The sequence below is a fragment of the Scyliorhinus canicula genome, chromosome 17, assembly GCF_902713615.1.
Source record: "Scyliorhinus canicula chromosome 17, sScyCan1.1, whole genome shotgun sequence".
Classification (NCBI taxonomy): domain Eukaryota; kingdom Metazoa; phylum Chordata; class Chondrichthyes; order Carcharhiniformes; family Scyliorhinidae; genus Scyliorhinus; species Scyliorhinus canicula.
In genome coordinates this window covers 89,906,772-90,050,950 of record NC_052162.1, presented here as the reverse complement: position 1 = coordinate 90,050,950, position 144,179 = coordinate 89,906,772, and the positions used below count along the sequence as shown (strand labels likewise).

At 49.1% G+C, this 144,179-nt stretch overlaps 1 protein-coding gene and 1 pseudogene across 1 annotated transcript; both read left to right on the top strand.

Annotated features, from left to right (window-relative positions):
- The first annotated feature begins 25,037 nt into the window (after positions 1–25,037).
- On the top strand, positions 25,038–25,245 carry LOC119952504 (annotated as a pseudogene).
- Positions 25,246–34,638: 9,393 nt separating this feature from the next.
- On the top strand, positions 34,639–114,209 carry LOC119951992 (sodium- and chloride-dependent neutral and basic amino acid transporter B(0+)-like). The gene is made up of 14 exons (XM_038775442.1): positions 34,639–34,867; positions 35,094–35,247; positions 43,179–43,310; positions 52,472–52,639; positions 65,702–65,840; positions 73,433–73,565; positions 78,368–78,508; positions 80,667–80,895; positions 81,527–81,652; positions 96,266–96,384; positions 103,376–103,475; positions 107,707–107,816; positions 109,527–109,697; positions 113,709–114,209. The coding sequence occupies exons 1-14, from the start codon at positions 34,805–34,807 to the stop codon at positions 113,835–113,837; spliced, it is 1,914 nt and encodes a 637-aa protein (XP_038631370.1). The 5' UTR covers positions 34,639–34,804; the 3' UTR covers positions 113,838–114,209.
- The last annotated feature ends 29,970 nt before the right edge of the window (positions 114,210–144,179 follow it).

Genomic DNA, 144,179 nt, shown 5'->3' with positions numbered 1-144,179 from the left:
CCTGCCCTGGGAAAAACTTCTGACTAGCCACTCTGTACACGCCACTCAGAATTTTGTAAACTTCTCTCAAACCACCCCTCACACTCCATCATTTCAGTGAAAACAATCTGAGTCAATCCAACCTCTCCTCAAATGCTTCTCTCTCGACTGAGGAGTGTCGGAGTTCTGAAGCGGAGAGGGTACGGGAGAAAAATGTGACTGGTCTCCCTGCCTGATTTAAAGTGGCTGCTAGAGCTACCTCTGAGGCATCGCTCTATACCTGGAATGGAGTGGATTCATCCACCGCCCGCATGGCCGCTTTGGCGATGTCCTCCTTGATGTAGTTGAAGGCCTGGCGTGCCTCAGCTGACAGGGGAAATCGTGTGGCCTTAAAGCGTGGGCGGGCTTTGTCCGCATATTGAGGGACCCACTGGGCGTAGTAGGAGAAGAAGCCCAAGCACCGTTTGAGGGCCTTGAGGCAATGGGGGAGGGGGAGTTCTAACAGTCCGGGTCTGGGCCCAGGATTCCGTTTTCCACGACGTAACCGAGGATGGCTAGTCTGTTTGCGGAAAACAAATTTCTCTTTGTTGTAGGTGATGTTTAATTTCTGTGCCGTCTGAAAAAAACGGTGGAGGTTGGCGTTGTGGTCCTGCTGGTCATAGCCGCAGATGGTAACATTGTCCAGATACGGAAACATGGCCCGCAGCCCGTACTGGTCCACCATTCGGTCCATTGCTCGTTGGAACACCGAGACCCCGTTAGTGACGCCGAAGGGGACCCGGAGGAAATGGAAGAGGCGGCCATCGGTCTTGAATGCCGTGTGGTGGCGGTCCTCCGGGCGGATTGGGAGCTGGTGGTGTGCAGACTTCAGATCCACCGTGGAAAAGAGCCGATACTGGGCGATCTGATTTACCACGTCTGCAATCCTGGGGAGGGGATACGCGTCGAGGAGCGTAAATATATTTATGGTCTGACTATAGTCGACAACCATGCGGAATTTTCCCCCGGTCTTAATGACCACCACCTGAGCTCTCCAGGGACTATTGCTGGCCTCTATAATCCCCTCACTGAGAAGCCTTCGGACCTCTGATCTAATGAACACCCTATCCTGCAGGCTGTATCGCCTGCTGCGAGTGGCTACGGGTTTACAGTCCTTTGTGAGATTGGCGAAGAGAGGAGGGGGGGAGATTCGCAGCGTAGCGAGGCTGCAGATAGTGAGTGGGGGCAGGGGCCCTCCGAAGCTGAGGGTGAGACTCTTAAGATTACATTGAAAATCTAGGCCCAATAAGAGTGGCGCGCAGAGTTCGGGCAAGGCGTAGAGTTGGAATTTGGCATAGCTAGCGCCTCGGATTGTGAGTGTCGCGGCAGTGCGCCCCTGGATCTGGACAGAGTGGGAGCCTGAAGCGAGCGCGATAGTTTGCTGCACGGGGAAAACGGGGAGCGAACAGCGTCTTACCAGATCTGGGCGTATGAAGCTCTCAGTACTCCCGGAGTCGAAAAGGCATGGCGTGCTGTACCCGTTGATTTGGACCTCTGCCATCGAGTTTCGCAGATGCTTCGGGCGTGATTGGTCCAGGGTGACTGCGCTGAGTTGCGGGCAGTTGGCGGCTCGATCAGCTGTGTTAGAGTGGTCCCGTGATGACTGCCCTCTGAGTTCGTAGTCGTACTCTTCCGATGAGTTGTCCGAGCGTGGAGATGCAGGTCGGCCCCGTGGATCGCACGTAGCGGGCGGCGAGGAAGATGGCATCCAAGATGGCGGCCCCCATGAGTCGCACGTGGCCGGCCGCGTGGTGGAGGTTTTTCAAGATGGTGGCCCCCATGGATCGCACGTAGCGGAAGGGGGCAGGGTCGGGCATAGGCCGCAGCGTTTCGGGCCCCGCGGGCCTGCGGGTGTGGGGAGCGATTAATTCGTGCCGCTGAGGAGTTGGAAGCTGGGGCCCTTTTTGCGAGGCACACTCACGCGTAGTGGCCTTTCCGCCCGCAGCTGCTGCAGGTCGCGTTGCGGGCCGGGCAGTGCTGCCGCGGGTGCTGATTCTGGCCGCAGAAATGGCAGGCTGGAGCAGCATAGTGGCAGGCTGGAGCAGAATAGTGGCTGGCTGGGGCAGCATGGTGACTGGGCGGCCGCTTAGCACAGGCCTGGGGGAATCGTTGGTCGGGGGCCCATGATTGGGTCACGGGGTCCGCGGGGAACGAGTTGAGGCTGCGGATAGAGACCTCCATCGTGGTAGCAATTTCTGCAGTTGTTTCTAAGTCTTGGGCCCCCTTTTCCAGCAGTCTTTGGCGCACATAATTAGACCCAAGGCCCGCTACAAAAACATCGCGTACAGCAAGTTCTTTTGGTTCAGCCGCGGTAACCGCTTGATAGTTACAGTCATTCGATAGATTATTGAGCTCTCTTAGAAATTTGGCGAGTGATTCTGTAGGCCGCTGGCGGCGAGTCGTGAACACATGGCATGCGTAAACTTCGTTAATGGGCCTTACATATATCTTATCGAGTATCGCTAGCGCTGCAGTATATGAACCGGCCGAGTTTAGTTGCGTAGAAATTCTGTGGCTCACCCAGCATGGCGTGCACCTGCGCAAAGTGGTCCGTGATGTCAGCGCGCTTGCTGCGTCTTAGCGCGGGACTCCGCGAAAAGCGAGCAAAATGGCCGCCATGGTTCAGATCCGGAGCCTGAAAAGATTTTATCATCTGGACCTGTTCTGCCTCACAAGGGGCTTTTCAGCAGCCTGGATACAGGAGTAGCACATGGAGGCATGTTCATGAAGCACACAGGTCTCAATGGCCGTGGAGAGAGTGAGCTGCTTTACTTTTAGTAGCTGCTGGCGCAGGGGCTCAGATTGAACACCAAAAACAATCTGGTCACGGAGCATGGAATCAGCTGCGCAAGGACGCGGAGTGGGTAATAAAGGTCTGGAAAGGCTCATCCTTACCCTGAATTCGCTGCTGAAACATGTATCTCTCGAAGCTCTCGTTGACCTCGACCGCGCAGTGGCTGTCGAACTTTAGAATTACGTTCTTGAACTTCGATTTGTCCTCCCCCTCATCGAAGGTGAGCGAGTTGAAAATGTGCAGAGCATGGTTCCCGGCTGTGAAGATGAAGAGAGCAATCGTCCGTGCATCCGAGGCAGCTTCCAGGTCCCTGGCTTCGAGGTACAGCTGGAAGCACTGTTTGAAAAGTTTCCAGTTGGAGCCCAGATTCCCTGCAATGCGGAGAGGCGGCGGCGGGCGAACGGAGTCCATTCTGCAGGAAGGCTGGAGACTGGTGGAAGGCAGATCACTGAAGGGTAGGTCTCAGAAGTGCGAGCATCCCTCAACTCCTGGTACCATGATGCGTTGGCTTGTGTAGGCTTGAGAGATGAACAGACACTTCCAACGCTGATGAAGGTTCAACTCAATTTTATTAACTACTTCTAACTAACTAACTAACACATGATGACTGTGGGTCTAAATGATGCTAACTTAAACTAGAGACCTAAGCCTTGTCTGAACCAGTTGATTCTCTCAGTACGTGGTGTGAGTCTGTGCTGGGCTGGATGAGTTCTTGTTACACCCAGAGGCAGCACCCAGAATGAGCGGGAACCGTGGTGCCCTCTGCCTTTATAGTGTGTGTATTCTAACTGGTGATTGGCTGCGGTGTTTGTACATGTTTATTGGTCCCTGTGTGTGTCCATCATTGTGTGTCTGCACCATGATATACCGGTGTATATTATCATACTGGTGTATATTATGACACATAGTAGACACAAGAATAATCAACAGGGAACATTGACAAATGGTACATCAACAAAACAGTGATTGGTTACAGTGTGGAACAAGGGGCCAAACAAAGCAAATACATGAGCAAGAGCAGCATAGGGCGTCATGAATAGTGTTCTTCCAGGGAACAGATCAGTCTGAGGGGGAGTCGGGAAGAGTTGAGAAGTCTTGTTGCTGTGGGGCAGAAGCTGTTCCTATATCTGGATGTGCAAGTCTTCAGACTTCTGAACCTTCTGCCTGATGGAAGGGTCTGGAAGAAGGCAATGCCTGGGTGGGAGGGGTCTCTGATAATGCTGTCTGCCTTCCTGAGGCAGCGAGAGGTGTAGACAGAATTAATCTGGGGGTGGCAGGTTTGTCTGATGCGTTGGGCTGATTTCACCACAGTCTGCAGTTTCTTGCGATCTTGGACTGAGCAGATGTAGCCGAATAGGATGCTCTCTATCGCACATCTGTCGAAGTTTGTGAGAGTCGATGCAGATATGCCAAATTTCTTTAGCTTTTGCAGGCAGTAGAGATGTTGTTGGACTTTCTTGATTGTTGCATCACGTGACTGGACCAGGACAGACTGTTGGTGATGGTGACCCCCAGGAACGTAAAGCTATCAACCGTCTCCACTTCGGAGCCATTGATGCAGACGGGAGTATGGGTCGTGCTATGCTTCCTGACGTCGATGATCAGTTCCTTGGTCTTTCCAACATTTAGAGAGAGGTTGTTTTCGGTGCACCATTCAGCCAAGTGATTTATCTCCCTCCTGTAGTCTGATTCGCCATTGTTTGAGATGCGGCCCACCACAGTCGTATCATTCGCAAACTTATAGATTGAGTTGGAGTTAAACCTTGCCACACAGTCATATAGGGAGTACAGTAGAGGGCTGAGCACACATCCTTGTGGGGCCCTGGTGATGAGGATTATTGTGGAGGAGGTGTTGTTTCCAATCCTGACAGATTGCGGTCTGTTGGTGAGGAAGTCAAGGATCCAGCTGCACAGGGACGGGTCAAGTTCGAGGTTGCAGAGTTTGGTTATTAGTCTTGTTGGGATAATGGTGTTGAAGGCGGAGCTGTAGTCTATGAACAGCAGTCTGACATAGGTATCCTTGTTGTCGAGGTGTTTGAGTGTTAATTTCAGAGCCAGTGAGATAGTGTCTCCTGTGGACCGGTTGCGGTGATAGGCAAACTGCAATGGATCCAGACCGTCTGGGAGGCTGGCAGTGATCTGTCTCATGATGAGCCGCTTAAAGCATTTCATGATAACAGACGTTAGGGCCACAGGTCAGTAGTCGTTGAGACAGGCTACCTTGTTCTTCTTTGGTACTGATATTATGGTGGCCTTCTTGAAGGAGGGGGGACCTCAGAGCGGAGGAGTGAGGTGGTGAAGATATCTGCGAATGCACTGGCCAGCTGGTCAGCGCAGGCTCTGAATGCTCGCCCAGGAACTCCGTCGGGGCCTGTCGCTTTCCACAGATTCACTTTCAAACCATGGGCGGGATTCTCCAACCTCCCCCCCACCCCCGCCGGGTCGGAGAATCCCGGGAGGGGCGGCGTGAATCCCGCCCTGCCACTCTGATGCCAGCTGCCGTATTATCCAGGGCCGGTTTTGGGCGGGGGCGGGGATCACACCGCGCCGGTCGGGGGCCATTGGCAGCGGCCCCCGTCCAGCAATTCTCCTGGCCCCATCCTGGCCCCGATGGGCTGAGCGGCCGTCGGTTTCTGGCCAGTCCCACCGGCGTGAAATGGACATGGTCCCACATAGCGGGACCTGGCTGGTAGGCTGGCTGGTGTGGTCCTCGGTGGGACGCGGGGGGGATCCGGCCCCGGCGCCCCAATGGTGGCCTGGCCCGCGATCGGGGCCTACCGATCTGCAGGCAGGCCTGTGCCGTGGGGGCACCTCTTCCTTCCGTGCCGGCCTCTGTAGCACTCGGCCATGGTCGGCGCAGAGGTGAAACCCGCCTGCGTATGTGATACAATACAGCAGCCGGTCTGCACATGCACGGAACCACGCTGGCGGTTCTGCGCATGCGCTAACTCACGCCGGCCCTTCGGCGCTGGCCTAGCCCCCGGAAGTGCGGAGGATTCCGCAACTTCCGGTTGACCCAACGCCGGAGTGGTTCGCGCCGCTTTTTACGCTGGCGTCGGGCCAACGGGCTGGTGCGGGCTGAGGTCCACAGTCGCCAGCCGACGACCGATAGGTGGTTATAACCACGCCGTCGGGAACATGGCCGGTTTTGCGCGGAGAATTGCGGGGGGGGGAGGGGCCTCTGTCAATGGCCCCCGACACGTGCCGCCTAGTTCACGTGCAGGTGACCCCCGAGCGATTATCCAGGGACTGGAGAATCATGGGAGCAGCGCCGGTCAACATTTTGGGTTTGATACCCATTCTCCACCTCCGCACCGAACGCGATTTCGGCGTGGAGGCAAGGAGAATCCAGCCCTGGACAAATTCCGCGGGTCTGGCAGCATCTGTAGAGAGTGAAACAGAGTTAACGTTACAGAGCCTGAAAAAGTCTTGTGGATCACAAACAAGACCGCACCGAGTAGATTTAAGAAACAGTTTATTAACACACACTTGTATTTACAATATAGACCAGATCCCAACCAGGTCTGAACAGTTGGGTCTGGCCGACTTTATACAGAACTTAACTATGGTCGATTTAGAGTCCCCGCCCCTTTCGCAGGGGAACTCGTATTTGGCCAGGGGAGGTTGATCGCTACAACCCCGTAGATCTTGTCATATGGCCTCAAAACTCTATTCCTCTTTCCTCAGATGCAGACAGACCTGCTGAATTTATTCAGCATTTGCTGCTTTTGTTATTATGCACACTGATGTCTGGCTGTGTCAATGGAAAATGCTTTATATAAATGATAATATTTACGCGCAGTACCTTTCAATATTAAAACAAAACCTAGCAGCTAAATTAAATTAAGGGGCTAAAATATTCAATGAGGTCCGATAATGGGTGAGGGTTTGCAATGTGCGATTTGAAATGCAAGCAACGTTAAATTATGTGTTACCTGTTAATTCTAATGCTGAGTGGCTACACACTCAGCAGGGGGCCCAAATATAAGTTACACCCAGCCCACATCTGTCAAAGAGGAGGCGCATTCAGGTTACAACAGTTCGTTCAATTGGCTGGGAAACATGTTAGGAGCTGAAGAAAATCAGAGTAACAGTGCAGCAGAACCGAGAGACAGCTCCATGTCCTCTGATGCATTGCAGGATTCCTTCACAAGGTTGAAAGGAAGAGAGGTGCATTATCCACAAGGTGCCCAAAGGCCCTCCAACAGATATTGAGGGAGCAGATAGCCATAGGGACCAAAGGCAGAATTCCAGCTCTAAGAGCATGGATACAGAACTGGAAGAAGCTGAATAATCTCACATAAGTATTGAAGATCACTGGGTGCATCAACAAATGGATTATCCCAGTAACTGCTCCACCAACCCCACACAATTCTCCGTAAACTGCATCCCCATCACTTGCATAATCATATGTTCCCCCTTACACTCCACTCATTTACCATTACGCCGAACCTCCACATTTCAGCTGACATTCACTGGCCGCTATTCAAATGTCCAAAGATGTACAGGTCAGGAGGATTGACCATGATCATTCGCTCTAACATTCACAATGTCCAGCTCAGGTACTGGCACCATGTGTACTTACTAAAGTATTATAGAAGTGGAGACTACACATGGTGAGTTACTTGGCATGAACATGCTGAAATCAGCCAGGGGAGAAGTTTATGCAAAGGATAAGGTCCCCTGAGTGGTCAAATGTGAACTTTGCTGCAGAGGACTCAGATGAAGACTTCATTGGGGTGGCAAACGGAAAAATAGTGATGGGTGTCACACAGAAATACTTGCTACATTGCTAGAGCCTGCTGTCACTCCTGAGAGTCATAGAAGAGTTTGGGTCCTTGTGCAGAGGGCCTTTGCAGAGTTTTAAGCCTGTTCTTTCCAGCCTGGAAGTGATGGCCAGCTCAAGAGGAGTACTTGCAGAGCCAACAGTCTCATAGCTGCTGTCTCCGATGACTATTCCTGTTCTCCTCTTCTCCATCATTCCCTCCTCATGAGGTAGCCGTCAAAGACAAGGTGGTAAGGGTTGCCCGTTCATGATGGACAGGTTGTGCAAGGTGCTGAAGAACTGCACAAACTGGGGCACCTCCCTAGGTGTGGGAGTTGACCCGAGTAAATCTGGAATGAACAATGTTTCACATTTGCCACGGAAGGCATGCAGAGCTGGGACCCATAGGTTCTTTGGAGTTGGAAGAATGATTAGAGTCAAAGGGTAAGTTGTTCAATGCTGAACAAGTGCAGTCTGTGGTGATATGATCTGCAACTCATCTGCCATTGGGCCAGAACGTCGGCTTACCATTGGCCCTGGTCGGTCATGTGCCTCTCGGCCATGAGTTAACCACGCCTCTATTAACGAGGTATAAATGCACAGACGCCTGACAATCGTCCCTTTCCACTGTAGATGATCGCAGAGCTGTGTTCTAGTCAATTAAAGCCAGACTTTGGTAAATCACTCACCTCGCGTGCAATCGATGGTACATCACAGTCATACAAAGGTGTGGTGCTAGATGGAGTCGGGTGCCGCCTCTGTTCAAAAGAAGCAGTCCCATTTCAACTCTGACCTCTCAGTTGTCAACCCTCTACACTGTTCCAATGGAGCTCAACGTAAGCTCCAGGAATAGCACCTTATCTTTTAATTAAGCACTTTGCAACCTTCAGTGAATTAAACAATTTAATATCAAACAATTCTTCCATTGTTTCCAGACAGCGGCTGATTTGTAATTCTGCTATCCTCACTTCCCCTCCTCTGGGCCTATTTTTGTTTCTTTACTTATCCCATTGCCCCCTTATTTTGCCTTGCACCTTCACCCCTTTTGTCATTTAATCTCCGCCGCTTTCCACCCTATCGTGCACCTTCCCTTTAATTTTACCCAACCACTGCCCTTTCCCTGCCTCTGCACTTTATTACAACCTGTTACTACCCTAACTATTCACAGTTCTGATGATTTGTCATCTGAAATGTCAGGGGAAATTTCAACCTGCAAGGGGAGGAGGGGCTAGAGTGAGAGTGGGCGTTGGTGCGTGTGGGGCTTAAGTCATCAATGAATAATGGTGCTTTGAAAACCCAACATGATACTGCAGCATTCAAGATTTAACACTGAGTATTTCAAGATGAGACAGGTGGCTCCACGATGGTCGGACATAAACAGCTGATTCTTTGAAGATTTGCCTCGTATTCTGGCTTTAACTGCCGACACACAGCTTTTGGGGTTTACCTGGAACAACAAGACGAGAACACCTTGGGGAAAGGCAGGGCTGTGAAACTGACAGGTGGAAAAGCCTTGAAGTAATGACAGCTGCTTCCTTACCAGATTGACCAGTTTAGGCGTGGGTAACCTAAAGGCTTCTTTAAAGCTTTTAAGTCTTTTGTCATTTTTGTCATTTTTGATGCGAGGACTGATGCTGGAAGGCTGATACTCTTATTGGACACACACATCTCCCTCTCACAGCCACAAACACCTCACACACACACAACACCCCCCTCACATCCGCGCACCCATTCCCCCCCCCCACCTCTCTCGCATACTCGCGCCCACCCCCTCTCGCATATACACATTCACCCCATTCTGAGGCCCTCCCGCGCTCTCCGAGGCCACATCACACTGACACTCTTCCACGCGATCTTCGCTGTTGGCCCCGGGTTTTCTGCCGGGCAATAGCGAGATCAAAGAAATCAAACGGAGCAATCAGAGCAAGGAGCCCTGGATTTATCAATGGGGCCGAGGTGGTGAAGTTAACAGCTTCAAATTCCTAAGTGTGCACATCAGCAACAATCCGTCTTGGTCCACCCACGTCGACGCTATGACCAAGAAAGCACAACAGCGCCTGTACTTTCTCAGGAAACTAAGGAAATCAACAACTTTTACAGGTGCACCATAGAAAGTGTCTTAAATGGCTGCATCGCAGCCTGGTATGGCAACTACTCGGCCCAAGACCGTAAGAAACTACAGAGAGTCGTGAACACAGCCCAGTCCATCTCACGAACCTGCCTCCCATCCATTAACTCTGTCTATACACCTCCCGCTGCCTGGGGAATGCGGGTAGCGTAATCAAAGACCCCTCCCACCTGCCTTATTCACTCTTCTAACTTCTTCCATCGGGCAGGAGATACAAACGCCACGCACAATCAGATTCAAAAACAGCTTCTTCCCCGCTGTTACCAGACTCCTAAACAAACTTCTTATCGACTGATCTGATCTCGTCACACATCTTCTCTACTGAGTAGTGCTGCACTCCTGTATGCTTCACCGGATGCCTGTGTCTATGTATTTACATTGTGTATTTATGTTTGTCCTATGTTTTTTATTCATGCATCGGATGATCTGTCTGGACTGTATGCAGAACAATACTTTTCACTGTACACGTGACAATAAACAAATCCAATTTTACCTGGCTGATTAATTAGCCAATCAGCATCCAACACGCCAAGAGGCCTTGCTGTAATTCGCCTATTGGATTTCTCTAAATATTTTTTTAATGTGCGCGTTCGAAATGGTGATTACCAGGCACGTGACAACAGCTAGCTCTGTGGATCTCCTGGGGCACCTTTGCAGACTCCCCTGGGGTCAGGACCCCAGTTTGGGAGCCCCTGCTCGAAGCGCAATAGAAGCACAGTTTGAACTGACCAAAATCCTCACAGATGCAATCATGGGCAATTGAAGTGACAAAAAGAGGCAGGTGAGTGTCAATGGTGAAACTTTGATGACATTTTGTGGAGAGACCCGTATCGTCCAAAATGGTTTCACAGAAACTACTGGAAACAAGGTCTCCAAGATCGTCCAAACATTTATGAATTATGTGTAATTGTACAGGGATAAATAAGCACAAGGTTCCTTTCAGAGGTATATCTCTGAGTTCTAGAGACAAGTGGTCACTGATGATGTACATTAGCTATTAGCAGAATAGTTATTAACCCTCTAAACAAACGTTGAGAGGGGGAAATGATTGCATCTGAAGGATGTGTTGGTCTGAGAAGTGCTGTGCAGGAGAAGGTTGGGGAAGCCAGAGTGTGGGGGCTGGCACATGAATGCGGAATGCCTCTCACCTTTCCTGCCCTGATGAGCTTATGGAATCTCTTTTGGCATTGTATCCATGTGTGAGGTATCCACTTCTGCTGCTGGTCTGCTGAACCACTAACTGCTTGGTTTTAGAGGTTAGCCTCTCCATCCATTGGTTGGGAACCCACAGCATGGCATCTAGGAATTCCTTTGAGAACCAGATGGACAATCTTCACGCACAGCGACTCCAGCATTCCAGCTCACTGCTGGTCTTCCTTGCAGCGAGAGGGACTACATTTTACATTCAGTTTCTCTCATGTTAAGGACACGGCTGATGGTAAATGCTGAGCTATCCAAATCCCAGAATTCAAAACAACTGCCGTCACATTTAGGTTTGCAATTTGTGCAGTTTATGGAGACGTTTGGAAAGATGTCCCTGACTACTTGTGATGATTATATAGTCAAGTAAATGTTTATTAAGAAACATGAAAAACAATAAACACAAATAGAATAGGATTGCACTGAAATAAGCGAATGGTTTCACACAGTACAAATACGTTAAAACGGTTCCAAACAATTTTAATTTAACTACCTTTAGAGCTAACCTTCTCCACCTGTAAGATGTGATACAACATTGAAGCAAGGGATACATGCAATAATAAGGAGAAGCAAATGGTTCTAGAATATAGAGACTCGAATAAAAATGTACATAAATCCTGAGAGATACCAGGGCATACAGAAGGATGTTTGAAAAAAAAAAGCACATGGAACCTTGGCTTTAGAACATAGAACATAGAACAGTACAGCACAGAACAGGCCCTTCGGCCCTCGATGTTGTGCCGAGCCATGATCACCCTACTCAAACCCACGTATCCACCCTATACCCGTAACCCAACAACCCCCCCTTAACCTTACTTTTTAGGACACTACGGGCAATTTAGCATGGCCAATCCACCTAACCCGCACATCTTTGGACTGTGGGAGGAAACCGGAGCACCCGGAGGAAACCCACGCACACACGGGGAGGACGTGCAGACTCCGCACAGACAGTGACCCAGCCGGGAATCGAACCTGGGACCCTGGAGCTGTGAAGCATTTATGCTAACCACTATGCTACCATGCTGCCCCACCGTGCTTTGTCATTAGTGGAATAGGCCCGAATTCTACTCTTTCCCAATGGGCTTTGAGGCAGGAGGAACATGAAATTGCATGGCCACTTAAGGGTCTTTCCCCCGCCAGAGTCTTAGGCTGGGAGGCATTGGTTAACTAAGGATGAGAAATTATAAATTTTATTATCCTCAATCTCAGACGGGAAGGGGAGGGCACCTCTAGCAGAAGCCCTCATCTGGGTGGAGGTGCCCTTACTTCATGGACCTGACACCTCCTGACCTCCGCCCCCACCCTTTGACCTGTCACTCAATTACCCAACTGCACCCTGTTAGCCTCCTCCCTCCCCGCCTGGATATTCCCTTCCCTCCCCTGGACCCATGTTGTTTCCCTGCACTTTGTCTCAGGTACATCACTTCTGTGCCTATTTTGGCCACTGCAGTGCTGTGCCTGTATGCGTTGGATGTGATGTCGACCACTCTGATCAGCTGATTGATCTCCAAGGTGGCACTTTCTTCCAAGTGCAGATGGAAGTCCCACCTGCTGCGAATCAACACTCATTTCAGATCATTTTTCATCTGAAGAATTCGGGCCATAGAGTAGAACAGCAATACTGGACACCACACTTAAGGAAGACGTTAAGGCTTTGAAGGAGGTTTGGAAGAGAATTATAATGATATCAGGGTGAGAGATTTGAGTTTCGTGGAGGGGCTGGAGGAAGCTGGGCCGTTCTCCTTCGAACAGAGAAAATTTAGAGGAGATTTTATCACAATCTTAAAAATAATAAGGGTTTGATGGGGTAAATAAAAAGAAACAGTTCCCAATGGCAGAAGGGTCAGTAAACAGGAAAGATAAATTTAAAACAATTAAAACAAAGAAACAGACAATGTGAGGATTTATTTTACGCAGTGAGTTGTTGTGATCTGGAATGCAGTTTCTGAAAGGGTGATGGAAACATGTCCAGCAGTAACATTCAAGTCGATGACGAATAAATATTTGAAAGGAAAACATTCTCAGGGCTTGCAAATAGAGCAGGAAACTGGGATTATTTTCGAAGACCTGGAAAAGGCGCAATGGGCCAAATAGCCTATTTTAGTCATGCATCATTCTTTCATTCCATTACAAGACCATAAGACGGAGGAGCAACAAGTAGGCCACACAGCCCATCAGGTCTGCTCTGCCATTCAATAATCATGGCTGATCTGATATAATCCTCCACTTTCCCGCCTTTTCCCCATATCCCTTGATTCCCTTACTGATTAAAAATCTGTCTACCTCAGCCTTGAACATACTTAACAACCCACTTACAGTTCTCTGGTAAAGAATTTGACAGATTCACTACCCTGTGAGAGAAGTTTCTCCTCATCTTTATCTTAAATTGGCAAACCCTTACTCTGAGATTGTGCCCTGCGGTCCAAGACTCTTCCACAGAGGAAAAATCCTCTCAGCATCTCCCCTGTCAAACTCCAAAGGATCCTCCATGTTTCAATAAGGTCATCTGTCATTCTTCTAACCTCCAGTGAATAATAGGCTCAATCTACTCAACCTCTCCCTAGAAGAAAACCCCTCCATGCCTGGGATAAACCAGGTAAACTTTCTCTGGACTGTCTCCAATGCCAGTATTTATGTCCTTAGATAAATGGAACAAAACTGTTCAAGTATTCTAGGTGCGGTTTAATTAGTGCCATGTACAGCTATTTCAGGACTTCCCTATTTTTATATTCTATTCCCTTTGAAATAAAGGCTAACATTCCATTTGCCTTCCCAATTACATGCAAAACTTGCATGCTAGTTTTTTGTGACATCCAAATCCCTCTGTGCTGCAGTTTTCTGCAGTCTTTCTCCATTTAAATAATACTCAGTTCCTTTATTCCACCTGCCAAAGTTCATAAATTTACAATGACAGAAATTAAGCTAACTGACCTGTAGTTTACTTGTTTTTTTGTCCTTCCACCTCCCACCTATTTTGAGTAAACCATAGAATTTACAGTACAGAAGAGGCCATTCGGCCCATCGAGTCTGCACCAGCCCTTGGAAAGGGCACCCTACTTAAGCCCATGCCTCCACCCTATCCCCGTAACCCAGTAACTCCACCTAACCTTTGGAAACTAAGGGGCAATTTAGCATGGCCAATCCACCTAACCTGCACATCTTTGGACTGTGAGAGGAAACCGGAGCACCCGGAGGCAGACAGGGGGAGAACGTGCAAACTCCACACACACAGTCACCTGAAGCCGGAATTGAACCTGGGACCCTGGAGCTGTGAGGCAGCAGTACTTTTTTTTTTAAATAATTTTTATTGAAAAGATTTTTTACATGAAAATATTTACCCCACCTAACCCTAGACTATTACAAAATATTCCCTCTTAACAAATATCCCCCCCCCCGCCCGATCCCCCGCGCGCGCTGTCCCTCCCCCCTCCCCCCCCAAAAACAAACAAAGCAACAATTAACATCAAACAAGAACTGCGAACAAATTTGCCCGCATTACAGCCTTAAATAACCCACCACCCCCGTTGTTGCCACCCCCCTCCCCCCCCCCCCCCCCCCCCCCGGGTTGCTGCTGCTGCGACCTCTGCCCCCTATCTTTGAGCCACAAAGTCGAGGAAAGGCTGCCACCGCCTGAAGAACCCTTGTACCGACCCTCTCAGGGCGAATTTGACCCTTTCCAACTGGATAAAGCTTGCCATGTCATTAATCCAAGTTTCCACGCTTGGAGGCCTCGCGTCCTTCCACTGTATCAGTATCCTTCTTCGCGCCACTAGGGACGCAAAGGCCAGTACTCCGGCCTCTCTCGCCTCCTGTACCCCCGGCTCCACCCCAACCCCAAAGATCGCTAGTCCCCATCCTGGTTTGACCCTGGATCCCACCACCCTCGACACCGTCCTTGCCACCCCCTTCCAGAACTCCTCCAGTGCCGGACATGCCCAAAACATATGGACATGGTTCGCTGGACTTCCCGAACACCTGACACATCTGTCCTCACCCCCAAAGAACCGACTCATCCTTGTCCCCGTCATATGGGCTCTATGTAGCACCTTAAATTGAATGAGGCTAAGCCTCGCACACGAGGAGGAAGAATTAACCCTCTCCAGGGCATCAGCCCATGTCCCATCCTCTATCTGCTCTCCCAGCTCCCCCTCCCACTTGGCTTTCAGCTCCTCTACTGATGCCTCCTCAGCCTCCTGCATTACTTTGTATATGTCCGATATCCTCCCCCCTCCGACCCAGACCCCCGAGAGCACCCTATCGCTCGCCCCCCTGCTGGGGAGCAAGGGAAACCCTTCCACCTGGCGTCTAGCAAATGCCTTCACCTGCAAATGTCTAAACACGTTTCCCGGGGGAGCCCGAATTTCTCCTCCAGCTCTCTCAGGCTCGCAAACCTCCCATCTACAAACAGATCCTTCAGCTGCCTGATGCCCACCCTGTACCAGCTCTGAAATCCCCCGTCCATGTTCCCCGGGATGAATCTATGGTTCCCTCTTAACGGTGCCTCCATCAGACCTCCCACTTCCCCCCTGTGTCGCCTCCACTGCCCCCAGATCTTGAGGGTGGCCGCCACCACCGGGCTCGTGGTGTACCTCGTGGGAGGGAGCGGCCATGGCGCCGTTACTAGGGCCCCCAGGCTTATGTTGCCACAGGACGCCCTCTCCATTCGTTTCCAAGCTGCGCCCTCCCCTTCCATCATCCACTTGCGCACCATCGATACATTAGCCGCCCAGTAATACCCCGAAAGGTTGGGTAATGCCAGCCCTCCACTCTCCCTACTCCGCTCCAAGAAGACCCTCCTCACCCTTGGGGTGCCGTGCGCCCACACGTAGCTCATGATGCTGCTCGTCACCTTTTTGAAGAAGGCCCTAGGGGGGAAGATGGGCAAGCACTGAAATAAAAACAAAAACCTCGGGAGGACCGTCATTTTAACGGACTGCACTCTGCCCGCCAGCGACAGCGGCACCATGTCCCACCTTTTAAATTCCTCCTCCATCTGTTCCACCAGCCTGGAGAAGTTCAACTTGTGGAGAGTCCCCCAGTTCCTTGCCACCTGCACCCCTAAATATCTAAAACTCTTTCCTGCTCTCTTCAACGGGAGTCTCCCGATTCCCTCTTCCTGGTCCCCTGGGTGTATCACAAATACCTCACTCTTACCCAAGTTTAGCTTGTACCCCGAAAAGTCCCCGAATTCTGCTAGCAGTTCCATCACATCCGGCATTCCCCCTTCTGGGTCTGCCACGTATAGCAGCAGGTCGTCCGCGTATAGCGATACCCGGTGCTCCTCCCCGCCCCTTGTCAGCCCTCTCCACCCCCCTGAGCCCCTCAGTGCCATCGCCAACGGTTCAATTGCCAGTGCGAAGAGCAGGGGGGACAAGGGGCACCCCTGTCTGGTCCCCCGGTCGAGCCCAAAATACTCCGATCTCCTACCATTCATCACTACACTTGCCGTCGGGGCCGAATAGAGCAGCTTCACCCATTTAATAAACCCCTGCCCAAATCCAAACCGTTCCAGCGTCTCCCACAGGTACTTCCACTCCACCCTATCAAATGCTTTCTCCGCGTCCAATGCCACCACTATCTCCGCCTCCCCCTCCACTGCCGGCATCATGATGACGTTTAGCAGTCTCCGCACGTTCGTATTAAGCTGCCGCCCTTTCACAAAACCCGTCTGGTCCTCGTGTATCACCCCTGGCACACAATCCTCTATCCTGGTAGCCAGGATCTTTGCCAGCAGCTTGGCGTACACATTCAGGAGCGAGATAGGCCTATATGACCCACACTGCACGGGGTCCTTGTCCCGCTTCAAGATCAGAGAGATCAGTGCCTGCGACATTGTCGGGGGCAGAGCCCCCCCCTCCCATGCCTCGTTGAAGGCTCGCACCAGCACAGGGCCCACCAGATCCGCATATTTTTTGTAAAATTCCACCGGGAACCCGTCTGGCCCCGGCGCCTTCCCCAACTGCATATGCCCAATCCCCTTGACTAGCTCCTCTAACCCTATCTGCGCCCCCAGCCCCTCTACCAGCTCCTCTTGGACCTTGGGGAACCTCAGTTTGTTCAAGAAGCCCTCCATCCCCCCTCCCCTCGTCGGCGGCTCTGACCGATACAGCTCCTTATAGAAGTCTCTGAAAACCCCATTTACTTCTGGCCCCTTCTGCACTATGTTCCCACCCCTCTCCCTCACTCCCCCAATTTCTCTAGCCGCATCCCGCTTGCGGAGCTGATGCGCCAACATCCTACTCGCCTTCTCCCCATACTCATAAATCGCGCCCTGCGCCCTTCTCCACTGTGTCTCCGCCTTTCTGGTGGTCAACAGGTCAAACTTAGCCTGCAAACTACGCCGTTCCCCCAGCAGCCCCTCCTCTGGTGCCTCCGCATATTTCCTGTCCACGTCCAGAAGCTCCCCCACCAGCCTCTCCCTCTCCTGTCTCTCCCTCCTTTCCCTATGTGCCCGTATGGAGATCAACTCCCCCCGGATCACCGCCTTCAGGGCCTCCCATACCATCCCCACCCGCACCTCCCCCGTGTCATTAATGTCCAGATATCTTTCAATGCTCTTCCGGACCCTCTTATACACCTCCTCATCCGCCAGCAACCCCACATCCAGGCGCCACAGCGGACGCTGGTCTCGCACCTCCCCCATTTCCAAATCTACCCAGTGTGGCGCGTGGTCTGAGATCGCTATGGCCGAGTACTCCACTTCCCGTACTTTCGGGATCAGTCCCCTGCTCAATACAAAAAAGTCAATTCTAGAATAGACTCTGTGGACATGGGAGAAAAAGGAATACTCCCTCGCCCTCGGCCTCCCAAACCTCCAGGGGTCCACCCCTCCCATCTGCTCCATAAACCCCTTTAACACTTCTGCCGCTGCCGGCCTCCTACTCGTCCTTGAACTCGATCTGTCCAACACGGGGTCCAGCACTGTGTTGGAGTCCCCCCCCATGATCAGGCCCCCTGCCTCCAGGTCCGGAATGAGGCCCAGTAGGCGCCTCATGAAGCCAGCGTCGTCCCAGTTCGGGGCATACACGTTAACCATCACCACCTTCTCCCCCTGCAGCCTACCCTTCACCATGACATATCTACCCTCTTTATCCGCCACCACCTCCGCCGCCACGAACGACACCCTCTTCCCTACCAGGATCGCCACCCCCCGGTTCTTTACGTCCAGTCCTGAGTGGAACAGCTGTCCCACCCACCCCCTTCTCAGGCGGACCTGGTCCGCCACCTTCAAATGGGTCTCTTGTAGCATTGCTACATCCGCCTTCAGTCCCTTCAAATGCGAGATTACTCTCGTTCTCTTAACCGGCCCATTCAGCCACCTCACGTTCCAAGTGATCAGCCGGGTCGAAGGACAGCCCGCCCCTTTCCCCTGCCGACTAGCCATATCCTGTCACCTGCTCGCCCCGAGTCAGCCCTCCCTTTCTGACCCGCTCCCCATGGCGATGGCGCCCCCCCCCCCCCCCCCACCCCTCCAGTCCTCAACTCCTTCCTGGCCTTTTCAGCAGCAACCCGGTGCCCCCCCCCTTCCCCCTCTCCCCCCCCACCCCCCTCCCCCCCCAGGCTAGGACCCTTCCTAGCCGCGATGCACCCTCCATAGTACTTCCGTAAGTCAGCTGGTTTACGCTGACCCGGCTGCCCCTGCCACACTCCGGCTCCTCCCGGCATGGGGGACGTCCCCCCCCTTACCACCCCTCCTTGACCCCGCTCCAGCACGGGAAAGGGAGCCATTGTTGACCACGCCCCTTACTCCCACCCCCCTCCCTCCTCTGCCCCGTGCGCGGGAAACCAGAGGAAAGCCCGCGCTTTCGCCCTGCCCCTCCTCGCCCCTCCATCTTCAGTTCCACCCCCGTCCCCGATCCCACACCAATAAATACAACACAACCAAAAACCCCACAAGAAACACATACCCCCGGCACTCCCCCCCCACCCCGCCCTCCCAACATAACATTATAAATAACAGAAAAAAAGAGAGAAAAAACTGGTATAGAGAACAAAAAGGGTCCAAAAATACGGCCAAGTGAAAATCCAACCAAAAGAAAGCCACGTGTCCAGCTTAAAGTACCAGAGCGGCAACGACCGCCAAGTATCCCCTGGTTCTAGTTCGAGTCCAGCTTTTCTTCCTGGACAAAGGCCCACGCCTCCTCCGGGGACTCGAAATAGTGGTGCTGGTCCTTATAGGTCACCCACAAGCGCGCTGGCTGCAGCATCCCGAATCTGATTCTCTTGGCATGCAGCACCGCCTTCGTCCGGTTGAACCGGGCCCGCCGCTTTGCCACCTCCGCACTCCAGTCCTGAAAGATCCTCACCGTCGAGTTCTCCCATTTGCTGCTCCTCTCTCTCTTGGCCCACCTCAGCACCCTCTCCCGGTCACTGAATCGCTGGAACCGAACCAGCACCGCCCTCGGGGGTTCGTTTGCTCTTGGCTTCCTGGCCATTACTCTGTAGGCCTCCTCCAATTCCAGGGGCGAAGGGACGGCCCCTGCCCCCATCATTGAGCCCAGCATTTCTGCCACATACCCCTGGAGGTCCGACCCCTCCAGCCCTTCTGCCAGGCCCAGGATCCTCAGGTTTTTCCGCCTCATGCGGGTATCCATCTCCTCCAATCGGTTTTGCCATCTCAGGTGGAGTGCCTCGTGCACCTCCACCTTTCCCACGAGGACCGTGGCCTCCTCCTCCCTCACAGTCATCTCCTGCTGCAGCTCCCGAATTGACGCCTCTTGGGTCGCCTGTGCCCCCATCAGCCTGGTGGTCGTCGCGTTCATCGACTCCAGCAGCTCCACTTTCAGCTCCGTGAAGAAGCGCAGGAGAGCGGCCTGCTGCTCCGCCGCCCATTTCCTCCAGTCCTCGGGTGCGCCGCCGGCCGCCATTTTGGATTTCTTCCCCCGCTTTTTTCGGGGAGCTGCTGCCGCTTTTTTTCCTGCCCCACTTCGGGTGACGACCATAAACTTTTCGGGGTTCTCCTCTGGGAACCTTCCCCCACCGGGAATTGCCGTTCCAGCGCCGTTAGGGGCCCTCCAATCGGCCCGAAAACACCTTCCTAACAGGAGCAGCCAAACGTGCGACTTAGCTGGTCATAGCCGCAACCGGAAGTTCGTGAGGCAGCAGTACTAATCACTGTGCCACCGTGCCTTGTTACATTGGTGGCACGGTAGCACAGTGGTTAGCACTGTTGCTTCACAATTCCAGGGTCCCAGGTTCAATTCCCAGTTTGGGCCACTGTCTGTGTAGAGTCTGCACGTTCTCCCTGTGTCTGTGTGGTTTTCCTCCGGCTTCCTCCCACAAGTCCCGAAAGATGTGCTGTTAGGTGAATTGGACATTCTGAATTCTCCCTCCGTGTACCCGAACAGGTGCTGGTATGTGGCAACTAGGGGCTTTTCACAGTTACTTCATTGCAGTGCTAATGTAAGCCTACTTGGGACAATGAAGATTATTATTATTATTGGCAGCTTTCTAACCCTCTGTGATTTTTCCAGAATTTAAGGATTCTTGGAAGATTTCTAACAGTGCATCCACTATCTTTGTAGCTAATTCATTTAATATCCTGGGATGGGATGCAACCCATTCAGGTTCAAGGGATGCATCGGCTTTTAGACCCATTCATTTCCCTGGTACTTTTTCCTTGATGATTGTACTTATTTGATTCCTTCCTTACCCCCCCCCCCCCCCCCCCCCCCCCCACCCGACCCGCTCCTTGATTATTTATGTTTGGAATGTTGTTAGTGTGTTCCACCGGGAAGAATGATGCAAAGTATTTGTTGAACACCTGTGCCATTTCCTGGTTCCCCATTATTCTTTCCCCAGTCTCATTCGCTAAGGGGCCTATGTCCACTTGGGTCTCTCTTCCTTTTTACATATCTAAAGAAACTCTTGCAGTCCATTTTTTATATTACTTGCTAGTTTACCTTCTCGCTTATCTTCTCTGCATTGTATTTTTGGTAGTCTTTGGTCGGTTTTTAGAACTTTTCCAATCCTTTGGCTTATTACAACCATTGCCACATTTTATATTTTGTCTTTGTGTTTAATACTATTCTTCACTTTCTTGGTTAATCATGGTTTATGTATCCCCTTCATAAAATCCTTCTTCCTGACTGGGATATATTTTTGTCCTGAGTCATGAAATAGTTTCAGAAATGTCTGTCTTGCTGATTAACTGTCTTTCCTGCTAAACTGCTTTCCCAGTCCATTCCATCCAACTCTGCCCTCATTCCTTTATAATTACTCTTATTTAAGTACAGCAGAGTTGTTTCTAACCCAGGTTTCTCACTTTCAATTTGAATGCTAAATTCTACCATGTTATTGTTCAACGGCACGAAGAGTATGAAATGAAAATGAAATGAAAATCGCTTATTGTCACGAGTAGGCTTCAATGAAGTTACTGTGAAAAGCCCCTAGTCGCCACATTCCGGCGCCTGTCCGGGGAGGCTGGTACGGGAGTATAAAACCAGTCTGGGAGGAAGGTCAACAAACAGGTAACTACAGGCAGGAGAAGCATCAATGAACTTTGTCATTCTCGATTATAATGGACTCCAATACCAGTTGAAAGAGATAAGAATGGTTTTCCAATCTCACTTCCTTCTGTGCCCATCCCTGCTGTCACAACACCCAGGGCTTCAATTCCAGCCTTACTTGACCCAGAGTCACAACACAGGTGAAATAAGATTTTATTTAAAATTCCCGAGGTCCTTGGTTGAACTCGATAAACTACAGTCACCAGGTTTGTAACCCTAACACAAGTAACCGTAGTGATCTGTGTATCTGTATATACATAAAGGTTAATATATGGTCGTTACAGTTAAATGATCACTCGAGGGCAGCACTAACAAGGGGTATAAAAACAGACTCAATCTGTTTTCCCGCCTCTTTGTGTGTATTGTGACTAGAGACCAGAGGTGTAGTGAGTTAGCTCAGAGTGCAAGTATAGTTAATCACAGTTTATTCTTATTCTAGCTTGTTTATTTTAATAGCTAGTAAAAGTATCAAAGAATCGAACTGACAAGATAATTATTTAGTTACTCAATAAATTATTTGCTTTCATTGGACGACGACGAGTGTTTAACAACACCAAGTTTAAGAGCATCTTAGCATAAGCAAATGAGTAACATATATTACTCCAAGTAATATAACAGTAACCTTTTATATGTACAGTATTATAAGTAAACAGACAGAAAATGTAAGTAACTATCTAATGCCCCTTTCCCAACCCCCTTACTGACTACCCGCACTCCCTTTACGTACCACACATAGAGACAAACAACGCAGAGGGGAAAGGGTGATGGAAAGGGAAAGAAAATAGCAATAAAAAATAAAAGGATAAGGATCTTTTGATTCACTGGAATGATTTCCAGTTTGTGCTTTCCGAAGTTCAGGCTTTTGTTTTGATACTTATTCCTTCTAGGCTTGAGATGGTTTTCTCTGGCAAGGTTGCCTCCATTCTCTGCAGACTCAGCATCATTTCAGGTTCACAGCAAAGATTGTGCCAGGCACTCTCTGCTTTTGGAACAATACAGCAGTTCATTCACCAGCAAGAGTGGGGAGAGAGAGAGAGACAGGTAGACAGACACAGAGAGCATTCCTTTCACTTCCAAGGTCTATATGCTTCTGTCCAGAAACCAATCACTGACTTGTCAGGTACAGTAAGAAGTCTTACAACACCAGGTTAAAGTCCAGCAGGTTTATTTGGGAACACTAGCTTTCGGAGCACTGCTCCTTCATCAGATGAGTCGAGACACTCACCTGATGAAGGAGCTGTGCTCCGAAAGCTAGTGTTCCCAAATAAACCTGCTGGACTTTAACCTGGGACGGGATTCTCTACACCTTCAGGAGTTAGGCCGGCTCCGGCCAGGTTGGCGCATGCGCGGGAGAGCATGTACTGCCGTCATCCTAGCGCATGCGCAGGGAGGTTCTTCTCCGCCCCAGTCATGGTGGACCGTTACAGCGACTGGCGTGGAGGGAAAGAGTGCCCCCATGGCACAGACCCGTCCGCAGATCGGTGGGCCCCCATGGCGGGCTAGGCCACCGTGGGGGCCCCTCCCGGGGCCAGATCCCCTCCTCCCCCCGCCCCTCCAAGGACTCCGCAGGCCGCCCGCAGAGCCAGGTCCCGCCGGTACGGACCTGGTGTAATATACGCCGGCAGGACTGGCTGAAAACGGGTGGCCACTCGGCCCATCACGGGGCAGAGAATCGCTGGGGGGGGGGGGGGGGGCGGCCGCTGCCAATGGCCCGCGATCGGCGCGATGTGTTTCCTACCCCGGTCGAAAATCCGGCAGCCGGCATCGGGGCACGATTCACGCCACCACCCTCCCCCCCCCCCCCCCCCCCCCTGCGAATCCTGCCCCTGGCGTTGCAAGACTTCTTACTCTCCCCACCCCAGTCCAACGCCGGCATTTCCACATCATGTTGTCAGCCAGAACTCTGTCCCTGGCCAACCCAACAGTTTACAGCCAACTAATCAATCTGACTTCCGCCATATCTGGTTCCTAAGATCCACTTGAGGCCGAGGAGTCTGGCTTGTCCTCTCAAATAACAAAACCTAGGAACACAAGTCCTGACAAGCAGATTGCTTCAACCTTGAGTCCTCTGCTTCAAGGCACATTCCGAATATGGGTCCATGGACCAAAATAAGAAAATAACATAAATGAAATGGGAACAAAGGAAATAAATAGGAAGGACCTTTACGCTGGGGATAGAGAAGGCTTCCCCAATTTACTTACAATTGATCCTTCAAACTGCCAACTGACTTCCCCAATTCATTTCAAAATAGTGCTGTTGTTTATTTGCCAACCAGTCGTTCAACTCCATCTTTGATGTCTTTGTTTCTGGTAAAATTTTAACTCTTTGCCATCCTGATAATTCACCTGATACCGACCCTATCATTGCTCCCCAAGTCCAAGGGTAATAGTCTTGCCCATACCTCATGCATAATTTGTTTCCCCATCATCCACCAGGGGTTGAATTCTCCATTTGGCAGACATGGGGCTGGATTCTCCATTTCTGAGGCTAAGTGTTGATGCCAACAGAGGATGTGTGGAGTTTTATGACAAAGAAATCAGCCCAACACCTGAACCGATCCAGCAACATTTAATGGGCTAGCACCGGCGCCACATGGAACACAATGAATTCCACGAAAAACGTCGTCGGGTCCGTGATTGGCACTCATGAGGCTCCATCGCTGCAGCCGCACATAAACGGTCCTTCCCCCCACACGCACCGTCCCAGCCAACAAGATGGCTGGAAGGAGAGCAGCGTCACGGTTCAGGGACTGGCGACCCTCCTGGACGCAGCATAGGAGAGGAGGCTGGCCCGATACCCCGGCCCGGGAGGAAGGCCGCCATTCACCATGTCTGGGCGCAGGTGGCAGAGGTGGTCAGCTCCATGGGCAACTTAGCCTGGACTAGCATGCAGTGCCGAAGAATCTCCGCAACCTTCTCAGGGCAGCCAGTGTGAGCTGGCTGCTCCATACCCCTCGCACTACCCCGCCCCACACACACCCGTAACCCAGCCCCTCCACCCCGGGGGAACCGCCAAACCCCCATCCTGCCCCACATGCCAGCACTCATGCCAACCGCCATGGCCAGGTGCCCTGGCCACTAAGGCCACTATCTACCCAACCCCTGGGCTGCATGCATCGGACCATCTAAAAGTTTTGTTGTATGCCTTTCCACACACCACCGCGCACCCCCTCCATGAGAAGGCCGCGCACAACCACCGGGAGCGGGAGAAGACTGGAGGGGGACTATCAAACCTGTGGCCCCTCACCGTGGCCGAACAGAGGACTCTGAATGTGGCTGCTGGCCCAGAGGAAAGGGAGGTCGCTGGGGTGAACTACTGCCACGGGCGAGGCAGTGAGACTACGCTGAGTAGCGGTTCCCCCTGGCACGTGTGTTGAAATACCCCCCTTAGCTCCACCCCACCCTCACCCCACACCACCCTCAGCCCACCCTCCCACCCCCACACCACCTTCACTGCAAGACTTTCAGTTACATCAATGTGAAATTGGTTTTACTAGGCTCTGAATGACAACTTGCACAAAGCCAGCTGTCTGGATTGTTTAATTTAATTTCCCTTCACACTTGAATGGATCTCAAGTACCCAGCTGTGAAACTAACCACAATGTGTTTAAATATCTTGGCATGATCGCTTCTCGGCCCTTTGGCTAAGATCAAGTGTAGTATCTGCTTGGCCTTTTGGCTCAGATCTGGTATGTCTCTCTTGTGGGGACCATGAATTGGATTCAATTTGAATTGGTTTTTGGAACAGGCAAGGAGCTGGATTAGGGGTTCGCCCCTGTCCACATTCTGAGCTCTGGCTTTGTAACTCAGAAAAAGTATCAAAACAAATATCTCACCATGATTGACAGCTCTTGGACCACATCTTCTTCTCTGCAGAAAGGACTTAATGCTTTCAATATCGTCCCTGTCATCATCAAAACATTTCCAGTAGTTCAAGGTACGTCTCCAACTCTGCATTCATTGGGATATACATGCGATTTGATTTAAATACATTGTGTAAATTGTTAGGAAAACAAAGGTAGCTTCAAGGGATTTATATTTATTTTGGTAAATATTAGAAATAAGGAATAGTTTTAAGTGGGTGTAATTTCATGTTTCTGTGCGTGGAAGGGTAAAACTTTTAGTTAGACCCATGCTGGACAAAGGTGTTTGCATACATGGGGCTGGTTAAGTTCCAACTGTGTTTCTGTTATGCTTAGAGAGTACTAAAGTGTGAAAAATAAATAAAAGGCAAGCATGTGGGTGTTGCTTAGCAACTAGGGCCTTATAAAGTAGAGACTTTTTAAGTTTTGGTTTTGGCTGTCTTTGTGGGCAGTTGGAGACAGAACAATGAGGAATGAACCTCTCTCATCTCTGCCAGGAGAAGCAGGACACAACAAGAGAGTTGCAAAGATGCAAGCATCCTAAGCAACAGGATACAATCCAGATAACCTGGGGATTGGGGCAGAAAGAACGTTTAAGACATGTATAGTTAAGAGAACGGAGACCAAAGTATTGTTCAGAGGAATTTAAGGAAGAGTAAGCAAAGTGTTCTGAGTTAGACAGACAATTTCAGTACCTAGATTTAAAATGTGACATCAGACATCTGAGGTAGATGAAACATTTTGTCTTTCTAGTCTGGGAATTGTGAGTTAAAGTAATTTTGAGAAGTTTGCACAATAGTCAAGATAAATAAATCCTAAAGGAGTGGTAGGCCCTGGACTGGATTCACTGTTAAAGGTGGAGCGGAAGTTTTGTTTTAAGGTGTCATTCATAAAGCATGGACTGAATTTCGAATGCAAACCATTCTGGGATCTTCCTGTCCAGTTATAACATCAATTGGGATCACAACAAAATGAAATATGTAAATGCATTGCTAAGCAAGATAACTCTATGGTTCTTTGATTACATTGACTTTTTGTCATTTATTGCTCCTAGCTTCAAGACATGGGCAGCATGGTAACACAGTGGTTCGCACTGTTGCTTCACAGCTCCGGGGTCTCAGGTTCGATTCCCAGCTTGGGGTCACTGTCTGTGCAGAGTCTGCATGTTCTCCCCGTGTTGCGTGGGTTTCCTCCGTGTGGTCTGGTTTCCTCCCACAGTCCAAAGATGTGCAGGTTAGTTGGATTTGCCATGCTAAATTGCCCCTTAGTATCCAAAAACTTCAGGTGGGGTTACTGCATTATAGGGATGGGGTGGAGTTGTGGGGTGCTCTTTCCAAGGGCCGTTACAGATTTGATGGGCCGAATGGCCCCCTTCACTGTAAATTCTACGACTTCCACTGGGTGGAGATTCTAAAACTAGGGAGCATCGTCTAAAGATTTGGGCTAGACCATTCAGGAGAGGTGTTAGGAAGAATCTTTTTGGTCAAAAGGTAGTAGATGTTTTGAACTCTCTCCCCGAAACAGCAATTAAAGCCAAACCCGTTGATCATTTTAAATCTAAGGTAGATGGACTTTTGTGAAGCAAAGATACTGAAGGAGATGGGCCGAAGTCAGGTGACTGAGGGAGTTCGGTGAGGAGGGAGCGAGGTGCTCCTTTCATTTCCTCCATTTACTCAGTGTGGGGAGTGGGGCGTTTTCAAAGAGTGCAGCTGACTGGGAGCAGAGTCGGAGGGCGGAGTTCCAGCCGATGATAAACAAAGTGACTGACCTCAGGGGAAAAAAACTGAAAAAATAACATCACAGGAAAGCTATGATTTGTTTTAATTTGAAAAAAAAACATCGTTAAACTAATTAATGAATTAATAAATTACTTAATCATAATAGTAAGGCGGTATCTAAACCAAAGGCAAGCGTTTACTGTATTTAGCATTTTACATTTATAGTAGAAATCTAGCACTGGGAGCATGTAGTTCGCTAACTTATTTCAATTGAATAAGTATTTATTTTTAAATTAATTTATTAGTTAATTCTAGAAATGACAGTGAGAGGGGTAAAATGCTTCACTCGTCAGATGTGGGAAGTCCATGGAACTTCCAGCATTCCGGACAACTACATCTGTAGGAAGTTCACCCAATTGCAGCTCCTCACAGATCGCATGGATTGGTTAGAGCAGCAGTTGGATGCACTTAGGAGCATGCAGGAGGCGGAAATGTCATTGGCAGGAGTTTTAGAGATGTGGCTAAAGCCAAGGTTCAGGAGACTCGATGGGTGACCGCTAGAAGGGGCAGGCAGTCAGTCCAGGATCCCCCTGTGGCTGTCCCTCTCTCTAACAAGTATACCATTTTGGATACTGTTGGGGGGGAATGGCCTATCAGGGGAAAACAACAGCATCCAGAACAGTGGCACCACAACTGGCTCTGTAGTTCAACAACAAGGGACAAAGTGCAGAAGAGTTATAGTTAGAGGGGACTCAATGGTCAGGTGCACAGTTAGGCACTTATGTGGACCTGAAAGATACTCCAGGACAATACGTTGCCACTCTGATGCCAGAATCCAGGATGCTTCTGAATGTGGTATTCTGAAGGGGCATAGTGAACAGCCAGAGGTCCTGTTACATATTGGTACTCACGACATAAGCAGGAAGATTGATGAGGTCCTGCAGTGCGAGTCAGGTGCAAAGTTAAAAACAGGACCTAGGATTGTAATCTCAGGATTACTCCCTGTTCCACGTTCCAGTGAGGCTAGAAATATGAAAATAGTACAGCTAATCACGAGGCTAAACAGCTGGTGTAGAAAGGAGGGTTTCCGATATCTGGACCATTGGGGTCTCTTCTGGGGCAGGTAAAACCTGTATAAAAAGGACAGGTTGCATCTAAACTGGAGGGGCGTAAATATCCTGGCGACGAGGTTTGCTCGTGTCACACGCGAGGTTTAAACTAGTGTGGAAGGGGGGGGTGGGAACTGGAGTAATATGTCAAACTGAGGGAAACTAGAGAATAGGGCCAGTAAGACTTAGAGGAAGAGCAGGCAGGGAGATGTTACTGAACACAGCCGGTCAGCTTTATGTCAGTGGTAGGGAAATCATTGGAGAGAATTCTTCGAGACAGGGTTTACTCCCATTTGGATGCATTAGTGAGAGGCAGCATAGTTTTGTGAAGGGGAGGTCGGGTCCCACTAAGTTGATCCCAATCGGGTTCTGATGAGCTAGAAATCTCAGGGTGCACAGGCTGTAAGATTGACTGAAAGGAAGGCAAAAACGTGACAGTGAAAACAATTCAAACGGAGCCAATGTACTGAGGTCGATGCAGAACATTTACGAAAATTGCACCACATTCATAGAATTCATAGAATTTACATTGCAGAAGGAGGCCATTCGGCCCATCGAGTCTGCACCGGCTCTTGGAAAGAGCACCCTACCCAAGGTCAACACCTCCACCCTATCCCCATAACCCAGTAACCCCACCCAACACTAAGGGCAATTTTCTAAATGTGGTAGTGAGCGGGAAAACTCACAAGCTTCACGGCGCTCAGCCCAGTGAGGCCAGCAAAATAATTCAACGTTAATTGGTCCACTTAATGAGGCCTCACAAGCTTCTCGTCGCAAATTAAGGCTTGCCAGCTGATTCGCTGGGACCACGCTCGCCAGATCCCCGCTAACAAAGTGGAGCAGCACTTAAGCTGCACTTGTTCAGTCAACCCCAGCCAGCTCATAATAATGGTGCTCACAAGACTAGCCCCAAGATTTGGAGATGCTGACATGAGGAAGCCAGGAGGAGTGCCCTGTTCCCCAGAGGGGTCCCGGAGAGTCAGCCACAAGGCAGCCAGTTCTGCCTAGGTAGTGGCAGCTCTCAACTCAGGGAGTATCATAGCATTTACAGTGCAGAAGGAGGCCATTCAGCCCATCGAGTCTGCACTGGCTCTTGGAAAGAGCACCATACTCAAGGTCAACACCTCCACCCTATCCCCATACCCCAATAACCCCACCCAACACTAAGGGCAATTTTGGACACTGAGGCAATTTATCATGGCCAATGCACCTAACCTGCACATCTTTGGGCTGTGGGAGGAAACCAGAGCACCCGGAGGAAACCCACGCACACACGGGGAGGATGTTCAGACTCCGCACAGACAGTGACCCAAGCCGGAATCGAACCTGGGACCCTGGAGCTGTGAAGCAATTGTGCTATCCACAATGCTACCGTGCTGCCCTAATGACCAGTATGACCAGGAGGACTGACTTTCGGTGTCGAAAAAAAGGTCAACGGCCTGCAGCAGGCAGCACGAGTGAGTAGACACTAACACCCACCACCCTCCCATGGGAGTATCCACTCCCCAACTCCCCATGTGACCCCTCAGCACTCCCTTTGCCCCCACTCCCCAACCCCCTCCCCCCCACTACACCCCCCCCCCCCCCCCCCCCCCCCACCACCATGAAATTCACGTGTGGCTAACGATATCCTCTGTGTCACCTCAGGAAAGCTCTCCCATAATCAATCGGGAGGGGGCCTGACTGGCAGAGGGGTGCCAGACATACGTATCCTCACTTCCTTCGAGGAGCGGGCCCTGGATGTGACCAGTGTGGCTGAGGATAGATTGGTCAGCTACGCGGAAGCTGGCGGGTGCCGAGGAGCTGAGGAAATACCGGGTTTCACCCGGGGGGACCTGTCAAATGTGAGTAGTGATTGCCTTACTGACTGACCCACCCCTCCCATTAACCACATGTCCCTTTTCCCACAGGTCTTCCAGCCAACGGCGCCGGCCCATGGGCGGCCCCTCTCCTGACTCCGAGGTTGCAACCGTAGTCGGGGCACAGCTGTCATCCCCACCCTCCACCAGCACAGATGCACGCTTCCTCAGTGGGACATGTTAGTGGTCAGGCTTAGGGGGTACAATCTGGTGAGTATCACACCGCTGATGATGTACATCAGGTGGAGGCAGGAACCCCCAGGTGAGACAGCAGTCGGAGGCCTGCCGGATCCGAGGACCTAGCTGGGTCCCAGCCTGATGCGGAGCCTGTGGTTCAGAATTACCCGGAGCTAATGGAGACGATAGGGACCAACCTGGGCATCCAGAGGGAGATGTCAACATCACTCCAGCAGATACACAGCTGCTTGCAGGAGTCCCAGAGGCTAAGGGAGCAGACGATGGCGACGACAATGATTGGCACTGAGGCCAACTCTGCTAGGGTGGCGACCACAGTGGACAGCCTGGTGCACGACGTCGGCACCATGATGAAGGTGTCCAAGGCGTCACGCAGTCGGTGACGGCCAGGCTGAGGGTCTTGGCAGAATGTCCGACTTGCTGGGTGATGTCACCCAGTACCAGGCAGACCTTGGTGAAGTTCTGCAGGACATGTCCCACTCTCAGATGGGTATGGCCAAGGCATTGCGGGGCTTGTCTCAGCCGCAGGTGGGCATGGCTGAGGTGCTGCAGAGCATGTCCCAGTCACTGAGGAGCATCGCCGAGGGCGTCAAACCGATGGTGCAAACCGTAGGGAACAGCCAGGGCTGGCAGAGCCAGATGATACAGCGGCAGCCGGGGCATGAACCAGCTGCCCCTACGACCCAAGGTGAACCCCAGGGCCCTTTGGGCAAGATCGGGAGGAGGGATGTCGGGTGCCAAGCTGGACCTGCCTCATGGACTGGAGATGGTGGCCACCAGCTCCTGTGATGAGGGCGCGTCTCACAGTCAGCACAGGGGACTGGGCGGCACGGCTGTGCATGTGCCGCCAACAAGTGAGTCGGGGCCTTCCTGCCCCAGGGGACACCCGCCAGGGGCATCGAAGACCACAGGACGAGGTAAGCAGTTGGCTGCCTCCACCTCTGATGTGCATCCTAGGGAAGCACCAAGACGTAGTGGTAGAGCTAGGAGGGCCTAGCACATCAAGGATCACTGAGGGCACCGGGAGAGGGGGACAGGAATGGGGTGGGTAAGTAGGGGTTGGTAGGGGGGGTGAGAGGGTGCGGCACCATCGGAAGTGGAATTTGTGCAACACATTAAACACCTTTTTTGCAAACCCCATTATGATGCCTCTGTCGCTTCCTTCTGCAATGCTGGCTGACCCCCCGGACCCGTTGCCCAACATTCCATGCATCGCATCCCCGGACTCTTTGCCTGAGGGCAAAGATGGCTACTCACCTCCTCAGCTCCCCACAGAGGCCCATCTGCCAGGTTCACACTTTTCAAAAGGAGTACTAATCGGCACCCCCGTGATCACGTGCTGGGGAGGCCGCTGACTGACAGGAGGCCGTTGGTTATGGGGTCACTCTCACTAATTGTATGGAAATGGGGATTAAGTGGTGATAATTTCTGTTTTCCGTTTGCCGCTTGGCATAGATATCGTTTTTGACCTCTCCCACTATTCACCGGCCTTATTACGCTTGAGGGAGAGCGTAATGAGGCCAGAGAATCGCGCCCATAGTGTTCAATTCTGGTCGTCACATTACCAGAAGGAGGTTTTGGAGAGGGTCCCAAAGAGGTTTACGAGGATGTTGCCTGGTATGGAGGGAATTAGCTATGAGGAGAGGTTGGATAAACTCGGTTTGTTCTCACTGGAATGACGGCGGTTGAGTGGCATAGAAGTCTACAAAATTATGAGGGGCATGGACAGAGTGGATAGTGAGAATTTTTCCCTGGGTGGAAAGGTCAATTACTAGGGGGCATAGGCTCAAGGTGCGAGGGGCAAAGTTTAGAGGAGATGTGCGAGGGAAGTTTTTTACACAGAGGGTAGTGGGTGCCTGGAACTCACTGCTGGAGGAGGTGGTGGAAGCTGGTACGATAGTGATGTTTAAGGGGCATCTTGATAAATAGATGAATAGGATGGGAATAGAGGGATACAGATCTCAGAAGTGTAAAAAGTTTTAGGTTAGATGGGGAGCATGGTCGTTGTAGGCTTGGAGGGCCAAAAGGCCTGTTCCTGTGCTGTACTTTTCTTTGTTCTTTGTATATGGAGTTAGGTCACAGATCAGACTTGATCTCATTGAATGGTGGGACAGGCTCGAGGGGCTGAATGGCCTACTCCTGTTCCTATCAGACTCAAACAACTGGAGTGGATATAAGAATTCATTTGTTTTTAAATAAACTTAGAGTACCCGATTTCTAATTATGGGGCAATTTAGCGTGGCCAATTCACCTACCCTGCACATCTTTTTGGGTTGTGGGGATGAGACCCACACAGACACGGGGAGCATGTGCAAACTCCACACAGGCAGTGACTCGGGGCCGGGGTCGAACACAGGTCCTCGGAGCCATGAGGTGGATATAAGAATACAAATGTGAAAGTCTCTGATCTGTGACCCGCATGATCTTCAATTCAATAATTTTCAGAAACGGAATAGGATTTAGGTGCTGACCTCTGTATCTGAATGTTTTCCCGTCTCACTTTTCCCGTTCTGCCCTGGAATTCGTGAGTCATATAATTTAAGCAGTGGGTGAAACCAGACTGGAAGTGATCACTGGAGGGCAATTATACCTGAGTAAACCTGACAAATGACTCCAGGATCATTATAATGTACAGAAATTCTCTGGCAACAGACTGTACTGAAACCAGTCTGTTCACAAACTTGGTGCCAAATTTACCCCAAGATGAAAATCAAGCCTCAATCATGTCATCACTAAGATCAACTATTTCCACCTCCATAACATCACCCAACTTTGCTCCTGTCTCAGTTTATCTATTGCTGAAACCCTCATTCACTCCTCCGTTACCTTTAACCTTGATGATTCCAATATTGGCTAGTCTCCCACATTCTACTTTCTTTAACTTGAGGTAATTGAGCACTCTGCTGGCCCATCTTTAAACTTCTGTAAAGTCTCGTTCATCCCTGTGCTAATTTTTCTCCCAGTCAAGCACGTCTTGATTTTGAAATCCTCATTCGAGTTTTCAAATCATTCCATGGCCTTGTTGCTGTTCTTCCGTGAAAGCTCAGGCCAAATAGGAATGCTTATTTCCTTCCCCTTGAAATTGTGTTTTTTTTTAATTATTAGCATTTTAATCAGATTAAGGAATAATTCATGGACTTCGTACTGTGCTTCATACCACTCCAGATTATAATCATCTTCTTTTAATAAACACCACAAGCATACATAACAATTTCTGTCGCTTATTGAAGAGAGAAGCAGGATCCCATCTTTATCACCCATAAAATGCTGTCATATAATGAGAAAATATATTCTGGAAAAGATTGAGGGAAAATCCTGCTTCACTGGATATGCTGCTTTTGCAAGTTTCTGTTCAAACACTAATGTCGGACTGGTACATTATTGTATTGATGCATTTCCACAGACTTCATTGGGAATACAAAAGGTATTTCATAAAAAGAAGAATTGTACAGTAGGACAGCTTCCACACGGCTGGACCCAGTCCACTACATGCCTAAGAGAGGACACAACCGCCTGTGGTGATTACCCACTCTCCATCCGGATTGCTCCCTAAGCCAGGTCACCCTTACTCCGCTGTGTTGCCCTTAAAGGGACAAATCAGCACAAATCACCAGAATTATAAAACTACCAAAGACACAGAATTATCAAGCAATATGACACTAATCCAATATTATATAACATTCTTTGTTAATGATTAAAATGACACAGCTTGTTTCTTCAATCATTTCACTCATTATAAAGATTTTGGAGATGGGATTCACTTTGAAAATATAATTTGAGCAGTTAAAAAGCAACTCCAAAGGCCACTTTTCTGGACCTCTGGTAATCCCAATTAAATCTTTCCATTAAACACAAAATAAAATTCCATTAACAATTGCAGTGATATTTGCAATGAAACACCTGAAGCATTGGTGAACTGTTTTCTATTTTGTCTTGTCATAAATGAATTAATTTGATGTACCTCAAATTAATTGAAAAATCTTCTGTTCACTAATATGACTAACATAATTTTAAGGACAATTGGCTCCAAGCTCTTTGGAGTTAACAATACTCATCCTGTGACTCAACATAAATCCCACAAGTACAACTGAAATGGTAGATGTGAGGTCACTCGGGAGTGAAGTCAGGAGATTCAAAATAACTGGAGCACAACTGGGATTTAAAACTTTAAAGTGTACAAAGAACTCAGGCAGCAGTGGATTTCCTTTCAGTTTCTACTCTCCTTTTTTTTAAAGCAAATACAGTTCTGCTTTAGCTGCGCTGTGATTGCAGCAGGTACTTTCCCTTCAAAATGTTAGTTTTGCGAAACATGTAGATGCAGAATAACTACACTTGATTCTGTCTGTTCTGGAACTCATACATATACCCTACAATTAAAAATGTTGAGCTGGCAGATTAATCTATTAATAGTAGAAATACTCTGGCAACTTGGATGTCATCATGAGCTGAGTGAATAGAGATACTCCCCTTTTAAATTGCACATAAGGAACTGGGATTTGGCTGCAAGAGTCATTACCTTTCGTGAAGTTGATTCATTCATAACAATCTTGAGCAATATAAAGCTAGAAGATCGTCGGACACCAAAACTCCTGGGTTTTCCATCTTGACCCCCAATAAACAGAAGAATCATTCACCAATTGTCCAAAAATGGACAAGAAAGAGATCGAGCTACCTGGTTTCTCAAAGAATAATCACCTTCCAGGGGACACAGTGAGTAAATAGTAAACTTACATCAAATCCTGAGACGTTTTGACGATTTGCAGATTTTGGTTGTTATGAATCACAGAGTCTCTCTGTGCTGTTCAGGGTGGTTCAAACTGCAAACCAATTACTGCTGAATGGAGAATGTTTCTGTAGTGGGTAAACACGTTTATGTTTGAGTCCTAGTCTGAGAAAGTCTCATTTCTGAGTCAGTCATTTCCTCTCTCGCTCCCAGGTAGTCACAGATGAACAGGTGGATGGAAGTGACGAGAATGTGGAGCGGGGCAACTGGTCCTCGAAGGCTGACTATTTGCTGTCAATGATCGGTTATGCTGTGGGTCTGGGCAACGTCTGGAGATTCCCTTACCTGGCTTACAAAAATGGAGGAGGTACTTAGTAAATTCAAAGTGCAGGGGAGAAAAAGACAGAAATTATAGTGGAACAATTCACTGAATTGTGAAAGAGATTAAATTCAATGAACCCTTTATTGTACTAGATAAATAATGTATGTTTGAACCATGTTGGTATAAGGAACTAGCAACCTTGAATGCTAGGGAAGGTTTAAGAAGTGTCTTCATGAAGTAAAGAGAAAATGAATAAAGAAAGTAATCCATCGGCCCCTTCCTGTCTTATACCGACAAAGTCAGAGAATGTGAAGAGTGAGATTTAAATTTCCAAAAATGATTGATATGTCACAAACACTTCAAGAAATGTGTTTATAGTCAAAAGTGTGATATGTCAAATAGATGGTATTTAAACCACAGATCAATGAGCCCTGCTGGGTTTTAGAATTGATGATTACTTCGGAATAAGTTTTTAAAACCTGGCACCCTGAAAGTGACCCTGCCAGCTGACAGTGCCACCTAGACACCAAGGCACCAGCAGCGTCTCGGGCAAAAGTGATGGGCAGCACGGTAGCATAGATGGGCAGCACAGTAGCATAGTGGTTAGCATAAATGCTTCACAGCCCCAGGGTCCCAGCTTCGATTCCCGGCTGGGTCACTGTCTGTGCGGAGTCTGCATGTCCTCCCCGTGTGTGCGTGGGTTTCCTCCGGGTGCTCCGGTTTCCTCCCACATTCCAAAGACGTGCGGGTTAGGTGGATTGGCCATGCTAAATTGCCCGTAGTGTCCTAAAAAAAAAAGTTAGGTTAAGGGGGGGGGTTATTGGGTTACGGGTATAGGGTGGATGTGTAGGTTTGAGTAGGGTGATCATTGCTTGGCACAACATTGAGGGCCGAAGGGCCTGTTCTGTGCTGTACTGTTCTAAGTTCTAAGTGATCCCGGTCACAACGGGCAGGATTCATATCGCAATGTTTCGCGAGATCACATTAGCGCGTGGTCCGAAGGCCGCGTTGCACACTTCCTTGAGCGAGGTGGTTCCAGTGAATTCCGGGAGAGCCCTCTCACGTGCTTCCGGACAGTCTTTACACCTCGCAGCGTTTACTCAGATCTGGCGAGGCATCAGAGTCCGAATGGTGCGAGTCTAATCCGGTTATAAACGTGGACCAGGCGTAACGGCATCCTGGGGGGCCCCTGGGCAATCAGAGACCCCTAGGTGGTCAGGGTAGGTGAAGGGTGGCCCTCTGGCCCTCCCCCTGGAATGCGCGCACGTTGGCACTGACCAGCTGGTACCTTGGCACTGCCAAGCTAGCTGGTGCTTTTTCTGGGTGCCAGGGTGCCAGTGCAAGGTGCCCAGCTGCCAAGGTGCCACTGCTGAGGGTCAGGGGCCTTGAGAGGCCAACCCATGAAAGGACGGTGGAGGGTGGGGGTGTGAAAGTAGGGGTCTCCGGGAGTTTGGGGGGGATGACGGGTGGGGCGCCTGGAATGGAGGGGGTGCTGTAGGGGTGCTTGGGGAGGGCTGAAGAGGGGGGTGCCTCCAGGAACCCATAGCAGGATGTCCTCACTTGGGGGGGTGTGGGGTAGAGCGCACGTGTGTGGGCGGGGGGGGGGGGGAGGGGGGGGTGACATTTCCCATGGGTGGGGGCTGTGGGGGACACAAGCTCTGAGTTCAGCTCCCCAGTGCTAAAAATACTCCTAAAGGCCTGTTCTTCCCGCCACGCTGTGCCGGAAAAGTAGCTCGCCGTGGTGGCCGGTGAAAGCTGGGAGACACCATTCCTGGGATCTACCCAGCTCGCAACGCCTCGCAAGATTCAGCGCAAGAGACGTTGCAAGGGGAATCCCGCCCACAATGGGTGGGATCAGTTTTTGGCAAATCTGCATATTACTGCGAGGGAGTAACTCTCACTTTAATGTGCAGATTGCCGTGATACCTGGGGCTTTGGGATTCAATCTCTTCCCTTCAGGAACCGCGGGCGAGTGCTGTTTTGTGTTGGTGCCCACAAATGGGGAGCAGATAGAACGGCACTCATGGGGGTCTCCAAGGAGATCGGAGGTCCCAGCTGCATGCCCTTTGGGTAGGGTGGTGCCCTGACATTGCTGGTGCCCCCTGGGCAGTGCCACCCTGGTACCCTGGCACTGCCAGGCTTCCACCCTCACAGTGCCACTTGGGTGTCAGTCTAGCACTGCCCAGGTGGCAGTGACGGGGCACTGCCATGTTGGCATTTCTGCACGCATGAGATCAGCTGAGATTGTCTGACATGTGTGTGGGGGTGGGGGAGGGGGACCTTCCCTTGTTGCATTTGGGATGGGGGGAGGTCAGAGATTTTTTGTGGGCCTAGGAAATCAGGGTGCCATTTGTAAACAACAGGGATATGTGCGGCCTCGGCTGCATGTTCCTAGTTTAGGCCCCTATTCAAAACGAGTTGTGTTGAATAGCCATATTCAACACTGCGAGTGCCGGAAAATACATGGCTAAATTCGCTCGCTCGGGAATGTTTCCCTTTTGGGTAGATCGCATCTTTAGTGTGGGCTGAACAAGTGAGAAACTCCTCAGGGCCCCAAAAAATGACCAAGTGTCATTGAATAGCGGTGGGGAACTCGTCGACACCTCCCTGAAAACCTGCCACAAACGAACTAAGAAATGTTTCCGGAGAATCGAGCCCTAGATTTTGTGAGGCATTGCAAGGCAGGTAGGTGCCAGGAGCGGGGTCTCCCGGCTTCTCTCAGCCACACTGCGATCCGGGTGCCCATTAACTAGATTCAGTTAGCTAGTGAAGTGTACAAGGTGGCCAATTCCCTGACTAACTTCATTCATGAACTAAATTTTCTTGGAAATTAGAGGAGGTATCAACTTCTGCCGGCTTTGCAGAGGTTGGTGAGTCCATGCACTTTCTCAAGGACAACTTAATCCTTCGGAGATGGCGCACAGAACTTTCTACCATTTGTTTTATTCACCAGATCGTTCTAATTGGCTTTAGTTCATGTCTCCATATTATGTGTAACAAGAAATAGGGCGCAAACCTCCCAAAACGGAACAAATTTTGAAATGGCGTCCCGATTTCCGAATTCTAAATTTATATTTAAAAAAAGATGTGCAAACAACGGGATGGTTCTTTTCAATTATTTTCGGAACTTTTCCCATAACCATCCCTTCCCACACAATACTTTAGGTTACAGAAACTTCCTAGCAATATAGATCAGTGTATTTATTGGCTGCGATTTAGCTGCCATGTTCGGCCCAAATCCTGTAATGGCTGCTAAAATTCGCAAGAGGCCAAATCGGGATTTGTGCCGGCAAGATTTTGGTTTGGGATCTAACCTGTCCCCCCACTGACCCCCCTCCGATGACAAGATGTGGTTCAGGTGGGTAGCACGATAGTACAGTGGTTAGCACAGTTGCTTCAGAGCTCCAGGGTCCTAGGTTCGATTCCCAGCTTGGGTCACTGTCAGTGCGGAGTCTGCACGTTCTCCCCGTGTTTGTGTGGGTTTCCTCCGGATGCTCCGGTTTCCTCCCACAGTCCAAAGGTGTGCAGGTTAGGTGGATTGGCCATTCTAAATTGCCCTTCGTGTCCAAAAAAGGTTAGATGGGGTTACTGGGTTGCTGGGATAGGGTGGAGGCATGGGCTTAAGTGAGGTGCTCTTTCTAAGGGCCGGTGCAGACCCGTTTGGCCGAACGGCCTCCTTCTGCACTGTAAATTCTATGATAAACAAGCTATGATAAACGCCCAGGAAGCGTGTGACCCTGATTTGCATGCATCATAATATAATTCGGGGGCATGACGCCACTACTTCCTCAATGTATTTTCCCACACAGCCGACATGATATTAAGGCCATGTGGATCATGACTGGTTTTCAAAAATGACCACACCAGGGGCGCACATCTAATTAGAGCCTCCTTGGATGTTGAGGGCATGGCGGATACAGTGCCCTGGTACTCTCCCCTGGCGCTGCCGACTTGGAGTGCCATCCTGGTGATGCCAGGTTAGCAGTGCCAGAAACGGCCCTCTAGGGAGCCATATTTGTTTCCCCCCCCCCCTTACGTGTGGTGGGGGCACACCCCAATGCTTGTGGGGTAGGGTGATGCTGCAATGCCTAAGGGGGTGGAGGGGGGAAACCCTGATGCTTGTGGGGAGGTCCACCGTGTCTGTGGTGGGGGATCGATTATTTTTTGCATGGAGTGTGGTGCACTTTCCAGATGGTGCCAGATCTCTGAGGAGCTGGCCTTGGTGGCTCTATCAGCCATCTGCCCTATCAAAGTGACAGCAAAAACCATGCCCCCAGATTCTCTGCGTACTGAGTGCCCGAAAATCTGGGGAGAAAACTCGGCTGTGCAGCTGGAGATACATGTCAGTTTTCAGTCTGAAACTGATTCGACCCAAGGTCTGTCTAATGTTTAACTTCTTATTGGATTGTGCTACGTGAAAGCACATAGGGGTATAAATTCTTCTGTTTACTGGTTATAGTGGGAGAACTGAGAAGTGTACAATTCACATAATGCTCACATCTATTTTCCACTGAAAGTAACAGAGTAAAAAAGACATATTCCCACTTTACAAATCTGGAATTTCACTTGCAAAGTTTAAATGGTAGTTCCTTAAAAGCTTTAGAGGAATAACAAAATCAACAAGGCTTTTCATAAGAAGTTTGCACTTGGAAAGAATGTGAAAGTTTATTTCCTGTAGTCAGTGGCAGACAGACGGACTTAAATGCATCTCATAATAATATTATGATGCTCCTGTCAAGGTGAATGTGTCTTAAAGGACATTTACAAATCCAGGCAGGTTAGTGTCGGCAGCATTTCAGTCTTTCTTTATCACATCCAAAGGGTAAAAAGTATCTCATGCATTAAATTTTCCATTGTCAAATTGTAAGAATATTTTGGGCAGGTTCTCCGTTGGGTAGACTGTTCTCTCTCTGAAGGTGAATTGTAACCAGTTTACGATCCCCCGGGAGTGCGAACCAGCACGAAATTCAGTATTCCTTGCCATGCAAATTATGCTCAAATTATGCATGGCATGGAATAAGACGGAATCCCGCTAGCGAGCTGTCATTTTGAGCGGATGGCTCAATAGCAAGGTACCATGGACAGATCCAACAGGCAGCACAAACAGCCCCCATCCCCAAATTACCTGGGTGCCCCCCCTACCCCCTACCCCCAGATATGGGGGTGACCCGGCCTGCTCCACCCCACGCCCCCCCCCCCCCCCGGACCCCTGTAATTAGGAAGCATTCCCCCACCCCACCAGGAACCCCTGTAGTAGGGAGACACCCCTCCGGACTCCTGTAGTAGGGAGTCCCCCCCCCCGCTCCCCTACGGGGACCCCTGTAAAAGGGAGATCCAGTCCCCCTCTCAGTAAAGAGACCCATGTCTGGAAGGTGAAAAGCAGTCCAGACAAGGACAGTGAGAAGAATTACAGCTGTAACACTTACCTCGAAGCTCCACGTGCCCATTCCTCAAGGGAGTACAGTTGTAGCCTGCATCAGGTTCCCACAGATCCATTAGCTGCAAGCCGTTCATGGCTTTCTAGCAGTGGCCTGTGATTGACAGCTTCTACAAACCATCCGCACCTTTGATTCGTTCACCTCCCTTCACCACTTAATGGCCAAAGTGGTGAAACTCCAACGTTCACAAACATTGACCACATCAAAGAGAGGCAAGTGCATTCCAATCACTCAAGTGTAAGATACTCTGAACCATGAAGGGAGATGAAGGAATCAAAGTTGCAGATGGATTGTAGAAGCTGTCCATCCCAGACCACTACTAGAAAGTTCTGAATGGATCTGTATAATCTAAACGCATGTCACAGCTTTTCTCCTTCAAGTAATGGCCAAATGAAGCTTCAGGGTAAGTCTTACAGTTATAAGACTTCTCTCTGCCCCTGCCAGGACTGTTCTCTCGCTTCCAGACAGTGGTCCCTTTTATGGGAGAGGAAGGGGGGGGGGCTACTAAATAGGTTACTGAGGGGGGGGGCTATTATACAGATCCTGTGGGGGGTCCCTTTGGTCAGGGGGTCCCAGGAGGGATCTCCCTTTTACAGGGGCCCCTGGCGGGAGGGCTTCTCTCTTACAGGGGTCTTTATGGGGTATGTCCCCCTATAACAGGAGCCCACAAGGGGAATTCCCCTACTTCAGATATCATTGGGGGTTCCCCATATTCCAGGGGACCCTGGGTATTCCCTGTGTTACAGAGGTCCCGGGGGAGGGGTGAGGGCAGGTCTGGTAGAGAGGGGTTGGGAATGCAGTGCAGTGTGGGGGGGGGGGGGGGGGACCTCAGTTGGCCTTGGCATTGGCATGGTGGACCTTGCGATGGGCCAAAGGGGTAGCTCCTTGGAGGGGGGGTTACCCCCTTGGCCCACGACGAGGTCCACCACGCCAGGGCCATGCGGGTAGAGATCACAAGTGATCCGCGCCCATGTGATTGCTAGCCGCAAGGTGTGGGCGGGGGCCAGCCAATCATGCACACATGTTTTGGGGTTGCTGAAAGATTGGGAAGATTCTGGGCGGGAGTGTTCGCGATCTTAGCCAGGATAGTGGAGGAGGGAGTGGACCCGGACCCTTTGGTGGCGATATTTGGGGTTTCAGAGAAGCCGGAGCTCATGGAGAGGAGGAAGGCCGATGTCTTGGCCTTCGCCTCTCTGATTGCACGGCGACGAATTTTGCTAGAGTGGCGGTCGACATCGCCACCGGGGGTAGCAGCTTGGTTGGGTGATCTGTATGACTTCCTGCAGTTAGAGAAGATAAAGTATGAGTTAAGGGGCTCAGCAGGGGGTTTGAGAAAAGGTGGGGGATGTTTGTGACTGTGTTTGAGGAGCTGTTTGTCCCAGTGGAGGGGGGGGGAGGGATGAGTGATGGGGAGGGGGGGTGGTGAAACAGGAGAAAAATCTGTACAAACTATATAGTTGGTTGTTGGGAAGAATGTTTCCCGGGGTGTTTCGTAGCTGTAACCTACTTTGATACAAGTTTGAATAAAATGCTTTTTTTTAAAAAAAGAAAGAAAAAAAAAGCGATTGTCCCCCGGGGACCAGAGAATCACAGAGGGCTGGAGCATAGGGTACCAGGCCTGCTATATGGATGCAAATAGGTCATTAATTCCCATTAGCATTCATTTACATCCCCCCCAATGGCGCATGGCAATGTACCTCAATCCATCGAAGCATCGCAATTGGATCGGAGCATCACGATTGGATCGGAGCATCACGATTGGGTCGGAGCATCACGATTGGGTGGGCGCTCGATTCTCTGACTCATCAGGAAATGTATTCCGCACATCCCAGAACAGAGAATGCCACTCTTGAACGTGCTTGACTGTTGCCTGAAGTAATGGTTAATTTTGTTATTCTAATAATAATCTCTTAAATGCTTTCAAATTCTTGGCACAATAAGAAGTCTTTCAACACCAGGTTAAAGTCCAACAGGTTTGTTTGGAGTCACCAGTTTCCGGAGCTGAGCTCCATCATCGGGTGATGACCCTCCTCAAGCTAGTGATTCCAAACAAACCTGTTGGACTTTATAACTTTTGCATTGTATTGTAAGACTTCTTACTGTACCCACCCTAGTCCAACTAGAATCTCCACTTCAAATTCTTGGTGTCATGGTGGAAAATTAAGGCAAGAAGTTTCTGCAAGGAGCGCAGATTGTATTTTCATCGCCAGGATTGACTCTGCAATGAATCCTGTCAATCACCTTCTTGTTCTGAAATAAAGCATTCACTGTGTCAGCTTGGTGCCACTTGAGTCTCTCAAGTGGAAAGATCTGGGGTGTTGGGAGTGAAGCAATAGGATAAGAGCCTAAATGTTCATTGGAGTTGTTTTATATTTAGATACTGAATACCTTCTGCAGTAAATGTTTTCTGTCAATGACAATAATTAGTTCCTGTGTTAAAATGAAAAAGTCTATTTGGTTGTTTAAAGTTCAGTCTCAATCTGTATCAATGAGCCTGATCATCCATACACTCTTTGTAAACTTTACTATATTTTCCAGGTGCATTTCTTATTCCCTACGTAATCATGTTGGCACTTGCTGGGATGCCCCTGTTTTTCCTGGAATGTTCTTTCGGGCAGTTTGCCAGCCTGGGACCTGTTGCAGTGTGGAAAGCCGTGCCGATCTTCCAAGGTTAATGCATTTTTAGCAACACAAATTTAATTAATAACCATTTAATTCACAGTTGTACTTTTGTTATATTTTACTCATTACATGGAGATTTAAGTGAGCCTTACTGAAGAACCTTTTGAAGGCAGACACAGTGAAATGATATACACAAAGTAAAACAAATGCTTTCCACATTTCAAATGTAGTCAGATTTTAGACGCAATACCTGTAAAGCTATCTGTCATCCAGCCAAGATTTTAATTTCGCCCAGGAGTGGTTTGGGAGATATGGGGAGTCTAATATTTGGCACCATGGCAGTGCAGTGTGTCCGTTGCCTACCCACCTGCATGGGTATTTAACTTGCAGTAGGTGGGGCATTCGGCGGCTTGCTTGCTCCAATTAATGGGCACTTATGGGACTTTTCCTGCTGCCCATTGGGATTTTTTGCACAGCAAGGGTGGGCAGTGCCATGTGTCCAGGTTGCCAGCTTAATGGCATCCTGACCAGGCGGGTTGAGGTTGCCTCCTGTTTAGTCATCTGTATGCATCAGAGGCCCCTCCTCCTCCATTAGGGGAAGGCGGTGGTGTGATGGTACTGTCACTGGGCTAATAATCCAGAAACCCAGGTAAAGCTCTGGGGACCCAGGTTCGAATCCCGCTGTAGCAGATGGTGAAATTTGAATTCAATAGAAAATCATTAAAAGTCTAATGATGACCATGAATCGATTGGTGTAAAAACCCATCTCGTTCACTAATGTCCTTTAGCGAAGGAATCCTGCCGTCCTTACTTGGTCTGGCCTACATGTGTCTCCAGATCTGCAGCAATGTGGTGGACTCTTAAAATGCCACTCATTTTGGTGGAATTAGAGACGGGCAACAAATGCTGGCCTTGCCTGCGACGCCCACGTCTCATGAAAGAATAAAGACAGAAAAAGATGACGGAAGAAAATATTAAGTTTTCGATCAATGCTATCCGTAAAAAGTGGGTCTGTGTCTCCTGGTGTAGCATTGTGTGAAGACAAATTGGAGTTGGTCTTCTGCTTTGAATTCTAAACAAAACCACATCAGATCTATAGTTCAACAGCACAGCTTGTCTTAGCCTTTAGAGCTGTTCCTGTGTCTTCAGACTAAGGAGGAGGAAAACATCAGTCAAAACTTCTGTCACTGAGAACAATCTCCTTCTGTTAAATATATATGGGGTTATGAAACTTGGGGGAGGACGGGACATTTTTAAATAATATAATTCCATAATAAGAAATGGTATGCAAAATAGTTCAACTGTCAAATATATAATTATATCCTTTGTCATTGATAGCAGATTTCCTGTATTATTGCTTACAGCATCAGATGATCAGCTATCCATTAGCTTAATGTAAATGTTTGCAATCACACTGTGGCCTGGACAGAAACTTGGCTAATAAGTGCAAAAACCTTCTCCCTTAAGCCTCCCTGCCTGGTAAACATTGCCCACCCAGTCCACCATGGCAGCAGAGTGACCTTTATCACCGAATCAAAGCTTAGTTTCTCCCACTATTTCTCTGAAACCTTCTCCTTTGAGCATCTCATGTTGTTCTAGCTCTCTTGCAATTCCTTCAAAATCCTCAATCATGCGTCCAGGCGGATGTCGTTGACCTTCTTACGGCACTGGGTGCCGGTCCCCCTGGTCACGCTCTCTGAGCTGATGGCCACTGCCACTTCCTCCCAGACGGCACTGCCTGCACTCTAGCTGACCTTCCAAGACCCTCGGGGTAACATGGCAAACCATCTGGTCTCGACCGCTTCATGCAGTCTGCCAAGGTTTGCATCGCCGAATCCTGGGGCTGGGCATCTCGGTGGCATGGCTGTGAGCTGAGTGGGGTACAGGAGTGGTTTATGCGCTGCTCTTTGTTGTTAGCAGGGGGCTGGCGAGCACAGTTCCATGAATCAGTTGGCAGGACCATGATTTGTGATGTGATGCCCATAGGATCTTGTGAAGTAGACCAACTAACATTTTGTAGCAGGGGCAGACTTGCCGGGCTGAGCGTTGGGATGTTCATGATAGTTCCAGCTCACTATCACACTTTTTCATAAGTCACTTCCTTAGTCACTTTTTCGCACCCTGGGGAGTTTCTCCCCAGTCAAGCCTACGCTTAGAATTATTTCCATCACTGGAGACCTGAACTTGCTAGCCAGACTGGCTTCTCAAAGATCAGGCCGGCATTTTGAAAGGGTGCCCTGATTTCTAAGTGAGCTTGTGGGTCCCCTACACATCCACACCCATGGGCAATGTCGCCCCCAATTCAGATATGGGCATTACCTCACAGACCCCCAAGTGATGACACCCTGCTATGGGATTGCTGAGGGCCCCCTCTTTTCAGGCCTTCCCATGCCTTCTTTTGGACTCCCCCTTCCAGGGCCTCCACCTGTTAACCCCCAACCTCCCAGAGGCACCTTCAAACCCTCCCTGCAACCCCCTCCCCACCATATCCCCCTCCACCATCATTTCATGGGAATGGCCCCCTCCAGGCCCTGATCCTTGACAGTGCCACCCTGGCAGTACTCCTGTCGGCTTTGTATTGCCACCGGGGCACTTTGGCAGTGCCAGCATTGCAGTGCCAACTTGCCAACATTCCAGGGGAGGGCCAGGGGGGCCACCCTGTCCTGACCCAGAGGCCCCCCGATGTCCGGGAGAGACCCGCCCCCTCAGGCCCTGACCCTTGACAGTACCACCCTGGCAGTACTCCTGTCGGCTTTGTATTGTCACCTGGGCACTTTGGCATTGCCAGGGTTGCAGTGCCAAATGTTCCAGGGGGGATCGAGACGCCTGCCGAGGTCTGGGTAGATCTTACGAGGCATACTGGCTGCCTGGAAGCCCATGGGAGGCTTCTCCGGGCATCGTCGCACTGCCTTTCGGTCAGGAGGCAGGCAGTAAATCGTGTCCATTATCTCATGTGGTCACTCCACTATCATTGTGCCCATCATAGATAAGGCCATCTCATTACACTTCCTTGTGTCCCTCTCTGCTAACATCTGCCTTCCTCCTTCCAAACCTACTTCCTACTGTGTTCACCTGTGTAAAGAATTATCTTCCAATTTACTAACTGCACTTCCAAATTTCCAACATTGGTTCTCCATTCACCATGACATATCTGTAATCAACAATATGTCAATTTTTTTATTCTCTTGACCCTGTTGAAACTATTACTCTCTCTCTCCCGCACTGGTTAATTTCCCAAGAGAGTCCCCATTTCTGTCCCCTCCAGTGCAAATAATGCAATCTTGAATGTTTATCATGATGTGGAGATGCCGGCGTTGGAGTGGGGTGAGCACAGTCTTACAACACCAGGTTAAAGTTCAACTAGCTTTTGGAGCACAGCTCCTTCCTCAGGTGAATCTCAGGTGATCTCAGGTGATTCAAAACACACCTGTTGGACTTTAACCTGGTGTTGTAAGCTTTCTTGAATGTTTATGGTTACTGTCTGCATGGAGTTTGCACATTCTCCTTGTGTCTGCGTGGGTCTCACCCCCACAACCCAAAGATGTGCAGGATAGGTGGATTGGCCATACTAAATTACCCTTTAATTGGAAAAATATAAAAAATCTCTGAAACTAAAAGTCTAATGCTGACCATGAAACCATTGTTGAATGTCGCAACAACCCATCTGGTTCACTAATGTCCTTCAGGGAAGGAAATCTGCCACCTCTTCCTGGTCTGGCCTACATGTGACTCCAGATCCACAGCAATATGGTTGTCTCTTAAATTATCCCTAATTAGGGCAACTCGGGATGTGCAATAAATGCTGCCCCAGCCACCAATGCCCATATCCGATTAAAGAATTTTCAAACAAGTGCACAGAGCTCATTGATATCTTTGTCACAAAGATGAAGACACCCAGTTAGCTGCCTCTACTGTATCTTTCTTTTGCCTGAGCCCACAAAGCCAGACTTCCCCTAAGGGTCAATCATGCCCTCTCTTCTTGCTTATCTCCTTCAATCCCTCTCCCAGTTCACCTTGTCCATAAGACCCACCTCCTGTTCCCTCGATCTTATTCTAGCAATCTTACTGAACACCCAACTTGATTTCTTTGCATACATGTTTTATTCTGCCCAGACACAGCCTACTCCCCTTCAAAGCTGCTGTCATCCTAAAAGGCTATTTCTCATCTATGTGCTCCTCCCCAACATCATCCAAAAGCGCAATGGTAAATTCTAGCTGCCACTAGTGATACTCTTTTTTTAATCTCAACACAACCTCCCGCTGTCTCTAATTGGCCACACTGCTTGGGATGGGCAGAAATTTCCTCCAGTTAAATTTTGGGTGACCAGAGCCATTTTATAGAATAGAACAGTACAGCACAGAACAGGCCCTTCGGCCCTCAATGTTGTGCCGAGCCATGATCACCCGACTCAAACCCACGCATCCACCCTATACCCGTAACCCAACAACCCCCCCCTTAACCTTACTTTTTTTTAGGACACTACGGGCAATTTAGCATGGCCAATCCACCTAAACCGCACATCTTTGGACTGTGGAAGGAAACCGGAGCACCCGGAGGAAACCCACGCACACAGGGGGAGGACGTGCAGACTCCACACAGACAGTGACCCAGCCGGGAATCGAACCTGGGACCCTGGAGCTATGAAGCATGTATGCTAACCACCATGCTACCCTGCTACCCGCAGGGTACCATTTTCTTTGGCCCTTGCTACAAACTCAGTTTCCAATTGCCAACACCATCCCTCTCCCTGACCACTGTGCGTGGCTGAATCAGATTGATTGAAACAATCGGGTTTGATCCTGAACAGAATTTTTGATCCTTTCCATCACCAAGATCAGCTACTCCAACATCATTAATATCACTTGCCTCAATCCCAGCTCTCAGCTCATCTGCTAAAACCCACATCTATGCTGCTGGTACTTCTTGACTTAGATTCTGTCGGCTGGTCTTCCAGCAAGCAGGATCCTTAAATTTGATGTTGTTCAAAACGTTGCTATCCATGTCCTAACTCACACGAAATCCTGCACAACTTTCTTTTTTTTAAAATGTATTTTATTACAAACATGCATCAAAACAGGTTACAGCAAATAAACACCCAGGAAACATACTTCCCTACAATCAACTATACAGTCTGGACAGACTTTTCCTTTTTCACCCCCCGCAACGAACAGCTTCTCAAACACGGTCACAAACATCCCCCACTCAAACGCCCCTGCTGAGCCCTTAACTCATTCTTTATCCTCACTAATCGCAGGAAGTCGTACAGGTCACCCGCCATGCCGCTACCCCCGGTGGTGATGCCGACCGCCATTCCAGCAAAATTCGCCGCCGTGCAATCAAAGAGGTGAAGGCCAAGACATTGGCCTTCCTCCTCTCCATCAGCTCCGGCATCTCTGAAACCCCAAATATCACCACCAAAGGGTCCGGGTCCACCTCCTCCTGCACAACTTTCACCCCTGTGCTCAGTGGCCAACATTGTCTCCCAGTCCCTTGATTTTAAAACGCATATTAAGCATACAAATTGACAAAGATTAGTGGGAGACTACAGGACTGGGAAATCTTTAGGGGGCAACAGAAAGCTACTAAAAAGCTATAAAGAAGAGTAAGATAGATTATGAGAGTAAACTTGCTCAGAATATAAAAACAGATAGTTAAATTTTCTACAAATATATAAAACAAAAAAGAGTGGCTAAGGTAAATATTGGTCCTTTAAAGGATGAGAAGGGAGATTTAATAATGGGAGATGATGAAATGGCTGAGGAACTGAACAGGATATTTGCGGTCGGACTTCACAGTGGAAGACACAAATAACATGCCAGTGCCTGATGGAAATGAGGCTATGACAGATGAGGACCTTGAGATGATTGTTATCACTAAGGAGGTAGTGATAGGCAAACTAATGGGGCTAAAGGTAGACAGGTCTCCTGGCCCAGATGGGATGCATCCCAGAGTGCAAAAGGAGATGGCTAGGGAAATTGCAAATGCACTAGTGATAATTTACCAAAATTCACTAGACTCTGGGGTGGTCCCGACGGATTGGAAATTAGCAAACGTGACACCACTGTTTAAAAAAGGAGGTAGGCAGAAAGCTGGTAATTATAGGCCAGTGAGCTTAACTTCGGTAGCAGGGAAGATGCTGGAATCTATCATCAAGGAAGAAAAGTGAGGCATCTGGATGGAAATTGTTCCATCAGGCAGATGCAGCATGGGTTCATAAAGGGCAGGCTGTGCCTAACTAATTTAGTGGAATTTTTTGAGGACGTTACCAGTGCTGTAGATAATAGGGAGCCAATGGATGTGGTATATCTGGATTTCCAGAAAGCCTTTAACAAGGTGCCACACAAAAGGTTGCTGCATAAGATAAAGATGCATGGCATTAAAGGTAAAGTAGTAGCATGGACAGAGGATTGGTTAATTAATAGAAAGCAAAGAGTGGGGATTAATGGGTGTTTCTCTGGTTGGCAATCAGTAGCTAGCGGTGTCCCTCAGGGATCAGTGTTGGGCCCACAATTGTTCACAATTTACATAGATGATTTGGAGTTGGGGACCAAGGGCAATGTGCCCAAGTTTGCAGACAACACGAAGATGAGTGGTAAAGCAAAAAGTGCAGAGGATACCGGAAGTCTGCAGAGGGATTTGGATAGGTTAAGTGAATGGGCTAGGGTCTGGAAGATGGAATACAATGTTGACAAATATAAGGTTATTCATTTTGGTAGGAATAACAGCAAAAGGGATTATTATGTAAATGATAAAATATTAAAACATGCTGCTGTGTAGAGAGACCTGGGTGTGCTAGTGCATGAGTCGCAAAAAGTTGGTTTACAGGTGCAACAGGTGATTAAGAAGGCGAATGGAATTTTGTCCTTCATTGCTAGAGGGATGGAGTTTAAGACGAGGGAGGTTATGCTGCAAATGTATAAGGTGTTAGTGAGGCCACACCTGGAGTTTTGTGTTCAGTTTTGGTCTCCTTACCTGAGAAAGGACGTACTGGTGCTGGAGGGTGTGCAGAGGAGATTGACTAGGTTAATCCCAGAGCTGAAGGGGTTGGATTACAAGAAGAGGTTGAGTAGACTGGGACTGTACTCGTTGGAATTTAGAAGGATGAGGGGGGAACCTCATAGAAACATATAAAATTATGAATTATGGAGTAGATAGGATAGGTGCGGGCAGGTTGTTTCCAATGGCGGGTGAAAGCAGAACTAGGGGGCATAACCTTAAAATAAGGGGAAGTAGATTTAGGACTGAGCTTAGGAGGAACTTCTTCACCCAAAGGGTTGTGAATCTATGGAATTCCTTGCCCAGTGAAGCAGTTGAGGCTCCTTCATTACATGTTTTTAAGGTAAAGATAGATAGTTTTTTGAAGAATAAAGGGATTAAGGGTTATGGCGTTCGGGCCGGAAAGTGGAGCTGAGCCCACAAAAGATCAGCCACAGTCTCATTGAATGGCGGAGCAGGCTCGAGGGGCCAGATGGCCTACTCCTGCCCCTAGTTCTTATGTTCTTACGTTTATGTTCTTATATCCGTGATTTTTAAACCCTGGCAGAGCCTTACCATTTCTGCAACCTCCTCCAACTCTAACCATCTGAATTATTGCACTTCCTAAATTCTAGTCCCTTGCACATCCTCAATTTTAATCTCTCCACTATTAATGGCCATGTTTTTTTATTTTTTATTTTTTTATTTTTTTTAAATTTTTTATAAGGGTAATGGGGGGGCTGTTGGGTTACTGGTATAGGGTGGATATGTTGACTTGAGTAGGGTGATCATTGCTCGGAACAACATCGGGGGCCGAAGGGCCTGTTCTGTGCTGTACTGTTCTATGTTCTATATGAGGCGCCCAGAATCATAACCGGGTGAAGCGCCATTTTTGAAAAGTAGAGAAAAAGTGGGCTAAAGGCAGGATGCCGCCGGGGGAAGCGCTGAGGTATATGCCGCACGCTAATTGGTTACAACCGGGACTAGTAATTAATATACTATGCGGCCCTTTAAAATTGTGAATTTCTGAATGTGGCCCTTGCACGGAAAAGTTTGCCCACCCATGGCATACAGTGTCTCATTCTGTGCTACAGTCAAAAAGTCTAAGTGCAATGAATAGGCAGATGGTGTGGTCGGTAAGTGACTGATTCCTCTGAATAACATCCTGCGGTCAATTACATGATAATTGTTTCTATTTATATTGGAAGCTGATTTCCACAGTCTCCTCTCCAAGTTCAGAAAAACAATTGACTGTTTCTCTTCACGCTTATTTTATACATAAAATTTGTTTGGATTGCTTTGAATTTTTGACACATTTGATTCCAAATTTGCTGAACTCCAAATTATGTTTAGTGAAGAAAACTTGAATTTGTATAGTGCCTTTCATTACCCCAAAAGATTAAGGGAACAGTGCGTGTAAAAAGCATTGAAATGTCTGATCAGCTATGATCATTTTAATGGTGGAGCAGGGTCGACGGGCTGAATGGTCTACTCCTGTTCCTATGTTCTAAATCATATTACAGCGATTGAAGTACTTGTCAAGTGTAATGTTGGAAACACAGCAGTCAGTTTGCATACAACCAGCTCCCTCAATCAGCAATGTGATAATTGTTTGACTTTCTTTGTGACAATGATTGAGCGATAAATATTGGCAAGGGTATCTGATATATAGGAATATTAGTACATATATTTGTGCTCCAGTGTGCGAACCACCGTCGCCTTCCCCCATGGCTGGTCGTCAATTCAATTTGTCACTCTTTTAATTCTCATTCGGTTCTAGTCAAGTACAACTGTAAAGAAACAAAATTGGTTTGTCCGATCGGCACAGTGCCACAGTGGTTAGCACTGCTGCCTCACAGGACGAGGGAGCCAGGCTCAATTCCAGCCTTGGGTCACTGTCTGTGCGGAGTCTGCATGTTCTCCCCGTGTCGCGTGGGTTTCCTCCGGGTGCTCTGGTTTCCTCCCACAGTCCAAAGATATGCAGGTTAGGTGGATTGGTCATGCTAAATTACCCCTTAGTGTCCAAAGATTTGCAGGTGAGATGGTGTTACAGTAATAGGGTGGGGGAATGGGTCGAGATAGGGTGTTCTTTCAGTGGGCCGGTGCAGACCCGACGGGCTGAATGGCCTCCTTCTGCACTGTAGGGATTCTATGACCAGCTCAATACATGAAACCATACAATTAATTCATATGAATACCTTCTAATTTACATTGCTTTCTCAATCCTTTAAAGGTGTGGGTATCACTATGGTCCTAGTGTCAACACTTGTGACCATTTACTACAACTGCATCATCGGCTACAGCCTGTACTACTTGTTCGCCTCCTTCCAATCCCCCCTGCCGTGGGCAGACTGCTTCAGTTGGTGGGGCGCAGATGAAACATGCAGCAGGACTCCCAAAGGTAATGTCTGAATATCTATTGGGTTCATTGTTCAAAATTGTTCAATTTTCATTCTTCTTATCTGAAGGCGAGAGAAAAATGGACATTACGTTTCTATAGCTATCTTCATTTTAACTGTATAGAAGGCGTCTCAAGTTGCAGAAGATAGAAATAGTGTTGTAACTGGCAGTAACCTTTTAAATCTGACTTTTGGACTATGTAAAACCTGCTTGTCTCAATAAATATTTCCTGAGCTTTGAAAGTGGACAAATCAATTTGAAAATCTCACTGTCGCTGTGAATTTCCAAGAAACAGCTTGTACCAATTCAGCTATTGCTGAATATGTACATGGAAAATTTACATATAAACCTATTAGAATGACTGTTACTTGTTTTGTTGTCATTTCATAACATAAAATAGCAATATTTTTGATTTAACATGACATTTATCACTTTCAGAGACTGAATAAGATCTTATGGAAACTTCGTATTTGTGCAGTAGCTCGAACTACTGCCAGATAGAGTTTTCTACTCATTTTACACATGTATTACTGTCAAGTTAAGGATAGAAACTTGCAAAATTATGAGGAGTTACTGTGCATCTGTATGAAAGACAATATCATTTACACTCACAAGGTGAGAGCAGACGCAAGATTGTTAGAATAAGTTGTATTTTCCTTGTGCTGATTTTGGGGGTGGATGGGCTTACTATTAGTGCGAGCAGGGAGACAGGGGTTTGGTTGAGAAGCTCGATGAGTGGTTACTGCTTACCTTGTGCACAACAATGTATTAAAAATCGTGGTCAGCAGATTGGTCAGTTCTGTGGGACACAGTGGACAACTGAGAGGGAAGCTTTTTTTATATTCTTCTTAGCAGTCCCTCAGGATGGAGGATGATTGGCTCCACTATAGGTCAATGGGGTTTTGAGATGGTTGCTAAATCCAATGCCACAATCTGTAGACTTTGCCACATGCACGGCAGGTGGTGCTTGAAGGGTTGGGTAGGTGGATTGTTTGGAGTGATCCCTCCAGCAGCTCGAATTCACCTGTACATGTTCCCAACAATTTCTCTCCATGTGTTTGGTTTCTTCAGTAATGAATTTTCTCCACTTCGGTTGGTCACAAAACAGGGTTCTTCCACGAGTTGGCAAAATACCAAGTCAACGAGCTATTGCATTATTCAAAATTACCTAGGTATCCAGTAGGCAACCTTTCAACAAGGTTTTCGTCCCTCATCAGCTCTCTTCACCTCCCTAATAGCACAGTGGGTGTACCTACACCTTAGGGACTGTAGTTGTTCAAGAAGGCAGCTCACCACCACCTTCTGAAGGGCAACTAGGGATGAGCAATAAATACTGGCCTAGCTAGCGATGCCCACATCCCACAAATTAATTTTTGAAAACTCAACAATTGGATTTAATATCTCCCAATTTCACACAGATAATCATCTCCAACAGCTTTCTAAGCCAAGGCATCCCCGCCTCACTCCGCTCTCTAAACATTATCTCTCCTTCTTCCACCCTCACAAAAATGTTGAAATAAATAGAAATTCATCCAACCTGGTACAATCATGAGTAGTGTTGTATTTATATTCCCCTTAGCCCTCCCTGTGGCTCACACCATGTAGATAATCTTCTATAATAACTATCTGAAAATTATTGTGTAATTTTGGAATTGTGGATTGCCCTTTTCGAGTACAGTAGCATTGAACGGATAGACTTGGGGTGATATCCGAGTTTTAATGTGCAGAATGGGACTATGGCTGAAATCTGACCTTATCATGCTGACTGGTCTTCATGCTTCTGAAGACTATTCAAACAAGTGCTGCCATGTTGAAATGGTTTGCTAATGTTGAAAGTGCATCATCAGTCCTATTCTCTGTGATTAACACTGGGATACCAGGTATGCTCAGTTGACTTGGTGTACAGAATTACAATGTGTAACAGAACAACCACTTATACTTTGAAGAAACTAATTAGTTAAGCTTCTGAGTGCAGAGAAACCTATTTCATTTATTTCTGTACTCTATATTAAACTATTCGTTCCTCACACCCACTTTAACCTAACCACAAGTGGGTTTCATGAATGGCACACAGAAGAATATTTGGGGGAACCTTTAGGAGACAGCGATCATTGTACTGTAAGGGTCAAAATGATGATAGAGAAAGAAAATAGGCAATCCAGAGTAAAAAGAATTAACTGCGGGACAGCTGACTCTAACAGGGCAAGACGGAGCTCAGCTGGATAAACTGGAACAAAAGGTTGGCAGGAAAAACAATGGGCTACCTTCAAAACAGAAATGTTCTGAACACAGTCAAGGTATATTCCCTTAAAAGGGAAAGGTAGGGCAAACAAATCCAGAGGTCCCTGGATGAAAAGGAGATAGAAAATAAGATAAAGAAGAAAAAGTGTGGGGGGGAAGGTGAAAAAGCAAATTAGAGAATCGAAAGGCTACTATGAGAAAAGACTGGCAACCAACATAACAGGGAATCCCATAGTCTCTTAGAGGCATATAAACAGTAAATGAGTGGAACAGGATGAGTAGAGCCGATCAGGGACATATAAGGGAATTTATTCATGGGGACAGGTGGCATGGCTGAGGAATTAGCCGAATACTTTGCATCCCTCTTTACCAAGGAGGTAAATGCTACCCAAGGCATGGTGACAGACAAGGAAATACTGTCCCTAGAAGTGTTCAAAATTAATAAGGAGCAAGTGTTAAATAGACTGTCAGTACAGTCCATTGAAGGAATTGAGAATGGAAATTACAGGGGCCATAATCTTACAGTCATCTTGAGATTCAAGGGAGGTGACAGAGGATTTGAGAACTGAAAATGTTATGCCCTTATTCAAAAACAATTGTAAGGATAGCCCAGCAATTGCAGGCCAGGTAGAACATAGAAAATACAGTGCAGAAGGAGGGCATTCGGCCCATTGAGTCTGCACGAATCCACTTAAGCCCTCACTTCCACCCTATCCCTGTAATCCAATAACCCCTCCTAACCTTTTTGGACTCTAAGGCCAATTTATCATGGCCAATCCACCTAACCCGCACGTCTTTGGACTGTGGGAGGAAACCGGAGCACCCAGAGGAAACCCACGCACACATGGGGAGAACGTGCAGACTCCGCACAGACAGTGACCCAGTGGGGAATCGAAGCTGGGACCCTGGCACTGTGAAGCCACAGTGCTAATCACTTGTGCTACCATGCTGCCCTAAGATAAGTAGATAAGTGGTCGGCAAGGTTCTAGAAATAATTATTCGGGAAAGAGTGGGTTGATTAGGAAGAATCAGTGTGGATTTCTGAAGGGGAAATCATGCTTAACTAATTTGCTGGAGAAATTTGTGAAGGTGTCAGAATGTGTCAATGAAGGGAATGCTGTTGATGTGGTGTACATGGATTTTCAGAAAGCATTCGATATAGTGCCACACAACAGACTTGCAAGAAAAATTATAGCTCATAGAATAAAAGGGACAGTAGCAGCATGGATACAAAATTGGCTGAATAATAAGAAGCATAGAGTAATGGTCAATGGATATTTTTCAGACTGGAGGAAGGTTTGTAGTGGTGTTCCCCAGAGGTCGGTATCGGTACCCTTGCTTTTCCTGATATATATTGATGATCTAAATCTTGGTGTGCAAGGGGCAGTTTCAAATTTTGCAGATGATAACAAACCTGGAAATATTGTGAACTATGAAGAGAAATGTTGAACTTCAAATGCACACAGACAAGTTGGTGGAATGGGCAGATAGGTGGCAGATGAAGGTCAATGTGGAGAAGTGTCAGGTGATGTATTTTGTAGGAAGAACAGGGAGAGACAATACAAAATAAGGAATAAAATCCTTTCAGGGGTGCAGGAACAGAGGAACCTTGGTATATATGTGCATAGATCATTGAAGGTGGTAGGACGTGGAGAGATTGGTTAATAAAGCATATAGTATTCGTGGCTTTATTAATAGGGGCATAGAGTAGAAAAGCAAAGAGGTTATCCTGAACTTATACCAGTTAGACCTCAGCTTGAATAATATTTACACTGGGCACAACCCTATAGGAAGGATGTTTAACGCAACAGAGTGCAGAAGAGGTTTACAAAAATGGTTCCAGGGATGAGAAACTTCAGTAATGAAGATAGATTGGAGAGGTTGGGATTGTACTTCTTGGAGCGAAGAAGGCGAAGAGGATATTCAATAGAGATGAGAGGACTGGTCAGAGTTGATAGGGAGAAACTGTTCCCACTCATAAAAGGATCAAGAACAGATTTAAAATTGGTTTGCAAAAGAAGCAAATCTCTGTTACCCTGGCTTGACACTAAACACACTCTCTTTTTACAGTAGAAGCCACTTAATTGCCTTTGATGTGACAAGAAACTGGTGAGGAACTGTCAATCATAAGAGGGTTTCTAAACATTGTGGTTAGCAATAAAGCTGGTTAATGGAGATGTATTTAAGCATGAAGGGAAAGATAGATAAACAATCCACCAAGCACCTGACTCTCGACTAATAAAACTGTCAATCATTGGCTAGTATAATGCATTGTTATGTGAAATTGAATAGGAGTTTTGCATTGGAACTTTCAAGTGTACTTGGCTTTGGAGAAAGCGGGGGGGGGGGGGGGGGGGGGGGGGGGAAGCGAATCGGGTCCCCAGCCCGTAATTCTTTGAATTGGATGCAAATCACCACTTTGCAGCTATTTCAATATAATCGCACATTTGCATCCTCTCCCAATGTGAGGGTGTTGGGGTGTGGTAGGGTGGGATGGGGTATCACACTGGCGACCTGTAAGGAATCGGAGCAGTGGAACGGGTTTAGTGCCCGGCATTGATCCCGTTTTCCGGGCTACCCACCATTCTCAGCCCAAACAGGCATCCCCATATCAGTGTCAGTAAATGGAGAATCCGCCCTATTATTGTAAAGTTAGGAACGTGAATCAGTTAACATTATTAGCCATGTTCCATATGAAAGCAAGAGAAAGAATGTAATAAAAACATCTGTTTGGTTTGCTGTGGAGTCATCTGTTCCCATGGGATCGTCATGGAATCGTACATTTCCATTAAGTCACCACAGGAGTCATATGTTACCATGGGATTGTTTTGGGGTCCTGCTCTATTTCTCTTTGTAGCAGGAGAGAGGGACAGTCCCTGAAACCTGACCTTTCAGGAGAAATGCATGGAAGTTTTTTTTAATATTCCATTGGCTTTGCTCTGGCTCATTAAATGAATTGTTAATGCTTTAATTCCTTCATCGTGTATTGCAGTTAGTTTGTTGCAATATATCAAATAACATCTCCCCAAGATGTACAGGTTAGTTAGATTGGCCATGCTAAAATGGCCCTTAGTGTCCAAAGATGTGCAGGTTAACTAGGGTTATGATGATAAGACGCAGATGGCTGCCTTCTGTACTGTAGGGGTTCTATGGGTTCTGTTACAAACAGAGTGATTACCATACACAGCACATAATACACATACAGGCTGGAATCTCCGGAAAGATTTCTAAGTGTGGTAGCAAATGCGACGTGCTTCCCGGAGTCGGCCCAACATGGTCGGCAACACTATGCAACGTCAACTGGTCCACTTAACGACCATTCTTAACGACCACGGGATTCTCACCGCAAATGAAGGATCACCAGCTGATTCGCCGGGACCGAGCTCGTGACCCCTCCCCCCCCCCCCCCACCACCCGCCAACGCGGTCGAGCAGCACTTCAGCAGCATTTGCTCAGCCAACCCCAGTCAGCTTGCAAGAATGGCACCGAGGTGACCGGCCCCAAGATTCAGGGACGTGGACCAGGGGATGGCCCGAGACACAGTGGAGGCCAGGAGAGATGTCCTGTTTCCCAGAGGGCCCCTGAGGGTGAGCCGCAGGGCAGCTAGTGCTGCCTGGGATGAGGTGGCGGTACTGTAAGCTCTGGGAGTGTGACCAGGAGGACTGGCCTCCAGTCAATAAATTAATGACCTGCACCGGGCAGCAGAAGTGGGTTGACCCAAAGCACCCCCCTCGCGAGCATACATCACCCCCAACTCTCCATGCGGCCCCCAACCCACCTTTGACCTCCCTCCCTTCATACCCCCAATCCTTCTGTCACAACCCCCCCCTCCCCTTCCCAGCCCCTCCCTCCACCCCCCACCAATGTGAACCATGTGTGTTCCCTCTCTGTGTCTCCTCTCACACAACCATAAGGAGAGGGACTAGCAGAGGTGTGCCGGACTTAAGAATCTTAATACTCACCTCCTTCGAGGAGTTGGCCCTGGAGGTGACTGGAGTGACCAAGACAGAACTGGCGGACATCGCAGAGGTAGGGAACCACAGGGCTCCACCCGGAGGACCTGTCAAACCTGAGTTGTTATTGCCTTACTGACTGACCCATCCCTCCGACTGACCAAATGTCCATTCTCCCGCAAGTCCTCTAGCTGACGACATCGCCCATCCCGATGGCCCCCTCTCCAGGCTCCCAGGAAACCACCTCGAAGGGAAGCTCTAAGGAAAACACGATCGTGGTGTCACAGCTGTCATCCCCACCCTCCACCAGTGCAGATACACACCTCGGTGGCAAATCTAATGGTGTCATGTGAGAGTACCTTTGAGAAATGCGTGTTTGGGAAATGTACCTTTAAGAAATGGGTGTTTATCAGTGATGTCAGAGTGTTGGTGGAGCAGGGCTGTCTGTCAGCTTTTTTCTTTCGTTTTAGGCTGTTTGCTGCAGGGTATTTTTTTTTGGTTTAGTTTTTCAGTGTTGGAGCTGAAGCCAGACAGAGCAGGTGTACTGTTGATCTCTCTGCCATGAAAAGACTATCTCTTGATCATTTGGTGAATTCAGAATTATAAAGGCTTTCAGTGGTGAATGTAAACATGATGTGCTTCTGTTAAAAGGTGTTTCTTTTGTCTTCTGGATGTTGTTTGGGAAGTTATTAAGGATTACTTAGTGTTGTATTCTTTGGGGGTTGTATTTGAATTAATGGTTGCTAAGATGTTCACTGTATATTTTAAAAGGGTTAACTTGAGTTCATAGAATAAACATTGCTTTGCTTTAAAAATACTTTTCCATTTCTGTTGTATCACTCCTGTAGAGTGGGCTGTGTGCTCCCCATACCACAATATAGTAAACGTTGTGGGTCAGGTGAACTCCATGATATACTTTGGGGTTCTCTAAACCCTGACCCATAACAGTGGTCAGGCTTCTGGGGAACAATCTGGTGAACACCACACCGCTGCTGATGTATGTCAAGTGGAGGCAGGAACTCCCAGGTGAGACAGCAGTCGGAGGTCAGGATCCCAGGACCCAGCCAGATGCTGAGCCCATGGAAGAGGTATACACGGACCTGATGGAGATGATAGGGAGTGGTCCAGACATGCAAAGGGAGTTGGCAGCGAAACTCCAGCAGATCCATAACCGATTGGAGGAGTCCCAGATGCTATGGGCGCAGGAGATGTCGCCGGCAAGATACTGAAGCCAATACTGCTGGGGTGGAGTGCAGTGGAGATCCTAGTGCACAACATCAGCACCATGAGTGAAGATGTCCAAGGCTTTGCGCAGTCGGTGACAGCCATTGCTGAGGGTCTTGGCAGAATGTCCGACTCGCTGAGGGATGTGACCCAGTACCAGGCCGACCTTGGCGAGGTACTGCGGGACATGTCTGCTTTCAGATGGGAATGGCCAAGGCGCTGCGGAGCATGTCCCAGTCGCAAGTGGGCATTGCCAAGGCACTGCAGAGCATGGCCCAATCACTGAGGAGCATCACTGCGGGCATTGGCACGATGGTGCAGGCATCGGGGAGTCACCAGGACTGGCAGAGACAGATTATGATGGGGCAGCTGGGGCTCAAATCCTCTGTCCCAAGGTGAACCCCGGGACACTTTGGGCATCGACTGGGAGGAGTGGGCGGTGGGTGCCAACCCGGACCCATCCCATGAAGTGGTGACAGTGGCCACCAGCTCCATTAGTTCCACCCCTCTGATGAGGCCACGTCTCACACCCAGCACATGGGACAGGGTGGCACGGCTGTGCATGTGCCACCGACAAGTGCTTCAGGGTTGTCCGGCCCCAGAGCCCCAGAGATTGCCAGCCAGGGGCATCGAAGATCACAGGACGAGGTAAGCAGCTGGCTGCTTCAACCTCTGATGTGCATCCTGGGGACACACCTAGACATTGTCATGATATGCAAACATGTAACCGATGAACACTCAGAATAGGACACAACCAATGGACAGTCAGGACACTCAGAGGTGGCATCACCACAAGGGGGCTTGACATAAACACTATAAAAGGGATGAGGCACTCACACCCTGCCTCTTTCCACAGACAGACATCGAGAGAGTTTGACAGGACTAATCAGTAGCATCACATCCCAGCACGTGGCTTAGAGTAAGCTGGTACAGTTAGACTGAGTTACTACAGTTAGATTAGCAGAGAGTCGAACTCATTTGAGAACTGTGTTAATAGCTCAACAAACACGTTGAACTCATTTCAGAGTCTGGAGCATCCTTTAGTTAAGACTGCATCAAGTAGTAGCCTGTGTTATCTGAAGCAGCATAACACAACAGACGTAGCGGTAGAGCTAAGAGCACCAAGCACATCGAGGATCACTGAGGGCACGGGGGGGAGGGGGTGGTAAGTAGGTGGGGTGGGAGGGAGGCACCATCGGGAAAGTAGGGAATTGTATAACACTTGAGTACAACTAGTATGATGGCTTGGCCCATCTCTTCAGGCATCACAGCATCACAACACCCCTCCCCACTCGCCCCAGCACACCGCATGCCGGTGATGGGTTTGAGCAAGCACTCAGCAGATAGATAGGTGTCGGATTATGGTATAGATTGAGGAGCACTGGAGCTCAGCTCTGCGGGTTATCATCACCCTCCTGCCCTCGACAGTGACAGTGCCAACACAATCCCAGCACCCTGGAGTGATGTGCCACATACCCCGGGAGGGTGGATAAAGAAGGTGGTGGGGTGACAGACCAGGCCATGTCCAAAGTGAATCGGGCGAGTTTGGGGGCCTCCCTGGCCCTCAGGGCTTGCCGTACGCTTGCTGCTGCCACCTGTCCTCCAGCCTCCGGCTGGTCCTCTGGTTCCTAACCTGCCTCGTCCTCCAGCCTCTGCTGGTCCGCACCACCTCATCGTCCTTGTCTTCGTCCTCCTCGGAGGTGGCCACATGTACCCCATCACCAACCTCCATCTCGGAGCGGCCCTCCGGGGGTTGTACTGCAGTGCACTACGGGAACAATCGAGGCATCAGAACCACATCTTGAGGAGTCCGGCGCACCACTCGATCACAGCCTGGGTGGCCACAAAGGCCTCACCGGGTCTCCGCTATGGCCTACGGCCTGCAGCATCCGTACTGACATCGTTAGCTAGGTCCTAAGCGGGTACCCCTTATCCCCCAAGAGTCAGCCGCCTATCCTTGGAAGTGGCTGGGGATGACTGACTGCCCCAGGATGTTGCCGTCACACATCCAAGAAGCGTGCACACACATGCATGATCTTAAGGAGCTGTATGTTCAGGGAGTGGAACCCCTTTCTGGTAATGTAGGGCACTCAGAGATGGCCCGGTGAGCACAGGACAACAAGCATGTAGTTTATCAGGCCCTGGGCCTGGGGCACCCCGCGAAGGCGGACAAACCTGCTGCCCGGACATCCTGTTGGGCTTGGTCCATGTCAAAGTTGATATAGTTTTCCACCCGGGCAAACAGGGCATCCATAACCTGTCGGATGCACCTGAGAGCTGTGGCCTGTGAAATGATACACAGGTTCCCATTCGAGCCCTGGAAGGAGTCTGAGGTGTAAACGTTCAGGGCTGCGGTGACCTTGACGGCCACCGGGAGTGGCTCTCCTTCTCCATTTGGTGCCAAGTCCGCGAGGACGTAGCACAGATGCTGTACCGTCTCCTTGTTGAGGTGGAGCCTCCTGCGGCACACGGTGTCTGTCATCTGTTCAAACGACCAACAACGCCTGTACACCCTGGGCCATGATGGGACTCCCCTCTGAGTCCCTCCCTGGTCTGATGGGCGGCCGAGTCCTTAGGGTGTGGGGTGGGGTCCGGCACATCTGCCGCCGCCTCGAGCATCTGCTGCCGCTGCTGCCGCCGCCGTCTCCGGCGTCTGGCCGCCCGAGCCAGCAGCAGCACCACTAGGGCAAGTTCTACTGGGTCCAAAATCTCTGCCGCAGCGTTCAATATCTGTAAGGAATTGCGAGAGGGTGTTAGACTGGCAAACTATGGTGGCTCCCCCACCCCGGGACCATCCAATCCCGAATTGATCCCCCCCCCCCTCCCCCCACCACCCGGAACACCCAGCCCACACACTCCCAGCCACAGTGGGCCCCAGATCCTGTACCCCGGATACCTGCTCATAACGTCACCTGGACCGGGCGCTGGTCCGCTCCCAGTGGCACTCACCTACCCTCCAGTCGTGGACATATCCCCACAGCTGTGTCCCATCCCCTGGGTGTTCCCCTCCACTTTCCCATGGCAGCCACCCCTGTGGAGGGTCACCCATTCCCAGCCGGGGTTGTGCACCACTCCCCCAAGCCGAGGGTCCCTCAAACCCCCCACCCCCCCGGTGAGCACTGGGGTGGCAAACGTAGCACCCCCGGGCTCTTTGTGCTCGGCTCCCCACAGAAGCCCTTGCGCCAAGTTCACGTTTTTCACAAGGAGTACTAATCGGCGCCAGCGTGGCCACTTGCTGGGGAGGCTAATGAATCATGGGAGGCCATTGGATATGGGGTCGCTACTGTTAATTGTATGGGAATAGTGCTTAAGTGGTGATAACTGGTTTTTCACCACGCAACAGCGAGATCCCGATTTCGCCGACAGGGGCTGGCCAATTGCATCGCATATTGTTCGGTGTTTGACACAGTTCTCCTATTCAGCCTCTCCCGCTAGTCACCGGCCTTGTTTCGCTCGAGCGAGAGCAAATTGAGGCCAGAGAATCGCAACAAACATACCATAAATATATTTTCCCACCCAAATTCTACAAGGGTACTAGCATATCCATTAAAATATAGAGTACACTGTGAAGTTGACTGGAATATATTGGGTGCTTTGTAATATCATGTGCAATGGTCTAAAACAGCGATCCACCCATTCTCAACATACTGGGGCTTACTGTTGACCAGAAACTGAACGGGACCTGTCACATAAATACTGTGGCTAGATATGCAACAATACCTTTGACAATATTCAGGCTTGGATTGATAATGAGCAAGTAACATTCATGCCACACAAGTGCCAGGCAATGACCATCTCCAGTAAGAGATAATCCAACCATCTCCCCATGACATTCAATGGCATTATACCGCTGAATCACCCACAATCAACATCCTATGGTTTAATTTGACCCAAAACTAAACTGGAGCAGCCATATAAATATTGTGGCTACAAGAGCAGATCAGAGGCTAGACATTCTGCTACAAATTATTCACCTCCTGACTCCCAAAGCCTGTCCACTATCCACAAATCAGGAGTAGAAAGAAATACTCTCCATTTACCAGGTTGGTCACAGCTCCAATAACATCAGGTCAACATCATCCAGGATAAAACAGCCTGCTTGAATGACACTCTATCCAGCAATTTCAACACTCACTCCCTCCACAATTGGTGCACTGTGACAGCAGTGTGCACCATGTACAAAATTCACTGCAGTAATTTAACAAGGCTCCTTGATAACACCTTCCAAACCTGTCATCTCTATACCTAGAAGGACATGGGGACCAGATGCTGGGAACCACCACCCGCAGGTTTTCCTCCAAGCCACTCACCATTCTGATTTGGAAACATATCACCTGATGTGACCATCAATTCACACGAGACAGAGAGTTGAAGTGAACAGTGACTTTAATCATCTAGAACAGTGCCTGCCTGCGACTGCTCTGCAATGAGAGCCGCCTACAGGGCAGCTGCTCTTTCTACCTCCCCTCAAGGAGGCAGAGCCAGGGGCGAAGCCCACAAGGGCACCAACATGATACAATCGGTGTAGTACAGTACAATGGTCCATAGGTGGAGCCCACATGGGCAACAGCGTGGTACAATGTAGTACAGTGGTAAATGGCTACCATAATACGTTCACCACATCACCGTTGATATATTTACTGTTAATGGGTCAAAATTCAGTAATTCCTTCCCTAACAACACTGTGAGTGTACCTACTCAACATGGATTGCAGCGGTTCAAGAAGGATAGCTCACTGCCAACTTCTCAACGATAATTAGGGGTGGGAGGTAAATGCTGGCCTCGCCAGCAACACCCACATCCCGTGAAAGAATAAAAGTATAGTTTGCCCGACAAAAAATTATTTTTACAAAATACTTCTGAATTTTATCTGCTTTTTGTTTATTAAAACAAAGTTGATGGCTTCACAAATCAGTTCGCTGACAAAAAATTAATTTTACAAATTACTTCTGAATTTTACCTGTTTTTTGTTTATTATGACAAAGCTGAGGGGGTTTTACAAAGTTTCACTGGAACCAAAATCCTGGTTTTTTAAAAATCATAGAATCCGTCACAGCAAAATCATAATCAGTGTAAACCAATGACTGAACTGCAAACAGAATCACAAATGCTGTCAAAAATCCCACAGAATAAAATCGAGTTGATTTTCTCGGTCAAAGCTGAACTCACTTTTGATTCAGACTATATTGATGGTAAAGGACAGCTACCTGTGACAACATGCTCACTTTTGAATCAGAATGGTGTCGATTCAAGTCTCACTGTAAAGTCATGAGCTCATAATTAAGGTGGACACTTCAGCGCAATGCTGAGGGAGTGCTGGATTGTAAAAGGAGCATTTTCCTTTAGAGAAAACACTAAAATGAGATCCTTCCGGTTGTTATTAAAGACTCCATGGCACTATTTCAAAGAAAAGCACTATTTCCTGCTCCCTTGACCAGTATTTTCCCTGAACAACATCACTAATAAAACTGATTATCATATTGCTGGAACTTGCTTCTGGAATCTCCCTGTGCACGAATTGGCAGTTGTGATTCCTACATCACCACAGTGACCACACTCCAAATGTACTTAATTGGAGAGCACTCTGGGATACCAGACATATATAAATGCAAATCTTTCTGTGTTTCAAATTCCCTATTTTCTAGGTCCACTCTGCAATCTCACTCTGGATAATGGATATTTTGAAATGGTGAATACAACATGGCTGCATGTAAACAATGCAACTTGTCCGAATGGATCAGAAATCACTTTCTCTCACTTGGGCCCAAGTGAGCAATACTGGGAGTAAGTAAATTGCTACAGATAGCTACACTTATAATATGCAGAGCTTTACTCGCAGCTTCCTCTTGGGAATGTTAATGGGATGAATGTCCCATTTAATGAGTGAAAAGAAAAAGTAAAAATGCAGTAGTCACAGAGAATTTGATAGTTTGGGGCAGAGACAGGCATTTCACTAACTGTGATTCCCAAATGGCATATTGCATCCAGAGTGACAGGAGAAAGCAGATCACTGACCGGATGCAGGATATTCTGTGACTAGAACGGAACTAACCAGAGGTCATAGTCCATATTGGAACCTAAGACATATAAGAGCAAATGTGTTGTTCTTCAGACAAGGTTCCTGCAGCGTCCCGATGCAGCGTACCCCGGCAGCAGCAAGATACATGCTCCACGCCGCCGGCACCATGCAAACCAGGATTTGCATGCATTTCAATATGATTAACGGGCTGGAAGTCCGAATCCCCTCCACCGGTGATCCTCCAGCCCTCTCAGCCGGGAGTCACGCGGGCGTGAATTGGTGCAAGTATTTACAAGCAGGGCCCAGGCGCCAACTCACTGAGGAGCAGCAACGAGATAAACAAACCTCTCCAGCTTGCTGGGGGTGGTGTGTGCCTGGACCTCAGGGAACAACTTGGTGGCAGGTGCATGGGCTCGGGGTGTCCCTCTCGGGATCAGGGTGCCCTGGCTGAGACCTTCATTGCTGCATAAAACCATTTAAACCACCCCCTTGCTGCAACTTCCAGGTTCCTGGCTGTTGAGACAGTACTTGCAAATGCTCTGTGGTCTTCTGGTAATCAGGAAACCCTCATACCCAGCAATATCATCAAGGGAATGGACGTGGCCAATCTCAATCGCCGGTACACCAGATGTTGGCACTACTAAGTGCACCCTTCAGAAGCGCAGTGCCATAGTGCAGGAAACAGGAGATGAGGAGAGCAGGGGATTAGTGAGCTGCAAGGCTTACCCTCTGAGCTCATGGCTAATTATGCTTGAGCCGAGGACCCAGATTGGGCAGAGAACCATTATGCCGATGCTCACACTGCAGCCAGGACATCATTGTGCGATGCATCGGAGTGCTTAAGATGCACTGGTCTGCTCTGGTGGAGTGTTCCAATATATCCCCCATAGCGTCTCGAGCATCTTGATGGCCTGCCACATACGTCATAACATTGCGCAACAGCGAGGTGACATGCTGAACGGGGAGGAAGAACGACAAGCTTCAGCTGACAAAGTGGACGATGATGCTTTCCAGAAAGTCCCTGGCACCCCTTCCCTCTCCCTTAGTCCTTCACTTCACCTTCCCCCTAGCCTTCCACTGTGTCCCACTGCACTGGCATGGCAGACTACCCAATGTGTGGGTAGACCACCACACATGGGACCACATTCTCTCTCAATTTGCCAACTAGGAGGCCAGTCCAGTGGCAGCTCCGCCTTTCCCCAACTCACCCTGCTTCAACCCATACAAAATCCACTTTCCCCAGAGACTCCAAACCCTTCCCTCTCCCTTCCCTCTCTATCAGTCCATCTACCCCTTTCCTGTCCATCAGTCCATCCACCTCTTCCCTCTCCCTTAGCGCATCCAGCCCTTCCCTCTCCCTTAGCCCATCCACCCCTTCCCTCTATCAGTCCATCCACCCCTTCCCTCTCACATAGACTATCCATCATCAAAAAAACATAGACTATCCAGCCCTTCCCTCTCCCTTAGTCCATCCACCCCTTCCCTCTCCATCAGTCAATCCAGCCCTTCCCTCTCCATCAGTCCATCCACCTCTTCCCTCTCCATCAGTCCATCCACCCCTTCCCTCTCCATCAGTCCATCCAGCCCTTCCCTCTCCCTGTCCATCCACCCCTTCCCTCTCCATCAGTCCATCCACCTCTTCCCTCTCCATCAGTCCATCCACCTCTTCCCTCTCCCTTAGCCCATCCAGCCCTTCCCTCTCCCTTAGCCCATCCACCCCTTCCCTCTCCATCAGTCCATCCACCCCTTCCCTCTCCCTTAGTCCATCCACCTCTTCCCTCTCCCTTAGTCCATCCAGCCCTTCCCTCTCCCTGTCCATCCACCTCTTCCCTCTCTATCAGTCCATCCAGCCCTTCCCTCTCCCTGTCGATCCACCTCTTCCCTCTCCATTAGTCAATCCACCCCTTCCCTCTCCCTTAGTCCATCCACCACTTCCTACTTGCCTAAACCATCCATCACTTTCTTCTTGCCAAGTCTATCCATCCCTTCCCTCTCTCTTAGTCCTTCACTCCACCTTCCCCCCCCCCCCCCCCCCCCCAGCCTTCCACTGCGTCCCACTGCCACAGCTCCACTTTCCCCTCCGAGGGTCATACCAGCATCACCATAGGGTGTTAGCCGTGAGTTGGCAGTATCAGTGGGTCTTGTTCATGGGACAGAGGAGGATAATGACCGCTCGCTGTGAGATGAGCTCTACTGCTCCTCATTGTCTGACTCTTGTCTCAAAGATAACATAGCAGTGTCCGACCAGATGATCCTCTGCATTTGTGCTGGCAATTCCTTCTCAAGGGCCCAAATATGGTGGAGGGGTAGCAGGAGATGGTGAATGGTTAGGGCTCACTCACTGGGGATGCTGTCATACAAGGGGAGCTCACACTGCTGCCCCCATGGCTTGCCACATTTCGGTGAAGGTGTAACCATGTGGGCCCACCTAGCCCCAGCCCATCCTTCGTACCCGCGAGACAGAGCTTCGAGGCAGATCAGACTGGGAGTACAAAAGTGTATAGTGGTGAGGATTCACAATATATGTGCCCTTCCCCCTTGCTATCTACTCGGAGTGGTGCTCCAGGGTGTGGATGGGGCCCAGCAACCCCAGATAGCCTGGCCGCATCTGAGGATGATCCTGTGAAACAAAAGACATGAGGTGAGATTTTGGGAAGGACTAGTCTGTTGGAGATGGGTGACTCACTTGCTATAGGGTCATCTGCATTGCATTGGACTCTCACTTGTTTGGCGCATGCCGAACTCCATTGCCACTTCCCTCTCCTCGGCCTCCCAGCAAGTTTCAGGGCTTTTTCCTCAGAGTGGGGTTGGGTTTGGATCCGAATACCTGGGGTGCCCCCTCCTGTCCTTTGGTGCTCCTGGTATTTATGGTTCACTTTATCCTTGAGGGCACAGAAAGGACATAGTGAGACACTGGGACGCATGTTTTATGTGGGTTTTGTAGCTGGTGACATATGTCTGCAAGGCTCCTGGCCAAAGAAGACAATGCATGTGTTCGGGTTTCATGGAGAGTGGGTTGTAAGGAAGATGCAGGTAGGTGGGTGTTGTTGGTCTCTATGGGACTGGGTGCAGATGTTATTGTGTTATGCTTCTTCATGTAGCATAAGCTGCTTCCTTGATGTATGCACTGACAAAGGAAGGTTCAGACTTGGAGATAGGTTTAACATATTTATTGAACAGTTAACAATTCTCCAACTTGATTTTGACTCTCCTGCTTATCTTGCTATAGTAACTCAGTCTAACTAACCAGTCTGCTCTAAGCCATGCGGTGGGTGTGATGCTTCCGAACTGCCCTGTCCTTCTCTATAAGTGTCCCCTGTGGAAAGAGAAAAAGCATGTGTGCCATGTCCTTTTATATGGGTTGCCCCCTTGTGGTAGTGTCACCTCTGGGTGTCTTGACTGCCCATTGGTCGTGTCTATTCTGTGTGTTCAATAACTGTATGTCTGCATGTCATGATGTCTCTGGTGCTCCCTCTAGTGTTTACTTAGTCTTAGTGTATTTACATTAACCTCTTGTGTATTTACAGTGATGCATACAGTGATGAGGGGAAGCACGGTAGCATTGTGGAGAGCACAATTGCTTCACAGCTCCAGGGTCCCAGGTTCCATTCCCGGCTTGGGTCACTGTCTGTGCGGAGTCTGCACATCCTCCCCGTGTGTGCGTGGGTTTCCTCCGGGTGCTCCGGTTTCCTCCCACAGTCCAAAGATGTGCAGGTTAGGTGGATTGGCCATGATAAATTGCCCTTAGTGTCCAAAATTGCCCTTAGTGTTGGGTGGGGTTACTGGGTTATGGGGATAGGGTGGAGGTGTTGACCTCGGGTAGGGTGCTCTTTCCAAGAGCCGGTGCAGACTCGATGGGCTGAATGGCCTCCTTCTGCACTTTAAATTCTATGATATCACCACAAATGAGAGGAGTGAAGGACAGGAGGGATGTCATGGGCATCGAGGTGCTTACTCACCCGAACTGCTTTAAGGAGGTTGTTCATCTTCTTACAGCGTTGCGTGGTGGTCCTCTTAGTGAGGCTGGCAGCACTCAGAACCTGCGCCACCTCATCCCAGGCCTTGTTCCATATGGCATGCTTGAGTCTCTGCCCCACCCTGGGGAAGAGGGTATCCCTCCTCTCCTCAAAGGTGTCCAGCATTCAGTCAATCTCCGGTAATCTTGGTGCTGGTCTTCTCGCTGCCATTTCCTTGGCTGGAATGGCAGTCTGTGCTGTGTGGTGCTTTAAAAACTGCTCCAGATGATCAGGCTTTGAACGTGAATCCCCACTACAGCGAATCAGATGCCAGTGGGGCCGGGAATTGGGCAGGCTGCACGTGCTTTGCCCGCTGGCACATTTGCATGAGGTGAATTTCTGCGGGTCGGCAACCCTCGCAGCAACAAACATCACCTGCAGTCTTTCAAGGTCAAGCAATTAAACTAAAGCAAATAAATTCAGGGTCAAATTAAATCCTGATGGGGGCACTGCCCAAACAGAACAAAGATCAACGGACACTGACACACATCAAATCAAAATGTGATCAAGAAGGTTGAGAAAGTAATCCTGGTGCCCACTGAGCGTGAAAGTGGCGATGGTGCCCGTGGATGCCGCAAGCTCCCTCTCCAGGGACACCTAGCGCAAACATAGCTGCAGAGGAAGGGCACACAGTCCGGCCGGATGACCTCCTCGGTCGCCCGCTGACTGGATCTATTAATGGCGAGTTGTGCCAGGCCCAGGAGCAGGTTCATGAGGAGGCCCTCCCCTCTTCCCCATTCCCCATCCCTCTCTGCACCGATTGCTTGTATGTGAGGAGCATGGGGTCAAAGTGCAAGGAAAATTTCAAAGAAAGATTACTTAAGATACTGAAGATGGGGTGCAGCCTAAATCACGCAACATACACATGGCGCAAGGACTCCATGAGACGCAAAATGGGCGGGCACAAAGAAAGCCCGTGAACCGGTGCAAAAAGTGATTGCATGGGACTGCATTGCATGCATCACCCTCCATCCCAAGTCCCCAAGATTGAGGGGGACACCTCATTAGAGCGACCCCCCCAGTGGGGACCTCCACCACCGGACAGCAACAAGGAGCGCCAAGGTGTTTCCAGGTGATGGCCGAGGGCGAGAAGCTGAGGGGTGTGAAGCAGCAGCCTGTACTGGATGCCGATGTCATCAGGGCAATCGCTACACATAACCCAATGTGGTCTCAACTGTGTCAATATTTAGAGGGGGGGTGCAAGGTGACAGAAGTGCTCCCCCACAGGAAAGGTGAATGGAGGAGCTGTGGAATGGGAAGAGGGAGAGAGGAATGTAAAGGGGGCAGGAGGAGGAAGGGGCACAGGAGGGTAGGGTACCATGAGTGGGCTGGTGACAGTGGAACAGAAACTCCTGTGCAGTTGGAGGGTGAGGGACCCAAACTTTTCAGCCTGGGAGGGGCTCAGCAAATAGAGCCCAATCCTCCAAGTCCCGTTCTCACTCAGGGACATGTACACTGATGGAAAGAGAAGAAGTAAAAGAGCCTCCATCCTTACTGAGAAGCCATTGTTGCATGGGAGGGGCCAAGAAGGGTCTTCAGCCCACAAGGGGCCCAGAGAAATAAATTCTTATTGTGGTGTAGCTGGAGTCCCAGCCCTCCTGCCTCTCTTTCTATAGGCAGGGAAGCCTCCAGTCTGCAGGCCCGATGCCTCTGTAGATTGTAAGTTGCAGTCCCAGCTTCTGCCTCCTCCCTTAGTATTGCAGTCAGCAGGCACAATCGGGCAGTTCTCAAATCCAGTCCCAGGCCAAGCCCAGTCCCAGGGCCTCACCTATAGACTTGCCCCTCTCTTTCCCTTTTCCTTTCCTCTCCCCTAAGCAGCAATCGCAGTAAAGGAAGGGAATCAGCAGCAAGCAAACTAACTCTCAGCTACAGCAAACTCCAGGAATCTGCAGCCACCAGTAGGAGCAAGCAGCAAACAAAACCTGCAGCTGGGAAGGGCTCTCACAGCTAACAAAGCCAATCCCTTATTAGCAATAGCCCTCAGCTGTGAAGCTCGAGGCTGCTCACAGACCAAGTGAGAAATGAAGTGACCTTCAGCGTATAACCAAGAACAGGGCTCTGTCCTGGAATTATTTGGTAGACAGACAGGCAGGAGCTGTAGTTGCCCATGTAATGAGTATCCACAATATATAAAGATGGCTTGAAGGCCCCACAGCCAAAAGTCCCCTCACCACCCCTCCGCCCCCTCCCCCCTCAGGAGCGATCCCCGATCTGGAAAGCTTCAGTTACACAACCAAGCCTGGACCCCCCCTGAGGGATTCCCCACAGCCCCCTCGAGTATTGGGGCAGCAACTCCAGTGCCCTTGGGCTGCATGCCCGAAATTGGAAATAGCTCCTCACCTCCTCAGTTCCCCTCAGCAGCCATTGCGCCAGCTTCACATTTTTAAAAAGGTATACTAAACAACGCCTGTGTGATTTTCGCTGCGGAGCAGGTTAATTCCCGGGAGGCCGTTACATTCGACTTCTATCCCACTAATGAGATGGAAATGAATGAAAATTGGGATTAATGATAGGCTCACTATATTTGGGCGAGCTCCGGAACTCGCCATCGGGAGCAAGCCATTTAGACGTGTTATGCTCCAGGGTTTAAGAGAACCCCAAAGTGTATCATGGAGTTCACCTGACCCACAACTTTTAATAGATTGTGGTGTGGGGAGCACACGGCCCACTCTACAGGTGTGGTACAGCAGAAATGGAAAAGTATTTTTTAAAGCAAAACAATATTTATTCTATGAACCCAAGTTAACCTTTTTAGAACATACAGTGAGCATCCATCAATTCAAATACAACCCCCAAAGAATACAACACTAAGTAATCCTTCACAACTTCCCAAACAACATCCAGAAGACAAAAGAAACACCTTTTAACAAAAGCACATCAGGTTTACATTTACTACTGAGAACATTTATAATTCTGAATTCACCAAATGATCAAGAGATAGTCTTTTGATGGCAGAGAGAACAGCAGTACACCTGCTTGGTCTGGCTTCAACTCCAACACTGAAAACGAAACCAAAAAGATACAGCCACACCCAAGCTTTTCTCAAAGTGAAACTAAAAAACAGAGCCAGAGCTCAGCTCCACCCACACTCTGACATCACTGCAGTAACATGAGCAGGCAAACATTTCTTAAAGTGACATTCTCATGACAGATTGCGCCCGGCACAAATCTTGATTTTGGCTTTTCCCACTATTTAACCGGTAGGCCACTTCTGAACCGGCCACAACACAGCGGTTAAATTGGGCCCATAATCTTTCAGATCATGTAATAATTGTCAAAAACCCGAACTTTGTGTAATGAACAGTATCCTGACATGAGATGTTTTTTTTTATTTTATTTAGTAAAGTGGCTTTGCGGCGTACAAGCTCAATCGATGAGACTGGGGACGTTGTCTGGTATTTGGCTCTCTGTCTGCTTCTGGCCTGGATAATAGTTGGGGTTGCTTTATCTAAAGGAATCAAATCTTCAGGAAAGGTAACATGATTGGCGATGATTAAAGTCAAACCTAATGACAAAATAATAATCTCTGTAATAGTTAAACCCAAATTGCCTGGTATATCTCATAGGCAATGTTAACAGTGACTGGGAGTATGGAGATCCATAATTCATGAGCCCTGGAGGCCTGAAGGGTGTTAAGCAATGGGTTAAGAGACATTGCAATTAGTTGTCTCATTTATGTTAAATGTTCAATGATTGTCTCATTTATGTTAAGTGTTCAATGATTGACACTGATATGTAAAGGGACTTCAGGTGGACTCTGGATCTGGTGATGTGATGATTGAGTTTAGTGCAGTCTGCTAAAGTGAAATAAAGGTGTTTGTGAAAAGGAGCTGGACTTTTGTCTCTTCATAGCACAGCATCCATTTGTTTAACAAAGGGAATGTGAAGATTTTTCTACTGAGTGAAGGAACAGCAGCTGATTGGATATTTTAATGCACTCTAAGCCTTGAACGCAATTTTGCGCCATAACTTGTGGGAAATGTGATAACATTCCAAAGGCAAGGGACATCTTTGCAAATTTTGGGGACAGCAGTGCGTCTCTGGAACCAATAAGATTTAAGGATTGAGAAAACATCTAGGGGTTAACTAAGTTGGAGAATGAATTATAGTGGTAAATTACAATCAAATCAGATAAAGAAACAAATAAAGAGAGGAAAAGAAAGATTGTATTGAGAGAAAAAGAAGAAAGGAAAAGTAAGAAACCAAGAAAAATAAAAAAAATTACATTTTCTAATTCTGAGAACAATTTATTACCAAATTAGGTTAGAGAGGTTCACTGGCACTGGATTAACGAATTGTCACATTGTTATAAAGGTGCTTAATTATAAGATAAAGTGGGCGATTTTCCTCCATTTCGGGCCAGAAACCGGTGAGATTTCCGCCAGCTGCCCCAACATGATTCCCATCGCAATCCACCCACATATTGGTTGGATTCTCCATTCTGTAGATTAAGTGCTCCCACTAGCAGAGACTCGCTCTCTTCTTCGACAGACCGGAGGAGGCAGAGGCCTTCATCAGGGAGAAGGAGTTGGGACTGTGGTGGAGCATTATGTGGGAACCTGTGTATGAAGGAGGGATGTTTATAATTAGTACGAATGCTGCTGTGTGTTCTGTTGTGGTATTTCTGCTCTGTTGCAGGAGTGGGGAGCAATAATAAAAATGGGACTGTTACAGCATATTTGTAAGGGAGGGAGCATTTTTGATTTGGCGGGGACTTGGGCACAGTGGTGGGAGAGTGGAAGTGATGGCTGTTGCTTGCAGGGACATTGGAGGGTAACTATGGGTAGGGACCACTTTGCTAGCGAGGGAGGGAGGGGTGGCTAGCAAACGGGAATGGAGTGAGGGGAGAAGCTGTGGTCTGTTGGGCCAAGTTGGGCAGGGCGCAATAGGCCTTGCTGTTTATTTGTGTGATGAGGGACAGGGCAGGACATGGCGCCAGACGGTCTCTGGGCCTGGAAGGATGGGGGGAGGGTCGTACCAACAGTGACCAGGGCTTTTCTTTGTCTCACCCTAGGGGTGGGGCTGGTGGCCATCTTAGGTTGGCCTGGACCCGGGAATTGTGGTGGAAATATTGTACTACGGATCTGATACCTGACTCAAGGGGGAGGAGGGGTGAATGACCCCTGACGACTTTCTCTAGGTGCAGAAACTCCGCCAGGTTCCTTACCCAAACCCCCGCTTTAGATGGCTCCGGTCCCGTCACTCAAGCAATATCCGCCTCCGGGCTATCATGAGGCAAAGGACAACACATCAGGCTCTGGGGCTGGTTTAGCTCACAAGGCTAAATCGCTGGCTTATAAAGCAAACCAAGCAGGCCAGCAGCACGGTTCGATTCCCGTACCAGCCTCCCCGGACAGGCGCCGGAATGTGGCGACTAGGGGCTTTTCACAGTAACTTCATTGAAGCCTACTTGTGACAATAAGCGATTTTCATTTTTTTCATTTCTTTTCCCACCTGCACTCCCGGATCCTCCAAAACTCCAAATATTGCCACCCACAGGCTTGGAGCGACATTGTTTCTGTGAACGTTTTCCAAAACCCCTTCAGCTTTGGACATGCCCAGAACATGTGGATATGGTTCACTGGCAACACCCCCCCCCCCCCCCCCCCCCCGCACACTTGCCACATCTATCCTCTACTCTGGGAAAGAAGTAACTCATCCTAGAGACTGTCATGTGTGCACCACTTTAGACTGGATGAGACTCAGTCTCGCACATGATGAGGAGGAATTTACCCTTCGCAAAGCCTCAATCCATACCCCAGCTTCAACGACCCCCCCCCACCCCGCAACAGCTCTATTTCTGTCTCTCCATCAACTCTGAGGAAGGATGTTCTTGCTCTCGAGGGAGTACAGCGAAGGTTTATCAGACTGATTCCAGGGATGGCGGGACTGTCATATGAGGAGAGATTGACTAGGTTGGGATTGTTCTCACTGGAGTTCAGAAGAATGAGGGGGGGATCTCATAGAGACTTATAAAATTCTAACAGGACGAGACAGGGTAGATGCAGGGGAGATGTTATCAATGCTGGTGTGTCCAGAACCAGGGGTCACAGCCTGAGGATTCAGGGTAAACCATTTCGGACAGAGATGAGGAAACATTTCTTCACACAAAGAGTGGTGAGCCTGTGGAATTCATTACCACAGGAAGTAGTTGATGCTAAAACTTTGAATATATTCAAGCGGCGGCTGGATATAGCACTGGGGAGAATGGGATCAAAGGCTATGGGGAGTAAGCAGGATTAGGCTATTGAGTTGGATGATCAGCCACGATTGTGATGAATGGCGGAGTAGGCTTGAAGGGCCAAAAGGCCTCCTCCTGCTATCATCTATGTATCTATGTAACCCCCCATATATGTTTGAAACTTTACCCTCCCCTATCTTGTCCTCCGATTGGATTCTATTTTGTAGTGCCGGGGGTGGCGGATCCATCCTGCCCATCTGCTCCTTGAATCCCAGCCATTACCGATGCCCTCGGAGGCTTGGAACACGACCAATCCAACCTGGGCTCCAGCAATGTATTAAAATCGCCCCCACCCTCCAGCCCCCATAATCAGCCGGTGCATGTCCAAGCCAGGAACCTTTGCCAAAACTCTTTTTATGAGTTCCATGTCATCCCAATTCGGGGCAATATGTTCACCAACATGACAGGCGCCCCCTCCAATTTGACTTTATTATGTGAAAACTTTAACTTTTTCATACTGAGTGGCTCTGATTTTAAAGGCTGCAAATGGGGGATATCAGCCAAAGGAGCCCCACCCCAGGAAAGAGTGTTTCAATGGTGACATAATGAGGAGTGCAGATATACATAGGGATCTATGTATTAGAACATAGATCATAGAACAAACAGTGCAGAAGGAGGCCATTCGGCCTATCGAGTCTGCACAGACCCATTTAAGCCCTCACTTCCACCCTATCCCCGTAACTCAATAACCCCTCCTAACGTTTTTTGGTCACTAAGGGCAATTTATCATGTCCAATCTACCTAACCTGGACATCTTTGGACTGTGGGAGGAAACCAGAGCACCTGGAAGAAACCCACGCAGACACAGGGAGAACGTGCAAACTCCGCACAGTCAATAACCCAGCAGGGAATCGAATCTGGGACCCTGGTGCTGTGCAGCCACAGTGCTATCCACTTGTGCTACCGTGCTGCCCGAACCAGTCAATTGTACACCAGTCAATGAAAGTGGAGAAGGAGGTGCGACAAGCAATTAAGAAGGCAGTTGAGATGTTGGCCTTCATTGCAAGAGGATTTGTTCAGAAGGAGGGTTATCTTACTGCAATTATGCAGGGCCTTGGTGAGACCACAGCTAGAGTACTGCGTGCAGTTCTGATCTCCCCACCTAAGAAGGGATATACTTGCAATAGAGGGAGTGTAGCAGGGGTTGATGATGGAGTTGGGGGGAACTGTCCTATGAGGAGAGGTTTGTTCGACGGGGCCTGGACTCACTCACGTTCAGAAGGATGAGAGATATAACATTCTAACAAAGCTGGGCAGACTAGATGCAGGAGGAAAGTTTTCCCTGTTTTGGGGAGTCCAGAATCAAGGGACACAGTCTTAGTATACGGGGTAGACCATTTAGGATTGAGATGAGTAAACATTTCATCACTCGAAGGGTAGTGAACTCTTGGAATTCACTAGCACAGAAGGCTATGGAGGTCCAGCCACTGAATATATTCAATAAATAGATAGACAATGTTTTAGATTTTAGTCGCACCGAGGGCTATGGGTAGAACATGGGAATATGACAATGAGATATAGGATGAGCCATGACCGTATTGGATGGCAGAGCAGGCTCGAAGAGCTGAATGACCTACTCATGCTCCCAGTTATTACGTTTCTATATTTATCCTGGAATTTGCGGGTTGGCTTGCACACAAATAACAGTGTCTGTCATTAACATATACTGCGGGATTCTCCGTCGGCGGGATCCCCCGCTTCGCCGGCAGCGCACCCTCGTCCGCGGGTTTCCTGTAGGTGTGGGTGGCCACATTGGGAAACCGTGGGCGCGTCGCACCGTAAAACATGGCTGGCGGGACAGAGAAACCCGCCGGTCATTTTTACAGCAAGATCCAGCCAAATATCATGCTATTTAAATACAACTTAAGTATCTAATTCAATGTTAACTACCTTCAGAACAGTCATTATTCCTCCAAGTATGGTTGATTCTCTGTCAACCATAAATTGACATTCAGTTTGTCATTCAGTTGGATTCAATACAGTTAATGTTGTATCAGCAATGCAGGAAAATCTAACAATTTACTCTCTATTTCAGGTGGTTTATTTCACTGCGACATTCCCTTATTTGGTTCTTATCATACTCCTAGTCCGAGGTGCTACTTTGGAGGGGGCTTATAAAGGAATTGAATATTACATTGGAAGCCAGTCGAACATCACTAAGTTGAGAGATTCTGAGGTAAAAACACCAGGCTAATCTATAGAACTCCAACTGTATTCTTCAGTCAATTTGTTTCACGTTTCACTTATGTTTCTCGTGTATGACAAGTTCAAGGTAAAAGCTGTGTTGTTTTGCATTGTTAACCTAAGGGAAAATTATTTTCAGTCATTGCACATTAGTAGATGGAGTGAGAAGGAGGTTACAACTGAAACCTAGCAATAAAAGTTAATTATTTTAATTTATGCTGATTAACATTTAGATGTTTGCAGATGGAATGGAATAAGAAAGTAGAAATGTTCTGGAAATTGGATGAAATAATGATGGGATGAAATGGGAGATAATAGGGACAGGGCACATTATAACACATACAATGTTTCCCATTTCTTTTCAGCAGCTGGTAAACAATCCACTAATAAAATTGTTGGGTAAATATGTAAATATTGTCACAGAGTAACAATTAAGTCCGCAATAAATATTTTGGCATGCGATTATAATAAATCTAATTTTTTATTAGTGTCACAAGTAGGCTTACATTAACACTGCACTGAAGTTACTGTGAAAATCCCCTAGTTGTCACACTCCAGTGCCTGTTCGGGTACACGGAGAATTCAGAATGTCCAATTCACCTAACAAGCACGTCTTTTGGGACTTGAGGGAGGAACCCAGAGGAAACACACGCAGACACGGGGAGAACATGCAGACTCCGCACAGACAGTGGCCCAATCAAGAATCGAACCTGAGTCCCGGGCTCTGTGAAGATACATTGCTGAGCACTGTGCTACAGTGCCGCCCATAAAAAGTGTGATAACAGGGCACTTAGAAAATATCGGTCGGATTAGACAAAATCAACGTGGATGTATAAAAGGGAAGTCATGTTTGACAAACTGACTGAAGTTTTTTGAGGACATAACTAGTAGAATAGAAAGGGTGAACTAGTTGATGTGATGTATTTGGATTGTCAAAACGCTTTTGTGAAAGTTGCACACAACCAAAGCAGCAGGACAGATTATTTAAATAGTGATGGATTGGGAAACAAAAACAGAAAATACTGGACAATCTCAGCAGGTCTGTGGTTAGAAGGGAGCTAACATTTCGAGTCTGAATGACTCTTTGTTAAAGCGGATAGGACGGGAAATATTGACATACAAATGATCCTCCTACCGGTCACTGAAAACAAGCATGCAGATACGGCAAGCAGGCAAATGGCATGTTGGTTTTCATTACAAGAGGACTTGAGTACAAGAGCAAGGATGTCTTTTTGCAGCTGTGCAAGGCCTTAATTTGACCAGATATAGAGTATTGAGTGCAGTTTTGGTTTGCTTATCAAAGAAAAGATCCATTTGCTATACAGTAGCAGGAGTACAGTGAAGGATCACCAGACTGATTCCTGGGATAGCAAGATTGTCATACAGGGAAAGATTGAGTAGGCTAGGCCTGTAATCACTGAGAGGGGATCCAGTTGAAAGATTTAAAACACTGACAGGGCTGGACAAACTCGATGCAGGGATGTTGTTTCCTGTGGCTGAGGGATCTAGGACAAGCAGTCACTGTCTCAGAAAGTGGGATAAGCCATTTAGAACTGAGATGAGAAGAAACCCTTTTCAATCAGAGGGTGATGAAGGCTATGGAGGCCAAGTCACTAAATTTAAGAAGGCAACAGATAGACTTCTGAGCTCTAACGGTGTCACGAGGTATGGGGAGAGCACAGGAATTTGATGCTCAGAGGATCAGCCATGAGCATATGAAATGATGGAGCAGGCTCTTAGAACCAAATGACCTTTTCATGCAACCAATTTTCTATTATGCTATGTTTCTAATTTATTGCCACTAAGATTTGATTGTTAACATCAATAACATTCTGATGGACTTCTGATGCACCTTAAATTTATGCTGTTTTCACCAAAGGTGACCCTAATTAAATCAAACCTAAAGTTGCTTCAAAACTTAGCAGCACAAAGCATTTCTACTCCTCAGTAGACAGGGAGACGGAATGAATGTCTGACTAAGGAAGACTCCATTGGCTACAGGGAGTTTCATTCAGTCAGCTCACCATTGCATTGAGCTCGTGTTCTGATTCCCATATGTTTCTCATGCATATTGCAGTTTTATCTGTACCAATTTAGCAAACACATGTTAAAGTTCTTACAACGGATTAATGCTACCTTCTATTTCCCAGGTCTGGAAAGATGCTGCAACACAGATTTTTTTTTCACTGTCAGTCGCTTGGGGAGGTTTAACAGCCCTGTCATCCTACAACAAGTTCCACAATAGCTGTTATACAGATGCCATCATTGTCTGTGTTGTTAATTGTGCTACGAGTGTGTTTGCTGGATTTGCCATCTTCTCCATCCTGGGACACATGGCTCATATACAAAACAAGCTTGTTCCAGAGGTTGCAAAGTCAGGTAACGGCAAAGTCAAACTTCTGTTAAAATAATTCCAGAAGTATAAAACTTTTCTTGCTCAACAACTCAGCCTGTTAACACAATCTGTATCCAATGGTTTTGAACTGGAGATATTTGAACATAAATGTGTAGCTTGACCAAACAACCACAGCGCAAACTGCTTGTACTTCACAATGGTGGGACTGACATTCCCTCACTGTTAACTGCGAGAGTCCAACTTGGAAAGAGTTTAGCTATTCTCCCACCTGGTCCTTGTGGAAAAACATCATAAAGAACAAAACCAGCATTGAATTAGTCGCATTAATTGGAGGGACTCCAGGACAGCTGAGCAATGAGAAAATATCCCACTACTGCAAGCTCCTCTGAGGGTGGGGACAGGCACATTGTTGGGATAGAATAGAGGGATAACTGCAGATAACTATGATAAATACTGGCGTTTCCTCCAATCTGCATCGCTGACATCACTCTCCCTGATGGAAAGAAACTACAAGGTCTCAGGCTGAACACACAAATGAGATACTTTTCTGATAGTCTGGATTCTAAAGTAATTAATAAGTTATAAATAAATGACATTAGTTTACAGTATCTTCCTCTTCAGCGTCATTAATTGCACCATTTCAATCCATTGTAGGTTTCGGTTTGGCTTTCATCGCTTACCCAGAGGCCCTTGCACAGTTGCCAGTGGCACCTTTATGGTCCATTTTATTTTTCTTCATGCTGGTCACTCTGGGACTCGACAGTCAGTTTGCAATCATAGGTAAGAATGACATTACTTTTAATTCACATGGCAAATTCTCCAATTTTGAGACTAAGTGTGGTGGTTGGGGGGCTCCGGCAGGACATTTCCCACTGGCCAGAATGGCAGGATCCTGCCCAAATTCTACACTTGGAACCTCATTATTTTAACATTCTATTGGTTAAATAAATAAACAATGTACATGGGTCTATGTACATTGTACATGGTGCAAATGCCTACTTCCTCCCTTACAGGTCCCACCTTTATTAACCCCCCATTCTGAGCTAAACTAAACCCACACCCCACACCCCACCTTCTGCTGACGATTAATTTTCCACAAAGAAGTCGACGAACGGTTGCCACCTCCGGGCGAACCCTAACAGTGGCCTTCTCAAAGTGAACTTGGTTTTCTCCAAACAGAGAAAGCTAGCCATGTTGGATAGCCAGGTCTGTAACTTCGGGGGCCTTGAGTCCCTCCAAGCTAATAATATCCGTCGCCGAGCTACCAGGGAAGCAAAGGCCAGAATGTGTGCCTCTTTCTCCTCCTGGATTCCCGGATCTTCCAACACCCCGAAAATCGCAACCTCCGGACTTGGTGCCACCCTTGTTTTTACCACCATGGACATGACATCTGCAAACACCTGCCAGAATTCCCTGAGCTTTGGGCATGTCCAGAACATATGGACATGGTTCGCTGCCCCCCCTCGCACACCTTGCGCACCTATCCTCCACCCCAAAGAACCTGCTCATCCGAGCCACTGTCATGTGAGCCCGGTGAATGACCTTAAACTGTATCAGGCTGTGCCTGCCGCATGTTGTGGCCGCGTTTACTCTACTCAACGCATCCGCCCAGAGACCATCCTCTATCTCTCCTCCTAACTCTTCTTCCCACTTGCGCTTCAGCTCCTCAGTCTGTGTATCCTCTGACCCCATGAGTTCCTTATCGATGTCAGAGACCTTCCCTTATCCCACCCACACTCTGGAAACTACCCTATCCTGTATCCCCCTTGGTGGTAGGAACGGGTTGAGACCTGCCTTCGTAGGAAGTCCCACACCTGTAGGTACCTAAATTAATTTCCCCTCGCCAATCCAAATTTCTCCTCCAGCTCCCTCAGGCTAGAAAAGCTCCCCTCTATAAACATATCCCCCATCTTCTCAATTCCCGCCCTCTGCCATCTCTGAAACCCCCCGTCCATCCTTCCCGGGGCAAACCGGTGATTATTACAAATTTGGAGACCAGACCGGTGCTCCCTCCGTTCCCACATGCTTCCTCCATTGCCCCCAGACTCTCAGGGCCGCCACCACCACGGGGCTGGTGGAGTACCATGCCGGTGGGAACGGCAGAGATGCCGTTATCAATGCCCCCAAGCTGGTGCCCTCACATGATGCCGCCTCCATACGCTTCCATGCCGACCCTCCCCCCACCACCCACTTCCTAATCATGGCTATATTTGCCACCCAATAGTAGTTACTGAAGTTTGGCAGCGCCAGCCCGCCCTTTCCCCGGCTCCGCTCAAGCATCCCCTTTTTTACTCGCGGGGTCCTGCCCGCCCATACAAAGCCAGTGATCACTTTGTTGACCCGTTTTAAAAAGTACCGCGGAATAAAGATGGGGAAAACACTGGAACACGAATGGGAATATCGGGAGGACCGTCATCTTCACCGTCTGCATCTTCTCAGCTAATGACAACGGGAGGGCGTCCGACCTTCGGAAATCGTCCTTCATTTGGTCTACTAATCGGGCCAGATTAAGTTTGTGCAACCGTTCCCATTCCCGTGCCACTTGAATGCCTAGGTATCTAAAGCTTCCCCCTAGCACTCTAAACGGCAGCTCCCCCAGTCGCCTGTCCTGTCCCCTTGCCTGGATCGCAAACATCTCACTTTTCACCATATTTAGCTTATACCCCGAAAACCAGACAAATTCCCCTATAATCCTCATGATTTCTTCCATCCCCTCTATTGCGTCCGATACATACAGAAACAGGTCGTCTGCGTAAAGCAAGACTCTGTGTTCCACTCCCCCCAGACCAGCCACTTCCATCCCCTCTATTGGGTCCGATACATACAGAAACAGGTCGTCTGCGTAAAGCAAGACTCTGTGTTCCACTCCCCCCAGACCAGCCACTTCCATCCCCTCTATTGGGTCCGATACATACAGAAACAGGTCGTCTGCGTAAAGCAAGACTCTGTGTTCCACTCCCCCCGGACCAGCCCCTTCCATCCCCTCTATTGGGTCCGATACATACAGAAACAGGTCGTCTGCGTAAAGCAAGACTCTGTGTTCCACTCCCCCCGGACCAAACCCTTCCAGCCCCTTGAGGCTCTCAGTGCAATTGCCAACAGCTCTATGGCTGATGCCAACAACAGTGGGGAGAGGGGGCATCCCTGTCTCATCCCCCGATGCTGCCTAAAGTAGTCCAATGCTGCCCTATTCATCCGTATGCTCGCCACAGGAGCCTGACACAGCAACCTGACCCAGTCAATAAAGCCCCACCCATCCCAGTACCTCCCACAGATATTCCTATTCTACTTGATCAAAAGCCTTCTCTGCGTTCATTGTGACTACTACCTCTACCTCCCTACCTTCTGGGGGCATCATTATCACATTTAACAACCTTTTTACATTGGCCACCAACTGTCTTCCCTTAACAAACCCCGTCTAGTCCTCCCCAATCACATCTGGAACACAGTCTTGAATCCTAGAGGACAGAATTTTGGCCAGCAGTTTGGCGTCCATAGGGGTATCGGCCTGTAGGACCCACACAGCTCCAGATCCTTATCCCGCTTCAGAATCAGCGAGATCGTGGCCTGTGACATTGGCGGGGAAGCCCCCCCTCTCCCCCTTGCCTCATTGAATGTCCTCATCAGCACCGGTCCCAATATCCCAGAGAACTTTTTATAGAACTCCACTGGGTACCCGTCAGGCCCCGTGGCTTTACCCGACTGCATGGCCTTCAGCTCCTCCACTATCTCTTAGATCCCGATTGGGGCCCCCAGTCCTTCTACCAGCTCCCCATCCACCTTTGGGAAATTCAGCTCCCCTAGGAAATGCCTCATCCCCTCCGGCCCAGGTGGGGGTTCCGACATACAGCCTACTGTAAAACTTCTTAAATGCCTTATTCACCCCTGCTGAGTCTCCAACCAGGTTCCCATCTCCACCCTTTGCTTTCCCGATCTCCCTGGCTGCCTCCCTCTTTCTTAGCTGCAGTGCAAGCATTCTGCTGGCCTTCTCTCCATGCTCATAAATCGCCGCCCTCGCATTTCTCAGCCGCTATATCGCCCTCACTGTGGTTAACAAGCCGAACTCCGCCTGTAGCCTCTGCCGTTTCCCTTAAAAGCCCTGCCTCTGGGGTCTCCGCATACCTCCTGTAGACCTGTAGTATCTCCTTTACCAGTCAGTCGGTCTCTGCCCTGTCTGCCTTCTCCCTGTGGGCCTGTATCGAGATCAGCTCCCCTCTAACCACCGCCTTCAATGCCTCCCAGACCACCACTGCCGAAAGTTCCCCCGTGTCATTGACCTCCAGGTAATTCTGAATACATTTCCTCAACCGCCCACACACCGCCTCGTCAGCTAATAGTCCCACATCTAACCTCCAGTGGGGGCTCCAGTTACTGTCTTTACTACCCTTTAGGTTAACCCAGTGCGGGGCATGGTCTGAGATTGTGATCGCTGAGTACCCAGTGTCCACCACCCCCGTCAGTCAAGCCCTGCCCAGAATAAAGAAATCAATCCGGGAGTACACTTTATGCGCGTGTGAGTAGAAGGTGAACTCCTTCACTCTTGGATGCCCAAATCTCCATGGGTCCACCCCCAACCCCCCCCCCCCCCCCCCCCCCCTCCCACACCACCCCTCCTCTCCGCCCCCCCACCCCATCTGCTCCATGAACGCTTTTAGTTCCTTTGCAATTGCTGGCACTCTGCCCATTTTTGAGCTTGACCGGTCTAAGCCAGGGTCAATAACTGTGTTGAAGTCCCCTCCCATGACCAGCTTATGCGAATCCAGGTCCGGTATCTTCCCCAGCATCATCTTTATAAACTCCACATTGTCACAATTTGGCGCATACACGTTTACTGGTACCACCTGCATCCCCTCTAATTTCCCACTGGCCATAATGTACCGGCCTCCCACATCCAAAACTATTCTTCCCGCCTCAAACATCACTCGCTTGTTGATCAGGATCGCGACCCCTCTAGTCTTCAAGTCCAGTCCCGAGTGAAAAACCTGTCCCACCCAACCTTTCCTTAATTTAATCTGGTCAGCTACTCTAAGGTGCATCTCCTGCATCATTACCACGTCCTGCTTCAGTCCTCTCAAATGCGCGAACACGCATGCCCTCTTGACCGATCCATTCAGCCATCTTACATTCCAGGTGATTAGTCTCGTTGAGGGACTCATCGCCCTCCCTCCACATCGCCGATCAGCCATCCCCTCTCTTGGGCCAGTTGCCAGCTCGTGCCCCACGCCTCCACCGGCCCACCCCCAAGCTGCCTCCGACTTCCTCTCTGTCCCTCAGCAAAAGTCCCTCCCTTGTCAGCAGAACATTTCCCCCCCCCCCCCCCCCCCCCCTCACCCTCTGGTAACAGCACAACATAAATCAACCCCATTAATAAGCCTAACATCTGCTCACCCCCCACTATGCTTCCGTTAGCTAGCCCACCCAGCTAGCTTGGTGGCTCGCGCCCTGGCGCCAGACATTCTCCCACCTATTGCTCCCTCACCACCCTCCCCCCTGCTCTTACATACATATTCAAATGAAAAACAATCCCAACACAATTGCCTGACAGAGAGAAAAAAATAAACAGCTAAACAAAAGATCCAGCATTTGGTCAAACACACATAAAACATAGATCATTATAGCGCAGTACAGGCCATTCGGCCCTCGATGTTGCGCCGACCTGTGAAACCGCTCTAAAGCCCATCTACACTATTCCCCCAACAGTGCAAATGCAACCTTTAACTCACTCAGCTCAATACAGAAGGCATTACAAATAATGTCCGCAAAACAAAAAACGAGAAACTTTTTTTGAACATAAACATTGCAGCAAAGTTCAAAGTTCTCAGTCCGACACCAGTCCTTTCCTTTTCGTGAAGTCCAGCGCTTCCTCAGGCGACTCGAAATAAAAATGTTGCTCCTCGTATGTGACCCAGAGGCGGGCCGGATACAACAGCCCGAACTTCACCTTTTTCTTAAAAAGGGTCAACCTTATCTGGTTAAACCCCGCTCTTCTCCTGGCCACCTCTGCACTCAGGTCCTGATAGATCCGCAGGATACTGTTGTCCCATTTACAGCTCCGTGTGTGCTTGGTCCACTGTAAAATACACCTTATCCAAATACCTGTGGAATCTCATCACCATTGCCCTTGGACGTTCTCCCATTCGTGGCTTCCTCGCGAGCACTCTGTGAGCCCTGTCCACCTCCAAGGGTCAGGGGGAATGCCCCATTCCCCAGCAGCTTCTCGAACATGCCCGCTATGTATGCCCCAGTGTCCGCTCCTTCGGACCCCTGCGGGAGCCTAATAATTCTCAAGTTCTGCAGGCGGGACCTGTTCTCTAGGTCCTCCACCTTCTTCAGGAGTCTTTTCTGCTGGTCTCTCAGCATCCCCACCTCCAACTCCACTGCAGTTTGATGTTTCTCCTGTTCAGCCAGCGCCTTCTCTACCTGCTGGATCGCCCGATCTTGGGCATCCAGTCTAAGCTCCAGCCGCGCAATCGGTTCTTTAATCGGGTCCAAGCATTTCTGCTTCTGCTTGATGAAGCCTTCCTGAATAAACTGCATCAGCTGCTCCATTGATCGCTGGGTCGACAAGCCAGAGGTCCAGTCCTCCACCATGCTTCCTCCCAGTGCAGCTTTAGCCCAAATCTTCTCTGTTACTCTGTTTCCGCCTTTGCAAGCACTTCTAGTCCTCCTCTCCATGCACCGATGTGGGAATCCACTCCACAATTGCCTCTGTCATCAATTTTTCAAATCAAGTCCAGTAAAAAATCGGAGGAAAAGGTCCAAAAGTCCGACCCGAGTGGGAGCCACCAAATGTGCGACTTACTCCTTCATAGCTGCCACCGAAGTCGGAACCTCATTATTTATGCACAAGCGAAATTTCCTGCTGAGCCGGCTGCTGATATGTCTGCCTGCCGTCAGCTGACCAGTTTGAAGGTCCCAGCACCATATCTAAATACCGGTTTGCAGAGTCACTTCACGCTCTCCAGCCCAGATGTCTTCACCAGACCATGCCAGCTGTCAACAATCAAGATTAAAAAGACTAACAGTCTCAAGAAATCTGTTCCTCAATTTAATCACCCTCCACCTAAACCTATCACACATGAAGTGCCAATATCCCACTTAGACCTCTACCTATTGCATCTGGACTTTTTGTCCATCACCTTCCAGTAAACAATGTGGTATCCATTTGCCCCCTTGTTTCATGCAGACTGTCGGGGTCAAGCTTCCCTCCCCTCAGTCTTCACTCTGCCATCCATTGTTTGTTGTTCTTCACCCACCTCGTTGACCATCTGCCTGCCATGACGGGCCTTACCCCTCCTCATTGCAGAGCCCTCCTTAAACTTTGCCCTACTTGATTTTGTCAGGCCATCAAGCCCCCGACTGACTTTGCACTCCACCCCTGGTCAAGCTTTGGACCACTGTTGTGGTGGCTGCATGAGCCCCATGTGCCAGAGCTGTCCAGATAGATTCCAGATAGATGCTAGTGTGTGGCAGCAGGGGAAAAGAAACCCCTGTCCGCCCCAACCTCAGGGCTGTCCAGGACCACTCAGTGACACAGGAGGGTCCATAGGCCCAGCATCACGGTTCTGTCCATGAAGACGGGCTTGGTATAAGGATGGAGGGCAAGAACCAGTCTTCCCCAGCAGAGTGGTAAACAGTGCATCAGAAGCAGCACACCACAATGGCAGAAATGTTGCACTCAACTCAAAGTCTGTTGTGAACCTGAGGAACACTTGTACATGTCACTCTTTATCAGTCGGGTTTTAGACCATCCTGATTTCACACTGGTGTGACGCAAGATTGGAACCCTGATGGGATGCCAATGGGCAGCTGCTTTAATGAGCATTCATAAGATGCAAATGGAATTCATGCCACCACGCAGCAGGAAGACAGACGTGCCATGAACCCATCATTGGGAGAATTGCAATATGATTTTACATCGGCAGGTTTCCAAATTTTTGCCTCCCGCTAGTTTCTCCACATCTGCCCGCCACTAAACCTATCGGGGACGAGCTGGGAGAATTCCACCCCACATATCAGGCAGCACGGTAGCACAAATGATTAGCACTGTGGCTTCACGGCGCCAGGGTCCCAGGTTCGATTCTCTGCTGGGTCACTGTCTGTGCGGAGTCTGCCGCTCTCCCCGTGTGGGTTTCCTCCAGGTGCTCCATTTCCTCCCACAGTCCAAAGACGAGCAGGTTAGGTGGATTGGTCATGATAAATTGCCCTTAGTGACCAAAAAAGGGTGGGAGGAATATTGGGTTACGGGAACAGGGTGCAAGTGAGAGCTGAAGTGGTCGGTGCAGACTCGATGGGCCAAATGGCCTCCTTCTGCTCTGTATGTTCTATGTTCTATTTCTTTCTGTACCTGTCCCTGACATTTTACTGATCTATCTACATGGGCCCCTTAATTTCCTTTGACCGCCATTGTTTCTAGTTTTTCACCAATTAAAAGCACACTGTTTTACCCCTTTTGGATCCAAAGTGAATGGCCTCACACTTGCCGTCATTGAAGGCTGTTTGCCACAGGTCAGCCCATTTTTTAAATCAAATCGCTTCAATCTACATGATTGCAAATCACACAAAGATATGTCGCATTGTAAGTAAGATCCCCTATCTTTGTGTCATTGACAAACGTGTATCTGCGGCTTTCTTTCCAGGTCATTAATAAATATGATGGATAGTTGAGAACCATGAGAGGCATCAGCAGTCACACGCTGCCAATTAGAGAATTATCCCAAAATACCTACGCTCCTCTGGCACTCAATCAATTTCCTAACCAGGTCCAAATTTGCCTGAAATTCTATGGGTGAATTCTCCATTTCAGAGGCTAAAGTGTTGACGCCGGGACTGAATTGGTTGACTCCAACGACCACGGAAGTGGTGCCAGTCCCGGAGCAATTCATGATCTGTAAATAAATTATCACCAGTGGCACGTGGAACACGAGTGATTCTGATGAAGAACGATGTCCGATTCCATGGGGCCGGGATTGGCACACGCGAGGCTGACAAGCTGCAGCCACATATCAGCACTCCATACACCATACGCACTGATCCCAGCAGCAAGATGGCAGCACGAAGAGTGGCCCTGGCTGGCACTGCAGCCTCTGCACCCGCATGTCCCCCTCACTTCTCCCTCTTCTCTAATCCCCGCACCCACTGCCGGCTGTTCACCCTGGCACTCTGCCCTCCGCACCTCACCCCTGGCCCTATCGATGCCTGGCACTGTGGTGGCCTCTGGCCTCGGCATCCATTCCTGCTGGCAGTTAAGGTGACGGTCACCCTAAATGTTTTCTCCAAGGGGTCTTCCAGGCGCCGGTTTGGCCTACCATGCCAGGAATACACGCTGCGGTCCCCGTCTGTCGCTCTCCTGTAGAGGCCACTGTCAGCATCCTCCTTGGGTGGGTCATGTGTTGACCGCCGGCAGGGTGGCACCCAGTTGTGGGGGGGACTCCACATACGGTTGATGTCACTCTGCACGACCACGGGCTATGGTGGGCGGGCAGCGGGTGCTTAGCAGGATGACCTCATTGCGTGCCACGTTGCTCCGTGCCTGGACACCCAGGTCCCGGAACCCCACGGCCATCCCCTGGTCATCCTCCACAGCTTCCACTAGCCCTGGCAGACGCCACTCGCACCCGCCGCCCCCACCCCCAGCCAGCTAAGCCAGTGGCAGGACAGTCCCGCCTCTGAGAGCATGTTTTACCTTCTCCCTCCTTCAGCAGCTACGGCGCCTGTTCCCGATTTTTAAAACCACATGGAAAATTCGCCATTGGCAATTCCTCCTGGTAGAGGCGGATCATCGCGAAGGTCCTGGAGAATACCAGGTCGGGTCCGTCAATGATATGCCAGCGGCGTTTACTGTATGTGCGGAGTAGAATGCATTGACGCCATTGTCAAGGCACCAGAGCATGGCATTCTGTCAGATGCCTGGCGCCGACCACGTTTTTCGGCTGACGTGCAGTTCTCCATCCAATCATGGGCAGGATTCTCCGATCCCTCCCCCCCCCCCCCCCGCCGGGTGGGAGGGTCGTCAGGGGTTGGCGCGAATCCCGGCAATTCTCCCGCCCCCCCAAAGACAGGAACATCGTGAGTCGCACCGCCCACCTCGGAGAATGGCGGGGTCCGGCACGACTCAATGGGCACCGGGGCCGCCCGAATTCTCCAGCCTGCCCTGGGCCGAAGTCCCGTCCACCTGTGGCTGGTCCTGCCGGCGTAAATCAGAGTAGGTCCCTTACTGGGGGGATCTTGCGGCGCGGGCGGGCTGCGGGGTTCCTGGGGAGTCGCGGGGGGATCTTGCCCCGCGAGGTGCCCCCACGGTGGCCTGGCCCGCAGTCGGGGCCCACCGATCTGCGAGCGGGCCTGTGCCGTGGGGGCACTCTATTCCTTCCGCATCGGCCGTTGTGGTCCTCCACGATGGCCGATGCGGAAGTGAATCCCTGTGCGCATGTGCGAGGATGACGCCAGCATGCGCTGGCGCTCCCGTGCATGTACCGACTCGTGCCGGCTGGCGGAGGGCCCTTCGGCGCTGGTTGGCATGGTGCCAGGCCCCTACCCGCCGGCCGGCAGAGCGCCAACCACTCACTCCAGGCAGGATTCCGCACCTTTGGGGCGGCCCGCCGCCGGAGTGGTTTACGCCACTCCGTCTCACCGGGACAACCTGCCCCGCCAGGTATGGGAGAATCCCGCCCCACATTTCCCGATTCCGGAATCAGCCGACAGAGAATCCCGCCCTCTAAGTTTCAACTTTCATTGACAGTCTCTCATAAAGAACTTCATCAAATGCGTCTGTCTGTCCATATAAATAACATCTATAGACATTCACTAATCACTACTTTAGTCAGCCCTTCAAAAGATTCATGTGAGATTAATCCTTGCTGGTTTTCACTGATCAGCTGAAAATATTAAATCTGTTGAGTCGCCCTATCCTTCAATATCGTAATTTCCCAACAGCAGATGTCAGGCTAATTAATCCCTAATTTTCTTCACGCACCTTTCTTAATTAGCAGAGACACGACAGGATGGAATTCTCCCATGCTCACACTGGCAGGTACAGTGGTAGGTGGTGAGGGGATAATTCTGCTGGAGACACAAAAATCGGTTTTACATCGGCATCCATTACCTGTGGGATCTTCTGCTGGCACATGTCATGGTGGATTGGGAAACCTGCTAGAGGCCAACGTGAAACTGATTTGCACCTCGCTAATAGGATGCAGATGAATGCCCAACCACCCACGCCCAACTCTAACGCCAGCAGGAAAACACATCGGTGCAAACCATGTCAGAAACAATGTGGCGTGCAGATGTGGTTAGTCACCCGAACAATGCCCGGGGCTGAACCCAGAGTCCAGGTTGGAGGCCATCACAAACCTAGATTCTCATACACCACAGCAATGGGTAGATGGAGCATCTACAGGTCGACATTTCACATTCGGAGGTCCATCTTAAGGCCTCAGTGTTTCTGGGGATTCATTAGCTTTCTCAAGAGGTCCATCTTCCATCCTCAGAGCTCTCCCAAAGATTCACCTTCATTTTCAGGAAGCCCATCATATTTCTTCAATAGTGTGTCAGTGATGTTGGGCGCCTTCTCAATTTCGCGTCCAGATACAACGACGCATCATCCGCCCACTGCCACCATGGAATATGGCATAAAGGTCCAGGTGTATAATTAATGAGGTCGGGGTCAAATAATGTGTGTTTTTCCTCCAGCCTCCACAGCAGGAAACACTCCAGATTCCCATCCCTCCACGGACTTCCCCAGATGGGAGAATTCTGCCCACAGTTTTTCAATTGAAATAATACTAATAATAATAATAATCGCTTAGTGTCACAAGTAGGCTTCAAATGAAGTTACTGTGAAAAGCCCCTTGTCGCCACATTCCGGCGCCTGTTCGGGGAGGCCGGTACGGGAATTGAACCGTGCTGCTGGCCTAGGAGAGGTTCCTGAAATGAGAAAACTTTGAAAGGTTATATGTCGTTAATGGTCCTTTCATACCCTGGGGTAGAATTAACCTTGTTCTGGGGATATCTTGCTCTTTAGTGCCACTATTTACTTGATTATTGGTATTTTATTTACCTTAATTGTGGTGAGTCACTGATCTTAATTTAATGCAGGTTTCCTTGGAATGTCTAACATGCCTTTGTCTTCATCCACTGGAAATACAGATGCAGAGTAATATTCAATGTGTCTGTTACTTCCTTGCTTTTATTGACAATATCACCATTATCACTTTTCAAAGGTTCCTCATTGACCCTGATCACACTCATTTCCTAATAGCATTGTAAAATAAAACTTGTGTTGATTTTGATATCCCTTCCAGCTTTCTTCATGCGCTCTTTTTGTAGCATTCACTATCGGATTTTTTCTTTGTACGTTTCCCAACTCCAGGATCAGTGTTTATTTTTGCATTTTTTAAATGTTATTTTGGTCTCCCTTCCACCGTGCCAACTCAAGTGTCATTCATCATACTCTTTCATCGTCTCTGTTCGCAATTTTTGGTACATGTATGAAGGGCTGGATTCTCCATTGCCCGGCACTGGGAGCGGGTTTCCCGATCTGACAGAGAATGGAACGTTGGCCGAAAAATGGGATCAGCGCCAAACCTGTTCCGATGCTCCAGTTTGTTGCTGGTGGCAGCAGCGGGCTACATGCCCCGCTCCACTGCCACCATGCAAATTGGTGATATGTAACCATTTGCATCTCATTCACGGGCTGGAAATCTGAATCTCCCCTGAGATTCCCAACCCTTCCCTTAATCTTAATAACCTTAATAATCTTTATTGTCACAAGTAGCAGGGTAGCATGGTAGCATGGTGGTTAGCATAAATGCTTCACAGCTCCAGGGTCCCAGGTTCGATTCCCGGCTGGGTCACTGTCTGTGTGGAGTCTGCACGTCCTCCCCCTGTGTGCGTGGGTTTCCTCCGGGTGCTCCGGTTTCCTCCCACAGTCCAAAGATGTGCGGGTTAGGTGGATTGGCCATGCTAAATTGCCCGTAGTGTCCTAATAAAAGTAAAGTTAAGGGGGGGTTGTTGGGTTACGGGTATAGGGTGGATCCGTGAGTTTGAGTAGAGTGATCATGGCTCGGCACAACATTGAGGGCCGAAGGGCCTGTTCTGTGCTGTACTGTTCTATGTTCTATGTTCTAAGTAGGCTTACACTAACACTACAATGAGGTTACTGTGAAAATCCCCTCGTCACCACATTCTGGCACCTGTTCGGGTACAAAGAGGGAGAATTCAGAATGTCCAATTCACCTAACAAGCACGACATTTGGGACTTGTGGGATGAAACCGGAGCACCCGGAGGAATCCCACACAGACATGGAGAGAACGTGTTAGACTCCGCACAGACGGTGACCCAAGCCAGGAATCGAACCCGGGTCCCTGGGTTCTGTGAAGCCACAGTGCTAACCATTGTGCTAGCGTGCCGCCCCTCGGACCATCCATCTCTTCCCTCTCCCATCATCCATCCATCCCATCCCTCTCCCTCCGTCCATCCATCCCTTCCTTCTCCCTTAGTCCATCCATCTCATCCCTCTCCCTCCGTCCATCCATCCCTTCCTTCTCCCTTAGTCCATCCATCCCATCCCTCTCCCTCCATCCATCCCTTCCATCACCCTTAGTCCATGCACTCCTTCCTTCTCCCTTGGTCATTCACTCCACCTTCCCCCTAGCTTTCTACCATCCCACTATCACAGTTCTGCCTCTGAGGATCATAATAACATCACCCTGAGTTGGCAGTATCAGCGGGTCTTGTCCATGGGACGGAGGATGATGACGACTCTGTGAGATGAGCTCTGCTGCTCCTCATTGTCTGACAAAGTCTGACTCCTGTCTCTAAGATAACATACCAGTGTCCGGCCCGATGTGTGCTGGCAATTCCTTCTCACTGGGGGGTAGCGGGAGATGGTGAACGGTTAGAGTTCACTCACTGGCGATGCTGTCATACAAGGCGGGCTCACACTGCTGCCCTCATGGCCTGCCACTTCTCAGTGAAGGTGTAACCATGCTGGTCCAGCGGCCGCTGCACAACACCAGGTCTCAGCCCATCCTTCAAACTGGTGAAGCAGAGGTTGGAGGCAGATCAGACTGATGAGGCAAAACTGTATAATGGTGAGCATTCACAATATGTGTGCCCTTCCCCCTTACTATCTATTCTATACTGCATGTGCCAACTTAATGTTATCTATCTTTCTACTCTTTCGTGGCCAACCGTTTCTTCTAGGTGTTACCCCAGGTGGCACATCAGACATGGGGAGTGGCATGCTGCTTGTCTCGCCCTCTGCTCTGTGATGCCCTTGGCAGGTGTTCTCTGGCGGGTATGGGCCTTGATGGATCCTGCTGACTTTGGAGTGTCACAGTTGATGACGTGTCAGCCTGTTCTTCCCGCTGTCCATGAGATGAACCAGTATCTAGTAAGGGGATTCGGCAGCGCTGAAGTGGTCCAGTGCTTCCCATGTGGGACAAGGGGAGGCCAGATGCGCCACCATCATCTTGCCCTGCCTTATCTGAACCATGGTCTCAATGCCCTCAGCCGTGACGCACTGGGTCATGTCCCTTGGCAACTGAGCCATGCCTTCACTGCCTCGGTTATGTCCCTCTTGGACTGTGTCAGGTCCTTCTGTGCCTGTGACAAGTCCCTCTGTGACTGGCTATGGGTCTGTCCAATGCTCTCAATGCCCTTTGTGAATGGACCAAGCTCTGGAGCACTGGAGCAATGTCCATCTGCGCCTGGGACATGTCCACCTATGACTGGGTCCTCTTGTCCTGCTCCTCAGCTAGGGATAGCACAGTGTGCCCAAAGCCTTGGACGTCTTGACACATGACTCTGATGTATTGCTCCTGGTGCAAAGGCAATTTAAGCGTACACATGTCTTGTGCTACACGGTAGCACGGCAGCACGGTAGCATTGTGGATAACGCAATTGTTTCACAGCTCCAGGGTCCCAGGTTCGATTCCGGCTTGGGTCACTGTCTGTGCGGAGTCTGCACATCCTCCCCGTGTGTGCGTGGGTTTCCTCCGGGTCCTCCGGTTTCCTCCCACAGTCACAAAGATGTGCGGGTTAGGTGGATTGGCCATGATAAATTGCCCTTAATGCCCAAAATTGCCCTTAGTGTTGGGTGGGGTTATGGCGATAGGGTGAAGGTGTTGACCTTGGGTAGGGTGCTCTTTCCAAGAGCCGGTGTAGACTCGATGGGCCGAATGGCCTCCTTCTGCACTGTAAATTCTATGATAATCTATGATATTCTGCCTCTTCGGGCTGGCTACCTGATTCAATTGCTTCATTACTTCAGAAAATGGACTTATAGTCAGGGGACAATTTCCTCATCAACTCCTGTTCTCTATTGGTGGGTTTTACTGGGCTGGATGAATCATTAATTGATCACTGAACTTATTTCACATTTTTTTCATCAGAAACAATTGTAACAACGTTGCTGGACAAGTTCCCAAATTCTCTGCGATCAAAGCGTATTTTTGTGACATCTGGTGCTTGCTTGTTGTTTTTTTTATTGGGCCTCGTATGTGTAACACAGGTATGTCACCTTTTAATAGTGTGTATTGTTTCCACATGTAGTGCTGCTTATTCTGTGATTAGGAAGGACCTTGTCCTGTTTTTTCCAGCTATTTAGGTTTGTGCAGGGATGGTGTGGGACTGACTGACCCTTCCTCTCTGCTGTTACTCAATCCAAAGCCCGGAAACTTGCCTTTGATATCATCTGGTGAATCAAACTTACATAGGCCCAGGTTTTCACAACAACGGAGAGCCTCCATGGCATGTCAAAAATGGCAGATGAACCTGGAAATCCTATCCATGATCATGGCACTTCCTACCTCTACACAGCCAGGACTGGAGTCTGGCTGGGGTTCAGGAGGATATAAACTAGTGTGGCCGGGGGTGAGAACTAGAGCGTTAGCTCAGAAGATGTCATAACTGAAGGGGAAATACTCTCTCAATTATTTCACTCAGACATCTGTGCAACCTCCCGATGTCTCACCAGACCTCCCATTCACTCAGGTACAGACATGGCTCAGCAATTGACAATAGGCTCTCTAGGATTGCTCGAGATGTCGATATTGATTGAAATTAATTTAAAGACCTCGAGAAGAAGGTTCACGACTCAAGTTTCAGTCAATTTTCCTTTTTCCTTTGGTGCTGTCATTTGCCATTCTGGACTTTTCTGACAATTGGGGTCCAATCAGTCTTTTGTCCAGCTGTAGTATAGTAACATAAAGTTTTCCCTAGATATTCCCCTCCATCTGTCCTTGAAATAAGAGGAAACAGAGCATTACAGGGCCGGTCAGGTTGTGTTGACTTGCTGGGTACCTTTAACATCCAAAGATCCTAATACCCAAAACACTTAGTTCACCGCTGTGCTTGCAAGTCCCTTCTTTAAGGGTGCAATTTGTTTAGAAAACCATGAACAAGTTATGCAACTTTCTATATTGTCTTAAACTCACCTAATGGAAGATCTTCTCCCAGTACAAAGACATGAAGGAGGAGCGGGCCAGAGTTGATTGGAAAAGGAGCCCAGCAGGGAAGACAGTGGAACAGCAATGGCGGGAGTTATTGGGGTTATTAGGGAGGCATAACTGATATTCATCCCAAGGAGGAGGAAACATGCTAACGGGAGGACAAGGCATCCATGGCTGACGAGGGGTGTCAAGGAGAAGCATACAAAGTGGCGAGGATTAGTGGGAAGCCAGAGGATTGGGAAGCCTTTAAAAGTGAGCAGAGGACAACTAAAAAAGCAGTAAGGGGGGAGAAGATGAAATATGAGTGCAAGCTAGCTAGTAATATACAGGAAGATAGGAAGAGGTTTTTTTTCAATATATAAAAGGTAAGAGAGATGCAAAAATAGACATTGGACCACTGGAAAATGTGGCTGGAGAAGTAATAATAGGAAACAAAGAAATGGCAGACGAACTGAATAGTTACTTTGCACCAGTCTTCACGGTGGAAAACACCAGTGGGATGCCAGAGCTTCAGGAGAACCAGGGGGCAGAGGTGAATGTAGTGACCATTACTAAGGAGAAGATTCTGGGGAAACTGAAAGGTCTGAATGTGGATAAGTCACCTGGACCGGATGGACTGCACACCGGATAGCTGAGGAAATTGTGGAGGCATTGGTGATGATCTTTCAGGAATCACTGGAGGCAAGAAGGGTCCCAGAGGACTGGAAAGTGGCTAATGTAACACCACTGTTTAAGAAGGGAGGGAGGCAGAAGACGGGAAATGATAGGCCGGTTAGCCTGACTTCAGTCATTGATAAGATTTTAGAGTCTGTTATTAAAGATGAGATCGCAAAGTACTTGGAAGTGCATCGTAAAATAGGACTGAGTCAGCACGGCTTTGTCAAAGGGAGGTCATGTCTGACAAATCTGTTAGAGTTCTTTGAGGAGGTAACAAGGAAGTTAGACAAAAGAAGAACCAGTAGACATGATTTATTTAGATTTCCAGAAGGCCTTTGACAAGGTGCCGCATGGGAAACTATTAAATAAATTAAAAGCTTATGGTGTTAAGGGTAAGATCCTGGCATGGATAGAGGATTGGCTGACTGACAGAAGGCAGAGAGTGGGGATAAAGGGGTCTTTTTCAGGATGGCAGCCAGTGACTTGTGGTGTGCCTCGGGGGTCTGTGCTGAGACCACAACTTTTCATAATATACATTAATGATCTGGAAGAAGGAACTGAAGGCACTGTTGCTACGTTTGCAGATGATACAAAGATCTGTAGAGGGACAGGTAGTATTGAGGAAGCAAGCGGGCTGCTAGGACAAGCTAGGAGAGTGGGCAATGAAGGGGCAAATTAAATACAATGTGAAAAAGTGTGAGGTTATGCACTTTGGAAGGAAGAAATTAGGCATAGATTATTTTCTAAATGGGGAAATGCTCAGGAAATCAGAGGCACAAAGGGATTTGGGAGGCCTTGTTAACGATTCTCAATGTTAATGTGCAGGTTCAGTTGGCAGTTAAGAAGACAAATGCAATGTTAGCATTCATGTCAAGAGGGCTAGAATACAAGACCAGGGAGGTACTTCTGAGGCTGTATAAGGTTCTGTTTGACCCCATTTGGAGTATTGTGAGCAGGTTTGGGCCCCGTATCTGACGAAAGATGTGCTGACCTTGGAAAGGGTCCAGAGGAGGTTCACAAGAATGATCCCTGGAATTAACAGCTTGTCGTATGAGGAATGGTTGAGGACTCTGGGTCTGTACTCGTTGGGGTTTAGAAGGATGAGGGGGGATCTAATTGAAACTTATGGGATACTGCGAGGCCTGGATAGAGTGGACGTGAGAGGATTTTTCCCATTGTAGGAAAAACTAGAACCAGAGGACACCATCTCAGACTAAAGGACGATCCTTTAAAACTGAGATGAGGAGGAATTTCTTCAGACAGAGGGTGGTGAATCTGTGGAACTCTTTACCACAGAAGGCTGTGGAGGCCAAATCACTGAGTGACTTTAAGACAAAGATAGATAGGTTCTTGATTAATAAGGGCATCGAGGGGTTATGGGGAGAAGGCAGGAGAATGGGGATTAGAAAAATATCAGCCATGGCGAAGCAGACTTGATGGGTCCAGCGGCCTAATTCTGCTCCGATGTCTTATGGTCTTATGCATGCTGTGTATGGAGGCAGCTGGCTGTTTAAATGATCAATTGCCTCCACATGAATGGAGTTTTAGTAGGTCAGGAGTATGAAGCCCAACCTTTGCAGATTAGGCCAGTAAGAGCTGGTTTGAACATAGAACATAGAACAGTACAGCACAGAACAGGCCCTTCGGCCCTCGATGTTGTGCCGAGCAATGATCACCCTACTCAAACCCACGTATCCACCCTATACCCGTAACCCAACAACCCCCCCCTCCTTAACCTTACTATTAGGACACTACGGGCAATTTAGCATGGCCAATCCACCTAACCCGCACATCTTTGGACTGTGGGAGGAAACCGGAGCACCCGAAGGAAACCCACGCACACACGGGGAGGACGTGCAGACTCCGCACAGACAGTGACCCAAGCCGGAATCGAACCTGGGACCCTGGAGCTGTGAAGCATTTATGCTAACCACCATGCTACCGTGCTGCCCCCTAACATGATGGACTCATTTGGATAGCACCCTTTTGGGCATGATCCTTTGAGAAATGTAATGCACCCTTTGGAATTGTTAAGAGTAAACATGGTTGTGAGTAAAAAGTGCATGAACTCATTGGAGCTGTCAGACCTCATTGGAAATTCCAAAGCTGTCAATGGATCTCTGCTGGATTTTAAATTAAAAGAAAAAACAAGTTGGCTTAAAAAATAATCAGTGTTTGATATTTCATCCTGTTGGCAGGAATCTGAGGGTAATCATATATGATTTGCTGCATTACTTATTTTATCACCTAACATCATCACGGGGTGCCAGTTAAGTGAGCAGTGTGATTGACAGCTCTGAGTGGCTGAATAATAGTTTGATTTCAAAAGAGTTAAAAGAATTTTAATGTATTTATTTTTTTTAAATAGTGATTTTATCACAGACACAATTATATTTTATGTCAGCATGGTTCCTGAGGTTTGGCCATGGTAGATGCCAGGTGAGCTGGCATGGAAGGGGGAAGGCCAATGTGGGGGGCACTGTTTTGGCATGGGTGTGCATTAAGTTGGCATGGGGGCTATAATGGGACTTAGGGATGTGGGAACATAGCGGGTATGAGGGTCATGGATGGGTGGTGTGATGAATGCAGAATTTTTGATATATTGGATTCTGGACATTTGGCAATTTGAGGGTTGAAAGCTTTAGAGTTAGAGTGTGTTTGACTCCAGTAGTCATGTTTTTAAAATAATCTTATTTCAGACCAGAAAGCTTTTCAGAGCCAGAGGTAAGACTCAGCAGAGTAAAAATTGCCTGGGCTAATGCAATGTTGTTTGGCTAGGGGAGTCTCTGGGGAGTTCATTTGTTTTCAGCTTGGAGAGATGATGTCACTGCTGGCTGAAGCTAACGTATTCAGACATTTTGAGAAAGCATTTTTAGTTATGGTCTGATTTTGCTCACCCTTTCGACCAGAAGTAAGGTCTTTTGGTCTCACAGTAGGATAGTTATAAAAAAAAGAGTAATAGTATTTGAAACAATACAGACATGTCTGAGGACAAGGGGGAAGCTGAAACAAACCAGTTGAAACAGCTTTTTGAAGATATTCAGCCAGAGTCTGCGGGGATTCTAACAGGAGCCAAATCTGTTCTGGAAAGCAAGTATTTTTTACTCTCTACCATTGGAATGTAGGCAGGATTGAGAGTGGTATGTATTTCCTTTCTTGTTGTTTAATTGGGACTAGAGATAGTAATTAAGGGTATTGTATTTACTGTATTGAGTGTTTTTGTTTAAGGAGTAATTGTAAGCTGTTTTCTGGTGTGATGTTGAAGAGTTTAATATTGTGTTGATCATAAAGTTTTGTTTTAATATGGGAAATCCTTATTTCTTCATGCATTCACTTCTGGAGCAAAGTATTCTTTCCGCACAGTCTCACAAAATAAAATATTGGTGTATTGGTCCAATATCCTAGCCACTGTTGGGGTCTGGTCTGGGATTGTAATAGTGGGATGAAGGGCATGGGTTGGTGTAGGGGGCATGAGAGGACTTGATGAGAGAAGAGGGTGCTTTTGTTGGCATGGTGGGTATGAGGGGCCATGACGTTACTGTGAAAATTCCCTCGTCGCCACATTCCAGCACCTGTTCGGATACATTGAGGGAGAATTCAGAATGTCCAAATTACCAAGCAGCACATCTTTTGGGGCTTGTGGGAGGAAATCGGAGCACCCGTGCCGCCCACAAAGTACTGCACAAAGTAAATTATTAGCGACTGTGCTAAATTATTAGTGACCAATTTCACAAGGTACAGCTCAAAGTAAATTATTAGCATTCGATTTCAAAACCCTGGGCAGATTTGTTGAGCCATTGCATTTGTGTCTGTCACAAATCGTAACTGACATTTTTGATAATTTCTGCATACTTTTATATCAGCGTTTATCCAGAAGGACCTTGTCCGGGAGTTGATGCAAATAATTTCACTTGGTGATAGACATGGGTGGAGATAATTGCATTATATATCTGAAGTGATAGGCAATCTCGTTTGGTCAACTTGTTTCCAACTGTGGCAACACGGTAGCACAGTGGTTAATGCTGTTGCTGGGCAACACAGTCATGCAGTGGTTAGCACTGCTGCCTCACGACGCCGCGGTTCCAGGTTCGATCCCGGCTCTGGGTCACTGTCCATGTGGGGTTTGCACATTCTCCCCGTGTTTGCTTGGAATTCGCGCCCACACCCCAAAAGATGTGCAGGATAGGTGGATTGGCCACACTAAATTGCCCCTTAATTGGAAAAGAAAATGAATAGGGTACGCTAAAATTATTTTAAAAAGAAGAAAAAAAACACGGTTGCTTCGCAGCACCAGGGTCCCGGGTTCAATTCCCGGCTTGGGTCACTGTCTGTGCGGCATCTGCACTTTCTCCCTGTGTCTGCGTGGGTTTCTTCCGGGTGCTCTGGTTTTCTCCCACAAGTCCTGAATGACGTGCTGTGAGGTGAATTGGACATTCTGAATTCTCCATCTGTGCACCTGAACAGGTGCCGGAGAGTGGCGACTAGGGGATTTTCACAGTAACTTCATTGCAGTGTTAATGTAAGCCTACTTGTGACAATAATAGTAAAGGAAACACAGTAAATGGACAGCACTGTGTGTGACAGAACTGACTGAATTTTTATTCGGCCCTTTGCATTGCTTTGGCACCTGACACCTGACGCAATTTTTAATCAGCAGGTTAATTAGTGGGCAAGTGTGTGCTCATCATCCAATTAGGTTGGCAGGCAACCTAATGGTTAATGTCCAATAGCAAGGGAAGTTTGGTGGCCCCATGTTCAGAGGTAAGTGTGACCGATGTAGATAATAGAGAGTGCCCCTCAACATGGGTGTGCCCTCTGAATAAGTTTTATACATTTTTAAATTCAAAGAGACCATCGCAGCCAGGCTGTCATTCTGGAGAGGCAACTGATCAGCCAGCAGCTGCGGCTGAGACCCTATGGCAGTGGTGAGCCAGTGGGGTTGTCTTATAGCAGAATGGAGTGCTGTCATCCTCACAGTATTCTGATGGCAGGAGGCCGCCTCCAATTTTTGGTCAAGCTTTCAGTCCCAATGGGTGGCCCACGCGATGAATAGAAAGTTCTAATAAAAGCTGCCTTATTAGGCCCTGTAATTGGTCAAACAGGTTACTCTCTCCTCGCAGGCAGTGAGCTATCACCATTTCCCAATCCTGCCTGAATGAAAATGGTCCAGGACCAACGTGCCCAGGAGTAGGAATTTGCACGTCGGCCTGTCTCCAATCCCTCCCCCTTATGCAAGTGGAAATCCTACCCCAATGTCTCAAAAGCAAAATATTATTGGGCTGGCTGGTTATGGGTTGAGAAATGTGTAGGTTTCCTTGTCCAGAGAAATCTTATTTTGAAGAGTTTTGTTGGTTTCTCCTACAGGCTACTTTCTAATATTTCACTTCTTTTCAGGCTGGGATTTACTGGATCAATTTAATTGACCATTTCACCGCCGGCTGGGGAATTCTTGTAGCTGCTGTCGCAGAACTTATAGCCCTAAGCTGGGTCTATGGTAAGTGCAGGAGGGAAACAAAATTAGTTTAAAAAATCTTCATTGGGTTCATATCTTTCAAAAAGAAACAAGACAAATTAATAGGGCATATAGATTTCATCTTCGATGCTGACTGACAATTAAGTTACCCCCATTACCTGTCAAGTCCTTCCCATTTAGATTCAAATGACATGTTGGAGGTAGGCAGTGTCTTCTGCATCCTTCAATCAAAAAGTTCTCTTTCCCTGCTGGACAATTGATTGTTGTTGGGGTAAATTTTGCTGTATCCATTTTCTGGCTGATTGGAGCGTTATTCAAATCTAATTTGCATATCACGGCCTGTTATCAATTTCTCCCAACCGTCAAGTAAGTAGAACAACATCAGTCACTGCTTCAGTATGCTCCTGATGTTTGTGGCATCCATTTTCTATTCTTCAGCACAGGATAGAGAGTTCATTTTGGTTGTACACCCTGCTCCATTCTGATAACAGGGACCCCTCTCAGCACAGATTTGAAATAGGAACGGACATGCAGGGCCTGCAGTGCTGACGAGGCCCACCGTGTAGCCCATTGAATCTGGATGGGCACGGGAGTACTCACCATGCTCATGTCTGCCCTGTACCCACTGCAGACAATGGATTTCATAGTACAGCTAGGAATGGTTGGCATATGACTGGCCACGGAGGCCCTTGCAGATGTTGCTCGGCGAGGGCCCTACAATACAAGAGTCTGCCCAGGAGAAGCAGGGGCCAACCGGTGAGGGTAGAAAGCTAGCCGTCTAACAAGCCGCAGAGGAGTTGGGAAGGAAGCCCCACATCAGGCCTCATGTCTTTCTGCAGCGTCTACCATTGCAGGGCCTGCCAGACCAAGCGTGTCGCCACCAACTCTGGCTGAGCAGGGAGACCGTGCGACATTACTGCCAAATTATGGCGTACCTGGAACTGCAGAGTATTGGGGAGGACACCCACTCCCCGTGGCCATCAAGGTGACGGTCGCCCTGATCTTCTACAGCACAGGCACCGAGTGGGGATCTGACTGGGATATCGCATACCTCCGCGCTGTCACGGATGTCCTATATGCCCCGGCGGCGCACTATATAAACTCTAAGGTGGACCACGCCCACCAGGCTGTCTGGGTTTGCGGCAATTGTCGGCATGCCCCATGTCCAGGGGATGATCGAGGGACTCATGTACATCTACGAGCACCAGCGAATGACGGGTATCCTTCAATAACCGGAAGGACTTCCACTCCGTGAGCATGGTGTGTGACCACCGGCTGCACATCAAGCACGTCTGTGCCCGATACCCAGGCAGCGTGCATGATGCATTCATCCTGACACATTCGTTGGTGTCCTCTCAAGTGAGGGGTTGGCTCTTGGGCGACAGGGGTTATCCGCTGCAGGCGGAGCCTCTCCGGAAGCCCCAGACCAACACGGAGAACCGTTACAATGATGCCCTTGCAGCAAGTCATCGTGTGGTATATCGATGTCCTGAAGGTGTGTTTCAGTAGCCTGCATCACTTTGGTGGGGTGCTCCATTATAGCCCTAGGAGGCTCTCTCACATCGTGTTGGCCTGCTGTGTCCTCCACAACATCGCGCAGTAGAGGGGGGAACATGCTGGAGGAATAGGACAATGAACGCCAGGCCTTGTTTGAAGAAGAGAATGCGGAGGAATGCTAGGATTGGCAGAACATGAAGCCTGGGCAGGCATAGGAGGCCGCCCGACATGTGCACCAGGGCCAAAGTTCACGGGACAACCTAATCGCCTCCAGGTTCGCCGACCATGCAGCCAGACCACCAGCAGCCCAGTCATCCTGTCCCACCCCACATATCACCCCCCCATCCATCCACCCCTACCTGCACTCCATCCCCACAGCCACCCCCCCCCCCCCCCCCCCCCCCCCCCCCCCCCTCCCCACCATCTCCAAGCTTCCCACCGGCTTCACCACAGGGTGTTGGCCCTGGGTTGGCAGTTTCAGCAGGTCTGGTCCATTAGTTGGAGGACGATGATGGCCTGCAGTGCGATGAGCTCTGGTGCTCTGTATCGTTTGACAGTGTCTGATTTCACGTTCTATTTTTCGCCGAGGTGATCCCTGCGTGTGTGCTAGCCAGTCCATCACACGAGCCCTTCAGGGGAGGTGAGGTGGGGGTTGATTCTAAGGTCGGGAATGAGCGATGATGGGTCACTCACCGGGCAGGCCTACCAAATGCTACCTGGCCCTGTCGTCTCCAAGGGCGAGGAACCCCTGACTGTCGCGGGGGCCCTGGCCTTTTCCCACATCCCACATCACTGGCCTCCCAGACTCTCTCCCCCAGCACACTGTCTGCACCCAGCCTATTCCTCACATGCTTCAGATAGGTGACCGAGGCAGTTCAGAACGTCAGTGAACAGATGTTTATTTGTGACAGTGCTATGTACAATAACTATGCCGTAGCCTCTAACGCTAGCCTATGTACTACACCTGAGCCAACTTAACTGGTGTCTATCTTTCTAATCTTACATGTCCAAATGCTCCATCTAGGAGGGTCCTCAGGCGATGCATCAGGTGTGGAGGTAGCCAGCTACATATCCTGCCCTCTGACCTGGGTGGCCTTTGGCAGCCGTCCTCTGGAGTGACCTAGCCTGGATGGGCCCGGCAGTCTTCCAGGTGTCACAGGTGGTGTAGTACCACCCTGCTCTGTCCGTTACCCATCAGATGTACCAGGGACTGCTGGGGGGAATTCAGAGGTACTGCAGTGTTCCAGCACCTTCCCTGCGGTAGACACCAGCACGGTCCCCATCACTAACTCCTCCTTTAAGGTGCCCGATGGCCCCAGAGCTATTCCTTGGGATGAGGGCTCAGCTGTCACCTGGCACTGCCAATCCTGTAGGCCCGCTCTCGTCTCGACCAGGGTCTCAAGGCTCGCGGCCTCGGAGCACAGGGACTGTGCCACATCCCTCTGGGACAGTGCCATGCCACTCAGTGACTATGCCAGGTCCCTCTGTGACTGGTTCAGGTCAGCCAGCTCCAGGCCAATGCTCTCAACATCCACAACCATGGCCCGTTGTGACTGGGCCACATTCTGGAGCGATATAGCAATGTCCATGTGGCCCGGGTACATGGCTACCTATGGCATGGCGTGCTGTCCTGCACTAAGTGCATTCCAATCACTCAAGCTTGTGATTTCACTGCACTTACCTCTCTTTGTTGTGGTCAATGTTGACAAGCATTGGGGTTTCACCAATTAGGCCACTGAAGCGTGAAGGGATATGAATGGATCAAGGCTGTACATGGTTTTTACAAGCTGTCAATCACAGAGCACTTCTAGAAAGCTATGAATGGCCTGCAGATAGTGGGTCTGTGGGGACCAGAGGCAGGTACAGCTGTGTGGCCCATCCAGGCCAGGTCGCTCCAGAGGACGGCTGCCAAAGGGCACCCAGGTCACAGGGTTGGATTCCTGTGAGGAATGGACATGTGGAGCTGCAAGGTACATATTGCAGCTATAATGCCCTTGTCTGGATTGCTCTCTAACTTCCAGGCAAGCATCCCTTTTCTGGGGTGGGGCATGGCCTGTGCATTGTCTATGGAGGGAGTTTCTTTAGGCAGGGGGTCCCTATGGGAGGGGGTGGGGTCCACCTATTACAGGAGATCCTGGGGGGGAGGAGGATCTTCATATTACAGGGGTTGAGCACCCCACTGATTGCCCGCCATGGCCCGAGTGACCAGCCGTACGGATGCACCCAACCACCCCCCTCCACCTCACCAACACCCCCCCCCCCCACCCCCCACCCCTCACACCCCCTATCCAACACCGGATGCCGCGGCCCACTCAAGGGGAACACCCGCAGTGGCCCTTACAGAAAGTTCCCAGATGGGTGCTGCAGAGCGTACCGCTGGCATGGGTCTCGCCAGCCACCAGTCTCTCAAATGGAGGATCCCGCTCAAGGAGTTTTGCACGCAAGACTGGGTGGGATGAGGCGTACTTATTTTCTTTGAGGGTCATTAGCCTTTGGAACTTTCTTCCTCAGAGAGCAATGGTGGCAGGGAAATAGATTATTTTTTAAGACAGAGGTGGACAAATGCTTGACGAACAAGAGAATGGCCACAGTCAGATCAACCATAATCTTAGTGAATGGCAGAGAGCAGGCCCGAGGAGCTGAATGGTCTATTTCTACTCCTGAATCATATACTTTTTTTTCTACAGTAAACAAGCTGTTCTGAAGTCTGGACAATCCAAGTGATTGTGTCTCTCTGCTTTCTTGTTGTTCACAGGGGTAAACAGATTCATCAAAGACATTGAGATGATGATTGGGGAAAAGCATTGGCTCTTCTGGTTGTGGTGGAGGGCGTGTTGGGCTTTCATCTCTCCAGTTTTGCTGCTGGTAAGGTGATATTACAGGCGATATTCTTTGTTCTTGAATTTAAGTGCTCCTGCAAGCTGAGAATCGGCACTAGTGGCTGCTGGCCCCAAGAGCGCCACCCATGTACTATTCACATACCAATGCATGCAAATGTTTGCGTGGCGGCAATGCCGCTGGTTTCCCTTCCCTTCCAGGTCTCGGGCTGTCATCTTGAACGGGCACCCTGATCCCAACGTCCAGCAGTAGGAATCAGGGTGGCCATCACCATCCCCCCACCCCCACACACACACATGAGGCTGACCCGGTCCTTCCCCACCAGACCCCTTCAGCCCCCCCCCCCCCACCCCCCCCAAGAGCCACTCGCCGGCATTGTTAAGGGTGCACTTTGTCCTGGCAATATGGATCTAACTCCCTGGCAGACACCCTAGTCTGGCATTATTGGACTCCGAGGGGGGCCAAAGTGTTTAGCCCATTGATCATGTGCCCTCTGCCACTGTCAGGCTGCAGAGGAGGGTCCCCAAGAGGCCTGGTTGATGGGAGGGCTCAGGTGTACTTAAGGGGTTGATCCTGGGACCCTCCCCTGGGATGGAGGTCCAGTGTCAGGTCTGCCTCTTCCAGCTCTGCACAACCTGAAGAACACTATTGGCATGGTAGACTCAGTCAGCCTCCTGCTCATATTCTTCACCCTGGTGTCATCTGTTTAAACTCTGAATGGGCTTTCTCACTCTGAACTGCTCTGCCTGACAGGTACAGAGCAGATCAGAGAGTTCATTGACGATTCAAGCCAAGAATTTCCCTTTCTTTCACACCTACTCGCTCAGCTCAATCATTTTAAAGCTGCTGCTTTTTTGAAGTGTCACAGCCTCCCTAGAAACCCCACAACACTTCAAAGGGCTTGAAAGCCCTTGATATTCTTTGAAAGGACTTCATTCAATTTCACAGAAATTGATTGTAGCTTAATGGTTCAAACACAGGTGCCAGAACGTTTGTTTAATTACTTTCTCTTCATAGAATCATAGAATCTCTACAGTGCAGAAGGAGGCCATTCGGCCCATCGAGTCTGCACTGACTGCCAAAAAAGCACCCGATGGATGCCCACTCCCCCACCCATCCTCGTAACCTCATCTAACCATTGGACACTAAGGGGCAATTTTGCATGGCCAATCCACCTAACCTGCACATCTTTGGATTTTGGGAGGAAACCGGAGCACCCACAGGAAACAGACGCAGCAATCCCAAGGTCGGGATTGAGCCTGGGTCCCTGGTGCTCTGAGGAAGCAGTGTCTGATTGCATCTGAAGTTCCCCCCCTCATTATTCCATCTTCTTATGATTGACAGCCGATGACCACTTCAGAATTAGAAGTGGTTTCCCATCCCCTTTTCTAACCGCAGGGAGCACTTAGCATTGTTGAAGTGGTCAGCAGCTGTCAATCATAACATGTATGCTTAGAAACGTTGTAGTTTGCATATTCCTGCCGGCGCACGGGTCGGGAAACCCGCTACAGCCAGCGGCGTGGGAACGACAACTGCGGATGGATCTGCTGCCAAGCGTCAATCCCGTTTTTGCCCCGATGCAGGATTCTCTGCCCTATCAGGTTACCCGATCATCTAGTGGGGTATGGAGAATCCTGGCCTATATCTTTCAAACAGTGATTTAAACTGAAAATAATCAAGCTGCAGATAGCCTCTCATTCTGATTCTGATCTCATTTTATGCAATCCTTTCATTCAGGCAATCTTAATCTGGTCCTTAGTAACATTCACTCCTCCAACATATGGATCTATTCAGTATCCTGGCTGGGCAACAGCACTTGGCTGGTGTATGATAATCTTCTGTATTATGTGGATCCCTATTATCGCCATCAAGAAAATTGTCCTGGCTAAGGGTTCGAACTTGTGGCAGGTAAGAAAACACTTTTGATGTGCTGACGTCAGTGAGGCATACATGAAAATCAGCTTGAGAAAAATTGTGCTTTAGTTACAGTTTCTGAAGAGCATCTTCTAACATTCTCTTACTCATTCATTCACATACACACGACCACCCATCCTTGTGCTTTTGGCTAATGGAATTTAAAATTGAGCACTAATTTTGGACAATGTTGTTGTAGGCGCATGAGTTACGAGATTGAAAATCAACCTGTTTTTCTCCTTGTATCTATCAGAAATAACAGCATTACATCCTATCAGTCCTAAGCAAGTTGACTGGGGCACTTTTTCATTTTTATAGTGCCTCTCAGAACTTCAAAATGTTCCAAAGCATTTCCTGCAGCTAATGAAGTCACATTGAAGAATGTAATGTAGAGAAATCTCGTAGCCAATTTACATATAGCGAGGTCCCACAAACAGCAATGGAATAATAGAACCAATAATCAATTTTTTAGTGACATTACACCAGAAGGGCGATTCCGTGAGACCTTTTATATCCATGTATGTGGGGACACAGGCGTTCAGTGCGCTGCCCCATCAAACAGTCAGCAGTTTTGACAATACCATAATCCTATGGAATTGTACTGAAATTCAAGCTATATGCAAGAAATGCAAGAAATACTTAAGTTTGTAGACTGAGACTTGAACTCCTGACCTTCAAGTTCAGAAGGGATAGTACTACCACTGACCCATGGCTATTAGTTGCATGGATGTAGCATGTTGCCACCAAATCTTTCAGTTCATTAAACATAATTCAGATTCAGTAAATTCTGAAAGCATTTAAATGTGTTAGTTCATCTCCCACAGTGTTGTATCTGGGGCGTCAAAATCAAGAGCTGTCTTCAGATGATAAAAGGTTACAAAGACAGGAAATACTTAGGCACAGCAAACAGATATGGTTCAGTCCCGATTTTATAGTCATATATTCGGAAATTAATTTTACATATGTTTTGATTTTAATTCAATATTTATAGCTCTTAGCAAAATCAAAATGACACCCTGGTTGATTGTGACATAGGTAAACAAGTGAAGAGGGCAGTCACTAGTGCACACACCTCTGCATCTTTTCTCTGAGGGTTTTCCTTGCTTTACGCTCTGTAGCTACTGAAAAAATAAATATTTTCAGTTAAAAAATTCTCTCTCACTGAGGAGGCTTCAGGCGAATCCATGTCCAACAACCTGTTCTAAAAACTCTGCCCCACATTTAGACAGCTGTGATAAATTCCACCACATGAACTGAGACCATCCACAATATTCTAAAGAAAGAGTCCTTCTCAATCTGCATGTAGGTAGCCTTTGACAAACCTGAACATGACATTCTGCTGCAGAGCCTCTGTGTGCTTTCATGCAGTTAGGTGGAACTGCACTCTCCCGGTTCCCTCCTTACCTAGTTAGTCACAAGCAGAAGAACACTTTCAGTGATTTCTCTTCCCAGTCCTCCACCATTATTTCCCCCTCACCGCCATATCTAATTTACACGCCCACTCCCACAACATCACTGAAAACAAACAGCATTACTTTCCAAATTAATGATAGCCATGATGTGGAGATGTCGGCGTTGGACTGGGATGGATACAGTAAAACGCCTTGGTATCACTAGCTGCGCTCCGAAAACTTGTGACTCCAAACAAACCTGTTGGACTTTAACCTGGTGTTGTAAGACTTCTTATTGTTTCCAAATTAATGTGGATTTTGTCCAGCTCTACCAACACCCACATCATTTGATTCCTCCACTTCCTCAAACTGCAAGACTGCTTGCCTTACATCAAAGTGACTGCCTCTTTCCACTTCTATAACATCACCTAACTTTGCCCTTGAAGGCGAACTAGATGGATTTTGATCTCTCCATTCCTGACTCAATTCTGGGAATTTTTCTCATTATTCTACAATTCAATTAAATCATGGCAGGCTTGCATTTCAACTCATTTACCCACCTTGATTCAACACCTTTACTTCACAAATACTGATCATCTTAGTTTGGAACTATTCAACTGACACAGCTTGAACAGAGTTTTGGATGAGAAAGTTACTGATTTCAACTACCTTCGGCGCGATTCTCCGCTGCCCACGACAGGTCGGAGAATAGTGGGAGGGTGTCCCCGACATTTTTCCCGCCCTCCCGCTATTCTCCCCCCCCCCCCCCCCCCACGACCGCCCCATGACACGAATCGCTGCTCGCCGTTTTTTACGGCGAACAACGATTCTCCCCAGGCCGATGGGCCGAGTTCCCAGGCCTTTACGGCCGTTTTTACGGCAGCAAACACACCTGCTTGCTGCTGTCGTTAAAAACGGCCGCAACATGCCCGTTCTGGGCATCCAGGGCCCCGATTGGCATGGCAGTACCACGGCCGTGCCAAGGGGGGCATGGGCCCGTGATCGGTGCCCACCAATCGCGGGCAATGAGTCCGTAACGGACGCACTCTTTCTCCCTCCGCCGCCCCGCAGGATCAGTCTACGGGGCGGCTGAGGGAGATGATGGCCCCGCGCATGCGCGGGTTGGAGCCGTCCAATCCGCGCATGCCGCGATGCCGCTAAGGCCACGATGCCGTGGTTCACGGGGCCCCGCTGCTAGCCCCGCCCGGGGGGGAGAATCGGGTCCCGGGAGGGGGCGCGGAGGCTGCCGTGAAACACGGCCAGTTTCACGGCAGCCTTTACGGCTCGCCGCATTTGCGGAGAATCGCGCCCCTTAAGTGTGAAAAGCTACTCCTTGATATCACCCCTGAATAGGGTGCGATTCTCTGCAAATGCGGCGAATCGTGAAGGCTGCCGTGAAACTGGCCGTGTTTCATGACAGCCTCCGCGCCCCCTCCCGGGACCTGATTCTCCCCCTCCCCCCTGGGTGGGGCTAGCAGCGGGGCCCCGTGAAGCACGGCATCGCGGCCTTAGCGACCGTCGCTAAGTCCGCGCGCCAAGCGTCACGCCGGCTGACGCGCATGATGACGTAAGCCGCGCATGCGCGTGTTGGACGGCTCCAACCAGCGCATGCACGGGGCCGTCATCTCCCTCGGCCTGCGGGGCGGCGGAGGGAGAAAGAGTGCGTCCGTTCCACCGGTCGCGGGCCGTGGTACTGCCGTGCCAATCGGCGCCCTGGATGCCCAGAACGGGCATGTTGCGGCCGTTTTTACGACGGCAGCAAGCAGGTGTGTTTGCTGCCTTAAAAGCGGCCGTAAAGGACTGGGAACTCGGCCCATTGGCCTGGGGAGATTTGTGTCATGGGGCGGCCGTTGGGGGGGGGGGGGGGGGGGGGGGGGGGGGGGAATAGCGGGAGGGCGTGAAAAATGTCGGGGACGCCCTCCCGTTATTCTCCGACCCGTCGTGGGCAGCGAAGAATCGCGCCCCTATTCTTTTTAGATAAGCCCACTTGTTCAGGACTTCCTTACCAGAAAATATTTGTTCTCTGTCTACCATACCATGGGTGGGATTATCTCATCACAGGGCTGAGCCGGACAATCACCGGGATGGGCGCGAATTGCGCCACGCCGCCCCGACGCTGGAGAATCAACGCCATTGGCTCCGGCGCAGTTGGCGTGGTGCCGGTTGGCACGGAGAAGGGAGCCACTGCTCATGCGCACATTGGCGCCAGTCCCACTGCACATGCGCAGACCCGCGGCATCTGACGCTGGGGATCGGCAGCTGGAGCGGCGTGGGTCGCTCCAGTGCCATGCTGGCCCCCTGTAGGGGTCAGAATCGCTGCTCCTGAGGCCATGTTGACGCCGTTGAGAAATGCGACAGTGTTTACGACGGCGTCAACACTTAGGCACAGGATCAGAGAATCCCGCCCCCTATCTTTTAATCACCTTAAGCACATAAATTGGATCACTTCTTTAGCTGAGGAAAATGCACGCCCAGTCGATGCAACCTGCCCTCATAATTTAACCTCTGTTGATCTGTTATCAGTCTAATTAGAATCAAAGTTATTTTTCTAGCTCAGCATTAGTGATTGCTAAAAGTAAAAAGGTTGTTAATAGTGTAAATTTTCTTTTCACAGAAAATTGTTGCAGCCTCCAAGCCAACTCCAGACTGGGGCCCATACTTGAAACAACACAGAACGGGAAGATACGACAAGACAAATCAAGATTTTACACAAGCTGGTACCCCTGAAATGGCAAAACATTAGGGGACATTTCCAGTTCAATTTCCAAAAATTTAATTCAAAGTGAAAGAATTTTAAAAGAAAATGTGTTGTTTTAAAATAACTGGAAATTTTTCTCTCAGCTAATCTTTCAAAACACGGGATAATTTTAAAAATGCATACTTGCTCTGCTTTGCCAAGTAATTGAATTGTGTGTTCCAATGGAAAATCAGATGGAGCCACTTGGCTGAATTCCTACGGCACATTCCCAATCAGCAAGGTTCTTTCCTGGGAGTATTTATTCATGAAATTATTTCTTTTCAGCTTTATTTTTAAAAACATTTGTCTATAAAAAATACTTCAGGGGAATTGGTGAAATTTAAAAAGACTGCCTGATACTACCTCAGAGACATTCTGTATGTGCTAACCACTGTGCCACCATGCCGCCCATACTCATGGTTATGGGCACAAATCAGTACGGAGCCCAGTGCAACAGGTAAATCGTGCGAGGCCGGTCCGATTGCGCGTCACAAGGTGCGATCTGGATCTCTCCCTCACGAGGCGAGATCCAGATCTGAATATTTAAATGATCCATTAGACTCATTTAAATACCCGGACGCCAGATTCATCCAGTGCCCAGGACTCAACACTGTGCCTGGGAGAACTCGCCAGAGTGCTGTTTAGTACTGGTCCACACAAACACGGACCAGGTGTAACGGCACCTGTGATAGGGGGACTCTCAGGCCATTGGACACCCCTGATTGGTTGGGGGAAGGGCAGGGTTGTACCCTGGCACCTGGCACTGCCAGCCTGGCACCATGGAAGTACTATCCAGTCAACATGGCAGTGCCAATCTGGAACTGACTGAGTGGCACTGCCGGAGTGCCAAATGCATTGCCAGGGGGCCAAACTCACAATGCCAGAGTGCCCGTGTGCCAGATTGGCACTGTCAAGGTCTGGGCCTGTGGGGAGGGGTGCCTCGCTTTTTCGGAGGGGGGGGGATAAGGGGGGGAGGAGGGGAGTTCCCAGGGGCCTCGCCAAAGATGGGGGGACTGAGGGGGGGGGGGTCAATAAAAGTGGGGGAGAAAGATTGGGGCTGCCGATTAAAATGGTGTGCCGGTCTGCGAACAGCCATTCCTGCTGGCGAGGTGAGCTTGTCAGTAGGAAGTCGCTCTAAGTGTTGCCTCGGCGAGGCGAAACTCCCCGAGGCCAAAGAAATGTTGAATAACAGGGTGTTTCGTAATATTGCAGCCGCCATGAAAGAACCCGCCAAACGTGCCTGACAGTGGACTTCGTTTTAAGTCTCCTGTATCGCGCCCTATGTTTCTGTCAAATATTCATATTTTAAGTATCACATATATCTCAAAAGCTCTTATTTAACACTGATAATTCTTTGTGGGTGAAAGCACAAGATCCATCACTCCAAATGTAAAAGAATTCATGCAATGGAGATAAATTAATTAATTGAGCTGCTGAGTTCACTTTTTTATGGAGCTGCTTAATTGACCGTCTATTCTGAATCATAGAATCCCTACAGTGCAAAAAGAGGCTACTCAGCCCATTATGTCTGCACTGACCCTTCGAATGAGCACTCTACCCATGTCCACTCCCCCATTCACTTTGCCCTATCCCCATGACCCCATAACCTAACCTGCATATCCCTGGACACCTTATTATGGTCAATCCACCTAACCCACACATCTCTGGACTGTCGGAGAAAACCGGAGCAGCCGGAGGAAACCATGCACACCCAGAGAGAGCATGGGTTCACACAGTGGGCCATGGATGGAATTGAACCCGGGTCCCTGCTGCTGTGAGGCAGCAGTGCTAATACTGTGCCACCCTTAGCTGAACAATAATCTTCATTTCTGATTTTGCTTGCAACCTAGTAAGGACATTCATAGAACATAGAACATAGAACAGTACAGCACAGAACAGGCCCTTCGGCCCTCAATGTTGTGCCGAGCAATGATCACCCTACTCAAACCCATGTATCTACACTATACCCGTAACCCAACAACCCCCCTCCCCCCCTTAACCTTACTTTTTAGGACACTACGGGCAATTTAGCATGGCCAATCCACCTAACCCGCACATCTTTGGCCTGTGGGAGGAAACCGGAGCACCCGGAGGAAACCCACGCACACACGGGGAGGACGTGTAGACTCCGCACAGACAGTGACCCAGCCGGGAACCCTGGAGCTGTGAAGCATTTATGCTAACCACCATGCTACCGTGCTGCCCCCTTGTGACATTCCTCCAATGTCACAATACACTGTCCAATTCACTGAAGGTGCAACAAAGTCAACAAGTTGGGGACATCCTCCTAGCCCTGGGAGTAGCAGTGACTCAGTGAGGGACAAAGTGACCCAATCCTGCACAGTGACAGTAAATTAGTGAAGGAACTAAATCTTTCCGGTCTTGGAGTGACAGACGCCTACATACCGATGTATAAATGATGTTTGTGCAAGCAAGTTCAGGACGTGTGAAAGGACCAGAAACGCAACTGACACATTTTATGTTTTTCCTCTTTTTGCAAATTGACTGTGACTGGGTTGTTAAATTCTGATATTGTATAATGAGGTTGCTTTTCTAAATGATCTTTTCCATTCTCAGTATGAATAGCATTCAAGTGCTCGTCTCATCTCGTTATTTTTCTGTGTTTTGGTCAACTCCAGTGGGTAGAATTACAGAGTTGAGGTGTCACCCTGATAGCTCATTTCATTGTCGGCTTGTTGATCCCACAAGATTCCTTTTTGTCATAAATTACATAGTCTTTGAAGACCAAGTATTGCTCCCTTCCCAATTAATTCCCCAAGTACTGGTCAGTGTGTTGATAAATGATGGGGCAGCAAGTGTGGGAGTTACTGCAGTACAGTTTGGAACTATTCATTCCATGGACTGATGAATATAGATGATATCACCATCATTAAGTGGGTGATCTTAACCCTCCGCTTGGCAGGAAAGTGACACGATTGGATGGGCCACATGTTTCACAACCTGATGGCTTTCCACTTTCCAATGGATCAGGTCAAGTTGGCATCCTGTCAGGCTGGTTCGATTAAGTGCATTCTCATATGAATCAGAAGGTTTTTTGTATCCGAATGAAGTAAATTATTTTATGTTTGTACATAGTGTTCCCTCTGCTTCTTCCAAGACTGGATCCTGGAAGAAAGCAGTTATTTTTATATCATTTTGAACACCAAATAATGCAATTTTTACTTGTGCATATGACAATGTAACACATCTCATATTACTGGACAGTGTTGTTGATTGATAGCCTGTAAATGCTAAAGGTTCACAATTTTGCATTGAAATTAAACAGATGTATATCACACTTTAAAAATAATTTGAATAAGTACGAAAAGGTTCCTAACGAATGATGACACAATGTAACTTTTTTTCAGTCACTATAATGTACTTCAAATAATTCCTAGAAACCAGGAAATATCCAAGAATTCTTTGCAGAAGAAAGCGTGTTGGACTGTCATCCCAATGGAGCAAACAAAATCCCCTATAATCAAAACACAATTTGATGTTTTCAGTCACTGTGAAACAATGTAGTGGTGCTTGCTGTGTGGCAATATGTTGAAACCACAGTTGCAATTCAACTGAAAAAGTGGCGCAAAGATTGGAATTTAGAATGAGGTTAGTTTAGCTTTCTTTAGCATAGAGCCAGTACTGACAAGATGGGGCACATGGCCAATTGAGCTATAAACTTCAATCGAGATGAGTATTCGTAACAATATCATTCATAGTGATTCCCAAGATATACTCCGAGAATGCAGTTCAAGTAAAGCATAAACACTGGCATAGATCTGTTGGACAAAAAGGCCTATTCTGCATTATATTTTATGTAATCAAATTTCAAAATAAATAAATTCAATTCAGCCTTTTTCATTGTTTTTTTCTTAGTATGGAAGTGTAAGGGGCGGGATTTAATCTCATGTCAAGCGCGTTTAGCAGGGTGTTTCCCGGTGCTGAGGTTGCACTTAGTCCCATGTCCTACACTAACGAGCTCTGCTGGCCAGTGCAGGTAAGACATCGGGGTGCCATTGATCTCTGGACCCCTCACGGTGGCCTCCGCCCTCCGTTCCCCCCCCTCTCCAATGCCCAAATAAGGGGATCCTCAAGCCCCCCCCTGCATACTACCTCATAAAGACAGGGCACCACCAGGCCCGATCCCTGGCATGATGCCACCTTGGACCTGGTGGAATTTGCAGTACCAGGGACCTGCCTGCCTGGAGGCCTATCACCCGGGGGACCCTGGGAGAGCCCTCCCAAGTACCAGTACGCTTGATCCACGATTGTGGACACGAGGGCTAAATGGCTCCTGGCTGGGGTCTCCGAAGTCAGGGGATTTGGTCCCGGTAGCTGGGTAGATCTGGCATAGACATATGAGGCTAACTACTCACTTGAATATGCAAATATAAATCCCGCCCATTGTGAACGGATCATGACACCTCGCAGGAACCTTACCAGCCGCGTCGCGGATCAAGACGGGTTGTTGCTTCATCCAAGGTGGAAGGTCTCCCATTGTCCCTCTGTCAGTGCCGAGAACGACCCTGCTGTTAAGTGGGACTTAGCTTCATTTCGGGGCCTCGGCAAGTTTCTAAGAGGCCTTCCGAGCCTGTCCTCTGGTGATTAATTGGTTAATTCAAGGAAGGTCACTGCCGGTGACTATTTCGCCCATAGTACAGGATTGTGGCATCCATTTGACGCCAACATCAAAGCCAAGACCCAAAAAGACCAAACTCGGTCTCAAATATTTCTGACACCTGTCCTCCTTTCTTTATTTTGAAACAGAAACCAGATGGGTAAACATTTAAATTCCCAGGTTACTTTATCCTCAGATCCCTACTTTCCTGGATATGGCAAGGACACCAGCTCGAAGCCACAGGAGTCTTTCCTCTACATGTACATATCCAGTCTGATGAACATTAAGAGCTGACTGCAATTTTAGATCACAGCTTATTGGGAAACCTACAGAATCCATCAGAGAGAAAAGGCAACAAATAGTCAGTTGTTTTTAATCTCCTTTCTGGGGCCTGAACTGCTCCTCTGGCCCCAACAGTAGCCTTTCTGCTTCCAAAATCCCTACAAAAACCCACTTGAACTCAAACCTAACCCCCATCTTGTGTCTTGGCTGGTCTCCAGATCACACAGTCAGCTGTTGCTCAGGAACTTTCATCCAGAACACAGGTTAGGTTAATTGTTAGGTGAATTGGACATTCTGAATTCTCCCTCTGTGTACCCGAACAGGCGCCGGAGTGTGGCGAGAAGGGGCTTTTCACATTGCAGTGTTAATGTAAGTCTACTTGTGACAATAATAAAGATCATTATTATTAGGAAGCTGGTTGACAGATCTATGTGAAGGTGGAGTAATTTTAGCCTAACCCACTGATGGAATAATGCTGAAATTAGATTCTCTGCCTATTTCCTACAGCAGTCTTAATATAAAATATTGTGGGGTGTAACAGATGGATGGTAAAATCCCATTAGTTTCTTGCCAGGTAGTTTAGGTTTAAACTAAGGCCCCAACCTGCTCAGGAGTGAAAATAGGTGAGGCCTACTTCCTGGAACAGCAGGCAAGTTTCCAAATGCCCCAGATCAACCTGGAATTAAAATCCGGACCATCCTTTTTATTGGAACATTAAGTTCCTGCTAAAAAAGTATAAATCAATTCAACCCCATGAATTTGCCCAACATTGCATCAGGTACTGGTGCTATTTTGAATATTTCTCTGTAGCTGTATCTGCAATTCAATAGTAAGAAACTGGGGGTTTGCCAAATACGAACAATGTCTGATTGACGTGGTTACCCAGTACCTTCTCATAGCTTTTCCAACTCAATTGGCAGTGAATGCTGAAACTGTAAATAGGTCAGTCCTGGGTCATTACTCAACAGTAACTCTGACCTACATGCTCTTTGTAAGACTGCAAACACGTTAAGGGACAGGTAACAAACACAAAAGTTGCTCAGTCAACCTTGTGAAGAGTTTTGAATGATTAAGGACTGCGAAGAACTTCACTTAGGGAGTGCTGCTGGGGTTAAGGAGAAATATTAAGTACCTCAGCAAGCATTAAGAAATGGCTTCACCCAACCATGACCACCCAACCCAGCTCCAATGTTGTTAGGATAGGGATTACATTAATATTTTCACAAGTTCAAATATTTTTTTAAGGTAAATTTACTTCTAAACGCTTCAAACCTCCCACTGAATATCTAGATTCTAGAAAGAGCTCAATCAAATTCGAGAGGCAGCCACATTTACATAATGGCAAAGTCAGTTGAGGCAGAGAGAAACAATGTTGCAACAATGCAGGGATTAGCATTCTCAGAACTGACATTAACTCCATATGGTAGAATGTTTTATCAGTTACACGTCATAAATAGAATTAAACATATTGCATCTAACTTGAATCAAGGGTCAATATTCATAAGGTGGATTTGCATCTACAAGTTGCTGGTTTAGCTCACTCAGCTAAATTGCTGGCTTTTAAAGCAGACCAAGCAGGCCAGCAGCACGGTTCAATTCCCGTACCAGCCTCCCCGGACAGGCGCCGGAATGTGGTGACTAGGGACTTTTCACAGTAACTTCATTGAAGCCTACTCGTGACAATAAGCGATTTTCATTTTTCATTTTCAATGTCCATTTCCAATTAGGTAGATATTGGGCCAGTGAAGATCCCCTTAAATATAGGGCACAACTTTACTGTAATGTGTAATATACCTGTATCATCATTTGGATGTCAACACACTTTTTTGTGTACAGGCCCTGCAAAATACCCTCTTTGTAAATTTTGCTCATAATAAACAAGTATCCATGATTACTAAGCTGTGTACCAAAAACGCATGTCAATTGGAGGTATAGATGGTGGGTAGAATTAATAGTATGGAATTCCAGAGCTATAGGGTCTAGGCAGTTGTAAACATGGCCACCAATTGTGGAGCAACTAAAATCAGGAATGCACAAGATATCAGAATTGATGGACTACAGAGATCTATGGCGGAATTCTCCGCTTCCGCGCGGCATCGGGAAGGCAGTTGTGAACTCGGCCGAATTTCACGATGGCCTCGGAGGCCGCTTCTCGCACCCCTATTCACCCCCCCCCCCCCCCCACCCATGGGGCTAGGAGCAGTGTTCCGTAAACCTCGGCTGCCGGGCCTTGACGCCGGCTCCAACCCGCACATGCGCGGTTGCCGTCTTCCCCTCCGCTGCCCCGCAAGACGTGGCGGCTTGATCTTGCGGGGCGGCGGAGGGGAAAGAGTGCGTCTCTTAGAGACACAGGCCCGACGATCGGTGGGCACCGATCGTGGGCCAGTCCCCTCCCGAGCACGGCCGTGGTGCTCACTCCCCTCTCAGCCCCCCACAAGCCACAAACGAACCTTTGGCGCCATGTTCACGACGGCAGCGACCTGGTGTGGTTGCCGCCGGCGTGAACGGGTCGGGAACGTCAGGCCGCTCGGCCCATTCGGGCCGGAGAATCGCCGGTCGCCATGAAAAACGCCGATTCTCCGAGCGAGGGGTGGGAGAATCGCGGGGGGTGCCAGAGCGGCATGCCATGAGTCGCCCGACCCTCCCGCGATTCTCCCACCCAGCATGGGGAGCGGAGAATCGTGCCCCTAGGGTGGTTGTTGTTCTGCTATGACTTTAAAGCTTTCAGAGCTAGTGGTTCGAAACAAACCTGTTGGACTTTAACCTGGTGTTGTAAGACTTCTTACTGTGCTCACCCCAACGCCGGCATCTCCACATCATGCTTTAAAGGACATTAATATGGCATCACTTTAATGGAAATGTGTCATGTGGCCCAGCCTGAGTTACATTTCAGACTGGAGTAGAACACAGGACACACATCTCTGCTCCTGATGCCCTCGAACTTTCTATCCAAGTATACATGTTCACATGTGCCTGTTCTTAACAATTGAACCCACAATATGTTGCACAATTCCATACAACTGATTGGTGCCTTTAAATCATTAACAATGCACATGACATAGTGTGCAGCAGTGGTTCTTTTCAAATAACTTTTGGTGCTCAGTCTGGCTGCAAGTATGGGACGACATAGTGATCATGCTACATGCCATGGAGCAACAGAACATTTTGCTCATACTTCAAAAGAGTCAAAGAAAGAGTCAAGATGGTTGAAATCACAACATGGCCTCTGCACAGAAAAGCTGTGAAGACACAGTGACAGGATAGTGCTCAAAGTGGTTAACATTGTTGCTTCGCAATGCCAGGGACCCAGGTTTGATTCCCGGCTTGGGTCACTGTCTGTGCGGAGGCTGCACGTTCTTCCCGTGTCTGCGTGGGTTTCCTCCGGCTGTGCTCCTGTTTCCTTCCACAAGTCCCGAAAGACATGATGTTAGGTGAATTTGATATTCTGAATTCTCCCTCAGTGTACCCGAACAGGCGCCGGATATGTGGCGACTAGGTCTTTTCCCAGTAACTTCATTACTGTGTTAATGTAAGCCTACTTGTGGCACTAATAAAGATTATTATTATTAAATAAAGAGCCGCGATGCAGGCAGATCCCTCGTGGGGAGTGGGGCCTGACATCAAGAGGACCAGCACCGGGTTAGCTCAGACAGGAAAAGCGAGTGAGCAGGATGCGGGGGCAGATCAATAGCGAGTGCGGAAAAGTCAAACACGGAAAAAATAAACAAAAGGAACCTCAACATTGGAAAAGTCTGCAAAGGCTGTCACAGGAACTCATCCCAGGTACTATGGGAGAAAAAAATGTCCAAACAAATTCCCAACTTTAAATTGGAATGCATCAACTGTCCAAATATGGAATATTTAAACATCATAGAGCGCCATAGGCCAGAATTCTATGTCACCCCCCACAATCCAGGCAGGAAATTGAATGGAGTGAGCCCCTCTGAGTTTCCGTCCACCCTGAACTGCTAGCGATTTTACGCTGGGGGGGGGGGGGGGGGGGGGGGGGGGGGGGGGGAGGTTGCAGGGCCTCAGATGAGAAGCCTGCCCTTTTCCCAATTAAGGCCCTTAAGGGCTGTTTCCTGCCCAGCCTTAATTTTTAGGCTGGCTTAATTCGGGAAAACAAGTGAATAAAGTAAGTTTGACTTCAGCAGTCCCTATCCCCGTATCTCCGATGGTTAGGAATGCCGCAACCCCACTGATTTCTGGGTGCTTTCCTCCTCCGCTCATCAGATGCAATATATTTGGATGTCCATCTCCAATTCTGGCCTTTTATCTTGTGTTTTGTTCCAAAGAACAAACCTTTCAGTGACTGCAATGTTATTTGTTCATCCAGTAGATGGAGTGCATTTTGTGGTACTGCGTGTCATGGAGAGCAATTGAATTGTGGGCAGATGGAGATGTGACAAAATGTACAGTGAAAGAAGGGTGGGTGCATCTGAAGGGAAGATGGGAGATGCACAGGTGCCATTATGCCTGCTCCACATTCATGTGAAGTCTCCCAGGCACGGCCTGGTTCCCGGGCCCTGGGAGAATACCTGGGGTAGGTATATTTAAATGGGACCTTAAAATCCAGGTCGTGATGTCTCACGAGAACCCGTTGAATTTCGCGAGACGTTTTGAGTGATGTCAATCTCGCGAGAGGCCTCTCGCAAGCTTCAACGGCCTTTTGGAACCACCAGGTCAGTCATGACGTGACCATTAAACCACATCCCTAACATCTCCAAATTATACTTTGGATTGGCCCTCAATATAAAGTTGAGATCACGTCAGGCAGGTCCTTATTATGTCCACTGTCATTGATTGGATGGCAAAGCTGGAGGCAAAATTATCATGTGTTGGCTGAGTTAAGTTACTGGCAGAAGGGCTGACTGTATTTCCAACCCAAAAAGAAAATGCTGGAAAATCTCAGCAAGTCTGGCAGCATCTGTAGGGAGAGAAAAGAGCTAACGTTTCGAGTCCAATGACTCTTTGTCAAAGCTGAATGTATTTCCTATTTTCCCATCTGACATCAAATATCATGATCAGAGAGACTAGTGCCATTAGAAAAAACATGGTGACATTTGTCTTATGCTTCCCAAAACTCTCCAAAATTGGGTTTTTCACACTCCATGTTTGGAAATGTTGTCATCTCGTTGGCAGAGAATGACTGATACGATGAACCAACAGCTTAATTCTGTAGTTCTGCAGAAGCCACGTGGACTTGAAACATTAACTCTGTTTCTCCGCCAACAGATGTTGCCAGATGTGCTGAGTGTATCCAGCATTTTCAGTTTCTATCAGCTCTATTATTCCATAGCTTTGCCCACCTGGATGGCAGAAGATGAACTATATGCTCCTTGGTCTTGTTTGTAATTTCTATGTTCCTCGGGGCCCAAGAGTGTAGGCATATTGTTTCCATTGAAATGCAGACAACAATTAAACCATCAGAATGCAGATTTTTACACATCTATGACTTCAGGCTTGTGGTAGGCTCTATTCAGGGTATCCAGTGGGATGTACCTTATATGAGTGGTAGAACCTGCCTTCTGGCTCCGCCCAGCAGGCAGAGCATAAGATTCTGTGTTTCACCTACAGCAGTCATTCTGTACCGGAGCTGCTGCTGGGGTAACTACTTGTTCATTAAAGCCTTCAATTGGACTACAATCTCGCTTCAGTAGTGATTGATCGTGCATCAAGGCTGTCACAGCATTTCAATTCATAGGATGAAGGTAGCCGAGCACAAGGGGCCCGATTGTGTGAATTCATCCTGTTGCATTTTTAAACGGTGCCTCAGAAATTGAATCATAGAATCCTAGCATAGAAACCCAGCAGTGCAGAAGGAGGCCATTCAGCCCACCAGGTCTGCACTGACCTATTGAAAAAGCACAGGCCCCCGCCATATCCCCATAACTCCACCTAACATTTTGGACACTCGGGTAATTTTAGCATGGTCCATCCACCTGACCTGCACATCTTTAGACTGTGGGAGGAAACCGGAGCACCCGGAGGAAACCCACGCAGGCACGGGGAGAACGTGCAAACTCCACATGGTCACCCAAGGCCAGAATCGAACCCGGGTCTCTGGTGCTATGAGGCAGCAGTGCTAACCTCTGTGCCACAGTGCCGCTTCACATTGGAAATCTCAATTAAAACACTCAAAAAATTAGTAAGTTGCCTGTGTTATGTGTAAGGGTACAGGACCGGGTGAAGAATTATTTCCTGTTGGTTGTTTGTTTTTGATTGATTATTTAATCCATGTTTCTGAAACTTGGAGAATGTTGAAAATTAAGGGCAAACAATGAGCTCATTGTTTGATGCAAAACAAGTTAAATCCCTAGTTACTGGTTACAATAGTGCCATTGTACTGAAACACTTTGGCATGCATTACGTAGTAATCTTGCTGTCAGTTACAATCCTGTTTGTTGGCAGTCGATTAAACACATAGCTGGAGAAATGGTGTGGAAGGGAGGGCATCAGATTTCTGAGTCAATAAGACCAGTTCTGGGGCATCTAAAACATGTACAAGATAGACGGTTCACATCTCACAAGGCACTGATCCACTTGCAGGGAGGTTTGCTAGTGTTGTTGGGGTGGATCATAAGAATCTAAGGAGGCTAAATCACTGAATGTGCTCAAGAGAGAGAAAGGGAGAAAGCAGGAATATAGCATTGAGAATCAGCCATGACCAAATTAAATGGCGGAACAGGTTCAAAGGGCCGAATGGCCTACTCCTAGTTTCTAAGTTTGGATGGAGCGAAGAAAGAACAAAGGGTAGCCGACATTAGTTGGAGTTGTTTAGCGGTCACTAAATAGCAATGCTAATGTGGGGCATAGTATTAATCAGGAGTTGGGAGAAGTATGTAGCGTGGGCAATACTGTGAACAGGGGTGACCTCAATCTGCACATAGACTGTTATACCAAGTAAACTAATGCTGAGGAAGATGAGTTTCTGGAGTGTGGTAGGGATGGGTTTCTACAGTAGCATGTTGAGGAGCTAACCAGAGGACAGGTTATTCCAGGTCCCGAATTATGTAATGAAATGAGCTAATCTAGTTGTAAAGTTACCTTTATGATGGTGACTACAATATGATTGAATTTGTGGACTGGACTCACCTGTGCTCCAGCCGTGTATTTCTTGGCGGTGCGCCGTTGGATGGCTGCAGAATTCTCTACTCGCGTTGCTTGTCAATGGGATTCCCCATTGAAGCCACCCCACGCCACCAATAAACCGGCGGGTGGCAGTGAGATGCTGTGGGAAAGAGAATCCCAATGACAGGAGAATTCCAGCCTATGTTTCAAAGTGAGGAAGTTCAATCTGAAGCCAAGGCGTGAGAGTTAAATAAAGAATATTATGAAGGCATGAGGTATAAATTGGCTGAGGTAGATTTCGGAAAATGCATTTAAAGGCATGACTGTGCATAGGCAATGGTAGCCTTCAAAGAACTATTACATTGTTTTAAAAGGTACTTTATTCCAAAGACATGTAACAACAGCCAAAAATAGCCTACATGGTCCATAAAAACAGAGTGCACGGTTTGCATAATTTTTCTCCTTTTCTACCCTCCCCTCCTCGAACCATAACCCCTGCCCCCCCCCTCCCCCCACGATGAACAACTCCTCAAATAGTGTCATGAACAACCCCCCACCACAACTCGAAGCCCTCCACTGACCCCCTCAACTCGAACTTAATCTTCTCCAACCGGAGAGTTGTACAAGTCCCCCAGCCAGCTGCCACCTCCCCGGTGGCGTATCTGACCTTCAATTTAACAGGATCCTTCACTGGGCAATTAGAGAGGCGAAGGCCACAACTTCAGCCCCCTTCCCCTCCAGAAGCTCTGGCACTTCCAATACCTCAAAATCACCACTATTGGATCCGACTTGACCTCCACCCACACGACCTTATATAGCGTTCCAAACACCGCCTCCCAGTATCTCTCCAGCTTCTCGCAACCCCAGAACATATGAGCATGATTTGCAGGCCCCTGGCCACACTTCCCACACTCATCGGCCATCCCTTGAAAGAACCCACTCATCCTCATTCGAGTCATGTGTATCCTATGACTTGAACTGAATCAAGCTCATCCTCATGCAATGGGGGTTGAGTTCACCCGCCACATCGCCTCACACCACAGTTCCCAACCTATTTCCTTCCCCAACTCCTCGTCTCGCCTACTCTTGATCCTCAACACTTAAGCCCTGCTCCCCAACCACCCGTATATATCTCCAATCCTGCGCTCACCCAATTCATTCGGGTGCAGTTGCTTTAAGCTTGTACTCCGGCAGCTTGGGAATGCCCGCCACTCTTTCCACGCGAAGTCCTGAACCTTCATATACCTAAACTCACTGCCCCTCAGCAGCTCAAACTACTCCCGCAGCTCATCCAGTCCCGAAAACCTCTCTTCCGAGGACTAGTCCCAACCTGCTCCAGCCCCATTTCGCACCATTTCCCATACATCACATCCATCTTTCCCAGCTTGAACCTGTGGTTCCCACATTGGCATCAGCACCAACATCTTTTCCATCTTAAAATGCCTGCTCAACCAGTAAGACCATGCGCCGCCCATGCCAGATGGTGGCACACCTGGCGTCGTGGGTAATTGGAGAAGGACACCTGCTCCCGGTGGCCGTTTAAGTGACGGTGGCCCTGAACCTTTATGCCTCTGGGCCTTTCCAGGTCCAAGTGGGGATCTGTCTGGAATAGCGCTGACATCCGTCCGCACAGAGGTACATCCATGCAGTGATGGCTGTCCTGTGAGCCCGGATATTGGACTATAAAACCTTCAGTCTGGACCAGGCACAACAGGATGTCCGGGCAGCAGGATTTTCCAACATCACTGGCATGTTCCAGATCTAGGGGGTGATCAATAGTAGACACGTCCCCCTACGAACATCGGCTCATCAGGATGTGCCCTTCATCAATAGGAAGGGTTTCCACTCCCTGATTGAACAGTTGGTGTGTGACCATGTCTGTGCCCGATACCTAGGCAGCATGAACAACGCTTACATCTTGGGGGACTCGGAGGTTCCCAGCACCTTCGAGGCGCTCTCTCAAGTGAGGGGTTGGCGTTTGGCAGGGCAGCACGGTAGCATTGTGGATAGCATAATTGCTTCACAGCTCCAGGGTCCTAGGTTCGGTTTCCGGCTGGGTCACTGTCTGTGCGGAGTCTGCACATCCTCCCCGTGTGTGCGTGGGTTTCCTCCGGGTGCTCCGGATTCTACCCACAGTCCAAAGATGTGTAGGTTAGGTGGATTGGCCATGATAAATTGCCCTTAGTGTCCAAAATTGCCCTTAGTGTTGGGTGGGGTTACTGGGTTATGGGGATAGGGTGGAGGTGTTGACCTTGGGTAGGGTGCTCTTTCCAAGAGCCAGTGCAGACTCGATGGACCGAATGGCCTCCTTCTGCACTTAAATTCTATGGTAAAACAAGGGTTCCCTTTTGAGGTCATGGCTAATGATTCCTGTAGAGGGACCCATTATAACAACATCCATGCAGCAACCAGGAGCGTCTCTAAGAGATACATCGGCATGCTCAAGATGCGCTTCCTATGCCCGGGCCGCTCCAGTGGGGCTCTCTAAGGTAGCCTGGGGAGGATCTCAAACATGGCGCTGGCATACTGCTTCTTGCACAATATCATGCAGCAGAGGGGAGGCATGCTGGAGGAGGAGTAGGAAGAGAGAGACAGGCCTCATCTGATGAGAAGGATATCCAGGAAGAACTGGGCCAGGAGCCCTGACTGGCAATGCAGGCTGCCCAACATGTGCTCCAGAACCACCACACACGGCATAACCTCAGCAACTCCTAACTTACCGACTAAGAGGCCTACACACCAGCAGCTCCACCACCCTGTCCCCTGGGAGTGTGAGCTGCTACTGGTGTAGAAGGCTCACTGCCCATTGGCCCAAGTGTTGTCTTCTCATTGGTCGAGAGGAAGGTAGATCCGCCTATGAGGCGGAGTATAAGAACCCGTGTTTCCCAGCAGCCATCGTCATTTCTGTACTCGTGCTGCTGGGCACACTTCTTGTAGATTAAAGCCATCGATTCGGACTACTCTGTTTCTGTGTTCATTGATCGCGCATCAATTTAATCTACAAGATTTTAACGGATGGAGCTCCACATCAAGCCGGACTCAGCCCCCACGCAGCGAATGCAACAGCCACATTTAAACACTGGTTGGCTTGTTTCAACAGCTACCCTAGTATGGTGGAAAACGTCCCGACGACAGAGCAGAAACTACACTGCTCATCGAGGACACGACCGACTATGACATGGACCTGCCCAAAGGACACTTTGTGCGGCCGGTAAATCAAGTCTATGCTTGGCATTTACTAGCCACAAGGCAGCAGATCCCTGGTGATTCACTGGATGATTTTTACCGTGCCCTCCTTGTACTGGGAAGGAACTGCGGCTGCCCACAAGTGTCTGCTAATGAGCACACGGAACTCCTCATCTCCGCATTTGTTGCGGGCATGCAGTCCCCACAGATCCGCCAGAGACTATTAGAAAGAGATACCTTGAGACTAAAGGAGGCACGGTCCCTCGCTATCTCCCCAGATGTCGCGAACAGAAACGCATGCTCATACGCCCCCGACCGCACGGCGGCCCCCTGGGCAGCGTGGAACTCAGCGTCTCTCTCCCCCACGGACATGGACTCCCCCCAGGCCTGCGCCACAGGGCGCCCCGAAAAACCTGCAGGGCCCCGCTGCTATTTTTGCGGCCAGGCGAAGCACCCCCGACAATGTTGCCCAGCCCGTTCTGCAACCTGCAAGGGCTGCGGGAAGAAAGGCCACTTTGTGGCCATCTGCCAGGCCAAGGCGGTCGCTGCGGTCCCGGGCAGCGACCGCGGGACTCCCCCTTCTCCCTATCCAGGGGCCCCATACAGCCTGTAGACCTCGCTGCCCCCATCCCCCAACACCACATTTGACCTCCGGGCGCCGCCATTTTACGCCTCCGATGGCACGTGCGGTGGACAAGCGCCGCCATTTTGTCCACCCCCCACCATGTGCGACCGACGGGCGCTGCTATCTTGGATCGGCCCCAAGGACTCACTGCCCAATGACGACTCTGACTATCTGCCACAACTCGCTTCAGCCACTCTGGACCAGTCTCGACCCCGCACCCTCTCTACGGCAACAACAAGGATATTGCTCAACGTGCACGAGACGACCTGCCTGCTGGACTCCGGGAGCATGGAGAGTTTCGTTCACCCCACCATAGTAAGACGCTACGCTCTCCCTGTCTACCCGGTCAAGCAAAAAATCGGCCTGGCCTCTGGCTCCCATTCAGTACAGATCACGGGGTGTTGGATAACGGACCTCACAGTCCAGGGGAGGGAGTTTAAAAATTACAGACTCTACATCCTCCCCCACCTCTGCACAGCCGTACTCCTGGGGTTAGACTTCCAATGTAACCTCCAGAGTCTAACATTTAAATTCGGCGGCCCTATGCCCCCCTCATTGTCTGCAGCCTCGCGACCCTCAAGGTCGATCCCCCATCCTTGTTTGCAAACCTCACCCCGGATTGCAAACCTATCGCCACCAGGAGCCGACGGTACAGTGCCCAGGACCGGACCTTCATTAGGTCCGAGGTCCAATGGCTCATGAAGGAAGGGGTCATCAAGGCTAGCAACAGCCCCTGGCAAGCACAAGTTCTGGTGGTAAAGACCGGAGAGAAGAATAGGATGGTCATAGACTAGAGTCAGACCATCAACAGGTTTACGCAGCTGGACGCGTACCCTCTCCCCCATATATCCGACCTGGTCAACAGGATCGCACAGTACAAGGTCTTCTCCACGGTGGACCTCAAGTCTGCCTTCCACCAGCTCCCAATGCGCGCAAGCGATCACAAGTACACTGCGTTCAAAGCGGACGGGCGGCTCTACCACTTTTTAAGGGTTCCCTTCGGTGTCACAAACAGGGTCTCGGTCTTCCAAAGGGAGATGGACCGAATGGTCGACCAATACGGTTTACGGGCAACCTTCCCGTATCTCGATAATGTCACCATCTGCAGCCACGATCAGCAGGACCACAACACCAATCTCCGCAAATTCCTCCAGACCGCAAAGCTCCTGAATCTGACTTACAACAAAGACAAATGCGTGTTTAGCACCGACCGCCTAGCCATCCTCGGCTACGTAGTGCGAAATGGAGTGATAGGCCCCGACCCGGAACGCGTGTGCCCCCTGATGGAGCTCCCCCTCCCCCACTGCCCCAAAGCCCTCAAGCGCTGCCTCGGGTTTTTCTCATATTACGCCCAGTGGGTCCCCAATTACGCCGACAAAGCCAGTCACGATCTTATGGTGGAGGATCGAGTTGTCCACCTACAACTACGACATCTTGTATCATCCTGGGAAGCTGAACGAGCCTCCCGACGCCCTGTCCCGCGGCACCTGTGCCAACGCACAAGTGGACCGCCTTCGATTATTCCACGCGGACCTCTGCCACCCGGGGGTCACCCGCTTTTTTCACTTTGTAAAGACCCGCAACCTGCCCTACTCCATCGAGGAGATCAGGACAGTTACTAGGGACTGCCACATCTGCGCGGAGTGCAAGCCGCACTTCTACCGCCCCGAAAAAGCGCATCTGATAAAGGCTTCCCGCCACTTTCAACACCTCAGCATGGATTTCAAAGGGCCCCGCCCCCCTACCAACCACAACACGTACTTCCTCAATGGGATTGACGAGTACTCCCGCTTCCCATTCGCCATCCCCTGCCCGACATGACCATACCCACCATCATTAAAGCCCGACACACTATTTTCTCCCTGTTCGGATTCCCCGCTTACATTCATAGCGATAGGGGGTCCTCCTTTATGAGCGACGAATTGCGTCAATTCCTGCTCAGTAAGGGCATTGCCTCGAGCCAGACGACCAGTTACAACCCCCCGGGTAACGGACAGGTTGAGAGGGAGAACAGTACAGTCTGGAAGACCGTCCTACTGGCCCTACGGTCCAGAAATCTCCCAGTCTCCCGCTGGCAAGAGGTCCTCCCAGACGCCCTCCACTCAATCCGGTCACTGCTTTGCACATCTACCAATCAAACGCCTCACGAAAACCTTCTTGTCTTCCCCAGGAAGTCTTCCTCAGGGACCCCGCTCCCGACCTGGCTGGCTGCCCCCGGGCCCATCCTGCTCCGGAACCACGTGCGGGCGCACAAGTCGGATCCATTGGTCGAGAGGATCCAGCTGCTCCACGCGAACCCGCAATACGCGTATGTGGAGTATCCTGACGCCCGGCAGGACACGGTCTCCCTCCGGGACCTGGCACCTGCTGGATCCCCGCCATCACCCCCGGCACCAGCCCCCCCACCCCACCTCCAGCCACAACTGCTCTCCGCAAGCGCTCCCCTCCCTGGCCCGCCAACCCCCTCACCCGCGCCGCCTAGAGGACCAGACGCCCCCCCCCCCCCCCCCCCCCCCCCACCAGCTCCGCCTATGACGCAGCCACGAGGACCGGATCATCGTTCCCGGAGTCATGGACACCCGCATCTCCAACGTCTCAGACGAAGTTCCGCAGGTCGCAGAGGACGTCCAAGGCCCCCGATCGGCTGATCGAGTCGATATGATCTGTTAATGGACTTTTTTTTGTTTGTTTTCTCATTTTCCAACTCTGTAAATAGTTACCGTGTGCTAACACGTCCCTGTATATAGTTACGGACCAGTGGGCAGCCACCGTTGGAGAGGTATGATCCCACATCACTAGTCATACTACCAGTCTCTTATCCCACTCGCACGGGACACCCCCCTCCCTCTCATTCCCCAGCTTCGCAGAGGCACACGCCAACCCCCCCCCCCCCTCCCCCGGGTTCCTTTCTCAACAAGGGGTGAATGTGGTAGTATGACTAGGGGTATTACGGTACCTGGGAGTGTGAGCTGCTATTGGTGTAGAGGGCTCGCTGCCCATTGGCCCAAGTGTTGTCTTCTCATTGGTCGAGAGGAAGGTAGCTCCGCCTACGAGGCGGAGTATAAGAACCCGTGTTTCCCAGCAGCCATCGTCATTTCTGTACTCCTGCTGCTGGGCACACTTCTTGTACGTTAAAGCCTTCGATTCGGACTACTCCTTCGTTTCTGTGTTCATTGATCGCGCATCACTAACCATCCCAGCTCTCCTTCCCCCCTCCGAGGGTCCTACCAGCATCACCAAGTTGTTGACTTGTAGGCACTGAAAGGTAATTGACACCCCCTCCTGTAAATTCTAGCTCTGTGTCGGCATCTGTACTACCTGGACGGTATGATCCCATCATGATGCCTGTCCAGGTGTTGACCCTGAGTTGACAGTATCAGAGGGCCTTGTCCATGGGACGGAGGATGATTACGACTCGCTGTGAGTTGAGCTTTGATGCTCATCATTTGGCATAGTCTTACTACTGCTTTTTTTTTAATATAATTTTTATTGGAATTTTTTACAGAAAATATAAAACTTAACGACAAACAATGAAATGCAACAAAATAACCCATAATAACTGTAACACCCCCAGACCGTATCGACGCATGTATCACATTCCCCCACCCCCCCAACCCCAATGAACAACAGAAGAACTTAAAAATAAATTTAAATTAAATAAACAAACATAGTCCTCGTCCGCCCCCCCCCCCCACCTTTTCCCTCCCCCCTCCCCCACCTTTTCCCTCCCCCTCCCCACCTTTTCCCTCCCCCTCCCCACCTTTTCCCTCCCCCTCCCCACCTTCTCCCTCCCCCTCCCCACCTTTTCACTCCCCAACCCCCCCCCCCGGGTTGCTGCTGCTACTGTCCCCGTACCCTATCGTTGAGCCAGAAAGTCGAGAAAAGGTTGCCACCGCCTAAAGAACCCTTGTACCGACCCTCTCAGGGCGAATTTGATCTTCTCTAGCTTAATGAAACCCACCATGTAATTGATCCAGGTCTCCACGCTTGGGGGCCTCGCATCCTTCCATTGTAGCAAGATCCTTCGCCGGGCTACTAGGGACGCTCTTACTACTGCTTTTAGGATCACCTTCCACTGTCCGCCCGGGTAATCCCTGAATGTATGCTGGCCAATCCATCTCATGGGCCTCTATATCCTTTGGAGGGAGGGGGGTAGAATCTGGTGAGCGGTGACAGGACACTTACTGGTTACGCTGTCATGCAAGGCGGCCTCATACTTTTGGCCCCATTCCCTGCACCTCTCGCTGAAGGAGACCCCAGGTGACACGTCCAAGTGTCCTGGGGGCTCTGCCCCATGCCACCCTCCAACACCCCCACCTCAAAGCCCCTTCCCGCAGTCTTACACCATCCCCCCGTGTCTGCTTGGGTTTCCTCCGGGTGCTCCAGTTTTCTCCCACAAGTCCCGAAAGATGTGCTTGTTAGGTAATTTGGACATTCTGAGTTCTCCCTCAGTGTACCTGAACAGGTGCCGTAGTGTGGCGACTGGAGGATTTTCACAGTAACTTCATTTCAGTGTTAATTTAAGCCTACTTGTGACACTAATAAAGATTATTATTATCACATATGTGCTATGTCTATCAAACTTAAGAGGTGGCTATCTTTTAATTTTGTGTGCTCTAGCGCTCCTTCTAGGTGTTACCTAGAGAGCACATCAGACACAGGCGGCCTGTTGTGTCTCTTGCCCTCTGACCGGAGATGAGTTGGACGGTCGTCCACTGGAGGGCCTGTACCTGCATGGGCCGGCTGACCTTCAGGTGTCACAGGTGACAATGTGCCACCCTGTTCTACCCACTGTCCATCAGATGCATCAGTGTCGGGTGGGGAAGATTCAGAAGTGCTGAGGTATTCCCTGTGGAAGGCACCAGCATGGACCCCTTCAATTCCCCTTAGCTCGGGTGCTCAATGGCCCCCAGGCTACTGTTTGTAACGGAGTTGAGGCCAGAATGAGCTGCGGAGGCTCCACTGCCACCTGACGCTGCCGGTCCTGGAGGCCCATTCTCGTCTGAGCAATGGTTGTGATGCCCTCAACCGTGGAGCACTGAGACTGGGACACGTCCCTCAGCAAGTGAGACATGTCCCTCACTGCCTCAGCCATGCCCCTCTGACACTGTGACATGTCCCTCTGTGACTGGACAAGGTCAGGCAGCACCCAGTCAATGTTCTCAATGCCCTCAGCCACGGCCCTTTGTGCCTGGGCCAAGCTCTGGAGCGCCACAACAATGCCCATGTGGGCCTGGGTCTGCCTGCGACTGGACACCCCTGTCCTGTGCCTCAGCATCGACCATACAGACTGACTCAAGCTTTGACCCATGGCTTTCCACCGTGGACGCCACCCATTTCGTGTTGGCCTGGGGACCACACATTGTCGGCACCATCTCCTGCTCTGCACTTGTAGGCGCTGGAAAGTCATTGCCACCCCCTCCTGTAAATCCTGGCTCTGTGCCGACATCTGGAAGGTATGATCCCATCATTAGGCCTGTCCAAACTACAGCTGTTTCCTGGGATAGGGTCGCCGTCTGATTGCCCGCTCCCTCGGGAGTCCCTACTTCCACCTGATGTGCACAGCCTCTTCACTAAAATGCCCCACCGAGGTGATAGTCTCTGCGACGGTGGAGGGTGCAGGTGACAGCAGTGACAAGATTTAGATTTATTGTCACGAGTACGGAGGTACAGTGAAAAGTATTGTTCAGTGACCAGTCAGATCGCTCCATACAAGGAAACATAAAGGGTGCGATTCTTCGCACTCACGACGGGGCCGAGAATAGCGGGCAGCGCAAATTTTAACGGCGATGCTGGTCCGACGCCCTCCCGCTATTCTCCCCCCCACGCCCGCCCCCCGACACGAATCGCTGCTCGCCGTTTTTTTTACGGCGAGCAGCGATTCTCCCCTGGCCGATGGGCCGATTTCCAAGGCCTTTGTGGCCGTTTTCACGAATTTGAATACACCTGCTATACAAGTTCGTGAAAACGGCGCCAAAGTGCCGTTCTGCACAACCATGCCACCGATTGGCACGGCCGCACCACGGCCGTGCCAAGGGTGGCATGGGCCCGCGATCAGTGGGCACCAATCGCGGGCAGCGGGTACTTACCCCGCGCACTCTTTGTTACTCCGCCGCCCCGCAGAATCAGTCAGCGGGGCGGCTGAGGGGCATTACGGACCGCGCATGCGCGGGTCTGACGCATATGCACGGATGACGTCATCCGCGCATGCGCGGGTTGGAGTCGTCCAATCCGCGCATGCGCGGCTGACGTCATCATATGCGTCAGCCGTCGCTAACTTTGGCGCACGGGCTTAGCGAAATTCGTTAAGCCCGCGATGCCGTAGTTCACGGGGCCCCACTGCTAGCCCCGACCGGGGAGCAGAATCGGGTCCCGGGAGGGGGCGCGGAGGCTGCCGTGAAACACGGCCGTTTTCATGGCAGCCTTCACGACTCTCCGCATTTGCGGAGAATTGCGCCCAAAACATACGATAGGTGATGAGGATACATAATGAAAATACATAAACATAGATGGCGGGTGCAGTATACGGTTTATAGTGCTACAACTGTAGTGAAGATGCGTAGAAAGATCAGTTCAGTCCATAAGATCAGTTCAGACCCTAAGAGGGTCATTCAGGAGCCTGGTAACAGCAGGGAAGAAGCTGTTCTTGAATCTGTTAGTGAGTGTTTTCAAACTTTTGTATCTTCTGCCCAATGGAAGAGGTTGGAATAGAGAGAATAGCCCAGCAGGGAAGGGTCTTTCATTATGCTGCCCGCTTTCCCAAGGCAGCAGGAGGTGTCGACAGAGTTAATGGGTGGGAGGCAGATTCACGTCATGGACTGCGCTGTGTTCATGACGCGCTGTAGTGTCTTCCGGTCTTAACTTAGAATTTACAGTGCAGAAGGAGGCCATTTGGCCCACCAAGTCTGCACTGGCCCTTTGAAAGAGCACCCTTCTTAAGTCCACACCTCCACCCCATCCCCGCAACCCAGTAACCCCCTCCTAACATTTTTGGACACTAAGGGCAATTTAGCGTGGAGAATCCACCTAACCTGCACATCTTTGGACTGTGGGAGGAAAACGGAGCACCCAGAGCAAACCCACGCAGGCACAGGGAGAACGTGCAGATTTCCGCACAGACAGTGACCCAAGCCGGGAATCCTGGAGCTTTGAAACAACAGTGCTAACCACTGTGCCACTGCTCACCTTGGGACGAGCAGTTGCCATTTCAGGCTGTGATGTAGCCAGATAGGATGCTTTCTATGGTATATCTATAGAATTTGTTAAGAGTTGTTATGGAGATGATGAATTTCCTTAATTTTTTAATTTCTTGGTTATCGCGGACAGATTGTTGCTGATCTGCAGACTTAGGAATTTGAAGTTATCAACCATCTCTACCTCAGCACCATTGATAAGCAGGTTTGTCGACGACACTTCACTCCCTGAAGTTGATGACCAGCTCCTTTGTTTTGTTGACATTAAGGGAGAGATTGCTGTCATTGCACCATGCCTCTAAGAAGTCAGTGTCTTCCCTGAACTGTTGCTCTGAAGTATGCTGGGGATATGGCTTGGAGGCAGCGACCCCAGGCGGCCTGGTCACGTCTAATGGTGATCCTACAATACGAAAGACTAGAGACATGGTGAGATCTTGAGAAGGAGTGGTCTGTGGGAGAGAGGTGACTCACTTGCTACAGGGACACCATTTTGCATTTGGAGCTCAGTTGGTTTCCTCGTGCCGACTTCTGCTTCCAAGACTGCCCTCTCATCTGCCTCGCCCTCCTATAGCTCCATCGCCCTCTGCCCCATGGGTGTCTGCATTCGCAGGTCAGGAATTCCCCCACCATTTTCTGTCACTCTCTTAGATTATATAGAACATAGAACATGCAGTGCAGAGGAAGGCCATTCGGCCCATCGAGTCTGCACCAACCCACTTAATCCCTCACTTCCACCCTATCCCCGTAACCCAATAACCCCTCCTAACCTTTTTTTGGACACTAAGGGCAATTTAGCATGGCCAATCCACCTGCACATCTTTGGGCTGCGGGAGGAAACCGGAAAACCCGGACAAAACCCACAGTGAAGCCACAGTGCTAGCCATTTGTGCTACCGTGCTGCCCGTTGTGGGTACTATGGGGACACATAAAGGACATGGTGTGACACATAGAGGCAAATTTTACAGGGGATGTGTAGCTAATGGCATCTGTGTGCAAGGCACCTGACCAAAGACGACAATACAGGGGCTGAGGTTTGATGGAGAGTATGTTGTAAGGCAGGTGGGTTTGGTTGACCTTTGGGGAGAAGGGGGTGATGTGAGTATTCAGGGACAGGGCTACAGAGGTAGTGACTCACCCAAGCTGCCCTAAGGGGGGCTTTCATCTTTATTCGGCATGGGTCCCAGTCCTCCTGGTGAGGCTGGCAGCACTGACTGCCTCGGCCTTATCGTCCAAGGCCCTGTTGATGATGCCCACTCTGGGGAAGAGTGTGCCCCTCCTCTCCTCCACTGTGTCCACCATTCTCTCCAGCTTACTCTCCATGAATCTTGGCACAGGTCTTCTCGGAGCAGTCTCCTAGGCTGGAATGTGGGCGTGTGGGGAGTGGAGCTTATAATCAGCTCCAGCTTGTCAGGCTCTTCAGCACCATTGAGGCCCCAACGAATCGAACACCAGGAGGAATGGGAGTAGTTCTAAATTCACGTGGGCACAGTGCTGGCTCATTTGCATGTCCTGACTCGCTTTCCGAAGAGCGGCCCAACGGGAATGCGAAGCGCACGCAGTTCAGGCCTGGCGGCAACTCTTAGTCTCCCAAACTGAGAATTCTGGCCAATATAAATAAATGGCTTGGATGAAGGGACTGAACGTATTTTTTGTAGATGACACAAAGCTAGGTAAGAATGTAAATTGTGACGGGGCGTGAGGAGGCTACAAAGAGATACAGATAGACAGTGTGCAGAGACCTAGCAATCGGAGTATAATGTGAAATGGTCTATTTCAAGAGGAAGATGTGGAGATGCCGGCGTTGGACTGGGGTGGGCAGAGTAGGAAGTCTTACAACACCAGGTTAAAGTCCAACAGGTTTGTTTTGAATAACTAGCTTTCGGAGCGCAGCTCCTTCCTGAGGTAAATGAAGAGGTGGGTTCCACAACCACATATATAGACAAATTCAATAATGCAAGATGATACTTTGAATGCATGTCTTTGCCGGTAATTAAGTCTTTACAGGTCCAGATGATGGGACTGGAGACAAGGATAATCACAGGTTAAAGAGGTGTGAATTGTCTCAAGCCAGATCAGTTGGTAGGATCTTTTGGTAGGAAGAGTAAAAGAGTATTATCTAAATGATGAGAGATTGCAGAGCTCTGAGATGCAGTGGGATCTGGATCTCAGAGTAAGAGGCAACTTGATCAAAGCCTTTAAGATCCTGAGGGGTATTGACAGAGTGGGTGTGGAGAGGATTCTTCCTCTTGTCGGAGAATCAAGACTAGGGGTGACTGTTGAAAAATAAAGGGGGCTGAATTCTCGGCCATCGGGATTCTGTTTTGCCGTCAGCCCGGGGGTTTCCTGACTGCCGGGGGCTGCCCCACAATGGGAAACTCCATTGACTAGCCGGTGGGATGGAGAATCCCAGCGGAATGCCACACCGGACATCTGGTGCAGCGGGACGGAGAAACCTGCCCAAGGTCACTCATTTAAGACAGAGATGAGAAGAAATATTTTCTCTCGGAGGGTCGTGAGTCTCTGAACTCTCTTCCTCAAACGGTAGTGGGAGCAGGCTTTGAATATTTTTAAGGCAGAGCCAGATAGATTCTTGATTATCAAGAGGGTGAAAAGTTATTGGGGGTAGGCGGGAACAAGGGGTTGAGGTTAACAATCAGATCAGCCATGATCTTCTTGAATGGCAGAGCAGGCACGAGGGATCGACTCCTGCTTCGTATTCATATGTACATGTGTTACCTTATTTTGATCATACAAGAAGCAATGCTTGAATCTCATTGGTTAGCCATTCATCTTGTCTGTATTAGTTCCAGGCAAACATCAGGTGGCGTAATGTAGGGGGAAGACAAACCCGAGTGGCTCCCGCTAAAGTTCTGTACTTTTGTCTCTTTTTAGTTTCACTTGAAAAAACACATCGTTAATGTTATAAGAATATCGAAAGAGAGATAGATAGATAAATCTATATAAAGATGGACAGACAGACAGAGACAGACAGACAGACAGACAGACAGACAGACAGACAGACAGACAGACAGACAGACAGACAGACAGATAGATAGGTAGATAGTACAGAAATGTCCCAAAAATCCAGGGAAAGAAGTTGGAAAGCAGACACGGGGAGAATGTGCAAACTCAACCTGGTCCAAAGTCACGAGAAGGGGCTACTGCTGCCTGAATCGCCTTGGCCTTGGCTGTTCTTGGCCTGCTGCAATGTTCCAGTGAAGCGCAACGCAAACTGGAGGAACAACATATCTTCCGGTTAGGCACACTACAGCCTTCCGGCCTGAACATCGAGTTCAACAACTTCAGGTGATCAGCTCCACCTCGACCCATTTGTTTTCAATTCATTTTATCTGTCTTTTACCATTTCTTTCTTTCTTAATATACATTTAATTCCCCCCCCCCAATCTTATCCACCTTTCCTGCACCTTTCTCCTCTTTGCTTCCCGCTTCCCCCCCCCCCCCCCCCCCCCCCCCCCCCCCCCACACCTACAGTTCATCCTCTGATGTTAGTTTTCCTGCTGTTTGACCTTTCACATCTTTTGTCCTCTCTGGGGACTGCCATTAACACTCTTTCTCCTTGGTATCTGTGGCCATTAGCACCTAGTTTCCCTGGGTTTCTGTAGCTATGACTCATCTTTCATTCTCACTCACAGTATAAATATTTTGCACTCTCTCTGTCTGTTAGCTTTGACAAAGAGTCATCTTTGTTAGCTCTTTTCTCTCCATACAGATGCTGCCAGACTTGCTGAGATTTTCCAGCATTTTTCCTTTCGTTTCAGATTCCAGCATCCGCAGTAATTTGCTTTTATCAAGCAGCAGAGGGAATGAGGAAAGTTGCAACATAGTATCTGGTGCTAGTTTTCCAGCAAAAAAACTCAGACTTTGTGGCACCCGAGAGATGAGATGGGACTTGGTACGATTGGTTGGCTGGTGGCCAATGAATTGGCCAAAAGGCCCTTTTCATCCCGGTAACAGGTAGATTGAATCCTGCCTGAGTGGGATGATTTCCAGAGATCTCAGGAAAGTTGAGTTGGGTCCATGAACATAGAACATAGAACATAGAATAGTACAGCACAGAACAGGCCCTTCGGCCCTCGATGTTGTGCCGAGCATTGTCCGAAACCAAGATCAAGCTATTCCCCTCCCTGTCATTCTGGTCACTCGAGGGGAAGGATCTTCTCTCTCTCTCCCCTGAGTTTTCTGCTTTATTTTTGAAACCGCAGAGAGCTGAATGAATCTACAGTGAAAACCCATTACAGACTGGAAAGTAGAAATCTCGGCCTGAAAGCCTATTTTGAAGGAAAGTATATGAGAAGCAAACATCTGAAATAAAGGCTCATCATTTATTTTTGCTTATTATTTTATCCCCTCTTCTCACCTCTATGTTTGGTCTGTCTTGTGTGTGTGTGTAGAGAGTGGGGCGAGTTTAACCATGGTAGCACAGTGGTTAGCACAGTTGATTCACAGATCCATGGTCCCATGTTCGATTCCCAGCTTGGGTCACTGTCTGTGTGGAGTCTGCACGTTCTCCCCGTGTGCGTGGGTTTCCTCCGGGTGCTCCAGTTTCCAGTCCAAATATGTGCAGGTTAGGTGGATTGGCACCAATTGACCTTAGTGTCCAAAAAGGTTAAGTGGGGTTACTGGGTTACGGGAATAGGGTGGAGGTGTGAGCTTGAGTAGGGTTCTCTTTCCAAGAACCGGTGCAGACTCGATGGGCCAAATAGCCTCCTTCTTCACTGTAAATTCTATGATTCTATGGAGTGGGAGGGGTTGAAGAATTAGATAATAGTTAACCTGTTGTATTTTCTGCATATTTAATTATAGTTATTGTTATTAATAAACTTAATTGTGTATAGTTTTACAAACCTAGCGACGTTAGGTATTGGGTATTTTTGTAAAAATCATGTATCAATTCAATTATGTTGAGACTCCGGATTAAGGGGAGGGGCTGGAATTGATCGCACAGTGGCTAGCACTGCTGCCTCACAGAGCATGGGATCCGGGTTCAATTCCGGCCTAGGGTGACTGCCTGTGTGGCGTTTGCACTTTCTCCCCTTGTCTGTGTGGGTTTCCTCCGGGTGCTCTGGTTTCCCCCCACAGACAAAATATGTGCAAGTTAGGTGGATTGGCCATGCTAAATTGCCACTTAGTGTCCAAAGGTTAGAGTGCGGGATTCGGCCTAGCAGGTGTGTTCTTTCGGAGGGTCGGTGCAGACTTGATGGGCTGAATGGCTTCCTTCTGCACTGTAAGGATTCTATGATACTTTTTGTAGGGGCACGAGACAGGGGTGTACACTGTCTCCGCTACTGCTTGCTTTGGTATTAAAGATGTTAAATGGAGGAGGATAAACCAGGGAGGAATGGAGCATCAGGTATCCCTTTACACAATAATGAAACATCAATGTCACTTTAAGAAGCACCATCTGTCCTCAGTCCCGTCCATGGATGAAATAATGAAACTGCTTCATATTTTTAGTTTCTTCTCGAGGTACAAGTTGAACATGCGCAAGAGTGAATATTTCTCAGTCAACCTCGCTGGGAGGTGATCCCAACTGGGGACGTTACCTTTTCGCCTTGTCAAGACTAGCTTTCATTATCCCCAAAACTGGGACTCACTTCATAAATTAAATGACACTAATCTGGTGGACAGTATCAAAACATACTTGCTGAGGTGGGTTAATTTCCCCCCTATCCTTAGTGGTTAGGGTTAAAACTATTAAAATGAATGTGTTCCTGAGATTTTTATTTCTCTTTCAGTGTCTTCCCATTTTCCTCCCCAAGTCCTTTCTTGTTAAAGTCAACAAGTTAATGTCTTTTATTTGGGCGGGTAAGATTCCAAGAATCCGTCGGGTTTTATTCCAAAGGGACAGACAATCGAGGGCCTGGCCCTACCCAATTTATTGTTTTACTATTGGGCAGCCAATATTCAGAAGATATTGCTGTGGTTTAGCAAACCTGGTTCTTATGGGGAGAAATTGAAGTGAGCTCCTGCACTGCTTCTAGCCTTCATGTAATAGATATTGCGCCGTTGCCTTTTTGCTCGGTGATATGTTCCTTGAATCAAGTGGTGGTTTCCACCTTAAGGGTATGTGGTGAATGTAATATGATAATTCACACTATGTCTTTGTAAGCGCAGTAGCGTTATCCGACCACTAGGGGAAGTAGCTCTGGGAATGCTCAGGAGCTTGTACAGGGTTCCACCCTTGGCTCCGCCCACAACACCTCCCTCTAGTGCTGCTGTATAAATATCCTTGTCCAGAGTCAGCCTGCAGTTCACTGAGAGTTCATCAACGGGTAACAGGCTGGCTCTGTAGTAAGTTGATTAAAGCCTATATTCATATCAAACACGTGTCTGGTGAATTGATGGTTCATCCAGGGTGTTTGAAGCTTCAGTCCCTGTTTTGCACTAGCCTCAATCTGCAAAAAAACACCTTTTCCTATCAGCTGGTTTAGACGACGTTTAAGTCGTGAAGGGTAAGGGTCTGGAGAGATTGGGGACCTGTTCGTGGAGGGGAGGTTTGCTAGTTGTAAGGAGTTATATAATAATATTCTTTATTGTCACAAGTAGGCTGACATTAACACTGCAATGAAGTTACTGAGTTGGCTGAGAAATTATAACTGCCAGGTTCCAGCCTTTTCAGGTATTTTCAGATTCACAATTTTGCGCACAAGGTTTCCCCCGCCTTTACTTTGGCCACCCTCTTCCCTGTTGAAGAAGATTTTGTCTCTGGCTAGGCTGAAAGGGGGATCTATTTCAGACAAATATGACCATATCCTTTCAACAGATCCTGCTCCGCTGAAAGTGGTGAGGACGGAATGGGCGGGTGAATTGGGTCCCATTCTTAATGGTGAGGTGTGGAGTGAGCCCCTTCACAGGGTCAACTCCAGGTCTTCATGTGCTTGGCCGAGTTTGATTCAATTCAGGGTTGAGGATAAGTGTGATTGCTGTTCTTGCCGGGTAATCATACACACATGTTCTGGTCTTGTCCCAAGTTGATAAGATTTTGGGCCTCTCTCTTTAAAACATGTCGGAGATACTCCATGTAGATTTGGATCCATGTCTGTTGGTGGCCATATTTGGGGTGTCGGATTCACCAGCCCTTCAGTCTGGGGTGAAGGCCGATGTTGTTGGTACCTCGGAGGCAAATTTTGAATAGGTCTCCGACTTCACCTAGTGCCTCAGAGCTTGATTGGGTGACCTCATGTCGTTCCTACGTTTGGACAAGGCCAAATACACCATCAGGGAGTCAGTGGAGGGGACTTACCTAAGATGGCAACCATTTATTTCCTTTTTTAGGGTTTAGTTTAGTTTTTGTCTTGTAGTTAATATGTGTTTGTGTTTTCTTCTTTCTCTATTCTATAGTGTATTTATGG

Excerpts from the sequence above, each read along its gene's own strand:
- LOC119951992 (XM_038775442.1), top strand. The coding sequence starts at position 34,805 with ATGGACAAGAAAGAGATCGAGCTACCTGGTTTCTCAAAGAATAATCAC. Across the intron at positions 80,896-81,526 it reads TCCAGAGGTTGCAAAGTCAG|GTTTCGGTTTGGCTTTCATC; the intron begins GTAACGGCAAAG and ends AATCCATTGTAG. Across the intron at positions 107,817-109,526 it reads TCTCTCCAGTTTTGCTGCTG|GCAATCTTAATCTGGTCCTT; the intron begins GTAAGGTGATAT and ends CCTTTCATTCAG.